At 38.7% G+C, this 144,179-nt stretch overlaps 6 protein-coding genes and 2 non-coding genes across 8 annotated transcripts; 5 read left to right on the top strand and 3 right to left on the bottom strand.

Moving 5' to 3' along the window:
• Positions 1–54,217: 54,217 nt before the first annotated feature.
• On the bottom strand, positions 54,218–56,007 carry LOC104245705 (probable 2-oxoglutarate-dependent dioxygenase AOP1). Its single transcript, XM_009801359.2, has 3 exons — positions 55,601–56,007; positions 54,713–55,034; positions 54,218–54,628 (listed from the first exon to the last, which is right to left on the bottom strand). The coding sequence occupies exons 1-3, from the start codon at positions 55,975–55,977 to the stop codon at positions 54,374–54,376; spliced, it is 954 nt and encodes a 317-aa protein (XP_009799661.1). The 5' UTR covers positions 55,978–56,007; the 3' UTR covers positions 54,218–54,373.
• A 12,164-nt stretch (positions 56,008–68,171) lies between these two features.
• On the top strand, positions 68,172–68,708 carry LOC138871959 (uncharacterized). Its single transcript, XM_070149886.1, has one exon. The coding sequence runs from the start codon at positions 68,172–68,174 to the stop codon at positions 68,706–68,708; it is 537 nt and encodes a 178-aa protein (XP_070005987.1).
• A 541-nt stretch (positions 68,709–69,249) lies between these two features.
• Positions 69,250–71,939, top strand: LOC138871958 (uncharacterized). Its single transcript, XM_070149885.1, has 3 exons — positions 69,250–69,484; positions 70,481–71,034; positions 71,130–71,939. Exons 1-3 carry the CDS (start codon positions 69,250–69,252, stop codon positions 71,937–71,939), a joined length of 1,599 nt encoding a protein of 532 aa, XP_070005986.1.
• A 9,897-nt stretch (positions 71,940–81,836) lies between these two features.
• Positions 81,837–84,955, bottom strand: LOC104245706 (probable 2-oxoglutarate-dependent dioxygenase AOP1). The gene is made up of 3 exons (XM_009801361.2): positions 84,505–84,955; positions 83,465–83,786; positions 81,837–82,554 (listed from the first exon to the last, which is right to left on the bottom strand). The coding sequence occupies exons 1-3, from the start codon at positions 84,879–84,881 to the stop codon at positions 82,306–82,308; spliced, it is 948 nt and encodes a 315-aa protein (XP_009799663.1). The 5' UTR covers positions 84,882–84,955; the 3' UTR covers positions 81,837–82,305.
• Positions 84,956–91,460: 6,505 nt separating this feature from the next.
• LOC138872305 (U5 spliceosomal RNA) lies at positions 91,461–91,577 on the top strand. Its single transcript, XR_011400765.1, has one exon. It is a non-coding gene; the product is annotated as a U5 spliceosomal RNA (small nuclear RNA).
• A 2,704-nt stretch (positions 91,578–94,281) lies between these two features.
• Positions 94,282–94,398, top strand: LOC138872304 (U5 spliceosomal RNA). The gene has a single exon (XR_011400764.1). It is a non-coding gene; the product is annotated as a U5 spliceosomal RNA (small nuclear RNA).
• A 1,942-nt stretch (positions 94,399–96,340) lies between these two features.
• On the top strand, positions 96,341–98,585 carry LOC104245157 (V-type proton ATPase subunit c''1). The gene is made up of 4 exons (XM_009800725.2): positions 96,341–96,676; positions 96,775–96,852; positions 97,849–98,019; positions 98,135–98,585. The coding sequence occupies exons 1-4, from the start codon at positions 96,564–96,566 to the stop codon at positions 98,304–98,306; spliced, it is 534 nt and encodes a 177-aa protein (XP_009799027.1). The 5' UTR covers positions 96,341–96,563; the 3' UTR covers positions 98,307–98,585.
• A 2,740-nt stretch (positions 98,586–101,325) lies between these two features.
• LOC138871956 (secreted RxLR effector protein 78-like) lies at positions 101,326–101,787 on the bottom strand. The gene has a single exon (XM_070149884.1). It carries the CDS (start codon positions 101,785–101,787, stop codon positions 101,326–101,328), a length of 462 nt encoding a protein of 153 aa, XP_070005985.1.
• Between the last annotated feature and the right edge of the window lie 42,392 nt (positions 101,788–144,179).

Raw genomic sequence — 144,179 nt, 5'->3', positions numbered from 1 at the left:
CTCCTAAGTTTGTTTTACCAATAGGAGAGGTATTTCCTCCTAAGTTTGTTTTTCCCATAGGAGAGGAATTTCCTCCTAAGTTGTTATCAAAATCTTAGTCTGACGAATTTTTCTCCTAAGATAGAGACCTAGTCTGATGAACTTTCTCCTAGGATCGAAATCTTAGTCTGATGAATCTTTCTCCTAAGATACCAAAAAAAGACCTAGTCTGATGAACCTTCTCCTAGGATCAAAATCTTTGTCTGATGAATTTTCTCCTAAGATAGAGACCTAGTCTGATGAACCTTCTCCTAGGATCAAAATCTTAGTATGATGAATCTTTCTCCTAAGATAATAAAATCAAAATCTTAGTCTGATGAATCTTTCTCCTAAGATAACAAAAAAAAACCTAGTCTGATGAACCTTCTCCTAGGATCAAAATCTTAGTCTGATGAATTTTTCTCCTAAGATAGAGACCTAGTCTGATGAACCTTCTCCTAGGATCAAAATCTTAGTATGATGAATCTTTCTCCTAAGATAATAAATACAAGACCTAGTCTGATGAACCTTCTCCTAGGATCAAAATCTTAGTCTGATGAATATTTCTCCTAAGATAACAAAAAAGACCTAGTCTGATGAACCTTCTCCTAGGATCAAAATCTTAGTCTGATGAATCTTTCTCCTAAGATACCAAAAAAGAGACCTAGTCTGATGAACCTTCTCCTAGGATCAAAATCTTAGTCTGATGAACCTTCTCCTAGGATCAAAATCTTAGTCTGATGAATCTTTCTCCTAAGATAATAAAAACAAGACCTAGTCTGATGAATTTTCTCCTAGGATCAAAATCTTAGTCTGATGAATCTTTCTCCTAAGATACCAAAAAAAAAACGTTTGGAGTCATTTTTAGTTTTTTTAAGATTATCAATGTTTAGTTTTCCTAAAGCCAGGCGCCCACCTGTATAACGAGAGGAATACATTTCAGTCTTTACATTTCATGTCCCATGCGCCCACCTGTATAATGAGAGGAATACATTTCAGTCTTTTCATTTCAAATGTTGTAGTCAGGCGCCCACCTGTATAACGAGAGGAATACATTTCAGTCTTTTCATTACAAGTGTTGAAGTTGGGAGCCCACCCATAGAACAGAGGCATACATTTCAGTCTTTTCATTACAAGTGTTGAAGCCAGGCGTCCACCTGTATAACGAGAGGAATACTTTTCAGTCTTTACATTTCATGCTAGGCGCCCACCTGTATAAAGAGAGGAATACTTTTCAGTCTTTACATTTCATGTCAGGCGCCCACCTGTATAACGAGAGGAATACTTTTCAGTCTTTACATTTCATGCTAGGCGCCCACCTGTATAACGAGAGGAATACTTTTCAGTCTTTACATTTCATGTCAGGCGCCCACCTACATAACGAGAGGAATACATTTCAGTCTTTACATTTCATGTTTCAGGCGCCCACCTGTATAACAAGAGGAATACTTTTTAGTCTTATACTGCAGATTTTGGAAATCAGTAACCCCACCGGAAGGTAGAAGGTTACAACAGGAATCCCCAGCAGGAAACAATAAAAATCCCCAGCACCGGGAAGCAGAAGGCTACAACAAAAATACCCATCATTCAACCAAGTTATAAATAGCAGAAGCTCGCCTCAAGAATGCGAGTTAACAGTCTAAAATGGTCAACAAAAGCTGGTCACAAAAAAAAACAAGAAAAGAGAAAAAAAAGAGAAAAAATGAATCCAAAGTACGGAAGTGGAGAACATATGTGGTATGCTCAAGAACTAGCACCTACAACTAGCAAGTATCAAGGTTCAAATCCAAAGTCTGTATGAAGCACCATTCAAGACTCAAGACCAAGTTTCAGAAGACTTAAAGATAGGAATCCTTGTAACTAGTAGCTGATAGGCTTAGTTAGTCTTTTTCAGTTTTCATTTTTGATGTAATGACAGGACCGCGGACCGGAACCTCAACGGAACGGCACCTCGATCGGCTCTTCACCTCGGTACAATCTACCATCTCTCATTTCCGAACTACACGTGGCCTGATTCCTGTATAACCAAGGATATGTAGGCAGCTCAGATACCGGGGCTCGGTCACATTCCCTTCCTTTCCTTAGTGTAGTCCCTCCAAATAATGATCGGGTCAAAAACATGTCTAGTCGTTCTTTGTCGGGAAAACTCTTCGTGTTTTCAGTCAAAGTGGGGCAGCTGTAGACGCGTGATTTTTGACCCTCCCCGAGAATATCCACATTTTTAGCGTAAATATTTAACTTAGGTCTAATATATCCATTTTAACTATTTTTACTTTATTTCGTCGCAAAAGAAAAATTACAAAAATATATATATAAATTTTAGTTTATCTATTTCTCATAAACTTGAAAAAATACAAAAATTGTACTTTATTTTGGTACTTTATATAAATTCGAAAATTACAAAAAAAAATATAGTTCTATTAATGTCATGTAGTCATTTTAATTTTGAAAAAATACAAAAATATTACTTTATATTTTATCTTTATATAAAAACGAAAATTACAAAAAAATAGTTTTATTAATATTTTGTAGCTATTTTAATCTTGAAAAAATATTTAAAAAGATATAGTTTTGTCTTAAATATTAGTCTTATTTTGGTAGTTATTTTGCTTACATAGGATTAGTTGAGCAACGTCGTGTTCTTATTCTCGGGTCCGGGCAAAAGAATAATATTCGGGTTCAAACTACCCGTTTTTAGGTCTAATTTTGGGACCTAGCCCATAATAATCCGAGTCCACCACACACGGGGGACACGCGTGGGGAACACGGACGGAACCCCACACACGGGGAACCCCACCACGCATGGGGGACACAAATCTTGGACCCCTACACGCGTGGGGTCCATTTTCTTTTGCAAAAACTACAAAAACACACGGACAAGGGTTGGACTTTGGACAGATTTTGAAAGAGGAGGCTCGAGCACTGTTGATCTCCTTCTTCCTGAAACAAGAACAAAAAAAAAAACCCTAGGAGCAGCCCTACCCCAAAACCACCACCAACAATCCACCATCCACCACGAACCAGCAGCAGCGTCGTCAACCAAACAACCAGTCAAACCACCACGCACCAGTCTCGTCGTCATTGCCCACACGACCACTCCTCCTCCTTCTAGCTCCATCAAACCAGTCCGGCGATCCTCCATTAAATCCGACGAACACTGCTGCTTCGCCTTCGTCGTCACTGCCGGTTGTCAAAACCACCAGTTCCGTCGACCCTACGTCCAAACGCCACCCACTCCTTCACGTCCGTCGATCACTGTTCGCCATCATCTTCCTCACCATCGGAACCAGCGAGACCCCTACTCCCTCACGTCCAAACACCACCACCAAACAGACACTTCCACCTCCAGCAACCACTCTCGACCCTACTGTCAACCCACCAGCATCACGACCACCACCAAACAGAAACCAGTCGCAACCCCCCCAACGCCTGAACAACCACCAAACGACCCTTCCAGCATCCCCCCACGCACCAGTCCGGCTCCCACTCGTCGTCACTGCCCGTCGACCCCACGTCCAAACGCCACAAACCACCAGCTCCTGCTCGTCGTCACTGCCCGTCAACCGGTACCCCGTTGAACCCAGCCTTTAAAAGTAACGAGCTTCCAAATAACCACCTGGAAAATCCAGTAGCAGCCATGATTCATTTTCAGTCTGCTCGTGTTCGAGTTTCTGGCGCGAGCTATTCCGTCTGAGCTTTGATGACTGTTTCCATGGGCTCCCGTTTGAGGTTATCCGTTGAGGTCGATGTTGAGGGCCGATCCGTGGATCTATCCGTTTCTGTTTGTTCAGGTTAGTAAACCTCGAGTATTAGATAAGGAAACGTTACGTTGAATGTTCAAAGATGCAATATAAAAATTGGTATGGTAATTTTCTGCCTATGTTTCACTGTATGCATTTTGGTTCATTTTTATGTTATGTTATTCTTGTTTATTTAATGTCATTTGATTAAGTTGTATTACGTGTTCTATGACACAGTTTGACGTTAATTGGTTCGTCCCTTCCTTTACTTAGTGCATTTAGACAAAATTAGTATTAGTACATGCTGTTGCTACTCCCGAAACACTCATTCGCTAAACTCCTTTTATTAAATTTCTAACAAGTTATGAGATTTTAGTTGTAAAGAGGCTGTAAGGTTTAGTATTGTTAAAGGCATAAAAATGACATCCTTTTAAAATAAAAATAAAAAATGAGACGAGCTTTGCCAAATAAAAATGTACAGATTGCGGAGCCCTCACAAAATTATATGTATTAAATACTTAGATTCCGGGACGGGCCGCTTAGCGAAATTCCACGGCCTCACCCAAAAATAATAATACGCTAGTCGCTTTAGGCGCGCCTTTAATAATTTATTCTCCTTAACTCGGGTGCACATTTATGTGACCCAAATTCAAATCTCAACGGAGTCTAAATGTGTCTCTAATCACGGGTACATTGATTGTGACGTGGTTTGAGATGCATTTCCATGACGTTGCAAATCCCCTTTTTAAAAAAAAGATGAGACGAGCCTCGACAAACAAAAATGCACAAGCTGCGGGGCCCTCGTTAAATGTATATATTAAAGTACTTAGTTTCCAGGACGGGCCGTTTTGCAAAATTCGCGATCTTCCCAGAATAATAACACGATAGTCGCTTTAGGCGCGTGCTTTATAATTTACTCTCTTAAAGCTTGGGTGTGCATTTCATGTGACCCAAATCCAAATCCCAAAACATCAAATTAAATGTGTTCCGGATTGTGGGTGCATTTCATGTGGCGCAGTCCAAAGACGTGTTTTAAGCGATGTTCGCATTCTTTTAAAAATAATAATAATAAAGCGGTAAAAAGTTAAAATTGGCACATCAGTTCACAGTTGTATTAAAATCAGCTAAATAAGCCGAATATGACAGTTGAGCGACCGTGCTAGAACCACGAAACTCGGGAATGCCTAACACCTTCTCCCGGGTTAACAGAATTCCTTATCCGGATTTCTAGTGCGCAGACTGTAATATGAAGTCATTCTTTTCCTCGATTCGGGATTAAAATTGGTGACTTGGGACACCCTAAATCTCCCAAGTGGCGACTCTGAAATAGATAAATAAATCCCGTTTCGATTGTCCTTTAATTGGAAAAACTTCCTACGCCCCCGCGAGGGCGGAAAAAGGAGGTGTGACAGCTTTGGCGACTCTGCTGGGGACTTGGCCCAGAACCACTGGTTCAGGGTTAGAAATTCGAGCTTAGATAAATTGTTATATTTGGCTTTATCTGATTTTTACATATTTTGAGCCTAATGTGCTAAATGCTGCTTTACCGCTTTGATATTATCTGAACTGTATATAAATTGTGCCGAAACCTTTCTCTTCTTACCTCCGGGGATGTGCTTACTGGTTGAGACTCCCTATTCTGTTAGTGTCATACCTAAATAAAAGAGGCTCGAAAAGTTTCTAAGTCGGCTGGCCTTTTGGTTCCCGGAAAGGAGCTCCTTCCTCAACTCGAGTTGTCCGCTCGGGTACACTGTCTAGAACACATACCCAGGTTTGAACCTAGAATAACTCAGCTTCATGCCGGATCCCTAGTAGGAGCGTTTATTTGCATCATGTGTATTTGACTTAGGGGACTCAACACAGGGGTTGAGTCCGTCTAGGACAAGCAACCTGAAAATAATAGACCATCTTAAGGCATCCTCTGTGCTACATGTTGTATTTATCCAAGGGTAAAAGGGACATTAGGCGGACCAATGATAGTTGAGGACAAATGACACTCCTTATCATGCTAATCGCGTTAAATAAGAAAGTTGCACGATTTTTAGATAAGCATGCTATTATGTTAATTAAGCACATGGGAAACATTTGTGGAATTCAAGAGGCCTTGGTATTCCATATGTCCCTCATGCTTCATATTTTGGGAAAAGCACATGGGGAACATTTGTGGAATCCAAGAAGTCTTGGAATTCCCTATGTCCTCCATGCTTCATTTGTGGGAAAAGCACATGGGGAACATTTGTGGAATCAAAGAAGTCTTGGAATTCCCTATGTCCCTCATGCTTCATTTTGGGAAAAGCGCATGGGGAACATTCGCGGAGTCCAAGATGTTTTGGAAATCCTTATGTCTCCCACGCCACATTTTTGAAAAATAATAATAAATATAAAAAATAAAAAATATATAAAAAAGCATGGAAAATTCAAAAAAAAAATTGTATGTTGTCATCATTTTCCACAAATTAGAAAATCGTGAAAAAGAGGAGAAAATAACAGTGTAGAGATACAACTACTTATTTTTAGAAAAAAAAACAATGTCCAAGTAGTGTCGAAATTCTGCCAAAATTTTGAAAAAAAAAAGAGAAAAGAAATGAAGGAATGTTTTGTGTGTTTCGTTAATTTGTTCGTTTGTTATGAATGAAAAATAATAGTCTATTTGATTGTTATAAAAAAAATAGAAAATGGAAAAGGGTCTTCTCAAAAATAGTTTATTTACCCGAACTATGCGGGTTTGATTCTCACCGGATGTGAGATACGTAGGCAACCCTCATCGGGTCCAACCCCACCTTTTGCTAAAATAGCCAAAAACAAATAATAAATAATAATAAAAAAATATGTCAAATTTTAATTTTTGTCATAAAGAAGTCGGGTGATGCTGTTTTATCAAGACATAGCCGAATGTTCCCGAAAGGGACGCCGGAAGGCTGACTTTGCATAAATAGCCACCTTCGGGTCATTTTTTAAGATTTGGTCCAGTTGACCCTCACAGCCTTAAAAATCTTCGTCCCTAAGGCGCTGAAGGGCCGTGTTTGCAACACCAGGTTTTTATTATTGTTTGAAAAAAAAACAAAGAGTCAGCGGTCAGGTGAATACCGTTTGGATTTTTATCAAAAATAAGCCGAGCCAGCTTCGGCCGCGTCTTAAACCGTTCTTGCCGAAATAGCCTTAGAGTATCTTTCAGTTGTCGAAAGGTTATTTTCGTAAAAGAACGACAGGTTTGTAAAGTGTCATAAAATAAGCCTCCTCGGCCTCAAAACTCATGTGAAAGTTGGAAGGGGCCATGTTTGCAAAAACAATCATTTGGTTAAAATTAGCAAACGGAGGAAGTAAGTTGGCCATTTGTTTTTGAAGTTTGCAAATCTTTTGATTAGAATACGTGGGTTGTTTGATTTTCGAGTTTGTAGGTCATCTTCAAACCTTTGAAACTCAGTTTGTTCTAATATGGAAATTGAAAAAAATGTTTATTATTGTTTATCTTTTATTGGTCACGAACTACGCTCGGTCTGATTCATGCGAGGTCATGATACGTAGGCAATCTCCATAAGATTCGGCCACGGAAAAAAAAAAGCAAAATGAAAAAAGCAAAAAAAAAATGAAAAAAAATGAAAAGAAAAAATGGAAAAAAAAAAGAAAAAAAAACATCGAAAAAAGAGAAAAAGAAAAAAAGATGTTGTTAATAATGAGGACCGACTGAGTCCATTCTAACCTGTTTGCTTTGCAAAGAAAGTTAAGGTGGTTGGTTTGTGGTAAGCCAGACAATGACACCCAGAATCCTTTACTTGCACCTCATGATACACACTCTGCTGGGATCAGGCCTGATAACAGAAGCACTCGAATTCTATTGGGAACTTGCTTACGGAGGTTGATGATATTGAAGCTGGTAATGGTCTTGGCAGTATTGATGCGAAGTTCAGTGGCTAAGATGCCAGTTTTGATAAAGTGGAAGGACGCTCCGTTCCTTGGTTAGCAAGAGAGAAGCTTGTGGTGGCTTATTTTGTTGTCATTTTTGTTGTTCGAATTATTAGGGTTGTAATTCGGATACTGTCTTGTGTCAAACTTTCTTATCTTTCCATTGTCATAGCGGTTTGTTTAAGTTTTGTCTAGTTCGTTTTAGGATTTCATTCTGGTTTGTTTTGTTTGTTTTGTTATTCAAACCATTTCACCGGTAGTCTAATGCAAAATCCGGTCTTTTATTATTTCCAGTCATCTTTTGTTTAGTCCTTTTGTCATTTTGTTCAGCGCCGATTCTAGTGACATGACATGTGCACACAATTTGGGCCTAATCTTAAAAATCAATCATAAAACCCTAGGAAGGTGATCATCAAAGCATTTAAAGGAAATAAGGACGGTTTGAGAATATTCGGAGCTCGAGTCATGTGAAACTAGGGCAAGTTAAACACAAATAAAACCGTTAAAAGGAAGATTCGCCAAATCGATATAAGGGTCTTCATGATAATAAGAAATGAGAGTGTCGCCCAACGGTGCTTTAGAAATGACAAAGGAAAAATAAAATGTTTAACATAATTGTCAAGTCCAGCACCATCAGAAGAGACTGCAAATCTTTATTTAATTGTGTTGTTTGCACTTGGCATGTTTTGAAGACTGGAATGACGAAGGCATTTTGTTCTGCTACCTAAACACTTTATCCTTCGTTACCCTTTTTGAGCCTTATTTATTTTTCTTTCATACCCCTCATTCGGAATCAGTAGCAACGACTAGAAAACACAAGCGTGACAGGTAAACAAAAGAAAAGAAAAAAAACAACAAAACGAAAAAGAGAAAAGAAAAAAGAAGAGAAAAATGATAACAAAAAAAACAAAAGAAAGTCAAATGAAGAAGAGGAATTGGGAACTACGTTTGACCTGATTCCTCAAAGAGGATACGTAGGCGCTTCACGGCTCGGTCATAGTTTTGAAAAATGAAAAACAAATCAATTAAGATATCCCCAAGCAAGAAACTGGGGCAAAGGTTGCGTTTGTTGTAAATAAATCTAATTCCGAAGGTTGTACTTAATAACCCAAAATCGATGCATTTTTGAGCCTTTAATACCCTTTGTTTCTAGCCCTATCCAAAACCCACATTACGGTCCAAAGAAAGACCTTCTGATCAGTCTTCAAAAGATGCCAAGTTAGACAAATGAAGAGTCTTACCGGCGGACCTAACATTCTGTTCCACAACAGAAAGGACTCTAATCTCCAACAGAAAGAGTCATACCGGCAACACTCCGAATTCTCAGCTGGAAAGTGATACAAATGAGAGAGTCGTATCGGTGAAAACCTTCACAGGCACCATAAGGCGATGAAAGATGAGAGAAAAACCAAAAATGAGAGAGACTTGATAGTGAAAACCCTTCGGGCACTACAAGTCGAATAAGATTGGGAATCAAATGGGGAATTGCCAATTGAAGATCTTGAAAGATGATTGGCGGTAGAGGATAGGCCACATGCGCATGTCATGACCATTAGAGTCGGTATCTGCATTTGATAGGTTTTTATTTGTAGTTTCTTTTGTTAAAGAGTCATTTTTTCCTTTGTCTTTTTATTCTGTTCCCTTTTATCTTTTTCCTTTCATAGAAAATCCCCAATAGAGTCTGTTTGGTCAAAACAAGTGTGAATTGACTTCAAAATATGCCATCAGCTTTCCAATTATGCAAGATGAGATCTGACTAGTACATCCAAGTGGTATAGTCAGCAAGGAACAAGCGCGAGGCCAGTGTCAAACAAGATATCCCCAGCAAAAGGGAATTGATAAAAGGATTGACAAGTGTCAAGAAGGATACCCTTGCCGAAATCAAAGGTTATAAACCTCAAGGCCAAAGGCCCGTGAACAAAGCAAGGAAAGCAGTGAGCAGGATTTGGGAAATTCATACTAGACTAAAAGGTCGAGGAAATGCCAGTTTTCGAGATATGCTACAAAAGAAGAGGGATATCCCCAGCGGGAAGGGATTATCCCCAGCACATAATATCATCCCCAACAAGTTGTGGAACGCAGAGCAAGAAAGGAGAAAGGGAAAAGCCATCCCAGTAGGAGTATCACAACCAACCACCGCGTTTTAAACTAACAGATTTTGTTTGATTTGAAACAGGTAAAGGAAATGGCATTGATGCCAGAAATGCATGCCACAAGGGATATTATCAAACTGGGGCAGAAAATTTTTCTTCCATTTAGAAAATTTTCTGGAAGTCAGGTACCCATTCGGGGAAGAATAAAGATAATACCAGTCTCAAGGGAAGTGGTCTTAAAACCAGTGTTGCCCCCCACATAATAAGTTTCAATGGAGGAAGTTGTTCCCCAGCAAAGGGATGAAACTTGAGCTCAGAAAAGCAGAAGGCCAGTCTCAAGGGAGGCAATCTTCGAAGGAAGAAGCTATGAAAAAAACAAAAAAAAAGAAAGCAAAAAGAATAAAAAGTATATATAAAAAATAATCCCCAACAGTTTCGAGGGAAGACAACACAGGTAAGTAAATAATTCAGGAAGAAGGAAATGGTTCACGCATAGGAGACGCACTTCCTAAGTGAATATTTCATTAATAGGAGACGCACTTCCTAGTTTGAAATCATTAGAGTTTTACCCATAGGAGATGCATTTCCTCCTAAATTTAGAGTTTTACCCATAGGAGATGCATTTCCTCCTAAGTTTAGTTTTTACCCACAGGAGATGCATTTCCTCCTAAGTTTGTTTTAGTTTCACCCATAGGAGATGCATTTCCTCCTAAGTTTAGTTTTACCCATAGGAGATGCATTTCCTCCTAAGTTTGTTTTAGTTTCACCCATAGGAGATGCATTTCCTCCTAAGTTTGTTTTACCAATAGGAGAGGTATTTCCTCCTAAGTTTGTTTTTCCCATAGGAGAGGCATTTCCTCCTAAGTTGTTATCAAAATCTTAGTCTGACGAATTTTTCTCCTAAGATAGAGACCTAGTCTGATGAACCTTCTCCTAGGATCGAAATCTTAGTCTGATGAATCTTTCTCCTAAGATACCAAAAAAAAGACCTAGTCTGATGAACCTTCTCCTAGGATCAAAATCTTAGTCTGACGAATTTTTCTCCTAAGATAGAGACCTAGTCTGATGAACCTTCTCCTAGGATCAAAATCTTAGTATGATGAATCTTTCTCCTAAGATAATAAAATCAAAATCTTAGTCTGATGAATCTTTCTCCTAAGATAACAAAAAAAAACCTAGTCTGATGAACCTTCTCCTAGGATCAAAATCTTAGTCTGATGAATTTTTCTCCTAAGATAGAGACCTAGTCTGATGAACCTTCTCCTAGGATCAAAATCTTAGTATGATGAATCTTTCTCCTAAGATAATAAATACAAGACCTAGTCTGATGAACCTTCTCCTAGGATCAAAATCTTAGTCTGATGAATATTTCTCCTAAGATAACAAAAAAGACCTAGTCTGATGAACCTTCTCCTAGGATCAAAATCTTAGTCTGATGAATCTTTCTCCTAAGATACCAAAAAAGAGACCTAGTCTGATGAACCTTCTCCTAGGATCAAAATCTTAGTCTGATGAACCTTCTCCTAGGATCAAAATCTTAGTCTGATGAATCTTTCTCCTAAGATAATAAAAACAAGACCTAGTCTGATGAATTTTCTCCTAGGATCAAAATCTTAGTCTGATGAATCTTTCTCCTAAGATACCAAAAAAAAAACGTTTGGAGTCATTTTTAGTTTTTTTAAGATTATCAATGTTTAGTTTTCCTAAAGCCAGGCGCCCACCTGTATAACGAGAGGAATACATTTCAGTCTTTACATTTCATGTCCCATGCGCCCACCTGTATAATGAGAGGAATACATTTCAGTCTTTTCATTTCAAATGTTGTAGTCAGGCGCCCACCTGTATAACGAGAGGAATACATTTCAGTCTTTTCATTACAAGTGTTGAAGTTGGGAGCCCACCCATAGAACAGAGGCATACATTTCAGTCTTTTCATTACAAGTGTTGAAGCCAGGCGTCCACCTGTATAACGAGAGGAATACTTTTCAGTCTTTACATTTCATGCTAGGCGCCCACCTGTATAAAGAGAGGAATACTTTTCAGTCTTTACATTTCATGTCAGGCGCCCACCTGTATAACGAGAGGAATACTTTTCAGTCTTTACATTTCATGCTAGGCGCCCACCTGTATAACGAGAGGAATACTTTTCAGTCTTTACATTTCATGTCAGGCGCCCACCTACATAACGAGAGGAATACATTTCAGTCTTTACATTTCATGTTTCAGGCGCCCACCTGTATAACAAGAGGAATACTTTTTAGTCTTATACTGCAGATTTTGGAAATCAGTAACCCCACCGGAAGGTAGAAGGTTACAACAGGAATCCCCAGCAGGAAACAATAAAAATCCCCAGCACCGGGAAGCAGAAGGCTACAACAAAAATCCCCATCATTCAACCAAGTTATAAATAGCAGAAGCTCGCCTCAAGAATGCGAGTTAACAGTCTAAAATGGTCAACAAAAGCTGGTCACAAAAAAAAACAAGAAAAGAGAAAAAAAAGAGAAAAAATGAATCCAAAGTACGGAAGTGGAGAACATATGTGGTATGCTCAAGAACTAGCACCTACAACTAGCAAGTATCAAGGTTCAAATCCAAAGTCTGTATGAAGCACCATTCAAGACTCAAGACCAAGTTTCAGAAGACTTAAAGATAGGAATCCTTGTAACTAGTAGCTGATAGGCTTAGTTAGTCTTTTTCAGTTTTCATTTTTGATGTAATGACAGGACCGCGGACCGGAACCTCAACGGAACGGCACCTCGATCGGCTCTTCACCTCGGTACAATCTACCATCTCTCATTTCCGAACTACACGTGGCCTGATTCCTGTATAACCAAGGATATGTAGGCAGCTCAGATACCGGGGCTCGGTCACATTCCCTTCCTTTCCTTAGTGTAGTCCCTCCAAATAATGATCGGGTCAAAAACATGTCTAGTCGTTCTTTGTCGGGAAAACTCTTCGTGTTTTCAGTCAAAGTGGGGCAGCTGTAGACGCGTGATTTTTGACCCTCCCCGAGAATATCCACATTTTTAGCGTAAATATTTAACTTAGGTCTAATATATCCATTTTAACTATTTTTACTTTATTTCGTCGCAAAAGAAAAATTACAAAAATATATATATAAATTTTAGTTTATCTATTTCTCATAAACTTGAAAAAATACAAAAATTGTACTTTATTTTGGTACTTTATATAAATTCGAAAATTACAAAAAAAAATATAGTTCTATTAATGTCATGTAGTCATTTTAATTTTGAAAAAATACAAAAATATTACTTTATATTTTATCTTTATATAAAAACGAAAATTACAAAAAAATAGTTTTATTAATATTTTGTAGCTATTTTAATCTTGAAAAAATATTTAAAAAGATATAGTTTTGTCTTAAATATTAGTCTTATTTTGGTAGTTATTTTGCTTACATAGGATTAGTTGAGCAACGTCGTGTTCTTATTCTCGGGTCCGGGCAAAAGAATAATATTCGGGTTCAAACTACCCGTTTTTAGGTCTAATTTTGGGACCTAGCCCATAATAATCCGAGTCCACCACACACGGGGGACACGCGTGGGGAACACGGACGGAACCCCACACACGGGGAACCCCACCACGCATGGGGGACACAAATCTTGGACCCCTACACGCGTGGGGTCCATTTTCTTTTGCAAAAACTACAAAAACACACGGACAAGGGTTGGACTTTGGACAGATTTTGAAAGAGGAGGCTCGAGCACTGTTGATCTCCTTCTTCCTGAAACAAGAACAAAAAAAAAAACCCTAGGAGCAGCCCTACCCCAAAACCACCACCAACAACCCACCATCCACCACGAACCAGCAGCAGCGTCGTCAACCAAACAACCAGTCAAACCACCACGCACCAGTCTCGTCGTCATTGCCCACACGACCACTCCTCCTCCTTCTAGCTCCATCAAACCAGTCCGGCGATCCTCCATTAAATCCGACGAACACTGCTGCTTCGCCTTCGTCGTCACTGCCGGTTGTCAAAACCACCAGTTCCGTCGACCCTACGTCCAAACGCCACCCACTCCTTCACGTCCGTCGATCACTGTTCGCCATCATCTTCCTCACCATCGGAACCAGCGAGACCCCTACTCCCTCACGTCCAAACACCACCACCAAACAGACACTTCCACCTCCAGCAACCACTCTCGACCCTACTGTCAACCCACCAGCATCACGACCACCACCAAACAGAAACCAGTCGCAACCCCCCCAACGCCTGAACAACCACCAAACGACCCTTCCAGCATCCCCCCACGCACCAGTCCGGCTCCCACTCGTCGTCACTGCCCGTCGACCCCACGTCCAAACGCCACAAACCACCAGCTCCTGCTCGTCGTCACTGCCCGTCAACCGGTACCCCGTTGAACCCAGCCTTTAAAAGTAACGAGCTTCCAAATAACCACCTGGAAAATCCAGTAGCAGCCATGATTCATTTTCAGTCTGCTCGTGTTCGAGTTTCTGGCGCGAGCTATTCCGTCTGAGCTTTGATGACTGTTTCCATGGGCTCCCGTTTGAGGTTATCCGTTGAGGTCGATGTTGAGGGCCGATCCGTGGATCTATCCGTTTCTGTTTGTTCAGGTTAGTAAACCTCGAGTATTAGATAAGGAAACGTTACGTTGAATGTTCAAAGATGCAATATAAAAATTGGTATGGTAATTTTCTGCCTATGTTTCACTGTATGCATTTTGGTTCATTTTTATGTTATGTTATTCTTGTTTATTTAATGTCATTTGATTAAGTTGTATTACGTGTTCTATGACACAGTTTGACGTTAATTGGTTCGTCCCTTCCTTTACTTAGTGCATTTAGACAAAATTAGTATTAGTACATGCTGTTGCTACTCCCGAAACACTCATTCGCTAAACTCCTTTTATTAAATTTCTAACAAGTTATGAGATTTTAGTTGTAAAGAGGCTGTAAGGTTTAGTATTGTTAAAGGCATAAAAATGACATCCTTTTAAAATAAAAATAAAAAATGAGATGAGCTTTGCCAAATAAAAATGTACAGATTGCGGAGCCCTCACAAAATTATATGTATTAAATACTTAGATTCCGGGACGGGCCGCTTAGCGAAATTCCACGGCCTCACCCAAAAATAATAATACGCTAGTCGCTTTAGGCGCGCCTTTAATAATTTATTCTCTTTAACTCGGGTGCACATTTATGTGACCCAAATTCAAATCTCAACGGAGTCTAAATGTGTCTCTAATCACGGGTACATTGATTGTGACGTGGTTTGAGATGCATTTCCATGACGTTGCAAATCCCCTTTTTAAAAAAAAGATGAGACGAGCCTCGACAAACAAAAATGCACAAGCTGCGGGGCCCTCGTTAAATGTATATATTAAAGTACTTAGTTTCCAGGACGGGCCGTTTTGCAAAATTCGCGATCTTCCCAGAATAATAACACGATAGTCGCTTTAGGCGCGTGCTTTATAATTTACTCTCTTAAAGCTTGGGTGTGCATTTCATGTGACCCAAATCCAAATCCCAAAACATCAAATTAAATGTGTTCCGGATTGTGGGTGCATTTCATGTGGCGCAGTCCAAAGACGTGTTTTAAGCGATGTTCACATTCTTTTAAAAATAATAATAATAAAGCGGTAAAAAGTTAAAATTGGCACATCAGTTCACAGTTGTATTAAAATCAGCTAAATAAGCCGAATATGACAGTTGAGCGACCGTGCTAGAACCACGAAACTCGGGAATGCCTAACACCTTCTCCCGGGTTAACAGAATTCCTTATCCGGATTTCTAGTGCGCAGACTGTAATATGAAGTCATTCTTTTCCTCGATTCGGGATTAAAATTGGTGACTTGGGACACCCTAAATCTCCCAAGTGGCGACTCTGAAATAAATAAATAAATCCCGTTTCGATTGTCCTTTAATTGGAAAAACTTCCTACGCCCCCGCGAGGGCGGAAAAAGGAGGTGTGACAGCTTTGGCGACTCTGCTGGGGACTTGGCCCAGAACCACTGGTTCAGGGTTAGAAATTCGAGCTTAGATAAATTGTTATATTTGGCTTTATCTGATTTTTACATATTTTGAGCCTAATGTGCTAAATGCTGCTTTACCGCTTTGATATTATCTGAACTGTATATAAATTGTGCCGAAACCTTTCTCTTCTTACCTCCGGGGATGTGCTTACTGGTTGAGACTCCCTATTTTGTTAGTGTCATACCTAAATAAAAGAGGCTCGAAAAGTTTCTAAGTCGGCTGGCCTTTTGGTTCCCGGAAAGGAGCTCCTTCCTCAACTCGAGTTGTCCGCTCGGGTACACTGTCTAGAACACATACCCAGGTTTGAACCTAGAATAACTCAGCTTCATGCCGGATCCCTAGTAGGAGCGTTTATTTGCATCATGTGTATTTGACTTAGGGGACTCAACACAGGGGTTGAGTCCGTCTAGGACAAGCAACCTGAAAATAATAGACCATCTTAAGGCATCCTCTGTGCTACATGTTGTATTTATCCAAGGGTAAAAGGGACATTAGGCGGACCAATGATAGTTGAGGACAAATGACACTCCTTATCATGCTAATCGCGTTAAATAAGAAAGTTGCACGATTTTTAGATAAGCATGCTATTATGTTAATTAAGCACATGGGGAACATTTGTGGAATTCAAGAGGCCTTGGTATTCCATATGTCCCTCATGCTTCATATTTTGGGAAAAGCACATGGGGAACATTTGTGGAATCCAAGAAGTCTTGGAATTCCCTATGTCCTCCATGCTTCATTTGTGGGAAAAGCACATGGGGAACATTTGTGGAATCAAAGAAGTCTTGGAATTCCCTATGTCCCTCATGCTTCATTTTGGGAAAAGCGCATGGGGAACATTCGCGGAGTCCAAGATGTTTTGGAAATCCTTATGTCTCCCACGCCACATTTTTGAAAAATAATAATAAATATAAAAAATAAAAAATATATAAAAAAGCATGGAAAATTCAAAAAAAAAATTGTATGTTGTCATCATTTTCCACAAATTAGAAAATCGTGAAAAAGAGGAGAAAATAACAGTGTAGAGATACAACTACTTATTTTTAGAAAAAAAAACAATGTCCAAGTAGTGTCGAAACTCTGCCAAAATTTTGAAAAAAAAAGAGAAAAGAAATGAAGGAATGTTTTGTGTGTTTCGTTAATTTGTTCGTTTGTTATGAATGAAAAATAATAGTCTATTTGATTGTTATAAAAAAAATAGAAAATGGAAAAGGGTCTTCTCAAAAATAGTTTATTTACCCGAACTATGCGGGTTTGATTCTCACCGGATGTGAGATACGTAGGCAACCCTCATCGGGTCCAACCCCACCTTTTGCTAAAATAGCCAAAAACAAATAATAAATAATAATAAAAAAATATGTCAAATTTTAATTTTTGTCATAAAGAAGTCGGGTGATGATGTTTTATCAAGACATAGCCGAATGTTCCCGAAAGGGACGCCGGAAGGCTGACTTTGCATAAATAGCCACCTTCGGGTCATTTTTTAAGATTTGGTTCAGTTGACCCTCACAGCCTTAAAAATCTTCGTCCCTAAGGCGCTGAAGGGCCGTGTTTGCAACACCAGGTTTTTATTATTGTTTGAAAAAAAAACAAAGAGTCAGCGGTCAGGTGAATACCGTTTGGATTTTTATCAAAAATAAGCCGAGCCAGCTTCGGCCGCGTCTTAAACCGTTCTTGCCGAAATAGCCTTAGAGTATCTTTCAGTTGTCGAAAGGTTATTTTCGTAAAAGAACGACAGGTTTGTAAAGTGTCATAAAATAAGCCTCCTCGGCCTCAAAACTCATGTGAAAGTTGGAAGGGGCCATGTTTGCAAAAACAATCATTTGGTTAAAATTAGCAAACGGAGGAAGTAAGTTGGCCATTTGTTTTTGAAGTTTGCAAATCTTTTGATTAGAATACGTGGGTTGTTTGATTTTCGAGTTTGTAGGTCATCTTCAAACCTTTGAAACTCAGTTTGTTCTAATATGGAAATTGAAAAAAATGTTTATTATTGTTTATCTTTTATTGGTCACGAACTACGCTCGGTCTGATTCATGCGAGGTCATGATACGTAGGCAATCTCCATAAGATTCGGCCACGGAAAAAAAAAAGCAAAATGAAAAAAGCAAAAAAAAATGAAAAAAAAATGAAAAGAAAAAATGGAAAAAAAAAAGAAAAAAAAACATCGAAAAAAGAGAAAAAGAAAAAAAGATGTTGTTAATAATGAGGACCGACTGAGTCCATTCTAACCTGTTTGCTTTGCAAAGAAAGTTAAGGTGGTTGGTTTGTGGTAAGCCAGACAATGACACCCAGAATCCTTTACTTGCACCTCATGATACACACTCTGCTGGGATCAGGCCTGATAACAGAAGCACTCGAATTCTATTGGGAACTTGCTTACGGAGGTTGATGATATTGAAGCTGGTAATGGTCTTGGCAGTATTGATGCGAAGTTCAGTGGCTAAGATGCCAGTTTTGATAAAGTGGAAGGACGCTCCGTTCCTTGGTTAGCAAGAGAGAAGCTTGTGGTGGCTTATTTTGTTGTCATTTTTGTTGTTCGAATTATTAGGGTTGTAATTCGGATACTGTCTTGTGTCAAACTTTCTTATCTTTCCATTGTCATAGCGGTTTGTTTAAGTTTTGTCTAGTTCGTTTTAGGATTTCATTCTGGTTTGTTTTGTTTGTTTTGTTATTCAAACCATTTCACCGGTAGTCTAATGCAAAATCCGGTCTTTTATTATTTCCAGTCATCTTTTGTTTAGTCCTTTTGTCATTTTGTTCAGCGCCGATTCTAGTGACATGACATGTGCACACAATTTGGGCCTAATCTTAAAAATCAATCATAAAACCCTAGGAAGGTGATCATCAAAGCATTTAAAGGAAATAAGGACGGTTTGAGAATATTCGGAGCTCGAGTCATGTGAAACTAGGGCAAGTTAAACACAAATAAAACCGTTAAAAGGAAGATTCGCCAAATCGATATAAGGGTCTTCATGATAATAAGAAATGAGAGTGTCGCCCAACGGTGCTTTAGAAATGACAAAGGAAAAATAAAATGTTTAACATAATTGTCAAGTCCAGCACCATCAGAAGAGACTGCAAATCTTTATTTAATTGTGTTGTTTGCACTTGGCATGTTTTGAAGACTGGAATGACGAAGGCATTTTGTTCTGCTACCTAAACACTTTATCCTTCGTTACCCTTTTTGAGCCTTATTTATTTTTCTTTCATACCCCTCATTCGGAATCAGTAGCAACGACTAGAAAACACAAGCGTGACAGGTAAACAAAAGAAAAGAAAAAAAACAACAAAACGAAAAAGAGAAAAGAAAAAAGAAGAGAAAAATGATAACAAAAAAAACAAAAGAAAGTCAAATGAAGAAGAGGAATTGGGAACTACGTTTGACCTGATTCCTCAAAGAGGATACGTAGGCGCTTCACGGCTCGGTCATAGTTTTGAAAAATGAAAAACAAATCAATTAAGATATCCCCAAGCAAGAAACTGGGGCAAAGGTTGCGTTTGTTGTAAATAAATCTAATTCCGAAGGTTGTACTTAATAACCCAAAATCGATGCATTTTTGAGCCTTTAATACCCTTTGTTTCTAGCCCTATCCAAAACCCACATTACGGTCCAAAGAAAGACCTTCTGGTCAGTCTTCAAAAGATGCCAAGTTAGACAAATGAAGAGTCTTACCGGCGGACCTAACATTCTGTTCCACAACAGAAAGGACTCTAATCTCCAACAGAAAGAGTCATACCGGCAACACTCCGAATTCTCAGCTGGAAAGTGATACAAATGAGAGAGTCGTATCGGTGAAAACCTTCACAGGCACCATAAGGCGATGAAAGATGAGAGAAAAACCAAAAATGAGAGAGACTTGATAGTGAAAACCCTTCGGGCACTACAAGTCGAATAAGATTGGGAATCAAATGGGGAATTGCCAATTGAAGATCTTGAAAGATGATTGGCGGTAGAGGATAGGCCACATGCGCATGTCATGACTATTAGAGTCGGTATCTGCATTTGATAGGTTTTTATTTGTAGTTTCTTTTGTTAAAGAGTCATTTTTTCCTTTGTCTTTTTATTCTGTTCCCTTTTATCTTTTTCCTTTCATAGAAAATCCCCAATAGAGTCTGTTTGGTCAAAACAAGTGTGAATTGACTTCAAAATATGCCATCAGCTTTCCAATTATGCAAGATGAGATCTGACTAGTACATCCAAGTGGTATAGTCAGCAAGGAACAAGCGCGAGGCCAGTGTCAAACAAGATATCCCCAGCAAAAGGGAATTGATAAAAGGATTGACAAGTGTCAAGAAGGATACCCTTGCCGAAATCAAAGGTTATAAACCTCAAGGCCAAAGGCCCGTGAACAAAGCAAGGAAAGCAGTGAGCAGGATTTGGGAAATTCATACTAGACTAAAAGGTCGAGGAAATGCCAGTTTTCGAGATATGCTACAAAAGAAGAGGGATATCCCCAGCGGGAAGGGATTATCCCCAGCACATAATATCATCCCCAACAAGTTGTGGAACGCAGAGCAAGGAAGGAGAAAGGGAAAAGCCATCCCAGTAGGAGTATCACAACCAACCACCGCGTTTTAAACTAACAGATTTTGTTTGATTTGAAACAGGTAAAGGAAATGGCATTGATGCCAGAAATGCATGCCACAAGGGATATTATCAAACTGGGGCAGAAAATTTTTCTTCCATTTAGAAAATTTTCTGGAAGTCAGGTACCCATTCGGGGAAGAATAAAGATAATACCAGTCTCAAGGGAAGTGGTCTTAAAACCAGTGTTGCCCCCCACATAATAAGTTTCAATGGAGGAAGCTGTTCCCCAGCAAAGGGATGAAACTTGAGCTCAGAAAAGCAGAAGGCCAGTCTCAAGGGAGGCAATCTTCGAAGGAAGAAGCTATGAAAAAAACAAAAAAAAAGAAAGCAAAAAGAATAAAAAGTATATATAAAAAATAATCCCCAACAGTTTCGAGGGAAGACAACACAGGTAAGTAAATAATTCAGGAAGAAGGAAATGGTTCACGCATAGGAGACGCACTTCCTAAGTGAATATTTCATTAATAGGAGACGCACTTCCTAGTTTGAAATCATTAGAGTTTTACCCATAGGAGATGCATTTCCTCCTAAATTTAGAGTTTTACCCATAGGAGATGCATTTCCTCCTAAGTTTAGTTTTTACCCACAGGAGATGCATTTCCTCCTAAGTTTGTTTTAGTTTCACCCATAGGAGATGCATTTCCTCCTAAGTTTAGTTTTACCCATAGGAGATGCATTTCCTCCTAAGTTTGTTTTAGTTTCACCCATAGGAGATGCATTTCCTCCTAAGTTTGTTTTACCAATAGGAGAGGTATTTCCTCCTAAGTTTGTTTTTCCCATAGGAGAGGCATTTCCTCCTAAGTTGTTATCAAAATCTTAGTCTGACGAATTTTTCTCCTAAGATAGAGACCTAGTCTGATGAACCTTCTCCTAGGATCGAAATCTTAGTCTGATGAATCTTTCTCCTAAGATACCAAAAAAAAGACCTAGTCTGATGAACCTTCTCCTAGGATCAAAATCTTTGTCTGATGAATTTTCTCCTAAGATAGAGACCTAGTCTGATGAACCTTCTCCTAGGATCAAAATCTTAGTATGATGAATCTTTCTCCTAAGATAATAAAATCAAAATCTTAGTCTGATGAATCTTTCTCCTAAGATAACAAAAAAAACCTAGTCTGATGAACCTTCTCCTAGGATCAAAATCTTAGTCTGATGAATCTTTCTCCTAAGATAATAAAAGCAAAATCTTAGTCTGATGAATCTTTCTCCTAAGATAACAAAAAAAAACCTAGTCTGATGAACCTTCTCCTAGGATCAAAATCTTAGTCTGATGAATTTTTCTCCTAAGATAGAGACCTAGTCTGATGAACCTTCTCCTAGGATCAAAATCTTAGAATGATGAATCTTTCTCCTAAGATAATAAAAACAAGACCTAGTCTGATGAACCTTCTCCTAGGATTAAAATCTTAGTCTGATGAATATTTCTCCTAAGATAACAAAAAAGACCTAGTCTGATGAACCTTCTCCTAGGATCAAAATCTTAGTCTGATGAATCTTTCTCCTAAGATACCAAAAAAGAGACCTAGTCTGATGAACCTTCTCCTAGGATCAAAATCTTAGTCTGATGAACCTTCTCCTAGGATCAAAATCTTAGTCTGATGAATCTTTCTCCTAAGATAATAAAAACAAGACCTAGTCTGATGAATTTTCTCCTAGGATCAAAATCTTAGTCTGATGAATCTTTCTCCTAAGATACAAAAAAAAACGTTTGGAGTCATTTTTAGTTTTTTTAAGATTATCAATGTTTAGTTTTCCTAAAGCCAGGCGCCCACCAGTATAACGAGAGGAATACATTTCAGTCTTACATTTCATGTCCCATGCGCCCACCTGTATAATGAGAGGAATACATTTCAGTCTTTTCATTTCAATTCCTAAAGCCAGGCGCCCACCTGTATAACGAGAGGAATACATTTCAGTCTTTTCATTACAAGTGTTGAAGTTGGGAGCCCACCCATAGAACAGAGGCATACATTTCAGTCTTTTCATTACAAGTGTTGAAGCCAGGCGTCCACCTGTATAACGAGAGGAATACTTTTCAGTCTTTACATTTCATGCCAGGCGCCCACCTGTATAAAGAGAGGAATACTTTTCAGTCTTTACATTTCATGTCAGGCGCCCACCTGTATAACGAGAGGAATACTTTTCAGTCTTTACATTTCATGCTAGGCGCCCACCTGTATAACGAGAGGAATACTTTTCAGTCTTTACATTTCATGTCAGGCGCCCACCTACATAACGAGAGGAATACATTTTCAGTCTTTACATTTCATGTTTCAGGCGCCCACCTGTATAACAAGAGGAATACTTTTTAGTCTTATACTGCAGATTTTGGAAATCAGTAACCCCACCGGAAGGTAGAAGGTTACAACAGGAATCCCCAGCAGGAAACAATAAAAATCCCCAGCACCGGGAAGCAGAAGGCTACAACAAAAATCCCCAGCATTCAACCAAGTTATAAATAGCAGAAGCTCGCCTCAAGAATGCGAGTTAACAGTCTAAAATGGTCAACAAAAGCTGGTCACAAAAAAAACAAGAAAAGAGAAAAAAAAAGAGAAAAAATGAATCCAAAGTACGGAAGTGGAGAACATATGTGGTATGCTCAAGAACTAGCACCTACAACTAGCAAGTATCAAGGTTCAAATCCAAAGTCTGTATGAAGCACCATTCAAGACTCAAGACCAAGTTTCAGAAGACTTAAAGATAGGAATCCTTGTAACTAGTAGCTGATAGGCTTAGTTAGTCTTTTTCAGTTTTCATTTTTGATGTAATGGTAGGACCGCGGACCGGAACCTCAACGGAACGGCACCTCGATCGGCTCTTCACCTCGGTACAATCTACCATCTCTCATTTCCGAACTACACGTGGCCTGATTCCTGTATAACCAAGGATATGTAAGCAGCTCAGATACCAGAGCTCGGTCACATTCCCTTCCTTTCCTTAGTGTAGTCCCTCCAAATAATGATCGGGTCAAAAACATGTCTAGTCGTTCTTTGTCGGGAAAACTCTTCGTGTTTTCAGTCAAAGTGGGGCAGCTGTAGACGCGTGATTTTTGACCCTCCCCGAGAATATCCACATTTTTAGCGTAAATATTTAACTTAGGTCTAATATATCCATTTTAACTATTTTTACTTTATTTCGTCGCAAAAGAAAAATTACAAAAATATATATATAAATTTTAGTTTATCTATTTCTCATAAACTTGAAAAAATACAAAAATTGTACTTTATTTTGGTACTTTATATAAATTCGAAAATTACAAAAAAAAATATAGTTCTATTAATGTCATGTAGTCATTTTAATTTTGAAAAAATACAAAAATATTACTTTATATTTTATCTTTATATAAAAACGAAAATTACAAAAAAATAGTTTTATTAATATTTTGTAGCTATTTTAATCTTGAAAAAATATTTAAAAAGATATAGTTTTGTCTTAAATATTAGTCTTATTTTGGTAGTTATTTTGCTTACATAGGATTAGTTGAGCAACGTCGTGTTCTTATTCTCGGGTCCGGGCAAAAGAATAATATTCGGGTTCAAACTACCCGTTTTTAGGTCTAATTTTGGGACCTAGCCCATAATAATCCGAGTCCACCACACACGGGGGACACGCGTGGAGAACACGGACGGAACCCCACACACGGGGAACCCCACCACGCATGGGGGACACAAATCTTGGACCCCTACACGCGTGGGGTCCATTTTCTTTTGCAAAAACTACAAAAACACACGGACAAGGGTTGGACTTTGGACAGATTTTGAAAGAGGAGGCTCGAGCACTGTTGATCTCCTTCTTCCTGAAACAAGAACAAAAAAAAAAACCTAGGAGCAGCCCTACCCCAAAACCACCACCAACAACCCACCATCCACCACGAACCAGCAGCAGCGTCGTCAACCAAACAACCAGTCAAACCACCACGCACCAGTCTCGTCGTCATTGCCCACACGACCACTCCTCCTCCTTCTTGCTCCATCAAACCAGTCCGGCGATCCTCCATTAAATCCGACGAACACTGCTGCTTCGCCTTCGTCGTCACTGCCGGTTGTCAAAACCACCAGTTCCGTCGACCCTACGTCCAAACGCCACCCACTCCTTCACGTCCGTCGATCACTGTTCGCCATCATCTTCCTCACCATCGGAACAAGCGAGACCCCTACTCCCTCACGTCCAAACACCACCACCAAACACCACCACCAAACAGACACTTCCACCTCCAGCAACCAATCTCGACCCTACTGTCAACCCACCAGCATCACGACCACCACCAAACAGAAACTAGTCGCAACCCCCCCCAACGCCTGAACAACCACCAAACGACCCTTCCAGCAGCCCCCCACGCACCAGTCCGGCACCTACTCGTCGTCACTGCCCGTCGACCCCACGTCCAAACGCCACAAACCACCAGCTCCTGCTCGTCGTCACTGCCCGTCAACCGGTACCCCGTTGAACCCAGCCTTTAAAAGTAACGAGCTTCCAAATAACCACCTGGAAAAACCAGTAGCAGCCATGATTCATTTTCAGTCTGCTCGTGTTCGAGTTTCTGGCGCGAGCTATTCCGTCTGAGCTTTGATGACTGTTTCCATGGGCTCCCGTTTGAGGTTATCCGTTGAGGTCGATGTTGAGGGCCGATCCGTGGATCTATCCGTTTCTGTTTGTTCAGGTTAGTAAACCTCGAGTATTAGATAAGGAAACGTTACGTTGAATGTTCAAAGATGCAATATAAAAATTGGTATGGTAATTTTCTGCCTATGTTTCACTGTATGCATTTTGGTTCATTTTTATGTTATGTTATTCTTGTTTATTTAATGTCATTTGATTAAGTTGTATTACGTGTTCTATGACACAGTTTGACGTTAATTGGTTCGTCCCTTCCTTTACTTAGTGCATTTAGACAAAATTAGTATTAGTACATGTTGTTGCTACTCCCGAAACACTCATTCGCTAAACTCCTTTTATTAAATTTCTAACAAGTTATGAGATTTTAGTTGTAAAGAGGCTGTAAGGTTTAGTATTGTTAAAGGCATAAAAATGACATCCTTTTAAAATAAAAATAAAAAATGAGACGAGCTTTGCCAAATAAAAATGTACAGGTTGCGGAGCCCTCACAAAATTATATGTATTAAATACTTAGATTCCCGGACGGGCCGCTTAGCAAAATTCCACGGCCTCACCCAAAAATAATAATACGCTAGTCGCTTTAGGCGCGCCTTTAATAATTTATTCTCCTTAACTCGGGTGCACATTTATGTGACCCAAATTCAAATCTCAATGGAGTCGAAATGTGTCTCTAATCACGGGTACATTGATTGTGACGTGGTTTGAGATGCATTTCCATGACGTTGCAAATCCCCTTTTTAAAATAAAGATGAGACGAGCCTCGACAAACAAAAATGCACAAGCTGCGGGGCCCTCGTTAAATGTATATATTAAAGTACTTAGTTTCCAGGACGGGCCGTTTAGCAAAATTCGCAGTCTTCCCAGAATAATAACACGATAGTAGCTTTAGGCGCGTGCTTAATAATTTACTCTCTTAAAGCTTGGGTGTGCATTTCATGCGACCCAAATCCAAATCCCAAAACATCAAATAAAATGTGGTCCGGATTGTGGGTGCATTTCATGTGACGCAGTCCAAAGACGTGTTTTAAGCGATGTTCGTATTCTTTTAAAAATAATAATAATAAAGCGGTAAAAAGTTAAAATTGGCACATCAATTCACAATTGCATTAAAATCAGATAAATAAGCCGAATATGACAGTTGAGCGACCGTGCTAGAACCACGGAACTCGGGAATGCTTAACACTTTCTCCCGGGTTAACAGAATTCCTTATCCGGATTCTGGTGGGCAGACTGTAATATGGAGTCATTCTTTTCCTCGATTTGGGATTAAAATTTGTGACTTGGGACACCCTAAATCTCCCAAGTGGCGACTCTGAAATAAATAAATAAATTCCGTTTCGATTGTCCTTTAATTAGAAAAACTCCCTACGCCCCCGCGGGGGCGGAAAAAGGAGGTGTGACAACGATCGTGACCAAGCCCTTGCAAATGCGATGCTTCACCCAGGCGAACCTTCGCGAACGCGCTCTATCTCCCGCGAACGCGATGAATAACTTGACCTCCAACCCAACTGAACCCATTCCTCTACGCGATCGTGAAGCCCTTCTCGTGAACGCGATGCTCCAATTCCTTAGCCCTTCGCGAAAGCGAAGCTCCCATCACGAACGCGAAGGGTAAATTCCCTGCAACAGTGAACAAATTTTCTGCAATTTCCTTAACTCCAAAATGATCCGATTGACCACCCGAAACTCATCTGAGGCCCCTGGGACCTCAACCAAAGGCACCAACATATCCTAAAACCTTATTCAAACTTGATCCAATCTTCAAAACACCTCAAACAACATCAAATCAACCAAAACACATCGGAATCAAGCCTAAGTTTCAAAAATCTTCCGAATTATGCCTTTGATAAAAAACACAACCAAACCATGTCCGAATGACCTGAAATTTTGCACACACATCCTAAATGACACAACTAAACTATTCCAACTCTCAGAATTCCATTCCGATCCCTATATCAAAATCTCTCCAACCAACCGGAAATCGCCAAAATATTAACTTCACCAATTCAAGCCTAAATCCACTACGGACCTCAAAAACTCACTTCAATCACGCTCCTAAGTCATAAATCACCTCCTGAAGCTAACCGAACCATCGAAACACACATCCGAGCCCTCTAACACATAAGTCAACATCCTGTTGACTTTTCCAACTCAAGCTTTCTCAAAAGAGACTAAGTGTCTCAAACCTTACCAAAATCATTTCGGATTTGATATGACCAACCCGATACCACATAACACGGGTAACAAAGCATAAAGAAGCAGAAATGGGGAAAATAGAGTGGTAACTCATGAGACGACTGGCCGGGTCGTCACACTGCCATTACGCATTCATCAATGGCCCCCATATTTGTCATTTAAGAGGGGCTTGATCCTAGGACCTTGTTCCCTAGGTGAATCTATAAATAGTGACTTTAACATCCATTGTTAAGGACACAAATTTTCTGACAAACTTATGCTACATATTATTCTAAAGCTCAATAGCACTTTATTTATTGTTTATTGATATTCTAATTACTGCCTTTGGAATCTCTGCTCCCTGAACAAAGTTATTTGTTGTCTTATCTCGATTTTAACGCTAAGTCTGGTATTTTATTTAATTTATTCATTTTGGGATCAAATCGATTCATTTGTCTATAAACCACGTTACAAATTCAATTGTACCGTTTTACGGGTAAATAATTTGGCGCCCACCGTGGGGTTTAGACAGTTACGTTGCGTAATTGAGTTGATCCTTGAATATATTACTAACTTGTTTAATTCTTTGTTTCTTAGCAAAAAATTATTAAAAAAAATGGCAGATAACAGTGTCAACATTGCACACAATGTTGAGGCCCAAGGAAATCAACCTCAACATGAAGATTCGATCAGTGATACGCGCAACAAGGAGGATATAGCCATGCCGGTCCATGGCATCCAATATCCATGACACATTCAGGAGGCAACTACTGGTGATGCTGAAGATGAGCATGTTGCGGAAACGATGAGAATCCTAAGGGAACAACAAAAAGCTATTATGGGCCATCTCTCGCGACAAGATCAGGTCATGACAAGGTTGAGACAAGCATTGTCAGGTGCTTCCAACAAAGTGAATGGAAGAGGTCTAGTTCCTTCCTGTGCTCCCGCAAACCAAACAGCATAAAGGGTTGATAACAACACCACGAGGGATGAAGTCGGCTTCGACGGAGCCGGGGGACGACAACTGATATGGAAACAATAATGGGAATGATCCCTTTTAAAATCGAACTCATGTGATTTATAAGGGAAATAAACGCCCGAATGGACCAAATCGCAGGCGCGCCGCTAGTGTTGAAAGGACCGACTCAAATAAATACACTAGTTACCATTCAAACCTAGCACGACACCGGAGTTATTTTCGAAATGGTTCAAAATGGAAGACATGCTAAAATATGATGGGACTTCAGATCCTCTGGAGCATATCACCACCAACACAACGATGGTGAAAGGAAACAACTTAGCTCTACATGATATTAACTCAGTATTACTGAAGAAGTTCAAGGACACCCTCACGAAGGGGGCATTGACATCGTATTTACTTCTACCTGAGCACTCAATAGATTCCTTCGAGATGCTTGTAGATTCTTTTATCAAGGCCTATGTCGAGGCCAGGAAGGTGCAGGCCCGAAAGATCGATATATTTAGAATTGTGCAAGGAGAGTCTGAATTACTGCGAAAGTCCATGACTAGATTTAATAAGGAAAGGGTGTTGCTACCTACCATGCCAGATAAATGGACAGTTGAGATATTTACTAAAGGGATGAACCAAGGAGCTCTGACATTTCCCGAAAACTGAAAGAAAATCTACTCGAGTTCTAAGCAACAAAATGGGTATATGTCCATAACTATTACGAATCGAAGATAAGAATAGTGGATGACCAACTCGTTTTCCCGCCATCAACCAAGGGTTGGGATCGAAAGAAGAATAAGGAAAAATTGAAGGATGATTTCGATGCAAATCTACAGTCTTCAAAAGGCCTATTTTTCCCCAACGAAAGGGTCGAAGGACGCGGTAAAGGTTTCCGGTTGGCGGACAGGTTCGCTATCGATAGGAGAGTTGAACGTGCCCAGAATAACAGATCGTTGAAGGAAAAAGAGGTAGCAGGCTCTCGGGATTACACCTACCCCAGATTGTTCGAGAATAACTTTAATGTCAACGTAGTGGAACTAGTATCGGTGATGAGGAACATTAAGGAAGAACGATTCTCGAGGCTAATGAAATGTGATCCCAGTTAGAGGGATCCTAATCAATGGTATTAGTATCATGAGACTAACGAAAACCAGACTGGGGAATATCGATATATGCGTGAAAAGGTGGCGACATTGCTGAAAAATGGCCATCTCAAAGAGTTTTTAAGCGACCGAGCTACAAATAACCAGGACCGCAATTAGGATTACGGGAAACCCTCGAAGACAGGAGACGATCCTCCTCGTCTAACGATAAACATGATTTTCTGAGGGAATGAGATTAATAGTGTTACCTTTTTAGCAACAAAGAAGACACAGGTATCAGTGACTCATAGATAAAGACTCATGGAAGTCACCGAAAACAATATCACCTTCACGGAGGAGGACGCCGATGGACTCCTACTACCAGACAATGATGCCCTGGTAATTTCTCTTAATGTTTTAGATTTTAAAATTAAACCTGTTTTGGTAGACCGGGGGAGTTCATCCAATATTATCCAATAGAGAGTGCTGGAACAAGCCAAGCTAACCGGAAGCATCATCCCGGACACAAAGCTCCTCGTCGGGTTCAATTTAGTAAGTGACAATCTGAGGGGAGATCCTGCTGCCCACAAATGCCGAAAGGGTCATGAAGACGACCCTGTTTGAAGTAGTTGATGGTGAAATATGCTATAACATTAATTTTAGTCACGGACGACCATGGCTACATGAGATGAAGGTTGTGCCATCAACATACAATCAACTTCTGAAATTCTCAACTCCAGAGGAAATTAAACTAATAGGAGGAGATCAACCGACATCAAAGTAAATGAACCCGATCTCGATTTCAAGTAGTAAAGGGAAGGAACATGTGGCATAGAAATTACAGGAACCGAGGCCTACTCCCGAGCCAAACAGAGTAGAAAAAGGGGAGGAGCTGCCAAAAACCTATCAAGTACCAAGGTATTACCAGGTAGCAGAAGAAACGGACGCAACCAAATCTATTACGGAAGAGCTCAAACAATTCGCATTGTTCGAGAAGTTCTTAGAGAGGAAGTTCCACCGGGGGATAGGATTAAACCCCGAGCTCAGGTCAGGGTTTATAAAATTTCTTAACTTTAATGTTGATTATTTTGCAAGTCGCATGCCGATATTATAGGTATTCCTCTAGAGGTTTCGTGCACAAGCTAAGCCAGGATCCCAACATCTCTTCGGTAAGGCAGAAGAAATGCCCAATTGCCGAGTTCAGAAATATGTTTGTTAAAGAAGAGGTAACTCGATTGCTAGATATTAGTTCAATTTGGGAGGTAAAATATCCCTACTGGCTAGCTAATGTAGTAGTAGTTTAAAAAAAATCACATGTGGCATAGATTATAAAGATCTAAATAAGGCGTGCCCAAAAGACTCGTTCCCGTTGTCAAACATTGGTCAAATAATTGACACGATGGACGGTCATGGGTTGATGAGTTTCCTCGATGCCTATTCTGGGTTAAATGAACCCGGATTATCAGGAAAAGTCTTTGTTCATAATGAATTTCGGCACATATTGCTACAATGTGATGTCGTTCGAGCTTAAAAACGTCGGAGCCACTTACTAGAGGCTTGCAAACAAAATGTTCGAAAAATTAATAAGGAAAACAAGGGAATTTTACATAGACAATATGTTTGTTAAGACTTTGAATGCAGGTGATCATATAAAGCACCTCCAAGAAATCTTTGATACCCTAAGGAAGCACAACATGAAGCTTAACCCCGAAAAGTGTGCATGAGGAGTCAGCTACAGTAAGTTCTTAGATTTTCTGGTGTCACAAAGGGGGATCAAAGTCAATCCCAATAAAATTAAAGCCATCGAGGACATTACTGACAGCTATCAAATGTGAAAGAGGTTTAGAGGTTAACTAGAAGACTGGCCGCTTTAAGCAAGTTCATTTCCCGGTTTTCAGAAAAATGTCATCACTCCTTCTCACTTCTGAAAAAACTTCGAATGGGCTCTGTAATTCCAGCAGGCCTTGAAAGATTTGAAAAGGTATTTATCGAGCCCTCCGTTACTATCGAAACTAGAGGAAAGCGAATAATTGCTAATTTACCTAGCGGTCTCAGAGGTAGAGATAAGTGGCATTTTAGTCCGCGAAGACGAAGGTACGCAATCTCCTATTTATTAACGGGAGCAAAAACTCGCTACCCACACCTCGAAAAATTAGCCTTAGCTCTTATAGTCTCCGCTCAGAAGCTTAGGCCTTATTTTCAATGTCACTCGATAGTCGTGGTGACAATCTTTCCTCTGTGGAATATCCTTCACAAACCTGAATTTTTAGGTCGACTAGCTTTTGATACCCAATTTTTTTCAATATTTTTTATATGCATAAATACCTTCAAAATAGCATATATATGCATATATAAGCATGCACAAGGTTTTTATAGTTTTCCCATAATTTTAAGGATTTAAATTGATTTATTTCCTCCCCTTTTATTCATAAAATCCCCAATAATTATCCCTCAAATTAGTGTTGTGGTGATTTAGTCATTTAATTTCTATATTTATTCCAAAATATGGTTAAAATATTTTAATGCATTTTTATAATTGTGTTTTTGTATTTTTAAAGCTAAATTGCATATAATTGCAATATTAGCCCCATTAATGTATAATTACATTTATATGCGTGAAATAGATCTTCTATATTTTTAAAATGTTAAATATCTATTTTTAATTATTTTAGTACACAAAATTATTTTCCAAAAATTATTTATCATTTATTATAAATTATATAGGGAAAATTGGCTATTTAAAATATATTCAGATTTGCATTTCAATTGTAGCCCAATTTAAACCCAACCCCAGCCCAATTTCAGATTAAAAACACCCAACCCAAGCCCTGAACCCGCCTACCCGACCAAAGCCTTATTAAATCCTGGTCGTTCATCTAAAAGATCAACGGCCCTCGTCCGTTCTTACCATTTTTTATTCCAATGACCCCTAACCCTAGCTCATTATTCAGAGACCGCCGCCTTGGTATTCTCTTATCTGATCTCCTCTCTCAACCACTCAACCTAACCCTAGCTTCTTTAATCGCCGACTTTCTTCTCCAGTCTTCTCTGGTGATCTCCCTTCAACTCCTAAGCCTCCAATGGCTTCTCTATTGCCATGCTCGCCTTCCCTAAGGTCTTCAAGGGCCTTGGGCCGCGCCGACTTGCATCTAAGGTTTCCCATCTGGTCTATTCTTGGCTACTTCAGTATGATTTCGAGCAAAATCATGTTGTACTTGGTACGATCCTTGAGATTTTAGACAGGTTCTTTCATCTCTACTTGGGTTTCTTCTAAAACCCTAATTTTTGCTTACATCTCCTAGATCTGTATAGTTTTTAAACGATTTGAGTCTATTTCTTTGATGTTTTACACTATCCTTGTAACTCTTTACAAGAATCATCGATTTCAAAGTGTTTTCACTTTCTTCTAAAATTAGGGTTTTCGGAACTTCTTCTAAAACCTTCTTTAAACTGATTCTTTATGTTTAAACTTCTCTCTCTTGAATATTTTGACTAATTCTATGATTTTACTACCTCTTCAACTTGCCTATGTTGAAAGCCCTAATTTTTCTAGTTTTTTTCGTTTGATTTTGTGACTAGCCTGTTTTTGTTTGAATTTCCGTGACTATTTCACTTCGAATGTGTTTTCTACTGAGTTTCTTATGCCTAACATATGTCATCTCTGTATGTTTATGTTCATCTTGATTGCTCAGACTTGCCTCTTTCTATCGATATTGTTTAACCTGCATGTTTGCTATGACTGGTTATTCTTATTTTACTCTATTTATATGCTGAATACTGAATCATGACTTCTCCTTTGATTGATTCTAGATTTCCTATTTTATGGTTTGATTGAAAGACCTTCCTTTAAACCCTCAATTTCTACCTCTTCTATTCAAATTAATTGATTCGCCTACCTTGTCTGTTGTGGTACTTTATTCTTACTGACTATTTCCTTAATTAAGAGTATTCTGAATTTAGCCCTAATTATTTACCCTATACTTACTGAATTTGATTCTTTCCTTATTAGTCATACACTGATTTCTTCCTTATATGCTACTTGCTCCTACCGTTTGAATTGATTCCCTTAACTTAAGGGAGTACTTGTCCTGATTTTGCTCTAATTGGTTCTAAGTTCCATAATTGTTATGCTACTATGACTCTTGCCTTATTTTACCTAATTTTCGAACTACTATATATACACACTCTCTTATTAACACAAAGACACGAACACTTTGGTTCAAAAGCTCTCTCTCTCACACTTAAACTTTCTGCTCTCTCTCTCTCTTTCTTTGTGCTATCTTCTATTTTGAGTTAGCCGGCTGCAAGCCAAGGCTAACTATTGTGCTCTCCTACTCTTTCACTCTTGCTTACTATCTTCTTTATTGGTATGTTCTAATTTCAGTTCAAGTTCCAAAAACAATATGGTTCTTTTATTGCTTCAGTTTATCCTGTTTCTAGCTTACTTTTACTTATGGTTTTGCTGTGAAACCTGCAGTTAGTATGATTACATGATTAGCATGTCATGTACTCCCCTTCCTTAATATCAGTGTAAACATGTTACCCCCTCTATGTCTGATCAATTGTTTTTGAGCATGTTTGTACCAATTACATATGCCTGTTATGTGTTTGTCATCATGTGTTCCATGTATCCCCAATCCTTATCACCCATGTATGCAGGTTTGTTCCTTATGTTTGGTTATGTGCTCTTTAAAGTATTGTTGATGTGGTTTTGGACTTCGTGTTTGATTTACTATTGTCTAATCATGCAACTCTCTTTTCAAAATTGTTTTACTACATGACTCCTTCTTTTACTCCGCAAACTATTTCAAACAAACCTTCTCTTTCAGTACAGTTTTCCCACTAAAACCTTTCAACTTGTGTCAAGCACTTTCATTCTACTCCTAAGTCAATAAGTTCTCCCCCCTCCAGTATGTGTACTTCCTTGGGATCCTATTGAGAGCCCTCTGAATTCTGGTGTACTGAGGCTGGCCCTTCCACACTGCACTTATTCAATTTTGGTTGCCAAGTCTAGGTGTAAGCATTGCCCGGGATCCTTGAGATCCTTAGGGAACTTTTATGCACCTATACTATGATATTGTCTATGGAATTGAGGCATTTGAGGCTATTGGAGGCTTTGGAAACTTGCGCCTATCTGTAGGCTCCCTATAGAATAACTTCTTATTTTCTTATTTACTTATGTAATTCATTCATATGGTCTGTAATAACTTGTAAACGAATATTGGGGTAATTAGTGAAAAGGGTGGGTAGCTACTTGTTTGTGGGTAATACGGGTAGATGCCATGCCTATAAGATATAATCCAAATCTGACTTCTGTTATAACAAGTGTTTATGTGTGCTTTTCATTTGTCAACATGCCTGCCCGTCTTTAAAATCAGTGTTAAAATTAATTATCATGCTTATAAGGAACAACACCAGAAATTCTGCCTATAGATCTAGGCTAGTTTGCTTTTAAATAAATTAATCTGGTTAACGATTAGCTCGCTTCTAAACTAATTTAATTAAGTGGTTTATATTTCCCTGAAACGAGTTCTTTTAAAAACTGCCTTAATCTATTATTAGACAGCATGCCTATAAGGATTAAAGAATCCGTTTTCAATCGGCCTTGTTTCACTCCATAAAACGTAGTTATCAGTATTCCACGTAGGCAAGCCTATAGGGCGTAAATCTTGCAACTCTGAAATTGTTTCTGTGACTTAGGTTATTCTGGTTTAACGGCTTTTAAAAAAATCAATAGGCAATTGCTAGGATCATTGTTTCTAATTGCTCCCTTTTACTTTATGTGATGAAGTCCTAATTGTTCTTGCATGTCGCCTTAGTATTTTCACCTTTAAAACCTTAGGGGATTTTCTAGAACCACCTATTGGTAGAGGTCCTAAATCCCTCCAGGACCATTAAGAAGGGACGGGTAACAACACATAATAGAGATAGCTGATCAAACACTCGCTTTAAATGACCACTATGGGGATGGGAAGCGTAGATGTGGGATATGATGACTACGCGCTAATGTCACGTGTAGCCCCTCATTGAGGAGTGTTTACCGGACATTATGTAGGGTGAACCTATAGGCTAACCAACCTAGGACTCCCCCCTTTTCCCAAATATATGAGCCATACAAACATGCCTTATTTGTAATTATTTGTTTCAAGTACTTATTTGGACTAATTTGTGACTATAAGTTCGGCCGAGACCCATAGTTGTGAACCAAGAGGGGTGCTTAACACCTTCCCCTCGAGGTCATTTCAATCCCTTACCCTAATCTCTGGTAATACAAACCGATCTAGGAGTTAATCACTCTGGGTTCCCTAACGCACCATAATCCGTTAGGTGGTGACTCTTCAAATACCCAATTCCCAAAAGGAAAGGAGTTATCACACTCCATGAATGTTGAAACCCGGACCTCTCTCCGCGGAGGAAAAAAGGGGGCGCGACAGCATGGCGTCTTTGCTGGGGATATACTTAGGCTCTTACCATAACGAACTTATCTTTTTATTAATTAGTCCAAGCATGCTTTATCCATACCCTTCTCCCTTATTTGAATTTAACTGTCCATTTGTTAAGTACTGACTTGTCTCTTTGTTGTCTTTTTCTGTAACTGTCTTTCAATTATTTAAATACTATATTCACTTTTTCCTACGTGAAAATACTTGACTAAATGTTATTAATTGCTGCATAAATCATGCACCGCATCATATTCCACTCGTGCATATCAAATCCTATAGCAACGCTTTATTGAGTAGTTGCGCTCTTCCTATTTACTACCCTTAAATTTGGAAAGGCTTATTTGCAGTAAAACCAGTCGATCAGTGGTGCAGTCGACGGTTCCGTGCCTTCCCCCTCGAGTCATCCTCTCGAGAGTACCAGTCTAAAACCCCATAGAAACCTTACTCTGGTTAAAATGTGCATGCATCATGGTCAAACCTAGTCAGATTAGTTATGTTCTCCACATAACTATCCTTTAAGGTAAGCCTTATCCAAAGTCCATCGGGTTTTCCATAATCCCAACGAATGCAACCACGTTTTGTGCATTAATTTGGAGAACTAAATGTCGATATGTTGATCATAAATGTATAAATAGTCGAGTCCGGTGAGGGTAAGGTCTATCCCTTTTGTTTTGCAGAAAATGAGGAGGTCCCCAGCTTCGGTATGGTTAGCACACCCTCACTCTTGCTAGATTGGTGGAGGAATCTTCCATCAAATGACCAAATCAATGAATGGAAAGAGAGGGCCACCAAATCTAGCGAGAAGTTGGAATACCTGGAATACAGCCTGCTGGAATTGGAAGGAAAAGTGAGGAAGAGAATTACCGACTGCCACAACGCTAGAGGAAATGAAGGAGAATATTTGATCAAGGTATTTTTACTGATGAACCTACGCAAACTGGAGGATTTGATCAACGAGAACATTCAACCTAAGGAAGGCCCTTCCGAGACTAAATAGATTAGGTTTACTCGCTTTCCAAATGTAATAAGGCCAAGTGCCAATAGTGACTTAGTTTATTATTATATTAGTGTCGTTTTAGGATTCGACTATTTTTTATATTATAAAATGAAGCATTTATTGGCATTACAAGTTCTCCAAGTTTATTTGTCGCTAGGCCTACCTCGGGCACAACGAGGTTCCCAAAATAGGACGCGAATTTACATTTCCGCAATATGTGTTTAAATACTGCAAACATTTCAAGATCATCATTGACTTGTTACCTTTTTCTTTTTGTTTTTTCTTTATTTTTGATTATTCCCATCCCTTAGGTTGGTTTACTCATACTGGACTCATCAGCATACCACACCAGATCTAGAGACCCTCCACCTCCTCCTCCTCCAAGCAATACAAAAAGTAAAGGAAAAGCAAAAATGGATGACCTAAGTGGAATACAAAAGGAAAATATTGAGAATGCAGAGACTTCATATGGTCGTAGTACTCCGGCCCCAAACGATCTGGTTTTGAGACTGGAACAAAAGATACTGGAATTGCAAGGAGAACTTGAGCAGATTCGCAACTTGGAAAATTTGTCACTTACCCTCAATGTCTCTGATATCCATCAACAAAACACAAAGAACCTGACACCTCCTTAGACACACAAAATCAGCAGCCATAAAATCCTACCGCACCAAATCAATATGCATCCCACTCCAAAATATCAATCCGCTGCCAATACCAACTCCACCACAACATCACCATCAACCAATTCAGTACCCACCAACCACCACTTACCATACTCCCCAAAACAGATAACCCATTCTCGATCCACAAAACTCCACCAATGACCATCACTACACCCAAGTTCCTGGCACCCATCAAAGCAACCCCATATATGTGGAAACTATACCTCATTCTACCCAACCAATCTCCTGTGCACCGGAATCCTTCGAGAAGGACCTGCTCATTAACAACATGGCTGAAGAACTCAAGAAGTTGACAAGCTAAGTTCAGGGTGTTGAAGGCGACAGAGGAATAGAAGGTTACCAGCAGCCACAAAATCGTACCGCACCAAATCAATACGCAACCTCACCCCAAAATATCAATCCGCTGCCAATACCAACTCCACCACAACATCACCATCAACCAATTCAGTACCTATCAACCACCACTTACCATAATCCCCAAAACACACAACCCATTCTCGTTCCACAAAACTCCACTAATGACCATCACTACACCCAAGTTCCTGGAACCCATCAAAGCAACCCCATATGTGTGGAAACTATACCTCATTCTACCCAACCAATCTCTTGTACTCTGGAATCCTCCGAGAAGGACCTGCTCATTAACAACATAGCTGAAAAACTCAAGAAGTTGACAAGCCGAGTTTAGGGTATTGAAGGCGACAGTGGAATAGAAGGTTTGAATTATGAGGATTTGTGCATAAAGCCGGATATCGAACTGCCCGAGGGGTACAAACTTCACAAGTTCGAAATATTCGATGGTACAGGTGATCCGAGGGTTCATCTAAGGACCTATTGTGACAAGCTTGTCGGGGTCGAGAAAGATGAAAAGATCCAGATGAAGATCTTTATGAGAAGCCTTACTAGGGACGCTTTGTCTTGGTATATCAATCAGAATCCCAAGAAAAGGTCTAATTGGGTAAGCATGGCATCGAATTTCATGGACCGATTCAGGTTTAACACAGAGAATTCACTGGATGTCTTCTACATTCAAATCTTAAGAAGAAACCTATTGAGACTTTTCGTGTGTACGCTACTCGTTGGAGGTCGGAAGCAGCCAAGGTCAGGACCGCTTTGGACGAAGAACAGATGAATAAATTCTTCGTCAGGGCATATGATCCACAATATTATGAGAGGTTGATAGTTATCGAAAACCACAAGTTCTCTGAAATCATCAAATTCGAAGAAAGGATCGAGGAAGGAATAAAGAGCGGGATGGTAACGAATTTTGAGGCACTGCAAGCCACAAATAAGGCTCTTCAATTAGGTGGCATATTGAAGAAGAGAGATGTTGGGGCAGTAATGGTGGCTCAGGGCCCAAAATCTCCACTTACCTATCAAACACCTCCTCCCACATACCAAACACCTCCACCCACATATCAAAAACCTCCACCCATATACCAAGCATCACCGCCTACATATCAACCTTCATCTCCCAGATATTCCCAACCAGCCACTATCCACCACACTTATAATTCCCAACTATCCCACTTCTAATCTCCACCAGTTCACCAAAATTATCCAAGACCAAGACCCAATTTCAACCGCAACCACTCAGACAGTACACCGCCATTGCTAAGCCCATCGGCCAACTATATGAGAGGTTAAAAGCCGTAGGTTATGTTATTTATGTTCCCGATGTGGCATTAGAAAATCCATCCCAATGGGTCAATCTGAACAAAACATGTGTGTCTCATTCTGGTATGAAAGGGCATACCACTGTTGAGTGCTGAACATTGAAGGATAAGATCTAACCGCTAATTGACAACAAGGTCATACAAGCAAAGAAAGCCGCACCTAATGTCCGCAACAATCCCCCCTCATCACAGAGGTGATGGTGTGCATGTGATAGAAACAAATGAAGAATGGGACCCTGAGGGGTCAATCGGGCTTATTTGAGAAGGCGACGACTTTAAGGTTGCAGTCACACTTACTCCCATTGTGGTTCAGACTCAGGTACCAATTGATGTTGATGTAACTGCACCAGTCCCATTCGAGGTGGAAGTGGCTCCGCTCGCAGCCACCTCCTCTCCCTTTGAAGTAGAAGTGGTCACACCTTTTATATGATGGTATCAACTATACCCTCTTTCAACTCAAAAGCAATACCCTGGGATTATATTTCCAAGGCTCGGCAGAAAGGGAAATCCAAGAGAGAGGAATTTGACGTTGCACAAGGGATGACTAGAATTGGAAGAGTCTATACACCTGAACACCTGGGAGGTTCAAGTAAGGAGGCCACTACTAGGCAACCTGTTGTTAAGACCGGGCCAAATGACCTATGGAGGAAAGTACAGGAAAAGGAGTATTTTGTTGTTGACCATCTAAACAAAGTTTCAGCTAAGATATCTATCCTATCACTATTGCAGAATTCAGAGGCACACAAGAACGCTCTGATAAAAGTACTGAGCGAGGCTTATGTACCCAATAATATCACTTGTGGAGAAATGGCCAACATGGTTGGGAAAGTACTAGAATGTCATAAGATTATCTTCCACAAAGATGATCTACCACCTGAGGGTTTGAATCACAATCGAGCATTGCATATCATAGTGCAATTTGAAGACAAGTTCATTGCCCGGGTCCTAGTTGATAGAGGTTCGAGCCTAAATATTTGTCCATCAGACCCTCTAAAGAGTTGGACAAATGTTTCCACGAGATACGGGTAGGAAGCATGAATGTGAAAGCTTTCGATGGGTTTCAAATGGCCACGATCGAAGAAATAAACCTTTGCTTACAGATGGGGCCAACTTGGTTCGACGTTGAATTCCAAGTACCTAACATACCAGCCTCATATAATATTATGTTGGGCCGACCATGGATCCATGTTGATGGAGTTGTGCCTTCCACGCTAAATTAAGTCATGAAATTCAAATGGAACTGCCAGTAGGTGATCATTCACGGAGATCGGAGTAACCCCATCTACACTAGTCAAACCATCCCGGCCATTAGACATAGAAGAAGGCTAAGAGGGGAAACCTATCATCACATCGAACGGATCAATGCCATCGAGAAGTATAAGTGGAAGAGTAACAAGATAGAAAGCATACTAGCATGGTCCAGATATGATCCCGGAAAAGGGTTGGGAAAAAACCTCCAAGGTATCACCAAGACAATACATCTGGAAAATCATGGTACCACTTTTGGGCTCGTATACTAGTACGCATGGCAAGAGTAAAGGAATTAGTTGCCTCCATAGCACGGACTATATTACCCTCTTGAGTAGCTAGTGCCACGTTTGGAACAAGCTTTCTACCAGGTCGACACAATATGGGGGACTGCAGAAAAAGAAGCACTAGCTGGGTTGAAGAATTTGTTCTTGGAAGAGGAGGACATGGACTTGCTTTCTAGGACGTCTCAACTATATGTGTCGCTTCATAGCACAGTCCACAGTCATATGTGAACCCATCTTCAAGATGCTAAGAAATGATGTCGAAACAAGCTGGATCAAGGATTGCCAGAAAGCTTTTGATGAGATCAAGGAGTGCATGTCCACACCACCAGTTCTGGTCCCGCTAGAACCAGGACGACCTTTGCTACTTTATCTATCTGTATTGGATGGAGCCTTCGAATGCATTTTGGGACAACATGACGAGACAGGAAGAAAGGAGAAAGCCATATATTACTTGAGTAAGAAGTTCACACCTTATGAAGCATGATATTCTCTGCTTGAACTCACTTGCTGCGCTCTGACCAGGACAACCCAGAAATTGAGGCGTTACTTCTGGGCCTACACTACATACCTCATATCCATGATGGATCCTCTAAAGTACATATTTTAGAAACTCATGCCTACTGGGAAGTTGGCTAAGTGGAAAATACAACTAAGTGAATTCAATATCATCTATGTAACTCAGTAGGCGGACAAGGGACAAGCATTGGCAGATCACCTTGCTGAAAATTCGGTGGGAGGAGAACTATATTGGCCACTTTGTCATTCATGATACAACATCCAGATAAGGACTACATTGATCCCATTCTGATGAGGATCCATAATCAGCCAGCATATTGTACTCATGTCGAGGAAGAAGCGGATGGATAGCCTTTGTTCCATGACATCAAGGAATACTTATCGAAAGGAGAATACCCGGATCATGCAAATCACGTCCAGAAACACACACTCTGGAGATTGTCAAACCACTTCTTCCACAGTGGAGGAAACTTGTACAGAAGAACTCCTGATTTGGGTTTACTAAGATGTGTCGACGCAAAGGAAGCATCTAAGGTACTTGAGGATGTGCATGCTGGGACCTGTGGTCCACACATGAATGGTTTCGTCTTGGCTAAGAATATACTCAGGGCAGGTTACTTTTGGATGACCATGGAGACGGATTGCATTCAGTATGTCCACAAATGCTTTTAAGTCAAGTGCATGCCGACATGATAAAAGTGCCGCCAAATGAGCTCAATGCAACAAGCTCACCTTGGTCATTCGCCACCTGGGGAATAGATGTTATTGGTCCGATTGAGCCCACTACTTCAAATGGATACAGGTTTATTCTGGTAGCTATTGATTACTTCACGAAATGGGTAGAAGTTGAATCTTACAAAGTTGTAACCGAGAAATTCGCCGCAGATTTTGTCAAAGATCGTATTGTCTGTCGATTCGGAGCTCCCGAGTCCATTATTACTGACAATGCTGCCAATTTCAACAGTGATCTAATGAAAGCTATATGTGAAGCTTTCAAAATCAAGCATAAGAATTCCATAACCTACAGACCTCAAATGAATGGAGTCGTAGAAGACGCCAACAAAAACATCAATAAGATACTAAGGAAAATGGAAGAGAACCACAAACAATGGCACGAAAAGTTACCCTTTTCTCTATTGGGGTACTGCACCATGGTTCTCACATTAACTAGGGCAACTCCCTACATGTTGGTTTATAGTACCGAGGTTGTCATCCCAGCCGAGGTGGAGATTTCTTCTTTAAGAGTCATACAGGAAGCTGAACTCAGCGATGCGGAGTGGATAAGGAGTTGCTATGAACAATTGGCCCTTATCGATTGAAAGAGGATGAGCGCAGTGTGTCACGGCCAACTTTATCAGAACATAATGTCCAGAGCTTTCAACAAAAGAGTCAAACCAAGACAGTTCACACCAGGGCAGCTGGTATTGAAGAAAATCTTCCCACATCAAGATGAGGCCAAAGGGAAATTCTCTTCCAACTGGCAAGGTCCATACATGGTTCACAAAGTACTAACAGGAGGAGCACTCATACTTGCAGAAATAGACGGAGAAGTCTGGCCAAAACCGATCAATTCAGACGTAGTCAAGAGATACTATGCTTAGATACTTTACATTTCCTCATTTGATGTAATTGAACTATGCTTGACCTGATTCCTATTTAAGAGGGGATACATAGGCAGCCTTATGGGTTCGGTCATATCATAATAAAATTTTCATTTCCCCCAAGAGTAGAAACTGGGGCAGAATTTTGATGAGGACCCTCAAAATTCCAGAGCAAGTCTAGCCAGCGCCAACTTGTGTCAGACGGTCAGTAATCAGTTAAGAAACTAGGGCAAAATTTTGAGAAGCATTCTCAAAATTCCAAAGAAGGTTCAGCAAGATCCATTATCCGCAAATAGTCGAAGGATCATCTACTAAACTTGGGCAGAATTTTGAGGAGGGCCCTCAAAATTCTAACATAAAAGAGCTGCAATGTCTTTGAGTGTTACAATCACTAGTTCATCTATTTTTTCTGAATCAACTCTATTTTTATCAACAATTGCGTATTTTTCGAAAAACTCTATTTCCATAACAGTCAAGTGTTACCTAGGGGAACTCGAAAAGGGCTTTCATAACGGAGCATAGCAAGGCCAGTGTACGAAGCACGAACCAACCTCCCCCTCACAAAACTTACAATTTTTATTTGAACGCAAGCACATTTGATGTAACGATAGCATTCGCAAAACATGTATACACAAAGATAATTCACTATCAATCAGACCATCAGACATCGAATACATCTCCAACTAAGACATATGCTACTTTTACTTACTATTTGCTCTCTGCATGAGGCTAATCCTTGCCTCCATATTTGCATGAGGCTAATCCCTGCCTCCATATCTGCATGAGTCTAATCCTTGACTCCATAGGGCTAATCCCTGCCTCCATACTTGCATGAGGCTAGTCCTTGCCTCCATTACTGCATGAGGCTAATCCTTGCCTCCATAATTGCATGAGGATAATCTTTGCCTCCCTATTTACATGAGGCTAATCCTTGCCTCCCCACTTGCATGAGGCTAATCCATGCCTCCCCACTTACATGAGTCTAATCCTTGACGCTCTATCTGCATGAGTCTAATCCTTGACTGCCTATCTGCGTGAGGCTAATCCTTGCCTCCATATTTGCATGAGTTTAATCCTTGACTCCATATTTGCATGAGGCTAATCCTTTCCTCCACATTTGCATGAGGCTAATCCCTGCCTCCATATTCCATATTTGCATGAGTCTAATCCTTGACTCCATATTTGCACGAGGCTAATCCCTACCTCAATACTTGCACGAGGCTAATCCTTGTCTCCATACCTACATGAGTCTAATCCTTGACTCCCTATCTGCATGAGGCTAATCCTTGCCTTCCTACTTGCTTGAGTCTAATCCTTGACTCCATACTTGCATGAGGCTAATCCCTGCCTCCATACATGTATGAGGCTAATCATTGCCTCCTCACTTGCACGGGACTAAGCATTGCCCTTCTTTGCACAGATATTGCTCTATTTTACTAGCTATTTGCTTTCCAATCGGGCTAAGCTCTGCCCTCCATTTCAAAAGACTAATCATTGTCTTGATGACATCATGACTATTGAAAATCATGGGCTGAAATATTGTCAACCTATCCAAAGGCGTCATAGTCTAAAAGGCATCATCCTCATAGCCGGAAGACACCATGCCATGGCCTAAGGATCTCTCAAATTTGCATATCATTATTCAAAGGCGTCGTGGATCGGAGGCACCATATTCATGGCCCGAGAACATCATTTCATGGCCTGCGAATCCCTCATTAAACAATTCATGGCCCAGGACGTCATCTTTATCTGTCCAAAGACAATCTTCATGGTCCAAAGGGAATCTGCATCATCTTTAAATTTTCGCAAATACATGTTTATAGCATCTTTTATCTATAGGTAACCAGTAAGCAACTGTTATCCTAGCAGGATCAATCTCACTCCAGTTCCTTCAACTGTCCTGAACCTTAACCGCTCACCGTAGTCGCTTCTGCATCGCGTGTCCGTTCTTGGAGTAATTTCATCGGCATATTCCGCAGATGAACCCAGAACTACACATGGCCTGATTCCTATAAAACCAGGGATATGTAAGCAACTCGAAAACCGTAGTCCGGCCTCTGTCCTTCAGAACATCCCGCCCGATCAAAATTGGCCATCATTTCTTTACCCGAAAACTCTTTCATCCTTCCTGGGTAAAGAGGGGCAATTGTTGATATTCAATTTTTCCCTATATTTTTTATATGCATAAATACCTTCAAAATAGCATATATATGCATATATAAGCATGCACAAGGTTTATATAATTTTTTCCATAATTTTAACGATTTAAATTGATTTATTTCCTCCCCTTTTATTCATAAAATCACCAATAATTATCCCTCAAATTATTGTTGTGGTTATTTAGTCATTTAATTTCTATATTTATTCCAAAATAAGGTTAAAATATTTTAATGCATTTTTATAATTGTGTTTTTGTATTTTTAAAGCTAAATTGCATATAATTACAATATTAGCCCCATTAATGTATAATTACATTTATATGTGTGAAATAGATCTCCTATATATTTAAAATGTTAAATATCTATTTTAAATCATTTTAGTACACAAAATTATTTTCCAAAAATTATTTATCATTTATTATAAATTATATAGGGAAAACTGGCTATTTATAATATAGTCAGATTTGCATTTCAATTGTATCCCAATTTAAACCCAACCCAAGCCCAATTTCAGATTAAAAACACTCGACCCAAGCCCTGAACCCGCCTACCTGACCCAAAGCCTTATTAAATCCTGGTCGTTAATCTAAAAGATCAACGACCCTTGTCCGTTCTTACCATTTTTAATTCCAATGACCCCTAACCCTACCACACCCCATGAATGTCGTAACCCGGACCTCTCTCCGCGGAGGGAAAAAGGGGGTGCGACACTAGCCAAATGGACAGTCGAAATAAGTGAATTCGAAATAGAGTATAAACCAAGACTATAATCAAATCTCATGTTTTGGCTGACTTCGTAGCCAGTTTTAGGCTGGGACTGCTACCTTTGGCCACCGAAGAAGCGGTGATGGTGTCGGAAATGACATCAAGAGTATGGACCTTATTCATGGACGGAGCTTCCAATGTGAAAGGATCCAAGCTCGGGGTAGTACTTGACTACGAGGTCATTGAAATTAAATGCATTTCCCAACTAGTAGTAAATAAGGTATACGGGATATTCGACACCAAAGAGGAACGCATGCAACAATATGTAGTGAAAGTCTAGACTCTGCTCGTACGGTTCATGGAATGGTCGATCACCCATATCCGAAGAGAAGAAAATGCAAAATCAAATGCACTAGCCAATCTGGGTTCGTCCACAAAAATGAAAGTATTAGACTCCGGTACGGTAGTACAACTCATGCACTCGGTATTAGATGTAGATGGTTATTATGAAGTAAATGTGACCAATTTGGTCTGTGACTGGAAAAAGGAGATCATTGACTATCTTGAGCACGACGAACTACCCAAAGATCCTAAGACATCCCGGGAACTCCGCACTAAAGCAGTTCGTTACAGCTTCTGGGGAAGCCAGTTGTATAGAAAGTCTTTCCAGGGCCCATTGGCCCAATGTATAGGAGCCTTCGAGGCTAATTACGTCATGAAAGAAGTTTACGAAAGAATCTGTGGAAATCACCCGGGTGCAGACTCTCTTGTATCAAAGTTAATTAGGTAAAGATACTACTATCCCCAAATGGAACAAGACGCTAAGGCATTTGTTCATAAATGCAACAAGTATCAACACCACACACCATTAGTGCATCAACCGGTAGAACTATTGCATTCAGTATTGTCTCCTTAGCCATTCATTAAATGGGGATGGACATAGTCAGTCTAGTGCCACCAGCTCCTGGTAAGGTAAGATTTCTTTTGATTCTAACTGATTACTTCTCTAAGTGGGTTGAAGCATGTTCTTACCAGAAAATTAGCAAGCGCGAAGTGGTCGATTTCCTGTGGGGGAACATAATTTGCAGGTTCGTAATACCAAAGGAAATAGCCTGCAACAACGAGCCACAATTTAAAGGCTCAAAAGTCTCAAGGTTCCTTAACGACTTAAAAATCAGAAGAAGCACATCTTCGCCATACTACCTGAGCGCAAACGGCCAAGTGGAATCGATAAATAAGGTGATTATTCAAAATCTCAAAACGAGATTGGAAGTAGCCAAAGGCAAATGGCCCGAAGAGTTACTGGGAGTGTTGTGGGCATACTGAATGACAGCCAAGTCAAGCACGAAAGACACCTTTATCTTTTGTATACGGAGCAGACGCACTGATCCCAGTGGAAATGGGAGAACCTACAATAAGATACTTCTGAGTAGACGAAGAAGCAAACAACGAAGCATTGCTGGTTAGATTGGAGCTGCTTTACGTACGCAGGGACTTGGCGCATATAAGGATTGTGGCTCAAAAACAAATAAGGGAAAGATGCTATAATTAATAAAGCTAACCTCTGTTATTTCAAAGTGGGGGACTTGGTTTTAAGGAAAGTGACTCAAAACACCCGAGAGCTTAATGCAGGGAAGATGGGTCCGACATGGAAAGGCCCCTACAGGGTTTCATCTATCACCAGGATCTTATGAACTGGAAAATCAAGACGGAGCAACTGGAATGTGTCACACCTCAAAAGGTACTATTGCTGGTGAGCACCATTATACTGAAAGTATGTGTTGCACTCATTTTTCCTTCGTCCAGTTTTTCTCCCAACTGGGTTTTTCTAACAAGGCTTTTAACAAGGCAACAATGGAAAACATACTATGAAGGAAGTACTATCAGCAAAAATAAGACCTTTAAACAACAAGGCATAGAAACGACAAGACATTACAGGATGGTTAGATAGTCTTTGGCTCGATAGCAAAGTTCCTAACAAGAAACAAAGCTTGCTATTGGACAAAAAGCTATCCGGTCGTTAATGATTTCCCATTCATTATAAGCCACTAGGGGGTGGTTAGATAATCTTTGGCTTAGTAGCAAACTTCCTACGGGAAATGAAGCTTGTTGTCAGACCAAAGATTATCCAACCATTCACTAGTGGAACCTTCAAAGGAGCAAGACTTCCAGTGTTCCAATTCAAATTATTCGCATTCCAATACTAGAAGGGTAACGATACAAGAATACGGTAACCTGACTTCCACATAAAGTGGGACTACAAAATCCAGGAACAAAGATATATCATTGGGAACAGGGACTGGGCAGCCAACCCCGTAGAAACAACTTGTACAAATTAGCCACAAGTAATGGCAATTTCTTTTTAGCACAACAAACGCTTATGTACTTTTGAAAATGAGAGGAATAAAGTATATCCCTTTTATTTTTATCATGTTTTTTGTCCATACAATGAATTAATTTTATCATTTGAAAGCTAATCAAGTACTTCAAATGCTAGTGCCAGAATGAACAGGAGACGTCCTCTTCAAGACCAGCATAAACATAAGAGGGCCCTCTCTTATGAAACCCTCACAGTAAAGGGTGGTTCCGGAACTCAAAATTTATTGGGGAAAAATTCACCCGAAGCTTTGCATAATTAAATGGAAAAAATAAACTTTGCGCGATGATTAACAAAAAGAAATTTTATATAACAAAACGTGCCAAGCAACACAAGCACAAAAGTACGAAAAAAACAATAGAAGAAAAAAAACAAAAAATTAAACTACTGCGTCCCTAGAACTTGGGGAAGAGAAGCATTTGCGCCCCCAGGAGAAGTAGGTGGATCTGCCATTGGCTCGGGATCTTGGCCTTCATCATCATCCCCTTCAAGTTCCTCCTCAGTTCCTGAGAACTCGGAATCGGAACCTGAACCAAAAGAATTAGTTGTATCGGGCCGAACTGGGAGGCACCTCTGGGTAGTTGACATCAAAGTCAATGACGCCCGCTTTGGCCTCTTCCAAGATTTTTCTCCTCATGTTATACATTGAATATGTTTTCTAAATAGTGAGGATATCCGCTCGGCATTGGAGTTCTGACTTAAGTTAATCAACCTCGATCGAAAGGTTATTCTAATCAGATCTTATGGCCTTAAGGTTGAGATTAAGGTCATGGATAGTGAAGATATGAACCTTATTGTGTTCTATGACCTTCTTATATTTCTCCTCCATCTGGGCACGCTTCTCCTAAGCAGCAGCAACCTTGTTAGCTTTGGAGTTCAAATTGCCTCCAAATTATTCAATCTCTCAGTAGAGGCAGCCTCGCACTCGACAGCAGCAAGTACAACATTTTAGACCTCAGAACACTTATCCTTTTACTTCTTGAAACTGTGTATTTAACTGGGAGGCTTATTGGCTAAGGGCCATTACTTCTTGTTCTCTCTGCTGCAATCGAGCCTCCAACTCACCCACTTCGATAGATTGTGCCTCCAGTGTCATGAGGCAAGCAGCAATTTAGACACGCTCAGCCAATAGTTGATCCTGCTCGGACGTGAGTCTTTCTTCATTGAGGATTAACTTTTGAAGGCCCTCGGAGGTAAGGAAGTTGGCCTGTAAAGCAAAAATCCAAGTTAGAAATCCTTCTATAACAAATTAAAAGAAAACAAACAGCAAAGAGAATGAGTACCATACTGTTGTTGCATTGTGTATGGCATTATTTATCATACACTCCCCCGAAAGAGAGTATTTTCTTCTTGTCTTTTCTTAAAACTGGCGACTTAAGGTAATTGGTGAGTTCCACCGGCCAGGATAGCAAATGGAACTCGGTAGAGACCGAGAGGGAGACATTCCTCCTCCTCTAGGGATCTACAGGGAGCAAATAGTTGTGCCCTAAATTCCCATGGTCTAGGGACTGGGGAGGGGGAATATCCTTCTATCGCGTGTCGGTGGCTGGTGGGTGTGATGTAGCAGTTGCTGGTGATGAAGGTATGACCGGCGTGGAAGAAGATAAAGCTGATGGTGTTTTAGGTTGAGAAGAAGTTGTGGCAAAGGCTGTGCTGGTTGTGGGTTCCTCATCAACCGAAGACGGAATAGGACCAGTACTCAACCCTATAGTACTGGGAACGGTAACTGGGGCTCGAAAACAATCTCCCAGAGCTCTTGGAGTCATCCTCGGTTGGTGTTATAAGCTCTTCAGATTGAGAATGATGTTGAGCTAATGAAGGTTGTTATCTCCTTTGTAGTGAAGCCCCTTCATCACTGGCTTCCCCATCAACATCAATCACCACAGTAGCTGCGGTTGGCTTGGGCGCGACGCTCTTCACCTTTTTACTTTTGCCCTCGGTAGAGGAGCAGTGCTGCCTTTTTGGCTGCTTACTCTACGGCCTGGGACTCCGAGAGGAAGCACTTGCACCGGAAGCTGATCCAATGACCCCTAATCGGGTGAAGGCCTCCTTGAACAACCTCACAATCTCTACGGGATCATCCAAGGCATCCTCCTCGGGGACAGTAACAGAGCCCTGCGGAAGACCTGAATTCAGCGGAAAAAGAAGTTAACCAACTTTTTTATACACGAAAATAAGGTAAAGACTAGATTAGTTTTGCGAATTAACTTACTATGATTTTTGGCCTTCCACCCGTATTTGAGGACCAGTTCTTTCCATCGGCGGGTCTAAGGCGTGGTAATATCTAGAATCTTCTGAACCCACTGGTCCAAACCATCAACCCTTGGTGGTGTCCACCGAGTTGCTAAAATAATAAAAGTGAAAGATAAGTAACAACATGAAAACGACCTTTTATCTGAGAAAAGAGAGACGATAAACTTACATGTACGAGTCCATGACTCAAGGAAAGATGGATTTGTGGACGACATGATATCCCTGGTGGCAACTACAATGAACCGCTCCATCCATCTACGGTCGTTGTCATCATCCATACTGGTGAGCAAAGCATGTTGGTCACATTTGCTAAAGTGCATCACTCCTCACGAAAAGTTTTGAGGGAGTAGAGGTTCATTATGTGAGCCAAGGAGAGAACTTCCCCTGTATCTTGGAATAGCCGCCGTAGACAGGCTACCGTCCACCACACAAAGGGGCTCACTTGTACCAAGCAGACGTGATACCGGCGATAGAACTCGAAGATTACGGGGTAAGGTCCCTCGCTCAATGAGAACGGGCCCAAAGTGAAGGGGTATGTGTAAACATACGTAAAACCCTTCTCAATGAAGGTTACTCGCTCCACCATATCGAGAGCGAATGATGTTGAAATCATGGCAAACACAATCCTCCTTCACAACACGAATAGTAGAAGGGCAGATGAAAAAAGGGTACACACCAACAACCCATGTACGAGAGTTTATAGAAGGAAACTTCTCTTCGAAATGCTTGATTTTACTGAGCCTTCTGGGAATGATGGTGTTCACCGTAGGAGGGGCAGCATCATTGGTGCTTTCTTTGTTTTTTAGAGAACTTGAGTTCTTGGAGGAGGAAGCCATGGTTAGTAGAAGGTAATAAGAGTTCTTTGAAGAAGAAGATCAAAAGCAAGAAAGAGTTGAATGCAAAGTAGTTGAGAAAGTTTTGAAAAATTGTGAAGTGTAAAAGAAGAAGAATGAGACGTATAAGAAAAGTAATATGCAGCTAAAATCGTGGCCATGATTACCTCGAGAATCGGCGAAAGTATTTCTAAATCGTAAAGTGACGCGTGTTCGAGGTATTAAATACGGAGAGACGTGCGTCTAATCAAGCATCAAAAAAATTTCAGAGGGGATCAGAAAATTTTCCGCTAAGAAAGGTATCTTCACCAACTTCCCAATGATACAAAGATGTACCACCGGAAAGCAGGGGGACTATCTGTATAGGTTAATATCGGTTTGTATTAACTACTCGAATAATAGAGCGACACATGGAACCAGAGAGAGAAGGAAAGCGAGGAAAGTAGAAGCCAATACCATGGACAGTATCTTCAGTTAGCACCGGGAAGACCCCGAAGGGAATATTACTAATAAAGACAAACGAATGTTTGTCACCCGATGACATTCAATGAAGAATATTCTTCAGTATTAAATACACAATCTATTGTGAGAATGTTGGCATTCATAGCCTGCCATTACATATTCAGCAATGGCCTCATAATTGTCACTTAAGAGGGGCTTGATCCTAAGACCTTGTTCTCTAGGTGTAACTTTAAATAGTACTCCCTTCAGTTCACAATAAGTGACCAGTTTACTTTTAGCACGCCCATTAAGAAAATGCTAAATCTTATAAAAAAATACCTAGTATGACTATACTACCCTCATTAAATATTGGTCACATAGTTATAGTGAGGAGCGAGAAAACTTTTTAGGGATATGCACATAAGGGTAAAAGAGTAAAAATAAATTGAATTTTTTCTTGATTACCTAACTGGACACTTATTTTGAACCAAAATTAAAAAGTAAACTAGTCACTTATTGTGAACCGGAGGGAGTAACTTCAACCGCCATTGTTAAGGATACGAATTTTCTGATAAACTTATGCTACATATTATTCTAAAGCTCAATAATCTTTATTTCTTGTCTATTGATATTTTGATTACTGCCTTCAGAATCTCTGCTCCCGGGACCAAGATATTTTTTGTTTTATCTCGATTTCAATGCTAAGTCTTGCATTTCATTTAATTTATTTATTATTTTGGAATCGAATCGATTTACTTGTCTATAAACCACATCAAATTCAATTGTACTATTTGCACTCATTATGGAGCTTAGACAGTTATGTTGTGTAATTGAATTGATCCTTGCATCTATTACTACATGTTAATTCTTTGTCTCTTAGCGAAAAATCGTAAAAAATTGGCCTATAACAATGTCAGCATCGCACAAAAGGTTGAGGTCCAAGGAAATCAGCCTCAACACGAAGATTCAATCAGTGATACCCGCAACGAGGAGGATGTAGCCACGCTGGTCCATGGCGTCCAATATCCATGACACATTCAGGAGGCAACTACTGATGATGTTGAAGACGAGCATGTTGCGGAAACGATGAGAATCCTAAGGGAACAACAAAAGGCTATTATGGGTCATCTCTCGCGACAGATCAGGTCATGACAGGGTTGAGACAAGCGTTTTCGGGTGCTTCCAATAACGCGTATGGAAGAGGTCTAATTCCTCCTGGTGCTCCCGCATACCAAACAGTACAAAGGGTTGATAACAACACCCCGAAGGGTGAAGTCGGCTTCGACGGAGACAGGGGGAACAACAACGCATGTGGTAACAATAATGAGAATAATCCCTTTTAAAACCAAACTAATGCGGTTTATGAGGGAAATAAATGCCTGAATGGACAAAAGCACGGGCGCACCGCCAGTGTTGAAAGGACTGGACTCAAATAAATACACTAGTTACATTTCAAACCGAGCATGGCACCGGAGTTAATTCCAAAGCAGTTCAAAATGGCAGACGTGCTAAAATATTATGGGACTTTGGATCCTCAGGAGCACCTCACCACCTACACAATGGTGGTGAAAATAAATGACTTAGCTCCGCACGAGATTAAGTCAGTCTTGTTGAAGAAGTTCAGGGAGACCCTCACAAAGGGGCCTTGACATGTTATTCACTTCTACCTGAGCACTCAATAGATTCCTTCGAGATGCTCGCAGATTCTTATTTTGTATAATAAATTAATAAATTTGACTTGTACATCGCAATTCATGAATAGGGGTGTGCATTCGAATCGGTTTATCGATAAATCAAATCGATTATTTGTTATCGGTTTATCGATTTCGATTTCGATTTCAAAATTTTCCTTATCGATTTATCGATTTCGATTTCGATTTTGTCCTCTTCGATTATCGGTTTATCGATAAACCGATAAGCTACAGTAATTTCTTTTTTAATTTTTTTTTAAAAAAAATTTAAATTTTTTTAATTTTTTTTACCCTTATTCTATAATACCCTTTCCTTTACCCTAAGTCCCTAACCCTATTATTTCCTCTACCACATTTAAGGAATGATCATATTTAAAGTTCAAGGGAATGAAGTTCAAATTAATGGAAAATAGAATTAGCCGTGATGATGTATTTTGATTTTTTGTTTGTTTATACCATTGGAGTGTTGGTGGTATACATTTGATCCCTTACTTTAATTTCGTTGCATGTGCTTGTTGACACAATTTTTATGTTATAAACGGTGCTCTTCTTATTTTAGCTTCCTTTTGTCCATATTAGTTAGGTGTGTTTGTAGCGATATACTTTCCGTGGAATCCCGTAAATTTTTTTATTGGTGTAATCGATAACCGAATCGATAAGCCCCAAAAATCGATAAATCGAAATCGAAAAAATTGAAACCTTATTGAAACGATAACGATAAGCATATGTACAAATCGATAATCAATAAGTAATTATCGATAAGGGTCAAAATCGAATCGATAAATCGAATGCACACCCCTATTCATGAATGCGATTTTATTTATTTCCCTTAGACTTCGACTCCAAACGCACCAGAATAGGTGACTATTTTGTTTGTAAAGAAAAAAAAAAGGTCAACAAATTGTCTTTTCGTCACTTAATTAGAGCGTGAAAGAAATTCCTCTGAGCACACTAGGCTTTTGGAGAGGAGTAGTAGTAGTAAGATCTAACATGCAGATTAAAAATTAAGGTGTTTTTCATCAGTATTAATTCTCACGAAATTTTAAAAAATTAGCAAACAATATTCATCATCTAAAAAAGAGAACAAATTGCACAACAATATATCACGTACAATATGTTATTGGATTCATTATACACACAAGCAACAGAAGAAGTAAATTAATCGGCGGAAATACAAAAATTAAAGAGACAAGAGCAGACAGAAATTACATGGAAAATAGCTAGGATATTATTTAGTAGTAATTAATTAAACGTGATTATCAAACACCACAAAAGTCTTTGACTAAATTCTGCGATCTCCGACCACGTTCTGTGTCAAAAAACTTGATCAAATCTATATGAACAAATGGCTGAAACTGCAATGGATGTTCTTCATCAACTAGTTCTTCTGCTACTTCTATCATTTTATTATCCTTTAGAAAAGTAAATATTCCAACAGTGTATCTTGTTTCATTCCCACTTATATCCATAATCACCTTGTGGACAGGCGTAAGAACGCGATCATTGCTCCACCCCTGTAATAATATTAAAAAAGTTTAACTTCTATACACTGACAGTAAATAGAAATATATAAGGTCGCGAGAAAGTTTAAAGTTTACTCTGAATGCTTCACCCGCCATGACTACAAAAGAAGAAGGTGGGAAATCCAGAGTTAACCATTGTCCATCTCGAGTTTGAATTTCCAAGCCTGAAATGTGATTTTGATATAGTACGGTCGTGAATGTTTTATCAGTATGTGGGGGGAAAACCATACTATTTTCCTTTGTATTTGGAGCGTCATATTTCAGGTATCGAAGTAGATACGTGGTTGATTCAAGGTATGATTCACAGTTTTTCTCTATTCCATAGCTTTCAAATAGCATTCTTACAACTTTCTGATCCAACTCCGCCACAATCTTTGAAAACGTCAATGAATTCTCACTATAACAAAGGCAAAAAATCAAAAAATAAATTATTTTCTAAGTGTATATCGACGTCTAAAGTCGTGATTAGAGACGTATCTAGAATGAGTTCAACTGAATCCAGTGATTTCATATCGAACAATATATGTACAACAAAAACAATAATATATCCGGTACGGTCCCATAAGTGGGGCTGGAGAAGTGAAATGTATACGTAGATCTTACGCCCTGGCTCGTGAAGATAGAGAGATTATTCCGGTAGACCCTTCACTCAAGAAAGGTATGTGATATCGAACAATATATGTGCGTACAGAACCGGAGCTAGGATTTAAAACTTGTAGGTTCAAAATTCTAATCTTTTAAGTTATTGGATTCTAAATTAATAATTTATGCATATTCAATAAATTTTCTTAAGATAAATATAATGTATAGACCAAAACTACTAGGTTTGGCAGAATCCGTAGTCCAAAGGCTGGCTCCACCACTGTGTGTGTATGCCAAAAGAAGTTTTAAAGATGCGCTACATGGTATAAATATGTCACGCGTATTTTGAACCCAATAAATTTAAATTCTGAATTCCCTTACCTAAAAAAGTCGTTTCCTTGAGGCCACATGAGGTTGGAAAAGCTTTGAATACCTTGAGAAGTAGTTGCATAGTCAATACCAAAGGCTTCATGATTAGGTAGAAATGGAATTTGACCAACATAGCCATGGTAGGGTTTTTCATTTGTGTTTAGAATTTTTTTCTCTAAAGGAAGCTCAAATAACTGTTGGGAAGCTTGAAAAATGGATTTTTGAAGTTGGGGTGAGATTTTATCATAAAGTGCTATAAAGCAGCCATGGTTTTCAAAGGCAAACCTGATATCTTTACATGTAAATTCCCAAGTGGCTGTGCCTGGCCTTAGTTCTTCATTATTGAAGTCTACTACTAGTAATTGTGGTGAAGCTGTTAAAGAACCCATAAATTTCTAAAAAAAATTCTAGTTTTCCTTTTGGTTTCTGTGATTTTATCACTACTTGGATTACATGGTTTTATTTAAAACTAACATATCCTAAATTATTTTTAAATCATTTTTGTCACAATCCATTATATGAAATTGGTAAAAGCTCCAATCTTTTTATTTATTCGATTGTCAGCTATACCCTCTCAACGGGTGAACTAAGTGACGGTACAAAGAAGGCCTCTCACATACAATTTTGACATTGAATTTCTTTTTTGACACATCTCGGACGGGGTGGGCGGTAGGTGTTGTTGATAATTTCTTTTACTATATATTTGGCTAAGTTTATAAGTATTTTTTGGCTTATTTACATATTTTGGTAAAGTTAAAAGTGCTTATAAGCCAAAAGTCATAAATTGATCATCCCCAGCTTATAAATTTTTAGCTTATAAGCACTTTAAGTTTGACTAAGATTTTTATTATTTTATTATCCCTAAAATATTCCTTTTCAAAACAAACTCCTACATTGATACTCACTACCTCACGTATTTTTCAACCTAAACCGGGTCTCTTCAAGTCTGCAATTCTCATTGACTATTTGAGGTAAATAAATTCTTTGTTCCTTTGCAAATTTGTATTTATGTGATTGTATATTAATCTTTGAACTGTATGTAATAAACGGGGACATATCAAATTTTTGGTGTATTGCTTTCTAAGTGTTTTGGTGATGAAGACAGAATTTCTCTTCAAATATTTTATGCTATTTAGGTTTATTTTTTTACTGGAAAACTTTTGTCAATTTATTAATTATTATAACTTATTATTATATGATTATCACAAAATAAATTATATTTATCATAAAAATTATCTTATCTAATCACATTTGTATTAAAAATAAAATGACAAATAGAATATTGTATTTGAATCGATCTGGAATCTAAATTTCGAAGAATTTACGCCCTTATAAGTGTAAACAGTTCTAAGGTTATAAAAGTCATTTTAACATAAACAAGAGCTTATCAACACTTTTTTATCAAATACTGCAGCACATTATTATCAACTTCAGCACTCTTATTCAAACACGTAATTGTTTATTTATTAAATCAGTTTCAGCACTTAAAAGTGTTTTTCAGCACCTAATGCTCATCAACTACTTCAAATCAGCTAATCTAAACGAGCTCTTAGTTACTTATTTGTTTTTCAAAAAAAAAACTTTATTTATGGAGTATTTTTCTATATCTTGTGATCCTGTTCTTCCTTTGATCCCGTGCGTAACGGAAATTTAATACATCGAACTGCCCTTTTTTCTCAGTATTCTAAATTTCTAATCTCAACTTCACTTGTTATAGTAGGTACCATATCTAATTTTTAAGATTATTAATTCTAATATTTATGGACGGTTTTACATAACAGTGTAAAACGATGCTATATTATGGATGTATAGTAGTTAATTGTTTTTTATAATTAAGAAAAAATTGAACGCCTTCGTCGTGAGGGGACCAGAAACGCCATACGTAGATTGATGTGGAAAATAATGTAAACTTAAGTAAATGATTGAAATTCTTTTTATTGGAGTTCGTTTATGTTAAATGACCTGGGGAGGGGGGGCTGATAGTTATTGGTGTACCTTAATGCATTCATTAATCTTTATTACGAAAAGGATTCATGTACTTTTTAAACACAATTTCTCTTTCTAGTCAATTGTTTTCGAAATTAATTTGTCACGACCCTAAACTCTAACCTGTCGTGATGATGTCTATCGGTAATACTAGGCAAGCCGACTTTCAAAATACTTCGATATTTCATTAAAATATAAATCAAAAGTCTTTTTATTACAGAATTTTCATAAAAACAGGAATTAAACTCAAAATAAAATGTGGAAGCCCCAAACATCGGGTGTCACTAAGTCATGACCAACTAGACTTTCAATCTAAAGAGAGTGTTTACGATAGTCTGCGTCTAAATATCAATACAGAAAAGATAGATAATAAAGAAGGAGCACAAGGTCTGCGAATGCCGACAGCTACCTTGTAAATCTCCGGAAATCGACCGCGCACCAGCTTCATGACCTCCGTGTCCGGTCACACCTGGATCTGCACACAAGGTGCAGGGACTAACGTGAGTATACCAACTCGGTAAGTAACAGAAATAAATAAGGAACTGAGAAGTAGTGACGAGTTATACAAATACAGTTCATCTCAGAAGTTTCAATAAAGGATAGGCATGCTTTCAATTTGGAATTTAAGTCAAATTAGTTTGTTTAAGTCAAGTTCAAGTAAAAATAGGATAAGATATCTTTCAGCAGTTTTCAAAATAATGATATAAGGCAACTAGGTGCATAAATAATGAAATCATAAACAGCCTCTCAGGCAATCATCACTCAGTCCTCTCATTCACTCCAACCTCACAATCATTCTTTCCTCACAGTCACTCATTCCTCACGATCGCTTAGCACTCGGCACTCGGCACTCGCACTTAGTAGGTACCTGCGCTCGCTAGGGGTGTGTACAGACTCCAAAAGGGCTCCTTCAGCCCAAGCGCTATAACAAGCCAATCATGGCATAAATCAGTAAAACATGTAGCGGCGTGCAGCCCGATCCCATATATATATACATATATATATATCCTTACTATCAAGCCCTCGGCCTGACTCAGTCATCAATCTCTCTAGTCTCTCGGGCTCTCAAAAAGAAGGAAAACCAGCCCAAACGGCAATAATATGATGCATCAAATAGAATAACAGAGATTGAGATATGATATGTGATTAAAAACTACGATTGAATACGAATAGCATTTAGCAGACAATTCAACATGTAACACGACCTCTGTGGGACCCAACAGTACCAACACATAGCCTAAACATGGTTTCTAACATGATTTACAGTCAATTTCTATAACACGTAGTGAGCAGATAGCTAACAGCAAGTTGTTCTACTCTACCGTTTCTACGGGACAGACCAAGTCACAATCCCTTCGTGCACGCCCACACGCCCGTCACCTAGCATGTGCATCACCTCCAAAATAATCACATAACACAAAATCAGGGGTTTCATATCCTCACGACCAAACTTATAATTGTTACTTACTTCAATCCGAGTAAATCTCTACTCCGCAATGTCTTTGCCTCTCAAATCGGTCCCCAAACATCCCAAATCTAGCCACAAACGGTACAATATAATTAATATTGGCTAAAGGGGTCAATTCCATAAGAAAACTACTAAATTAGACTCAAAATCTGAAATCGGCTCAAACCCGGGGGGCCCACGTCTCGAAATCCAACAAAAGTCACAAACCCGAAAGTCCATTCACTTACGAGTCTAACCATACTAAATTTATCAAAATCCAACACCATTTGTTCATCCAAAATTCCAAAGAATGTTCTCCAATTCTCAAGCCCTAAACTCCCAAATTTCACTTCGAAATCTCACTAATTAGGTGTAACATCAGTGGGAAAACACCATTATTAAAGATAGATAGGCACAAGGAACTTACCTCAGTGATTGCTTTGAAATCCCTCTAAATATTTCCAGAATTCGAGCTTACAAATGATGAAAATGGTGAAAAAATCTCGAAGTCCTCTATTTATAGTTTCTGCCTAGCAAAACCGCACATGCAGGCCTCCTATCGCATCTGCAACGCCGCATTTGCAAAAATTCCATCATGGGTGTGGATCCCACTTAATCTCCAAGATTCCAAATCTGCGGTCACATATTCGCAACTGCGGGCCCTACATGCTTCTGTGATCCTCCCTTCTCAGGCTCTTTTCCGCATCTGCGTCTCCCCTTCCGCATCTGCAGTTGCGCGGATGCGCTCCTAACCTCGCACTTGCGCTTCCGGTCCAACCCACATTGCCCGCATTTGCGACCTCGTCTTCGCTTCTGCGGGGCCGCACATGCTGGCTCCTCACCGCAGGTGTGAAAACACCAGAACTAGCAGCACTTCAGCTGCATTCTTCAACTCAATCCAAGTCGTTAACCACCCGAAATCACCCCGAGGCCCTCAGGACCTCAACCAAATATACCAACAAGTTTTATAACCTGATACAAACTTAGTCGAATTCTCAAACTACCTCAAACAACATCAAAACACGAATTACACACGGATTCAAGCCTAATGAACTTCGAAACTTCCAAATTTCACAAACGACGTCAAAATCTATCAAATTATGCCCGATTGACCTCAAATTTTGCACACAAGTCATAAATGACACCACAAACCTACTTCAATTCCCGGAACTCAATTCTGACCCCGATATTAAAATTTTCATTGTCGTTCAAATTCACCAAAATTCCAACTTTTGTCAATTCAAACCTAATTCTACTATGGACCTCCAAAACACCATCCGGATGCGCTCCGAAGTCCAAAATCACTTAACGGAGCTAACAGAACTATTGAAATTCAAATCCGAGGTCGTTTACACATAAATCAACATCTGGTTAGCTTTTCCAATTTAAACTTCAAACAAGAGACTAAGTGTCTTAATTCATTCTGAAATTATACCAGACCCCATCCAACTAACCTGGTAAGTCAGAATACAGCTGAAGAACATACAGAAAGCAGAAAAATAAGGGAATGGGGCTACAACTCTCGAAACGATCGACCGGGTCGTTACATAATTACTCACTCGGACATTATTTGCGAATGGATTTGATATCTAAAAACATCAATATACAATGCAAACTACAAAGTCCAAAACCTATTGTTCAGAGGATCTTATCATTAACCATTTATTATTAGGTAAAATGTTTGATTGCTAATTTTATATAGTATGGCTATACCTAGTGGCGGATCCACCCTTTAAGGTGGGGGTGGTATGGCACCCCCTATGTTGGTAAAATTATTATATATTTATGTAGAAAATTTTTTAAGCTAGGTTAAATATTTGATCCCGCCACCCCCAGTTGCAGACTAAACAAAGGTGCCATGGCTGGTAGACCTTTTGGAAAGTTTTTCTCGTGTGTAAAATTCAAGTTCGAATTTATCTTGAACCTTATCTGACTTCCTCTTTTCGTGTGCTTTTTATTTCCTTTGTCCCAATCATTTTTCTTATTGGCTGCTTCCTAATTTCCTATTTTTCGTTCATTATTTTTTTATTTTTTTTTCCTATATTCTATTATTTTATCTGTGATCTTTAACAAGAACACTCAAAAAAGAGCCTCCAAAATTTAAAATTTCATAAAATAAAGCATTTCCCTTAATCTCAAATCATTTAATTTTTTCCTTTCAAAATCAAAAAACTTGGGTCTTGATAGAAATTTTGGATTGAGATCAAATTTAATTTTTATAATTTCTTTTAATTATAACATAAAAATTTGTGCTATTCTATAATTGTTAAATACAACTTAAATCTCTTTACTATTAAGTTATGATGAATATTTTGCAAGTATTGCCTAGAAAAATATGAGATTTTTTATTTTAATTTTTGGGATTTTGTTGTTTATCTAATTCTGCATCTATTGGATATATTTTTTATTATTTTTCTTATTTTGATTGGTGAAATTCACTTTTGAAGATGTTATTTTACTTGTGAAAATTTATTTTTAGCATACAAAAAGATGTAGTTCCCTAGTGAAAATATTGATTTTACTTGTATTGTTAATAATAAATGTGTGATTCCTTTTTTAAAATGTTAATTACATTTGCTTCTTGATGTTTGATGTAATTTTCATATAACAACAAAATATCCTGTGAAATCTCACAAGTAGTGTAGGAGATAGAGATATAATTTTCATATTTGCAAATAAAAAATTCCTATTAAATTGCCCGAATAAACTAAAAAAAATGAACCGAACAAGCGTTCCGAACAAGCTCTATATTAATTATTACAAAGTTTACATTAAAGAAAATCATGGTGACACCCGCCACCAACAAATCCTAAATCCATCTCTGGCTATACCAATAATGCGTAGAGAATGAGCAAATAACAATATTTTTGGACCCATTCTTAAAAGAAAGCACAAATTATTTTTGGACCACAATTCCTTTCTTGAACGTCAAACGAGTTTGATATACTTGATCTAGCGATCAAATATACAATTCAAAAAATTTTAAATTGGTTTTAAACTATGGCCTATGTTACAAATGTTACGAAGAATACAATGTTTATGACCTAAGAATCTTTGTATGTAGTTAGAAAAGAAAAAAAGAATCAACGCTTGGACCCAACAATATTAATGTAATATTAAATTATAAATTATTGGTGTATTTGTCTAGACAACCTTGTGAAATCAGTTGTAAGGACCAGAATCTCCATAACTAAACGTTAAAGGGGTGATCTAATTGATCTAGACATTAGAACATACAACTAGATTTTCAAACTGGGTCTAATAACAACTTTTGATACAACTAGATTTTAACAACTTTAATCGGGATTTTTTCATATTTATACGCTATTTGAAACTTTATTACTCTTAATGTCCATATTTAGCTAATTACCTGGCATAAACAAGTTTTGTTTACAAAATATATACAATCCACCTTAAAAAGCTCTTAATCCATTATTTGTGGCTTCAATCAAGTAATTTAATTACACACTTTCCTTCTTTCTCTCCTCTCTCCCTTCCTATAATATATTAATTTGGAAACCGGAATTACTTGTGGTGATCTCCATTTACTGAATTGGTCATCTTAAAAAGGAAAAGAGAAAGAAAGTAGCTATTCCATGGCAAGAATCAAGATGATACTGTTTCTTGAATGAATTTTCTGATAGCAAAGAGAATTATAGTTAGCATTAGCTCACATCTAATATGTTCCAGGAATATTTGAAAACTTTTTTTTTTTGTGGGGGGAGGGGGGAGGAATAAGCTGGTCATCCCCATTCACTGAAGCTGAGAATGAGAAAAAAAAGAAGCTACTATTCCCCAGTAATGGAATTTCTGAACAAGCACTATTTTGCGATTAACTGTGATTGAGGAACCCCTAACATCATGTACAATATTATTCTGTGTATGATAAAACTTTAAGTGTGTGTTCATCTGTGGAGCATAAGTTAGTTCAGAATGCTGAAGTTAGCCGCTATAGTCTTCTACATTACAGCGTTAAGCGAATTAAACAAGTTCTTGCACACTATCATTTTTTCTTCACTTTCTGCTCTCTTTCCCTTATTACTCCCTTCCCTCCCCGCAATTAAGAGTGGAGATGGATGTTGCATATTTTGGGGCGAAAGGGTTCTCAAACAGTATGGATAGTTAATTTTCTATTGATTTGTTTACTTACCTCATTGAATTAGAGAAATAACTTAGGTCATACGAAAGGATAGATATGTCGAATAAGATGATCCAATAACAAAAACCAAACCTATACAATATGACCAAGGAATTGATAGTTAAAAAATACTTGTCAGTATTCACAACACGCTTTGAACTTTCTGATATCTTATTGCACTGTTATGGGTGTAGTAAGGATGTCATGAAATCGGATGGAAATAGGTTAGTCAAAGGTTAATGGTGCAAGGATACTAAGGCATTTGGACAATATTTGGTTGAAGTTAATGGAAAAAATAAAAAGTATAAAAGTATAATATATATACATAATAATTATATATTATACAACTTATCTATAATTTATTTATAATTTTCATACATTATTTATACCAATTTATATACAACTACAATATCATACCACTTAAATATAATTTTTATACAATTTTTATACAATATGTGTTTTGTATATTTTGTATCCGATTTATATATATAGTAAAAACAAATTTCATACAATTAATTATATATTATTCAATTTATCTATAACTTATCCACAACTTTCACAAATTATTTCTGCCCAGCTATATACAACTACAATATCATACAACTTAAATATAGTTTTTATACAATATTATTCAACTTTCATACAATATTTAAATATAATATTTAAATAAAAAAGATATATATAAACAACAGAATATAATTTTTCTATAATTTTACTACAACTTTACTATAATTTCTGCAGTATAATGTATGTCATGTCTTCTTCTTCGAGTTTCAATCTGAAATTCAGCCAAAATCAAGTCTAATCTTCACCAAAACACCCTCAAAATTGAGATATAAACTCCAAATCATATTTCCAATTGTTTGCAACAACAACCAATCCAAACAAATAATAATTTTTAAAAATCCAAATTCGAATTCAAAGCTTCAAAGCTTTTTAATGATTGTCAATGGTGGAATTGTTGCTCTCTTTTCCTTTGCTTTACATTACTGAAATTAGGAATTGAGAGATAGAGAGAGACGTAGAGAGAATCCTAATTCTTTGCGACAACACCCAATTCAAACAAATAATATGTTTTGAAAATCCAAATTTGAATTCAAAGCTTCAAAACATTTAAATGGTTGTCAATGGTGAAATTGTTGCTCTCTTGTGCAAGATACGTAGGGGAGGGGGTGGGATGTGGAGAGAGAAACGTGGGGGGAGTGGGGATATACAAAGAGAGAAATTTGGGGGGAGTGATTATAGGAATTGATTAATTATCCTTAAATCCTAAAAATGTACATAATTGGTAATTTTATATATAGGAGGTAATTAAAGTGAAACTTGAATAGGGAGGGTAATAAAGTTTCCAATAGTATATAGGCATGTAAAAATCCTTAGTCTAAAAAGGTCATATTAATCACTGTCTTAAGCAGGTTTATCTTTGAAAACTCAAAAGGGCCATGGGAAAAGGTTTTCCCTTAGAAAAATTCATAAATAGTTAGACTTATAAGTGGTCATTCAAAAATAGCCGCAGTTTCAAAAGTAATCGAAATTTAACCATTTTTCATTTAAAGATAAATCTAAACGAAAACACTACACAAAATCCGAAAAAATACTCCAGTATAATAAACTTCATCTCCAATCTCCAGTATAATATATATATTGGAGTTCCAGCATAAGTATATTGGAACTCCAGTATATATATATACACACACTAGAGTTCCAGTATAATATACCGGTTCAGCATAATATACTGAAACTTTCCGTGTGTTGGAGTTCCAACATAATATGCTGGAAGTTCATACACAGGTGTACTGATCTCCAGTATATTATGCTGGAATTTTCCGTGTTACAGCAAAATAGAGATTATTTTTCAATGACTTTGCAAATGCTGACTATTTTTGAATGACCAGTCCAAAAATTGACTAGCCCGTGCTATTTTTACTAAGAAAACTATATTATCTTAGCAAGGCCAACATATATATGTATCCTAAAAACTTTACAAAATATCAGTATGGAACACAATTTCATCTTCTTCGTCACTTGAACGTTCACTCACACTTTGAAAATCGCTAAAATAACTTAAATTCGAACTTCTTGCCCACCAAATTAATGTCAGACGTTGCGCAATGGTAGCATTCGCCTAATCCTATAGAAAGTTAAATTTTATATAGGTCAATTACATCTCGTTTGGATGGTTGTCTATGTCGTTTCATAATATATCGTATTATATTTATGATACTGCATTTTGTGTTGTATTGTTTGATGAATATGACATTTGGGTAGCTTGTATTGTTTGTTGTTATTTCATGATGTTACGCACCAACAATATGAAGAATATACTTACAATATTACTAAGAAAAAATAGGATGCAAAGTAGAAATATTATACAAAAAGTAGAACAAAGGATAAAATATAATTATAAGGAAAGGCAAGACGAGAGAAAAAATTAAGGTAACGACGCCACCACACCAAATCCGTCGTTACATAAAGTGAATCTTTTTGACGTTACGTAAAAACGAATTTAATGATACGATATAATAAAATTTAAGTAACAATTAAAATAAATATTGTATTTAAAATAACAATACGATACAATACAATAAGGTAACAACCATCCAAACAAGTTGTTAGGTTACATCATAATACTAACAAGAAGGGGATTTTACTGTTTCCCGATTTCTAAAGTCTTCATATCATATATCTGGTGGTTTCGTTTGCATTATACTTTCTGTCCAAAAGTATTGACATTTTTCGCTTCCTAAAATAAAATGGGGGTGAACTTTGATAAATAAATAAATAAATAAAAATCGTCATTTTAATGTGGGAAAAAAAACATCTTTTGTATATACTTTTCCTATAAAATTGCTCAAATTTGACATTTGATAAATAAAGTGTCAAAAAGATTGACGGAAGGAGTAATTGAGTAATGATTTTTTTTCCAATACTTATTTCACGGACAACTATCAACAATTAATCTCGAACGTAAACCAATTAAGCTCAACTAAGATTTCATTATATAAATATTCTTTTATGCTATATATTGTAACACCCACCTGTATTGGGAAAAATTGAGTTTACATATTAAAGTGGTGTAAAGATGACGTGACATGACACATAAACTGGTCAAAGAGTTATAACTGGCAAAGAGGCACGAGTTGCAACAGATACGAGCAGAGGCAAAGGAAGAGGCACGAGCGGTTATGTAAAAAACTCAGCACTCGTACTTATTTAAGTCCAAGAATTAAGGGAAATGAATCTGACACTACAAAGGAGTATAGATACAGTATTTATTGAGCCTTAAATACTAAAAACGTTAGAGAATCTGTACCAAATGCAATGATTATGTAACATAGCATTTAATGTATTTAATTGACCATAATGGCCTTATTATGACAAAGGCAAAACGCATATCCCCAAAATAGCTATAAAAGGGAGAGAGTGAGTCAATTGCAAGACACACAAAATATTATCTGAATATATCGATTTACTTGTTTTTCTTCTGATTATATTGCTAGCCAAATTACTTTATTTCATATAGACTTTTGATTATCAGTAACCCGAGTTCTTTTAAATTAAAGCTTTAACCGAAATCTCATTTTTTGGTTAATCAAATTGGTTCGGTTACCGGAAATCTGACAATCTACCCTTTTTGAGCTTAACTTTCCTTGTTGCATCAACCATGTCGAACAACAATGACAACATTCAAGGAAACCAACAACTTCAGGGAAATCCACAGGGTAATCAAACCCCGGTCTCTTCTCCACGAGGCTCTCCTCGGCAGTCTCGTGAAGGCTCTCCTGATGGATTTCATACTAATGGAAACACTCAGTTTGAAAATGTTGAAGCTATCGTTGAAGCTTTGCAGAAACTAATTGTTGCACAGGTCAGTAAAGCTCTTGAGGCTTTTGCTAGCCAGTTACCTGCTGCACTACCCACACCCACTCCAAACAGCAACACTTTGGAGAACCCTCGTTCCGGGCTTGTCAACTCAGGTGGCGGTGGAACCCCCAGCGAATCACAGAAGGGAGAACCACGTAACTTAGTCAATTCTGATTTACAAAATTTAGTACTAACATTGCAGAAACAGCTCAAGGAGCAAAGTGACCGCATAAAGCAAATACCTGGGGCGCCGCCCGTAATCAAAGGGATAGATATGGATAAATACTCGCAACAACCCTAGAAGCCAAGTGTTGCTCCCCTCCTGATTCCAAAGAAATTAAAAATGCCTGATATTCTAAAATACGATGGAACAAGATACACACGAGACCACGTGACTGCATTCACAATAGGCGTAAAAGGCAACGACTTGACCAAGCAGGAGATTGAATCAGTATTAGTCAAAAAATTCTGTGAAACACTCACCAAGGGTGCATTAACGTGGTATTCCCTTTTACCCGAAAATTTTATAAATTCTTTTGCTGAGCTTGCAGATTCTTTCATCAAAGCACACTCGGGAGCTCAAAAAGTCGAAAAAGAATGAAAGATATTTTTGAGATCAAGCAAGCGAACTCAGAATTGCTTAGGGAGTTTGTGGACAGATTCCAATGTGAAAGAATGACATTACCACGTGTACCTGATAATTGGGCAGTTATAGCTTTCACAAGTAATTTGAATGAAAAGAGTTCAGAAGCTACGAGGCGACTCAAGGAAAGTCTTCGTGAATTCCCAGCTACAACATGGATGACGTTTACAACAGGTATAGCACGAAGCTAAGGATAGAAGAAGATATTATTCCACGATCCCAAAAAGAAGAAAAAGTAAGTTCGAGACGGGCGGAAACCAAAAAGAGGTCCAGGTAAAAATAGGTACGAGCCATACATGGGACCTGCGGGAAAAATTCACGGTCAAAACAGGACAATCAAAGGTATGATCACAGATCAAGGAATAGAGAGTCAGGCTCTTCATCAAGATTTAGGAATGACTGAAACACTCATGAGTCACGGGATGATGATAGAAATTTGTAGGAGAGATTTGGTAGTTACAATTTCAATGTGAGCACTTCCGAGCTCGTAGCTGTTTTGAGAAGCATGGGTGACAAGGTACGGTGGCCAAAAGAGATAAGATCGAATCCAAACAGGTGCAACCCTGATCATTGGTGTGAGTTTCATAATGATTACGGGCATAAAACAACAGACTGTAGATTTTTACAAATTGAAGTTGATCATTTATTAAAACAAGGGTATCTCACCAAGTTATTCAGTGAGAAAGGTAAGCAAGCTTACATGAAGAATAGGCAAGAACCCCCTAAACCACTTTCTCCAAAAAGGACCGTCAATGTTATAAGCGGGGCTGAAGACATCAATGACGTAACGTACACTGCAACTAATAAAATTTCCAAAGTCACAATTATCCAAGGGAAACGGGTGCGACATGTATTAGAGGAAGACAACATTACATTTGATGACACTGACGCGGATGGCGTATTATCTCCTCATAACGATGCCTTGGTAATATCTTTAATTGTACATGATACTAATGTGAAACGAGTTTTGATTGATCCAGGTAGTTCTGTGAACATTATTTTGCTAAGAGTATTACGTGAGATGCAAGCTGAGGATAATTAATACCAAAGGCGCATACTTTATCTGGATTTAACAATTCTAGTGTTGTGACGAAAGGAGAGGTAACACTCACTACATTCGCAGAAGGAGTTGTCAAAGATACAACATTTCAAGTAGTAGATATGGAGATGTCTTACAATATGATCCTTGGGAGACCATGGATCCATGAAATGAATGTCGTTCCTTCAACTTTGCATCAAGTTATTAAATTTCCATCACCGTGGGGAATATGTCAAATCTGTGGGGATCAACTTACATCCAAGAGCATCAATTCTGTAGTAGATTCAAGTACGAAAAAAGAAGAAAATAGCAATCACAGAAGACAGTTGAGGGCACCACATCACAAACCTCAACTGAACAAGGGTGGACAGATTCAAGGCCTGATACCATTCAAGAACCAGAAGAAAACGAAAATATCAAAACAACAATTGAAGAACTGGAGGCTGTGATGTTATTTGAACAATGGCCTGATAAGAAAGTCTACGTAGGGGCTAATCTAAGTCAAGGCATGAGAGGTAAGTTAATTGAATTTTTGAAAACTAACATGGACTGTTTTGCTTGGTCCCACTCTGACATAACAGGAATACCACCGGAGGTAATGACTCACAAATTGAATGAAGACCCAACGTACCCTCATGTCAAACAAAAAAAAAAGCAAGGAACTTTCAAGAATCAGGTGATTCAAGAAAAGGTTCAAAAATTGCTAAAGATTGGATCTATCCGCAAGGTAAAGTATCCTAATTGGTTAGCCAATACTGTCGTAGTTCCAAAGAAGAATGGTAAGTGGTGAGTTTGTGTGGATTACACAGATCATATTAAATTTGCGTAAAATCTGAAATATGTCAGACAAGTGTGATATATGATCTTTCGAATGCTGAGTTTTAACGAGCATATCGTCTATATAAACCTCCATGGTTTTTCCCAGATGTTCTTGAAACATTTTAGTAACCAGCCTTTGATATGTTGCACCAGTATTTTTGAGACCAAAAGGCATTACTTTATAATAGTAAGTCCCCCTGTCTATTATGAATGAAGTTTTTTCCTCATCTACCAGATCCATTTTGATCTAATTGTACCCTGAATATGCATCTAAAAAACTTAATAGTTCATGCCTTGCAGTAGCATCAATTAGCTGATCTATATGTGGTAATGGAAAAGAATCTTTAGGACAAGATTTATTTTAAATCCGGAGAAATATGCATTTGGTGTCGCGTCAGGTAAGTTTTTGGGTTTTCTTATTTCTAACCGTGGTATTTAAGTGAATCCCACACAGATTAAGGCCATTGAAGAAATTCCTGATATTCTTTCAAGCAAAAAAGAAGTGCAGAGGTTGACAGGAAGAATTGCAGCCTTGGGAAGATTCATTTCTAAATCATCAGAAATGTGTTTTAAATTCTTTTCAGCTCTTAAAAAGCAAGATCACTTTGAATGGAATGAGGAATGTCAGCAGGCACTCAAAAATTTAAAGACATATTTATCAAATCCACCATTGCTCGCAAAATCAAAGGCTGGGGAAAGACTGTTCATCTACCTTGTTATTTCAGAAGTAGCGGTAAGTGTTGTTTTAGTCCATGAGGACCAAGATAAATAATCTTCGATCTATTATGTTAGCAAATCTTTGTTAGATGCAGAAACACGGTACCCTCAGTTGGAAAAGCTTGCACTTGCATTAATCATGGCATCTAGAAAATTAAGGCCTTATTTTTAATGTCATACTATTGTTGTAGTAACTGCTTATCCGTTATGCAATATATTACATAAGCATGAATTGTTAGGTAGGTTAGCTAAGTGGGCCATAGAATTAAGTGAATATGATATCACTTACCAACCTAGAACTGCTATAAAATCTCAAGTGTTAGCTGATTTCATTGTTGATTTTAGTCAAGGGAGGCAATTAGAAGCAGAAAAAGAGTTGCAGGTGTTCAATGGAGCTAACCTAGGAACTTGGACCTTGTTTACTGATGGTTCATCTAACGTAAAGGGTGCTGGTTTGGGGATTGTTTTGGTACCACCTACGGGTGAAACTATTCGACAAGTCATAAAATGTCATTCTATAACTAATAATAAGGCAGAGTATGAAGCTGTGATTGCAGGTTTAGAACTGGCACTAGAACTCGGCATAAATCAGATTATAATCAAAAGCGATTCACAACTCGTAGTTAATCAAATGTTGGGAACTTATACGGCCAAGGAAGTAAGGATGCAACAATACTTAGCGAAGGTATGGGATTTGATAAAGCAATTTCAAACCTGGAAAGTAACACTAATACCAAGGGATGAAAATGTTGAAGCTGACGCCCTAGCTAATCTTGCATCTGCGGTAGACCTGGCAAGCAATGAAAATGCTTCAGTTATTCAGTTATTTCATTCAGTTCTCGACCTCGATAAGAATGAAGTAAATTTTAATAACTTAACTTGGGATAGAGGAACAAGATTGTTGCTTTTTTGCAATATGGTACCGTCCCTGAAGATAAGAAAAAAGCTCATGCGCTTCAAAAAAAGGCTACTCGGTATTGCTTAAAGCAAGGCAATCTTTACCGAAAAATGTTCGGTGGTCCGTTAGCAAGATGCCTCAGACCTTCTCAGAAGGAATATGTAATGAGAGAAATACACGAGGGGCATTGTGGGAATCACGCAGGAGGAAGGTCATTGGTAAGAACCTTAATTGTGGCAGGTTATTATTGGCCCAAAATGAAAAAAGATGCGGAAAGTTTCGTGGCTAAATGTGATAAATGCCAAAGGTACGGTAATAATATGCATAGGCCTGTGGAGTTACTACATCCGGTGATTGCACTGTGGCCATTTATGAAGTGGGGGATGGATATCGTGGGTCCACTACCACAAGCAAAAGGCCAGGTAAAATTTTTCCTCATAATCACTGATTATTTTACTAAATGGGTGGAGGCAGGAGCATTCAAACATGTGCGAGAAAAGAAAGTTAGAGATTTCATTTGGCATAATATCATATGCCGATTCGGTGTGCCAAAGGAAATCGTGTGTGATAATGGCCCTCAGTTTATAGGCGCTCAAATTATAGAGTTCTTTCAAAGTTGGCAAATCAAAAGGATTACATCCACACCTTATCATCCGGTGGGTAATGGGCCAGCTGAGTCAACAAACAAAGTCATTATCAACAATTTAAAGAAACATTTAGAGGAATACAAAGGTAATTGGCCAGAAGTGATACCTGGTGTTTTATGGGCATATAGCACAACAGCAAAAATAATTACATGAGAAACACCATATTCATTAGTTTATGGAGCTGAAGCTTTAATTCCAGTTGAGATAGGAGAACCGAGTACATGATTCACAGAGTCGACAGAAGAATCTAATGATGAGGGAATGCGTGTAAATCTTGATTTACTTGAAGGAAGAAGAGAAGCTGCACTAATAAGAATGGCAGCACAAAAGTAGGTCATAGAACGATACTACAACCAAAAAGCACGCCTCAGATTCTTCAAAATTGGGGACTTTGTACTCAAAAAGGATTTTCAATCTACGAAGGCAGCTAACTCGGGGAAATTAAATCCAACATAGGAAGGACCCTAAAGAATTCATGATATTGCAGGTAAAGGAGCATACGAGCTGGAAATAATGGATGGCAAGATACTTTCGTCACATTGGAATGTTGTTCATCTAAAGAGATATTATTTCTGAAGAATACTCACGGTCAGGTATCTATATTTTAAAATTAAATTTTTGAATTGTTAAAATTTTACTAACGATTTTAGATGATAGGCAAAACGCTAACCCGTACTAAATGATGAGTCACGACCTGCAAGGCACGTGAAATAAATTAAACTTCCTGGCCTAGGGTTACAATTATTCTGATAGAAATTCAAACAGGTTGAGCAGTCTTCATATATAATCATACCTCCGAGTCCAGTATGTTTTTCCTTTATAGGGAGAGGACCAAATGAGAAGAACAATCAAGTGCTTGAGGCTTCATACTTCAACGCTCAAACACTTGGAGGACTACATAATATACACGGGCATGTGTATAAGAAAGGCAAAGAAGATCAAGCCCTGAAAAGTTCACTCATTGAATGAAGTACAGAGCAAAGTCACGATCTAAGGCCAAAGAAAAACCTTACCATAGTTAGGGTAAAGGCTATGTACTGAAACGGGTTATAGATAAAAACCTTGTGTTTACTTTTCTTTTTTAAATCTGTTACAAGAAAAACAGTTATGAGAAAGTTATAGATGTAATTTAAATACGTGTAAAGTGTTATTCAAAACTAGACAAAGTTCAAATAAGAACTGTGAGCACGTGATTTTTGCCTTACGAAAACTACTCCAAAAATAAATCAAAAATAAAATAAATTTCTGTTAGTATGCAATTTGTGAATTTGCGTGGTGTTTGTTAAATATTTGTTTTATGTCCGTAAATATTTACGTTGTCATAATAAAATAAAAAATAAAATAAAATACATGTTGCATGCATATCTAGGATTTAATTATGCATTAATTCAAAATAAAAACACAAAAATATGCATTTTTTGTTCTATTTTAAATATTCCACTGTGTGATTAATGTTTTGTCTGTATGTTGAACAGTTGTTATAAAGTGATTAATATTGTCTAGAAGTTAAAATTATTTTTATAATTAAAATTAGAAATTTAAATTAGAAAAATGAAATAATTGAAAAAAGAGATAAAAATCGGACCTAGATTTAAATCCAGGCCCAAATCAAATCACCCCCCCCCACAGCCCAATCTAGGCAGCCCAGGTCCGGTCCAAACCAGACGAGCCAAAACGACAGCGTTTGGTCGTAGCTTTTCAGGAACCGTTGGATCAAATCCAACCAACGGTTAAGATCTCACCCCCTTACCCGTAACCCGTAACCCGACCCATTGGCCCGATTCAGCCCGACCCCAACGTTAAACCAAACGACGTCGTTTGGTTAAGTGAGATGATCCTGACCGTGAATCTTACTTGATCGGACGGTCAAGATTGATCCACCCTTCCCCTATATAAAGTCCAGACCCCTACCCCGGCCCCCTAACTAAACACCCCCCCTTCCTTACTATTCATCATCGTCCCCAAACCCCCACTCCTAACCCTAGCCGCCCTAGAATTCCACCGCCTGAAACCCGGCGGCATCAACGCCGCCGGTCACCAAAATAAATAACACCCTAGAACCCCCTGAACATCCTCTACACCGATCTGACCTTAGTTTCCTTCAAATCAGACCCCAACTCTTCGAATATTAAATCGAAGGTGGGTCTGAAAACTTAAACCTTTCCAATGGCTCTCAAATTAACACCACAGCTTCTCCTAAATTCTCTCACCAAGGATCTGTTAGTTGCATGGTTCGAATCATACTGGAACTACTCGAATCTTCATTTGAAGATTCGAGTACAACTTGACCTTATCCCAACCTACTTCAAACTCACACCAGTTACCCCCTGACCTCCCTCGTGCCTAGAACATCTTTGGTTTCCCTCGAATCTAACCAGAAATGAGTAAATCCCAAATCGAACCTTCAGGCACCCTAGAAATACCAAACTTCTGGATTTTGTCAAAATTGATTGAAGATTGAGGTTTAATCGACCTTAGTCGAAGTATTTTCAGTGGAAAATACTTCGACTAAGGTCTGTTTGATTTCAAACAAAGTCCGAATCCAAGTTGAGTCCGAGTCAAAATAAAATTGAAGGATTTAAAGGTATTTTTCTACATGTATTCTTGTTTGTTTAATAACCTGTTAATTCTTCATGTTTTTATTTTTTATTAATTCTGTCATCTTTGTCTCATGCCCGTATGATTAGTCAAATAAATGAATTGTTTCTGTTGATTTTGTTTGTTTACAATGTGTGTAATCGACTCGACTAAGTTCGTCGATTAGTTATATCATAAATCCTGCTTCGGAAAATGTTGACTGAAATAACCTGTTTTGGATGGATTATTTTGCTATAATCAGTTAATTAGTTATTGTTAATCAGTTGGTTCTTGTTTAATAAATCCATCAAATGGACGTTATATGTGTGTTGTTTTCTGAACATTAAGTTCAGGACATTGTCAATATATTGACAATGCCCCTGTTTGTTTGATCTTAGTTCAAAAGCTGAGTTCAGTTGAATTATTAGGCTGAATTCAGTATAATGTTGTTATGATGTTAGTTCTGAATTCAAGTTCACAAAGGTTGGGTAAATACAATTGTATTAGGAGGTTAATCATTAGGAATTGGTTGTTAGCTGCTAGACAAGTTTTAATTCAGATAACTTGCTAAAATCTAAGACAGTAATACTAGTAGAAAACAGTAGGTCAGGGACATTTCTGGGATAGAACAATGAGGATAATATGTTAATAGCAATGTGCTGAAAGTGGAAGTTAATGGCTATAATTTAAGATACTAATGGGGAACAAGGGATAATGGGCTGCTGAAAAACAGGATAAATAGCACTCAATAGGATTTAAAGTATTCAAAAGTAGTTTTAATGGAACTTTTCTGATTTTAAAAAAAAAAAAAGAGAAAGGGTCCAGGCAGCACTAAAAGAAAGGGGGCAGACCTATATAAATACAGAATCTGATGGGCAGTTTTAGAAGAGAGTTTTTTAGAGAGCTTGGAAGAAAGAAAAACAGAAAAAAAAAGAGCTTTCAGACAGAAAAATTAGAAAGGAAGAAGAGAGAAAAAATTTGATTTGAAAAGGAAAGGGTCAGATTTTGAATATAGATTTGGAAGAAAGATTGAAATCAGATTTTGAGAGGGAGATCTTATCAGTTTTCATAGAAAGAAAGAAAAACTGAAGCATAAAAGTAGAATTCTGTCTCGGAAGTCAGGATTGAAGTTGATTCTGTGTTTTAAAATTGAAATTTTTTCAGTCTGTTTTGTTCTAAGTCTCAGAATCAGAAATATTATTCTTTTCATTAAATCTGTCCGGATTTGTTCAATATCATTGTTCAGTTAAAAATCTGAAACTTCCTAAAAGTACTGTCACTGTGCATCTGGGTTCTTCGGGTCTTATTATTGCTCAAACCTGTGGAAAGACTGCTATTCCGTTGATTTTGTTACTGCTGCTACTGCTGAAATTTACTCCTTCTACCTTCATTTTCAGGTACATATCCTTTTAAATTCTATGTTGGAAAGAGATTCAGCATGACAGATAAATGAAGCTTGAATTGTAATAATGTCTGTTATTCATTTGAGCTCTTTAATTAAAAATTCAGTTTTGTTTCTTGATCAAATAAGTAATATATGTTGATAGGATGACTGTAAGTTAAATGTCCTTTATTGAAGACTGTATAAGTGTTGTAATAAGGTTAATTTTCTAAATTTTCATTAAAGTATAGTTACGATTGAATTGTTAAGATAGGGAATATGGCAGGAAGTTGGCTATTAGTTAAGTCCTATGACATTGTTAGTCAGGTATAGAATATTCTGAAATATCAAGAAAATGCATGGTTAGTGTAATTCGATTGTTTGGTTGTGGATTAAGGTCAGATGTTGTTAGTTGAATAAAGAGTAGTATAAAAATGTCAAAAACCATATTGCTAGTTTATTCTAATACCTGATTTAGTTATGGATTGAATGGTGTGAGTTATACGTTCATATATGGCGTGATAACAGGTATATATATAACCATTAAGGGATGATGAATTGATGTATCTCATTATGATGTTAAGAATATTATAAATGTTTAAGCGTACAACTATGTTGTATGTAATACAATTCGAATTGAATCAATTTGCATAATAACTCTATTCTCATCAATTTGATCATTTATCGTTATAAATAAGTGGAGTAATTATAATTCTGGATCAAAAACAAGCGTGTGAGAATGAGATGATATGTATAAGAACAAATCACAACACTTTATATCAATGGTAAATAAAAGTAGAATTTGCATTAATTAAAATAAAATAAAATAAAAAATTGTTCAAAAATACTTCTTCCCTTCATAAATTATTTTTGTGAGTTTCATATGGCATTCATCCTTTGGTATATGTATATGTTGTATTTGTGAAGGATAGTATTAATCATGTTCTTATTTTACTTTGAATTTGAATAGTCTTGGGATGAACATAATTAATACTCGGAAATTATAGTCAACGGGCAATATTTAATAAATTGTGAATTTTTTTAAAAGAATTTAAAGACATCCCTTGAATATGAATTTCTCGGTATTTTTATATAAAATGTGTAGATACAACAAACAATTTGTGGAAAATTCATAATACCATTAAGAATATTTGGTGTGATTAGGGATACGTTCGCGTAATCTGATTATACCAATAAAAACAATTCGAATTATGCGTACGCGCAATTTCGAATGAATATTTAATATAAGGGATTTCTTCGAGGACGTTAAATTAATTTCATAAAAACCCGAGATGTGCGGTTCACTATTTAAGAAAAACAAATATTCTTGATTCGACACAATTTCGAAAAAATGATTGCTTAATAAATATATTATCAAAAGTTATTGTGTACACGTACGCGTGACACAATTCCGCATTTTTAAATTTATAACACGAATATACGTACGCGTAATTCGATTCAAAGAAGGGTCCTTAATCACAATAAGTAAAAGCGGTAGAAAAATCACGTAACAAAATGTATTTAATAAAATCAAGATAATTAAGCCAATAATAAAAACAGTTAAGCGACCGTGCTAGAACCACGGAATTCGGAAATGCCTAACACCTTCTTCCGGATTAACAGAATTCCTTACTCAGGATTTCTGGTTCGCAGAATAATAAACAGAGTCATATTCTCCTCGATTCAGGGATTAAAATTGGTGACTTGGGACGCCTTAAAATTCCCAGGTGGCGACTCTGAAATAATTAAATAAATCCCGTTTCGACTGTCCTTCAATTGAAGAAAACTCCCCACGCGCCCCGCGAGCGCGGTAAAAAGGAGGTGCGACAAGAACTTGTCAAAGTTATTTCAAAGAAACATGTGTATTCCTATTTCTTTTATCGTATGTTAACACCATTATGAAGTTGAGACGTCTTCTTCATTAAGTGTCGAATATAAAAGGGTCCTCTTTATAAATTCATGATTAATGTAAATATTCATGAAGTTAATAGAAGCATTTTTAAAGAATAAAAATGCAAATTATTCTATAAGTCCTTAGAAATAAAGGCAAGAATAAATGGAAGTTCAAGATAGTAACGAGAAAACTTCTTAATATTAAAAAGCTTAAGACTAAGTACGAACTTAGTCATAAACTATGAATTGTTTATACAAATTGCCTCATGAAAGGTCCGGGGACTTGAATTTCCAAAACAAACCCTTAGATGAGACCAAGGGTTTTACCACAATGTTTCCAAAAACAAAAAAAAAACACAAAGAAATTCAAATGACTTAAACTTATCACTAAAAAGATGTATGAACTAAAGTAGGTGCATCAACAGCAGCGGGCTCAACTGGGCTTGAAGGAGTTGGGATACCCATATCAACTTCAACATTCATGGAAGCTTCGGTCACGAGAGAAGGAAAATCTTGAGTTTGCTGAGCTTTCTCAATAGTTTCATTGATTTTAGCTAACTCAGATTCCAAGTTAAAACTCTCTTGGCTAGCTTCAACTAGGGTATCACGGCGAGAATTCAAAAACACCCAACTCACTTCAACGACAGATTTATCCTCAAGGATTTCATAATCCATTTCCCAGTCAACAATTTCATTCTTTAATTTCTCATTTTCAGCTAAGGCAGAAGTGTAAGAAGCTTGAAGAGAGGCATGGGAACTTTTCAAGGCACAAATATTATCAGAAGAAGCTCAGAGGTCTTCTTGTGCTTGAGTCAAATTCTGCACGAGCTCTCCAACATAAGCCTCTTTCTTACCCCAAGAGAGCCTTTAACTCTCTAATCTCTTCACTTGCCTTGGACAGCTGCTCGGAGGAAGAGGTTTCAAGACGAGCCTTTTCTTTATTCGCCGCTTGACTTGAGGAAGCCTTTTCAACTGCCAACTTTGAAGTCAAGGCCCATACCTGTTGCTCTAAGGTACTCTTACTTTCTTCTAAGTACTCCACATCAATCTAAAGCCTTTCATACTGTTCTTTCCAATTGCACGCCTCTAATTGAGAATCATGTACTAATTGCTCTGAGAGGGCAACCCTTTTCATCATCTCCGTGCCGATAAGATTGTCCTATAAAAAAAAGGAAGGGAAATGAGAATCTCAAAGATAGGAAAATTTTAAAGCACATCAAAGGAAAAAAGATAAGGGGATACCTTTAAAGAAGCGTGCACAATATCATTCATCAAAGTCAAGGGGCTATGGCTCTCTAGATTGGCTCTTTCAATTGGTCCGATTAAGGGCTTTAGCCATACATCTGCTTGACCTGATTTCCTTAAGAGATTGCCCTCAGTAGGGACTTCAATGATCACTTGTCTCATAGCACCACTCCTACTTGAGGATCCAACTTCAGCGCAATGAATGATTAGGGGAGGAATTGTTAAAGGAGGAACAGTGGAAGCAGGGACAGTGGAAGTAGTAAAGACAGTCTGGGGAGGAAAGGAAACAACCAAGATCGGCAAAGAACAAGTCATAGATACAGGTGTAGAAAAAGAAGCCAGAGATGCTTCATCCAAAACTGGGCCAAAGCCTTTGCCACCAAACCCGATGATAAAAAGTTGCTCAACAGAGTCATGAGCAGCAGCGGGAGCAACATCATCTTTAAGAATCACTACCGGGGCTTCAATAGACTTGGTAAGGGGAATAGAACATCGGGGGGATGCTCCTTCTTCATCATCAGAAATGATGCATCTTCGACCCCGTGGCCTTGTTATAAAAGAGCCCCCGTCTTCCTCTTCTTCAGAGCCTTGGTCATTAACGGCTTTTCTTTTCGATGAAGAACCCAAGATTATTTCTTGGGCCCTTTCCAAAGAGATACGAGAAGTCGTGACCGCCTTGGCAGTAACTCCTCGAATAGCAAATCCTGATAGAAAGAAGGATTGAAATTAGTTCAAAGAAATAAAAAATATATGTAAGATAAAAGCTCTTACCATGAGTTTTTACTTTCCAACCAAATCATTGGGAAATGGTCTTCCAAGATCTACCATCCATTGGGGCAATCTTCAATAGCTTGTCTACCCAATCACGGAAATTGGAAACATTTTCTACAACTCCCATGGTTGCTGAAAAAGAAAGGCAAAATCAGAAAAATCAACAAAATTGAAGAAAAAGGTACTAGAAAGTTAGAAGACTCACGTGCAAAATTCTACTTCTTAAGGAAGGGAACATTCTCATCACCCACAAAACCAACAGTGGGGGCAGCAACAAACCTGGCATATCAGCCACGGTCTTTGTCATCTTCAGGGCTAACTAGAACTCTTTTGCTCCTGGCTACTAGTGTAAAAACACCATTGCGAAAGAGTCTAGGGGAGTAAAGGTGAATCAGATGCGCGAAAGTAAAAGGCACACTGGTTGTGTTGGTCAAATGCCTCAAACAGGCAATAACCCTCCATATTATTGGGCCAATTTGACCTAAGCAAACATCAAAAAAATGGTAGAACTCGAGAATAACAGGATCAATAGCAGGTTTGAATCCTAAAGTGAAATGGTACATATAGACAAATGAAAATCCAGTTAAGTAGGAGGTAATTTTTTTATTTGGATTGGGAATAATGATAGAAAAGTCATGATTGCAGTGGCAGTCTCTACGAACTAAAGAAATCAAACTTTCAGTAATTTGAGTGGGATAGATATCGGCGTGATCTAAAGAAGATACTTGATTTCTAAGAGATTCTCTGTCGTTATAGAAAGATAGTTCCATGGGAACTATCTCCTCTACTAGGGGTTCACGAAGAGGTTCAGAAGATTCCTTACCTCTAGAAGAAGATCTGTGTGAAAGAGAACCTATAGTTCTAGAAGAAGGGCCAGAACTAGGCGAAGAAAGGGAAGAATCACGCAAGGATGAAGATCCTAAATTACGAAGCCTACCTCCTCTTTTTCTTCTACTAGGGACATCAGGGAAGTTATCAACTATGGGGACCTTCTAGGATTAGGGTTTAATGAAGACATGATGATATGATGAAGAAGCAAAAAGAGATTTGAGAAAATTGGACGTTCAGAAAACTTGATGTGGTAAAGATAAAGAAGGAAGTTATATTTATACTGATAAGCAACCGCCAAAGGAAAAGGTACAATGATGGAAGGACCATAATAATGATAACTGACGCTTCGTGAATAGTGAAGCCGTGAAAAACCTTAAAAAGAGCTGTAAAACAGCAGAACTAATGAAAAAATGACACGTGTGAAAAGTATTAAATGGAAGTGACAATTAAAGCATCGATTCTGTCATAGCATTAATGGTGACAAAAATCCTCATTTTTAATGAAATCCACTTCCCAAATATTCAATCGATGAATAAATGGCAAGTGGGGGGACTATCTGTATTGGGAAAAATTGAGTTTACATATTAAAGTGGTGTAAAGATGACGACATGACACATAGACTGGTCAAAGAGTTACAACTGGCAAAGAGGCACGAGTTGCAACAGATACGAGTAAAGGCAAAGGAAGAGGCACGAGCGGTTATGTAAAAGACTCAGCGCTCGTACTTATTTAAGTCCAAGAATTAAGGCGAATGAATCTGACACTACATGGGAGTATAGATACAGTATTTTTGAGCCTTAAATACTAAAAACGTTAGAGAATCTGTATCAAATGCAATGATTATGTAACGTAGCATTTAATGTATTTAATTGTCCATAATGGCCTTATTATGACAAAGCAAAACGCATATCCCAAAATAGCTATAAAAGGGGGAGAGTGGGTCAATTGTAAGACACACAAAATATTATCTGAATATACCGATTTACTTGTTTTTCTTCTGATTATATTGCTAGCCAAATTACTTTCTTTCATATATACTTTTAATTATCAGTAACCCGAATTCTTCTAAATTAAAGTTTTGACCGAAATCTCATTTTTTGGTTAATCACTACCTTAGACCAGAGAGGAGAAAACATTCGAAAAGAAAAACGCTGGAAAATAAATTCTCAATTAATCGCTCAATGAAGATTTTCTTCCTCTTCTTATATTAATTTTCCCGAGAAAGTACATAGACGTAGGAATACAGAATGACATAGGTTAATAAGCAGTCGAGCTCGCACTTTTTAAGCATGGGAATAAAAAAGAAGTCGATAAGATAAAATGTACAACCCAAACTAGTTAGATACACTGGATTTATGAACTGTGACACGTTTAATTATTTATTTTCTAATCTGCATGCCGAACATACTCATACATCACCACAACCACAACAACAACAACAATAACAAATTCAGTGTAATTTCACAAATGGAATCTGAGATGGTAGTTTGTATGCAAATCTTATCCTTACCTTTAAGAAAGCAGAAAGACTGTTTTCAGTAGATCCTCTGCTCAAGAACTCATACACGACTAGAAACTTTTTTTTGTTATTTTCTAGGAAAATAGTATTACTATAAGTAATTCCGATGAAGAACGTGTCAAACACCACCACCATCACCACCACCACCAACAACAACAACAAAACTCTGTGTAATTTCATAAGTGGGCTATTGAGAGGGTAGTGTGTATGCAGCCGTTATCCCTATCTTAAGAAGGTAGAGTAGTTATTTCCGATAGACTCTCGACTCAAGAAAAGAAAAAAAAGAAGAAGAACATGCAATGTCAAACACCACAATAGGTTTTGAGAGCAGACTCCAGCCTTCTATTTTCCTCTTTGCTAAAGAAATGAAGATAATCAAGATGGTTGAATGACTTGAACTTTAAGGGGTGCTCTTCATCAACAAGCTCTTCTGGTGTTTCAACCATTACTGTATCTTCCATGAAAGAAAATTGGGCAATGGAATATCTTTCTCCCTTCCCTTCCATCATCACTCTATGATGTGGAGATTTTATCCTGTTATTGCTCCATGCCTAGTCCAAGCAAATATAAAATATATCAAAAATCTGTACACAATACCTGACTCGATTCACTATTTACTTTTTCAAATTGGTATACATAAATTATACATAGTTATACACATATTATATATGGATAACATATATATTATACATCTGTCAGCAGCGGCAGAGCTAGCCTATTAGGTGCGGGTTCGAGCGAACCCAGTCACTTTTGCTTTAAACACTATATTTGTATAGAAAATTCATTAAATATATAAATATTTAATTACGAAACCAGTAATTAAAACGAGTTATGAGTTCCGTAATAATTTCAGAACCCATAAACTTTAAATATTACTGCCTCTGTTACTGTCTGTCGGCTATTTTTAGTATAAGCGATTGAACCGACGATTTAAGGGAAAATATTTATTGCGCCTGGTGGCTGGAGAGCCGGTTTGGACGTAAGAATATTTTTTTTTAAAATTCATTTTTTTCCTAAATCAGTATTTAGCCAAAAAAAAAATTCAATTTTTATTTGAAGATGAATCTTGGAATTTTTAAAAAAATTTAAAATCTTCAAAAAACTTTTTTCAAAATTTTCACTCAGATCGCTCACAAAACTTCAAAAACAACCTAAAATTATATTCATATTCAAACACAACTCTAATTTTCAAATATCATTTTCACTTTTAAAAAAGAAATTCACTTTTTTTTTAATTTTACAATTCTTATATCCAAACGCCCAATAAATTATCAATACATGCGAATTTATTCATTGAGTTTGAGTATATACACCGAGAGTGTAAAAGAATTTTAATCTTGCACTATCAGTAGGTCATTTAAGAGGAAACTATATATATCAAACCATAATAAGTGAAATCAGTAACCTGAAAAAATAAAACGAGCAATATAATCTGCTGTAATATGTTAAATTGTAGTGTACCATGATTGCGTCGCCAGCCATGACCACAATGGAGGAAGGGGAAAGCTCAACTCCAAACCACTGACCATCTTTCCCTTTGATCTCCAAACCATTAACTTGATTCTGATGAATTGTAGACATGAAGCTCTTGTCTGTATGAGCAACAAATCCAAGTTTTGGTTCTTGTACTTGGGCTTCTTTATATTTCATAACCCTAGCAAGATAATTCACTGATTTGATGTGAGATTCATAGTATTTTTCTACACCATAGCTCTCAAATACCATTCTCACCACCATTTCTTCTACTTCTGCTGCTGCTTTCGAGTATGCTAGCAAAGCTTCACTAACAATATTAAGATGAGAAAAATAAATGAAAAAAGAAATATCAATTAGTGCGTTCAGAATCAATTAACTATATATCAATTCCAAACTAGTTAGAATTAGCAAAATCGAAATGACGTGATTAAATATTACTCCGGAGTTTGGAGAAGATATTTTTGTGACTATAAAATCATGTCATGAGGGTGTGTTTGGTATGAACTAAAACATTTTCCAGAAAATATTTTTCATGTTTTAAATTTTTCTATATTTGGTTGGCTTAAGTATTCCGGAAAAGATTATTTTTCTCTAATTCGAGAAAAATGACTATCCTACCAAGAGGAGGAAAAATATTTTCCAAAATACTTTTTTAATTTTCCCCATCCTATTCCTTACCCACCACCCTCACAAATCCCTACCCCCACCACCCCGGCCCTAGACCCCGAACTACCATCATCCCCTGCCCTTACTCATTTTGTCTCCCATAGTGTTTGTTTAAATTATATATTTTTTTAAAAAAAAAAAAAGATTCTGCTACCTAACCAAAAGCACCAGAAAATAAGTACGAAAATCACTTATTTTCCAAGAAAATATTTTTCTTCATACCAAACACACCTTAAAAGTAAAATGAGAAGTGTAATTAAAGTTAAACTTTTTTTTAACTAATTAAAAAGAGTATTATTTTTCTGGACAGACTAAAAAGAAGTATATGTCACATATATAAAATGGGATAGAGAGAGTACCTGAAACAATTGTTTCCATTAGGCCACATGAAATTGGAGAAATTTTGGATTCCTTCAATTGTATTAGCATTATCAATGCCCATACTCTCATAGAGAGGAATAAATGGGATTTGGCCAACATAACCATACAAAGGTTTGGTAGATTTATTCTGGATTTTTGTCTGAGTGGGAAGATTAAATAACTCCTCTAGTGCTTGAAAAACTTCATTATGTATCTTTAATGAAATTTTATCATACAATGCTACAAAACAACCATACTCTTCAAGAGCACAAACAACTTCTTTACATACCTTGAACCATGAATTTGTGCCTGGTTCTAAATTCTCTTTTGTGAAATCAATTATGGGAAGTTTGTGGAAAACAGTTAGAGAATCCATGGATTTTAATACTATAGTTTGTCTCTTTAATTTCCTGAAATTGCTGCGACACTATTGTGAGAAACAACGACCTTAATTTAACCTCTATTATATAATGTTATTAATGGTCTTAAAGAAATGGGATGATAATATTGGTTTGTCACAGCATGCAAGTGTTATTCTTGGAGGCTAGTGGCATGGATTATTCTTTTTATTTATCTTCGGGACCATAAGTACGGGGCAAGATATTTTATTTTTTATTTTTAACAAAAAGGGGTTAAGAGGGACATTATGTGGAGATTTTTAAATTTTTCCTCTATGACGAAGGTGGTGAATTCAGATTCATTTAAGGACAAATTTCCAGTGGTAAGCAGCCAGTCTTGATATTATTTTCTTCTATTATTATTATGCATGAAATTGGAGAAGCCACCATTGCATGGTTCAAGAAAGACAAAGGAGCTCATTTTTCTTTTCTTTTCTTTTCTTTTCTTTTCCTTGTTTTTCAAAAATATGATTTCTTGTTACATTATTAGGTAGCATAGCAGCTAAAAAACGACCGGTACACGAAATATTCCGCATTCACACTTAGTATAGAGATACTAGCCGATAATATTCTAAGGCGGCAAAGATTGTAATCTGAAAAATAAAGTAAGGTATAATTCTTCGAATATACAACAACAACAAGAACAACAACAACCTAGTGGGATCCCACAAGTAAGGTCTAGGGAGGGTAATGTGTGCGCATACCTTACCCTATCCTGGGGATAGAGAGGCTGTTTTGAAAGACCCTCGACTCAAGAGGAAGAATAAAAACAGGTAAATATCTATGTCATGGACTGCTTTCCAGACACGCCCCATGACCCCTTGGTCGTGCCCCATGGCAGCCTAGCAAGCCTCACAATGCCTAGCGCCATGGTCGGCCCCGTGGTCTTGGCTGCGCCAAGTGACAAGCGCGCATGCGCCTCTATCGCCTCACCGATGCCTCTCGCCAGCGTCCAAGGGCTGGCCAATGACAATAGCGTTGCGCGCCCTGACAATGTCGCGCGCGCAGATCCTGATGCCTCGCCAGCGCCCAGCTGCAGGCCCATTCCAGCAGCGCCTCGCGCACAGACCCTGATGCCAAGCACCAGCGCCCAGCCTCAGGCCAACACAGCAAGTGTCGCGCGCGCCCACAACAACGCGCGCGCAGACCCTGACCCGCAAGACAAAGTTGCTGCCATCGGACTTAGTTCTACCTTGTAATAATCTAAGTCCTTTTCATTGTAATCATAGGCTAGTTTACACCATTTTCATTTCAGTGTGCTTCTACAGCTTTATTAGGACTAGTCATGTAATGTTGGTTTATTTTTTTAAGCATTATTAAGGGGGACCAAACAATAAATCATTTTCAAGCAAGCATTTTTCTGGTGTCTCTCCCCCTCGACACCGCATCTTTGTAATTAGCATTTTCAGTCATCAATAAAATCATCATCATCATTCAAAACCCAATTCTCTCTCAACTTCCGCAATTGCTCATGACATTGGTTTTTCCGCACGGTACTGACAATCTAGTCTAGCGTGCGACGAAGACCTCATTGGCGGACAACAACCGCACTGACATCGGTTTCTTAGCCTTACGTTGCCCTTCCAAAGAACATCAGGAAGGCATTGCGTAACAGTTGGTATCAGAGCCTAGGCTCGACATCGGACGAGGGAACACATTTGCCATCATCACCATTTCTGACCATGGTGAATCATGGGGAGCGTCTAGCATCCCTAGAAGAGACGGTTGACCGATTACGACCCATCGTGGATACGGTGCCTGATCAAAACAACAACCTAGTGCAAATGTTGGATGACCTAGACCGCCGAATGTGGCAGGTCGAAAATGATATTGCAAACATCAGTCGTGACTCTGACGATGACCGACAAACGACAGCCATTGAAACTGCCAATATTCATGGCAAATTTGAGGACCTCCAACAGGAGCGTGCCGACGATTTAGCCCATCAGCAACAAGAGGCAGACAGACTAACTGCCATGCAGCAAACCATAGACGACTTGACAGGCAAGCTCAATGTTGTCAATGATGCCTTACAGAGCCTACTTCGAGGAGGCGACAACCACATCAGGGGTGCAATAAACCTCACCCTCATTCCACAAAAGCTTAAGATACCGGAGCCAAAACCATACGACGGATCCCGGGATGCTAAAGAAGTGGAAAACTTCATCTTCGACATCGAACAATACTTCGATGCCGTGGGCCATTTGGAGGAATCCAAAAAGGTAGCGACTGCTGCCATGTATCTTCAGGGCGATGCCAAACTTTGGTGGCGGGTCAAACACGAAGCCATCAAGGCCGGTGAAGATACTCTTCAGACATGGGACGAATTGAAGGTAGCCATACGCCTGCAGTTCTTTCCCGAAAATGTGGAATACAATGCAAGGAGAAAGCTACGGGACCTCCGCCACACCAGATCAGTGAGGGAGTACGTGCGCGAATTCTCCGCACTCATGCTAAACATACGCGACATGGGGGACAAAGACAAACTCTTCGCATTCATAGAAGGTTTGAAACCTCATGCCCGTATGGAACTACAGCGACAACGGGTAGACACCCTGCCCAAGGCCATTCAAGCTGCAGAATGCCTTGGCGATTATCATTTGGGAACTCAGAACGACAGGCCCCAGCCGTCTGTCCGAGGGGGATTCAACGGGCACCATCCCAGCAATGGTGGCCCAAGCAAAAGTGGGGGAGATCGGAGTGCATCCAAAACTAAGACTCCTCCCTCCAACAGCAACAGTGCTGCATCCATCAACAACAATCAGGGGAGAAAGCCTCCCTCAGAATGCCGTCATTGCGGCGGGGCACATTGGAACAATGAATGCCCAAACATCAAGGTCAATGCTCATCAGACTGTCGAGGATGAGACAGATGCATCAGACACATCTGAAGACAACCAGGTAGGCGCCTTCAATGCAATTGTTGGCTCTATCCCTCATGCCTTAGCGGGGACCAGTGCATGTCCTCCTAAGAAAACATCAGTCCCGATCACCAGGAAAGGGAAAGAAAAGATGGACGAAGGACCTCCTAAACAAGCGAGGACCCTCATGTTCGTCGAATTGAAAGTGAACGGCAAGCCCCTTCACGCATTGATAGACACGGGTGCCACCCACAACTACTTGTCATCAACGCAAGTAGCGCGCCTAGGTCTTGTGGTACAAAAGAGCAAAGGCCGCGTCAAGGCTATCAACTCACCACCTCAGACATTGGGTGGAACAGCTACAAATGTCCCAGTGAAACTTGGCCCATACAAAGGAAGCATCGACCTGCGCATCGCAATCATAGATGACTTCGACATCATAGTGGGTTTGGATTTCATGAGGCAAACCAACACCATTCCGGTACCATATGCCAACATGCTCCTGATGATGGGAGAAAAAGGGGCCAAGCCCTGCACCATACCATGCTTTCCCATAAAGATGGCCGCTGAAAACATCTCGGCCATGCAGTTGGAGAAGGTAGTCAACAGACATGAACCTCAGGTTCAGGCTACCCTTCGCAGCAACAATCAGTCATCATGTCATCGGCCTCAAAAGACTGGTGACGCTCATCATCGTGTGGAGACTTGTCAGCCATGCCACAAGGACAAGTCGGATCACTCATCACAGCCGGGACCCTCGCAGCCATTACATGTCCCTCAGAGACCATGGGAAAGTGTTTCCCTCAGATTCATCACGGGATTGCCCCAAGTCGGCAATCTTGCATCCATCATGGTTGTCATAGATCAGTTCTCAGACTATGCAACTTTCATAGCAGCCCCGCAAAACATCTCAGCAGAAGATACAGCTCGACTCTTCTTCTCGCACATTGTCAAACATTGGGGCCTGCCCAAAAACATTGTTAGTAGGCGCGACTCACGCTTCACTAGCAACTTTTGGACCCATCTCTTCAGGTGCTTTGGGTCAACATTGAGTCACAACACAGACATCCATCCACCATCGGATGGCCAGACAGACCGGTTCGATGACATGCTGGAGGAATATCTCCGCAACTTCGCAACCGGATCACAGAAGCATTGGGTGAAGCTCCTGGATGCTGCTCAACTGTGTTTCAATTCTCAAAAGAGCCATCATACAAACAAGAGCCCTTTTGAAATTGTTACCGGACAGCAACCGCTTCTCCCGCAAACGGTGAATGCATCAACCATGCCGAAATCTCCTCAAGCTGCCAACTTCTCGAGCGAATGGGAGCGCAACATGGGGATAGTGCGGAGCTATCTCGTCAAAGCCCAAGAGCGGGCAAAAAGGTTCACCGAACAAAAGCTTTGCTTTGCCCAACATCAAACATGGGACAAAGTAATTCTATGCATCCCAAAGCGGTACTTGTTTGTAGAAAGGACCCATGACCCTCGCCTGCAACAAAAATATATCGGGTCCCTGCCCATTGAAAAACACATTGGGAAGTCCACATACCACGTAAAAACTCCATCCAGTCTTCCATGTCAGCCGCATGAAATCATTACGTCGCTACAACAGCAAGCTCACAGAACAGAGGGGCGCAGACCTCCCATCCAACAACCATCAGAAACATCATCATCATCATCATCATCATCATTATCATCATCATAAGGCTCTGAGGACGGCGCCAACTCAGGTGGGGGAGAATGTCATGGGCTGCTTTCCAGACACACCCCATGACACCTTGGTCGCGCCCCATGGCAGCCTAGCAAGCCTCACAATGCCTAGCGCCATGGTCGGCCCCGTGGTCTTGGCTGCGCCAAGTGACAAGCGCGCATGCGCCTCTGTCGCCCCACCGATGCCTCTCGCCAGCGCCCAAGGACTGGCCAATGACAACAGCGTCGCGCGCCCTGACAATGTCGCACGCAAAGATCCTGATGCCTCGCCAGTGCCCAGCTGCAGGCCCATTCCAGCAGCGCCTCGTGCACAGACCCTGATGTCAAGCACCAGCGCCCAGCCTCAGGCCAACACAACAAGTGTCGCGCGCGCCCACAACAACGCGTGCGCAGACCCTGACCCGCAAGACAAAGTTGCTGCCATCGGACTTAGTTCTACCTTGTAATAATCTAAGTCCTTTTCATTGTAATCATAGGCTAGTTTACATCATTTCCATTTCAGTGTGCTTCTACAGCTTTATTAGGACTAGTCATGTAATGTTGGTTTATTTTTTTTAAGCATTATTAAGGGGGACCAAACAATCAATCATTTTCAAGCAAGCATTTTTCTGGTGTCTCTCCCCCTCGACACTGCATCTTTGTAATCAGCATTTTCAGTCATCAATAAAATCATCATCATCATTCAAAACTCAATTCTCTCTCAGCTTCCGCAATTGCTCATGACATTGGTTTTCCCGCACGGCACTGACAATCTAGTCTAGCGTGCGGCGAGGACCTCATTGGCAGACAACAACCGCACTGACATCGGTTGCTTAGCCTTACGTTGCCCTTCCAAAGAACATTAGGAAGGCGTTGCGTAACAGATTGGAGAAGCCACCAGTGCATGGTTCAAGAAAGACAAAGGAGCTCATTTTTCTTTTATTTTCTTTACTTTTCCTTGTTTTTCAAAAATATGATTTCTTGTTACATTATTAGGTAGCATAGCAACTAAAAAAAGACCGGTACACGAAATATCCCGCATTCACACGTAGTATAGAGATACTAGCCGATAATATTCTAAGGCGACAAAGATTGTAATCTGAAAAATAAAGTAAGGTATAATTCTTCGAATATACAACAACAACAACAACAACAACCTAGTGGGATCCCACAAGTAAGGTCTGGGGAGGGTAATGTGTACGCATACCTTACCCTATCCTGGGGATAGAGAGACTGTTTTGAAAGACCCTCGACTCAAGAGGAAGAATAAAAACAGGTAAATATCTATGACAAACCAGGAAAATGCAACTAATAATGTATGAACTGTAAAAACAGGTGGAAGAAAGCAACAGCAATAGTCAAGCAGTAACAACGGTAAAGTACTAGAAAAACCTAAGAGGAAGATCGCACTAAAACCACCCTAACACTATCCCTCTAAGAAACAACAAAGGTACTAGTAGGCTAGCCCTAATAAACCCGAAACAGTACAGAAAAACATAATTTAATCTAATGTAGCTAAATAAACGTCCTGCACAGGATCATACGGTAGAATTGACATCAGGTAGCCATGTTAAAGCGCTGCTATTTAGGAATTAGCCAGTGTGTTCTGAATTTCAGTTTTTTAGTTCAATTTTTCGGGACAAAAGTGTGTTGAATTATCCATGAAGCTAAGATTTTTAGTTTAAAATTTTAGGACAAATAAGTACTGGCTAATCTCTATATAGTATTCCTACAAATGACTATTTGTGTACTTGCCCCGAATTATATGTCAAAGGAAACGCAATTGGATGTGACATCAGTAACTCTGGTATGAGAACGAGTGGTAATGGCCAGAAAAATTAGCCCAATTCATGGAAAGAGCACAAAGCCCAGACCAGCAGAGCCCATACAGTGGTAGTCACAGCCAAAATTAGAACAACATCTATCCCACATCAATAAGTTAGTGAAGAACCAAGCGGCTGGAACTAGTATATAAGGAGCTCAAGTGCCTAAGAAAAAATCACGCAGCCACGCAGTGAGCACAGAGCGAACTATTCTTTCGCCTTTTACTAAAGAATACCGTGTGCGCATTGCAATTAGTGGCATACGCCAATTTTTGGAGGGATTTCTTTAATGGAAATCCCAACAATACTAGTTCTAAGTTTTCTATGATTTAGTTTATAATTGCCATTTATCTATAACTATATTTTGTAATGTGGCAAAGTTAAGAATTTCTATAAAGGTATTCAAATTTTAAAGAAGTAAAAAAAAATTAATAAAGATTGTTCAATATGTATTATATATTTTTATAATATTTTATTTACGTACATAATATAATTTTTTGATGTGGTCAATCATGTGGCTTCGCCCATGTTCTGTAATATAATGTTATAGAGTTAGATGGTGGTATCACCTTATTAATTAGTATACATATGAACGTGCACATTAATAATAGCCATATAAAACATAGAGAATTTTTCATAAAGCACCTTTTTTTTGTCTAATTAGTCATTTATAGATACTTTTTGCTATATTACGTGTTATAGATACCTTTTATGTTTTTAAATAATGTATTTCATGTATTTAAGCTGTTGTATTTATTAATACAACAAAAAATATAGGCATAAAATCTGGAATTCCAGCTAAGTTTGACATATTTAGCTGTATTCAAGCGACATTAACATTAAATACAGTAACATATTTGCGCTAAAAACGGAAGGAAATAAAATCACATGATATTCTTCTAATTTAACTCAACGAACTAAAACGATTCCTCATTAATCTGTATTTGAAAGATACATAATAAGATTATAGCTGAATAAAGAAAAATACATATGAATAATACAGTTGAATACAACAAAATACACCTTAATTCATCTGAATAAAATACTTGATTACAACAAAAATACAACTGAATACAGCTGAATAAACTCTTGAATGCAACAAAATACAACAAACTTCTGCTGAATAAAATAGTTGAATATAACTAACTACAACTGAATACAGTTGTATAAAACACTTGAATACAACTAACTATTGCTGAATAAAATAGTTTAATACAACTGATTAAACCTGAATACAAGTGAATACAGCTGAAGAATACATTCGAATACAACTGAATATAAACAGGCGATTTGGGCGATCTAGAGAGAGAAACAGCCCTATGGCTTCGCCGGCCGGCGGCCAGCCATTAATTTCGGTTGGTCAGCCCCCTAACACATCTACAAAAATTGAAAAGGTACTTGAAAAGGAATCTTTCCATGTTATCCTCTTGGCAAAGTCTTCGGGGATGTCTCCGAACAAGACGCATTTGCCGCCGTCCGTGAAGCCTTTCGCCTCAGAGTCAATTTCTTTGATACTTCCCCGTACTCAATCTCTCTCCTTCTCCTCCTTTTCTTTGATAACAGATGCAAAGAGATATGTCACACTCACTGCATTGGACTCTTCCACATATATGTAATTGATGATTCTGATAGTTTAAGGATTGAAAATTGAGAATTTGGGTGGGAGAAGAGTTAAGAAACTAGGGTTTGTGGGAGAAGAGAGTCTGGTTGTATGCAAACAGAGAGAGATTGTATTGGAGTTTGCAGATATGCGGTAATTATGTGAGAGAAAATAAAAAAAGGGAGAGAGAAAAATAATATTTAGCATATATGATGCCTTAATTATAGGATGTAACTATATTTAGATTTTTTGCTATAAAAGATAAAAGGTATTTATAGGATGTAATATTTTAAAATGGTATTTATTTAAAATAAATATGGTACTAAGGTTTTCTATAGGGTGTAAAAATTCCTAAAACTTGTTTTTCATCACACTAACCTCTCAGATTTATCAAATTATGCTTACCTCTCCTATTTTTAATTAATTTAAAAATTATAAGTTATAAAAATTAGTCAAATTATTTTTAAAATTAATTTAAAAAATGTAAAATTATTATAATGAAAATCAAAATAAGAAAGGTAAGTGTAATATCACAAATCACAATGAGAGGTCAGTGAAGCCAAATGTAATGGGAGGTCCCTTAAATTATTCCTACTTTTAATCTACTATACGTCTATACCTTAGTAGAAAGAAGTTGAAATAATTATAAACGATTGGAAATAAATACTTTCTGGTAAAAAAAGAGAAAATAATGTTGTTACAGGGCTAGACTTGTATAGTAAGCACTCTCTAGCGGGCCAAACTCTAATTATCTGATATTGAGAAGAGGGGCATTTGCATCTATACCCGTTTTTTGTATCACATTTTAACTTGTGTCCGTTTTGCAAAAAAAATTATAAGTGTATCCGCTTTTTCGCATAACTTCAGCATACGGGGCTGAAGTAGCAAAGACAATCACGCAAAACTTCAGCATTCTAGTAGACGGGCCTGAAGTAGCAAGTGTGTTGAACCAAGTGTGTTGAAGTTTTTATTTCTGTAACTGGCGAAGAGCTGAAGTTTTTGTTTTTGTAACTGTCGAACTTCAGTTCTAGAGCTAAAGTTTTGTTTTATAACTGTCGAGCTTCAGCTCTAGAGCTGAAGTTTTTGTTTGTAACTGACAAACGACTTTTTAAAACCCTTGAGTATGTACTATTCCTAAAAATGACTATTTGTGTACTTGCCCCGAATTATATGTAGAAACGCAATTGGATATGACATCAGTAACTCTGGTATGAGAACGAGTGGTAATGGCCAGAAAAATTAGCCCAATCCATGGAAAGAGCACAAAGCCCAGACCAGCAGAGCCCATACAGTGGTAGTCACAGCCAAAATTAGAACATCTATCCCACATCAATAATTTAGTGAAGCAGCAAGCGGCTGGAACTAGTATATAAGGAGCTCAAGCGCCTCAGAAAAAATCACGCAGCCACGCAGTGAGCACAGAGCGAACTATTCTTTCGCCTTTTACTAAAGAATACCGTGTGCGCATTGCAATTAGTGGCATACGCTAATTTTTGGAGGGATTTCTTTAATGGAAATCCCAACAATACTAGTCCTAAGTTTTCTATGATTTAGTTTATAATTGCCATTTATCTATAACTATATTTTGTAAATGTAGCAAAGTTAAGAATTTCTATAAAGGTATTTAAATTTTAAAGAAGTAAAAAAAAAATAATAAAGATTGTTCAATATGTATTATATATTTCTATAATATTTTATTTACATACACTATAATTTTTTGGCGTGGTCAATCATGTGTTATTTTGGCGTGGTCAATCATGTGGCTTCGCCCATGTTCTGTAATATAATGGTATAGAGTTAGATGGTGTATCACCTTAGTATACATATTTTCTGTATTGTTAAATTAGCTTCTATGAACGTGCACATTAATAATAGCACATAACACCAACCTCTCAGATTTATCATATTATGCTTACCTCTCCTATTTTTAATTAATTTAAAAATTATAAGTTATAAAATTAGTAAAATTAATTTAAAAAATGTTAAAATTATTATAATAAAAATCAAAATAAGGAAGGTAAGTGTAATATCATAAATCACAATGCGAGGTTAGTGAAGCCAAATTTAATGGGAGGTCCCTTAAATTATTCCTACTTTTAATCTACCAATGTTTTAAAAGGCGGGGGCGTGAGACGAGGCATTTTATCTCTGACGATGTGAGGTGTAAGCCCTGGGACATAAGGCGTAAGTCCCGCGGATATGCAAATTTTATTAATTTCTAGAATTTTAAGATAGTATAAAATAAAAAATAGTCATAAAAATTACATTAAAATCACAAAATTATAACAACTAATCTAATTAAAATACTTATAAATTATATTTCGTCTATGAATAATACGAAAAGTATGACATATATCATAATATGCAAATTAGTTGCAACGTCGTACAACTTAAACAACAAAAGTAATGTGTTCGATACGAAATCTTATATGTATCTTTTAATGAGTAATGAATATTGAAAGAATTTCGATATTATAATTTGATATTTTTTTAAAATACTTCTTTTATTTAATATGCTTTTAATTTGAAAGAAAATTTATATAAAAACATAATTCACAATTTAAATATGATTCTCTAGCATCATTTATTTTTAAGTTTCAACAAGTTAATAAAATGACACATAATTCACCATACTATACCACGATAACTAATTATTTGTAAATAGTTGTGCTAGCTAATACTGAGCTATTAAATTAATAAGTATTGTATTTCGTAAACGTTAAAAATATAATATTTAGGAAAATAATTATAAAAAAATTATGGACTATTATACAATAAAGACATAACAAAAGTTAATAAATAAATACTTTTAAATGAAAGATTTATTTAAAGTTTACTATCATAGCAGTCTTAATGGATAACGCGAAATAATTTTTATTTTAATTATGACATAAAATACTCTCAACTTAATGATTTATGATGAAGAAAAAAAAAGTAATTTTGTATAGTCAACGATTTATTAAGAAAATTTGAGGATTTATAAGGTTAGTTACAAACAATTGCATAAAGTTCTATTAGGCGAGCCCAGTACGCTGGACGTTGGACCTGTTCGGGGCGTAAGTCTCATGAAACTAAGCCTCACATATAAGCCCAGTGGCGTTTTACTAGTCCTCCGCCCCGGGGCGAGTCCTGGACGAGTCCCAATTCTGGCTTTTAAAACAGAGTAATCTACTATACGTCTATACCTTAGTAGAAAGAAGTTGAAATAAATATAAACGATTGAAAATAAATACTTTCTGGTAAAAAAGAGAAAATAATGTTGTTGCTGGGCTGGACTTGTATAGTAAGCACTCTCTAGCGGCCCAAACTCTAATTATCTGATATTGAGAAGAAGAATTAATCCAAATAGCCGCCTAACTAATATCATAAATTAAAAATAGCCGGCAGATGTATAATATATATCGTTTATATATAATATATATATAATTAGTATATAATCTATGTATTCCCACGGAAAAAAGTAAATATTAAATCTGACTTGCTATTTGCGTAACAATTAAATCTCACTGGCTATTTGCGTAACAATTGGACCCCCAAAGCTCAATAGCAAACATAATCGACCCAAATAAGAAGCTAAAGTGACCCAATCAAACACGACTTTGGCTCCTTTTCTCTCCTTTGATCAATCGGAGTCGGTTGAATTTGAGATCAGGATCGTTTTGTGTGGAAACCAATCCCATCAACAATGGCGGGTCCATCTAGCTCATGGTCGCGAGCTTTGGTACAGATCTCTCCTTACACTTTCTCAGCCGTCGGAATTGCCATCGCCATTGGCGTTTCAGTGCTTGGTGCTGCTTGGTAACTCTTAATTTATCTCGTTTATTGCTCGCTAGGGTTTTGTAACTTTTATACATCTAATGATTTACCTCTCTGATTAGAATTATTATATGTTTTAGGGGAATATATATAACTGGAAGTAGTTTGATTGGTGCTGCCATTAAAGCTCCTCGGATTACGTCCAAGAATCTGATTAGGTAAATTTACTTCTCCTTTTGAATTTTTTATTTACTGCACCGTCAATTTAGAAGGGCTAAATATAAATATGTGTATCAGCAATACTAGGATGAAGCTAATTATTGGCTTTGGTGTCGCTATTTTTAACAACCCCTTATAATAATTCATCGCTAAAAAATCATATATTTAGGGCATAATAATTCTGTATTACTAGTTTGTGGACCGAACAACCTCTTGAAGAATAGTTTAAGTCTGTGTTACCGTGCGGGTTGAAGTTTTTAATATAGATTGATATTTAACTTCAAAAAGGACTAATTTTTCATAGATGTGTTGCTTGTGCAAGATGAGAGTTGAGTCAAGCTTTGGCAGACCATGTACGTGAAACTTTCTGAGAACGTGTTGTTTTACCTTACTCTTTACTTGCCTTAGCTCTATGTATGTTTGGTTTAGAAACTTTATAAGACTTGTAGGTTATGTTTTCAGTTCGATGGTACTTCGGTTCCAAACTGTAATCTTAGTTAGCCAGTTTGGTCTATCAGTATTATCACTCTATTTTGCTGATAGTAATCACTTTGTGCTGTCAGCCGATGATACATGAGCTTGACAAACTAAACAACTCTATGTGATTGTTAAATTTCCTATTTAGAAAACATACTCTCGTTAATAGTGGTGTTTGCATCCGAGCTTCATTTGGTCAACTATCCCTTGATACAGTTTTCCTTCTTCATGAACTTGTGTTGATAGTCTTGTCCTGCCATTGATAAGGCATCTATTAAAGTTATAAATATAATGTTGAAACAGTGTGCTTCCATGATAGAGCAAAGATACATGGCTTTGGGGTCGTGGGATGATTTATTGTCCTTGATATTCTTGTCTACTATATTTGTAAGCAAGTGTGAAGTCAATGGCTCATAGTCTACTGCATATGCATAATGTCATTATTGATGATTCTTATCTTTAGTTTGTTCCCAGTCCTTTGTATTTTATGCAATGTCTTAGAAAGAATTGTTTGTCAGTGTAATTTTCTGTGAAGCGGTTGCTATATATGGTGTTATTGTGGCCATCATTCTCCAAACAAAGCTCGAGAGTGTACCTGCCTCACAAATTTATGCACCAGAGTCTCTTAGAGCTGGCTATGCAATTTTTGCTTCTGGGATCATTGTGGGCTTTGCCAATCTTGTCTGTGGGTGAGTATGAAACAATTTTCTTCTCGTACATGGAATTCTACTTCGTGGTGTCAAATTTGATGCTATGTTTTTCTGCCCTTTAATTATCATTATTCCTTTTATTTCTTTTACAAAGGTTGTGTGTTGGGATAATTGGAAGCAGCTGTGCCTTATCTGATGCACAGAACTCCACGCTTTTTGTTAAGATCCTTGTCATCGAGATTTTTGGTAGTGCACTTGGGCTGTTCGGTGTTATTGTGGGAATTATTATGTCAGCTCAAGCATCTTGGCCATCCAAGGGTGCATAAGGCTTCATATTATGTGCTTGTTATTAATGTTATGACAAACACATAAGTCTTGACCATCCAAGTCTGCATAAGTCTTCACATTATGTGCTTGTTATCAATGTTTAAGTTATACTGTATTCTGTATTATATACGTCTGCACAAGTCTTCATCTTTCCCCCGTTCTTCATTTTGGTCTTTTATCAATGTATTTTGTTGTGCGATTACTGTCTCAAGTACTTTGGTTAGTCTGTTCATTGATGTAATTTTTATTAATAAAGCTATTGAGTACTAGTTCTCCTACTCTGTTCTTCAATTTTTATTGGATGACCACATCCATATTGTATTGAGTATTTTGGTTAGTCCGGTCATTGATGTGATTTTTATTAATGAAGCTATGAAGTACTAGTTCTTCTACTCTGTTCTTCAATTTGTATTGGATGACCACATTCATAGCATTTCATGATTCATTGGTAAATATATTTTGATCCTCTAGCACACCTTTTTTAGGTGGCCAAATAAGGCTCCATCATACAGTATTTGTTTAATTGTGGTTGATTTAGGAATGGCCAAGCTGCCAATAGCACGTGTTTGTGCGGAAGGAGACTTGTTTCTTACTTAATGACGAGGATAGTTCCTTGTTCCTTCATACTCCCTCCTCATTCTTACTCTTTGTGCTTAGTGGACGCTCATAGAGAAGGTGAACTGAGCAACAGGAGATAGAGTGGGAGAAAGGTTAGGTACAAAGAGACATTTATAGGATAAGAAGCAAATTGAGCTGCAGTAAGCACCATTACTTTGGATCAATTGTCACAGAATCAGCTCATGTAATGGGTCTTATGTAGGTGAATCTAGATTAGTCGGGCTGATAGTCGGGCCCCAAGCGGGTACCGAACACCGGATGATAAATAAAATAAAAAAAGAAAGGGAATCATCTCATTCGAATAGATAACTGCAAGAAATCATTGTCATAGAAGAGTTGTTGAAAAAGTGAATAATATGCAGAGGCTGATTAATCTGCCAGTCTCAAAGATCCCATGATGAAGGGGAGCCTTGGCGTAACTGGTAAAGTTGCTACCATGTGACCAGGAGGTCACCGGTTCAAGCCGTGGAAACAGCCTCTTGCAGAAATGCAGGGTAAGGCTGCGTACAACAAATCCTTGAGGTCTGGCCCTTCCCCGACCCCGCGCATAGTGGGAGCTTAGTGCATCTGACTGTCATTTTTTTCCCTCAAAGATCCCATGGCACCATGTTATATTTGTCATGGCCAGCTAAAAGGCTAGATTTTTACTTCTTTATACCATCTGACACAAATGAGATAACTGTGGAGTGTGGAGTAGGGCTGTGCACGGATCGGATTTAGCCTATTTCGGATTTCGGATTTCGGATTCTAAAAAGGGCAATCCGAATCCGATCCGAATTAACATTGGATTGGATCGGATTTTAAACTTTGGATCGGATAATTTTTCGGATTGTCGGATCAGATTGTCACAAAAAATTTCAACAATTTAAAGTTCATTCGGTGTCTCTATCTCATCTTCCATCTACCAAAACAAACAAAAAAATCAAAATAAAATCAAAAATTGAAGAATAGAACATGAAATAGACATAAAAGACAGAAGAGAAGAGAAGAGAGGCGGAAGAAAGAGACATAAAATCAAAGTAAAATCGGAAGTTTGAGTCATTGAGACTCTTTTAGTCTTCACTGAAGAGAAGAGAGGTGCAAGAGAGGCGAAAAAATCTAAGTGAGTGAGGAGGTGTGTGAAAAATGAATAAGCATAACCCTAAAATTTTAGTGTGTATTTATATAGGTACATATAATTTCGGATATCGGATCGGATCAGATTAAAATCATACCAATTCGAATCTAATCCGAAAATCCGAAATTTCATAAAACACAATCCGTATCCAATCCGAAAATCCGAAATTTGAAATCCGAAAATCCGAATATAGTGGATCAGATCAGATTTCGGATATCCGATCCAAATGCACAGCCCTAGTGTGGAGGGATGAATGAGTAGTTCACTCTTGAGTTTCAAATTTAAGTATAGTCGTGTTCAGAAAACTGTTTCTTATTTCACTGCTTTTTCAGTGGAGACACCCACGAAATCAAAACAATAACAACCCAGTAAAATTCCACAAGTGGAGTCTGGGGAGGGTAGTGTGTACGTAGACCTTACCCTACCCTGAAGGGATAGAGAGGTTGTTTCCGATAGACCCTCGACTCAAGATAATAAAAAGACAAAAGGAGAGAATATTAGATTCACCACAGAGACCATAGGGAAAAAGGAACATAAAATGCAGAAGAAAAATGCAAAGCTAAAACGATGGCTAGTAAATGGATCCTGCGTTGAAAATAGAAAATAGTAAGACACGACATTGCCTCTAACTATCTTAGACAAAACCCTACCGGACTAGGCTCACAAAGGTATAAAGTAACTCAAGACTCAACTACCTCCTAGCCTACAACCGTAATACTCGACCTCCACAACTTCATATCAAGTGTCATGTCCTCGAAAATCTGAAGTCTCGCCATATCCTGTTTGATCACCTCTCCCCAATACTTCTTAGGCCGCCCTCTACCTCTTCTCGTGCCTTCCACAACTAGCCGCTCACACCTCCTTACTGGAGCATCTGGGCTTCTCCTCTATACATGCCCGAACCATCTAAGCCTCGTTTTCTGCATCTTGTCATCAATGTGAGCCACGTGCACCTTCTCCCGAATATCATCATTCCTAATCTTATCCATCCTAGTGTGCCCGCACATCCACCTCAACATCCTCATTTCTGCTACTTTCATCTTTTGGATATGTGAGTACTTAACATGCCAACACTCAGCCCCATACATCATGGCCGGTCTAACCACTGCTTTATAGAACTTACCTTTTAGTATCGTTGGCACTCTCTTATCACACAAGACTCTAGATGCTAACCTCCACTTCATACATCCTACCCCAATACAATGTGTGACATCCTCATCGATTTCCCCTCCCCCGTGGAAAACCGAACCAAGGTACTTGAAGCTGCCTTTACTTGGGATAACCTATGACTCAAGCCTCACATCCACGTCCACTTCCCCCGGCCCAGCGCTGAACTTACACTCGAGGTATTCTGTCTTCGTTCTGCTTAGCTTGAAACCCTTAGACTCAAGAGTCTGTCTCCAAACTTCCAATCTCTCGTTAACACCGGCTCGTGACTCATCAATCAGAACTATGTCATCGGCAAATAGCATGCACCATGGCACCTCCCCTTGAATATGGTTTGTTATCGCCTCTATCACCAGGGCGAATAAGAACGGATTGAGCGCAGAGCCTTGGGGTAACCCCATTTCAACCGGAAAAGGCTTAGAGTCTCCTCCTACTGTCCTAACCCGAGTCTTTGCCCCATCATACACGTCCTTAATTGCCATAACATAAGGAACCGACATACCTTTTGCCTCCAAGCATCTCCAGAGAACTTCTCTAGGAACCTTGTCATACGCTTTCTCTAGGTCAATAAACACCATGTGCAGATTCTTCTTTCTCTCTCTATACAGTTCCACCCACGAAATCAAAGCATGGACGAAACTTCAGTTGAAGCAAAAGCTCTGTTCAAGTTGGATATATTTCTCATACATATGAGGATCTAGCTTCTGTTCATTTTATCGGATTTTCAAACTGAAAAGGGAGCTCGTATTACAATTTGCAGGGTCAAATTTGTTGCCTTAAAAATTAGCAAAAACTTTTATCGAACATTTTGCACTCTTCTGGACATATTCGCACTGCCTGGAAATCTTCCTCGTGGTTTCAACCCGTTGTTTTCCAGTGTATCTTCTAGGATTATTTCAATTGTTTTTAGCTTCTCAGGATCTTTTTCATCTTGCTCACCATTTTGTTATACGGCATTGATGACGATGTAGCTGTCCAAATTGGAGTAACAGTCGGCACGTGAATTAGTGTACCTTCATATTACATTGTAAAGTTATGATATGCTGCAACATCTAATATGGGTTTTTTAATGGGTTATACAAATACAATCAACAGCTACAGGACCTTTTAATGGGGTTTTTTTTTTAAAAAAACATTAGATACAAATTAAACTCATTAATTTGGCATTCCCTACTTTGTTCTACACTTCTAACATGAAAGCTGATTTGATAGAATGATTTTAGAAGAGGCACTAAGTTGTATACTTTTTAGTCCATGACCAATGACTAATGAAATCATGCTTTAAAACTCCTTTCATTGAAGCAATGGTACAAAAGTATTAATAATTCTGACCATGGGTCCAGGAATCAACTATTAGTATAGCTAGTACATCCCCAAACTAACAACACAATAAACAAAACAAAACAAAAGTAGTCTGGTGAACAAAGTATCATGCATTTACGCATGATCTAGGGAAAGACCGTACTCTAAAGGTGTACTATAAACAATCAACTTTAATGTAAGCATTAGTGGTTATTTCCACTGCTCAAACTCGTGACCTTTACACGGAGAATACAATGAACAAGGCATGCAAAAATAAAAGGTCCCACCTTGTATGTATCCATAAACCGCATGGTCAACACCACAGAAAGGACTATCATTTCAAGAGGACGGAGCTAATTAAATGTAGTAGTAGAAAGTTTAGGAATTAGGAAAGTTAATAATAAAAAGGATATTCCTTCCAGGTAAAGCACATTTATAAGATGTTCGTTTACTTTTACTCCATGTCTTTAATAATCTTCTTTCCTATTACTCCACTTCTTTTTATCTTCGAGACAATAAAAATTACTATGAAAAGAAGTGTTATGCGTGGTAGGTAAATGGGAGTCATTGATGGCTTCAACAACAACCACCACCTCAGAATAATTTTACAGTGGGGTCTAGAGAAGATACTGTGTATTACACTACCTCATAAAAATAAAGATATTGATAAGTTACGTGTCTTTTGTTTATAATTTAACAAATTTCATGAGAATCAGATACAACTAGCCTCTCTGAGTTCATAACAACAAGTCAAATGTCTGGCACAAGTTTCAATGAAATCAGTTAAGGGAACAACAGAGGGAACAAATAGATATCAGTTCCTCTGGTCATAGTACAAATCAACTCTTATAGCTGTTAAAGTTGTTGCACTGCACACACAACAGTACAATAGCACTGTTGAAGCATGATGTGTATCGGACACTCCCTTGCATCATCTTTGATGACCTCACTTATATATTACCAACATGAGGCAAGGGATTACATACACTTGCAAACCCTAAAACATTATTTACTCTCAAGTGTGCAGCCGCCTTCATTCTCTCAAAATTGAAGAACAAAACAACAACCTAACGAATGACCAGATCCACATTGATTACATCGTGTGTCCTTAGTATTGTTGTTTCTTGTTTATGTTATTCACGTGTAACTCCTACTCAGCTTATTTAGAAGCATCTCGTAGGACATTTTGTAAACCATAAACCTTGTAGTTGTGTTGACTAGAGTTAGTCAAGTAGTTAGCTTTGTAATAGAGTTATTACATAGAGGCTTGTAATATAGTTATTGTAAGTAGGTGAAGGATTAAGTGTTTAATTCATAGGTTACAATAGGTTGTTATCTAAAGTTGCTCGGTTAGTGAAGTTGAAATCCTACGAGTGTAGGTCGTGGTTTTTAATCCCGTGATCTAGGAGTTTTCCACGTAAATATTATTGTGTTATTTATTTATAGCTACGTTTTTTGAGAACTGATACAGTTTAGTGAACTCTTAATTTACATCAGATGTTGTTTTTGATAGATCCTCCGCTCAGAAATATCATATCACAACCTCAAAAACCTTTGACGAATAGGTCTAATTATATTGCTTAGTTGTTGGACTGCTCGAAATGAATATTTTGAATTTTTATTACTACAAAGAAAACCAAAAGTTAAAGGTGGAAAAAATCAACTTATTGAGAGAAAGTAAGGACCTGTCCAGACGGCAAGATTCGTGTTTATAAACAAACTTGCAGCTGATGAAAGGAACTGGACACTACGCTATACGACAAGCAGGCAAACAACAGAGAATCAGACTTAAGAATATTAAAATCAGTAGTAAGTCAAACCCCCTCGAGAAAAATTCCAAATTGGCCAAAAAGAGTGAGAGTTATGGAGTTTCTTTATCACATGGTTGGTGGCAGTAAACCTCCACATGAAATTGAATATATTGCGAAAACAACCACAAGCATCCAAGGTGACAGGGGCGTACATAGACCGGTTTGATTCGGTTTTTATCAATAGGCCTATGAATTAGAGATTCTAAGCTTATTGAATCCACAAATCTAGTTAGCATTGTAATCCAAGCTAACCCTTTAATATCTAATTAAGATTTGCAAAAATGATATTGTATAGCCGCTAGGGATGTCAATGGATATTTAAAAACCGACTAAATCGACCGAATCGTACCGTACCGAACTGATTTTTAGGTTTCTTTTAATAAAACCATAGGTTTTTATATTAATCTATAATCGTACCAGTAATTAGGGTATGTTTTTTATTTTATGAAAATAAACCGAAAATACAGAACCGTACCGAATAAATTTACATGTGAAAAATATATTTATATATTAAGTTTAAAAATAATAAAATATTAAAAAATTTCTTGGGTTTTGGAATTATGAAAGCAATTACAAGCCAACAAGTAATAAACACAAAATTATAATTCTCAAACCTATTATGCTACTCCATCTAAAATAAATTATTTCTAGCATATTCACTAGCAAGACACAAGGCATTATAGCGATTATGAGTAGAAAACTATAATGTATTGATTATATTTCCTTTCGTATGATTTAAATTTATCTTTTTGAATATTTAATCTTCTATAGACTTTATTCTTGAGTCTCAGTCCTAGTTTGGTTAATATCTTTCCACTCATGTGACTTATATTTTTTTTATATTAATTTATTTAGTTTCTTTTACGCTATTGTAGAGTAGTTGATGGATTTATACTCTAGACATCTTTCATATTTTCTTAATTCATCGCCCTTTAAAATGTAAAAATGTCTGGAGAGTTTTGCTAAGTCCTATAAAAGTATGTATGTTATTGCATTCTACTTCTACTAGTGACTTTTACATGACATTTTAAAAAAATACTGAAAATTAATCGGACCGTACCGATACCGAAGAGAAACCGATATAGTTGGGACGGTTTCGGAAAGTCTAATTTTGGTTATACATAATGAATAACCGAAAAATTGGTATGGTACAAAATTTATAAAATAACCGGTCGAATCGAACCATTGACACCCCTAATAGCCGCTTTCAAAATAATAGCCGAAAAGAATATATTTTTTGTATATATACACATTTATATGTTATATACAAAATTTATATATATTTCGGTTACCAAATATAAATAATTTCTGCACGCGAGTTAAATTTGATAATACCTAATTTAATTATACTCCCTCTGTTCCAAATTGTGACGTTTTTTCTATTTTCATTCCAGAATGTTTGACAATATTTGATTTCTATATAATTTTCGTAATTTTCAAGAACTAAAATTCATTATACTATATAAGCCTTACACTTTGATGTGATGTATTATTTATTTAGGTAGCTTTTCAACTATTAAGTTAATATATTCTCTTTCGAGTGATATTAACATCTTATACTTTCAGTTTTGACAATTTTTGTCGCAAAACTGAAACACAGTGAATATATATTTAAGGACCTTAAAAAGTCAATAAAGAAATGCTACATACTTTCCAGAATTTAGCAAGTCCGTTATTAGCCACTAGCCAGATAATTCTACCTTAAAACATATTATTTTCCTTATAATTTCAAGAAGTTGGAAGACTGGATTTAGGGGACCCACTAATGTAAATATTGATGGTTAGGATTCAAATTTGAGGAAAAATAAAAAATATTAGGTAAATTTCTTCCTATTTGTCTTAATCTTAGTAGGTAAATTATTTGATACTTATATTGGCATAGGGTAACAAATACATGACGAAATAGTTGAGGTATGCACAAGTTGATCTAGTTATGAATTAGAAAAAAAGGATGTGGTGCAGTGAATGAGACTACTCCTCTATTAACCATCGGTCACGAGTTCGAGTCCTGGGTATGGAAAAATCCTTAGTAGGGAGCGCTACCCCCGAATAGGGCTCTACCCGGCACGAATCCGGATATAGTCGGGCTACAATGGGGGTACCGGACACCGGATGAGAAACAAAAAAAAAATGAAAGAGCAAGGAGACCTAGCAACATGGATCAAATGCAACCCCTACTCCACCTGTCTAAAAGATGAACTCCTAGTTGTATTTCGCCCCTAGAGATCATATTTATTGTTTACTTTTTCTAGTTATATACTGTTAATTTGTTGAATCTACACACAATGATCCTAGCTTGATAGCATGCAATTGAATTCAGAGACGAATCATGAAAGATCTAGAAGAAGGAAATGAAGAGAAGACAATTCCATTTTTGCTTCTGTTGAAGAAGAAGAAAGAATACAACTGATTTTTGGAGGGGCACTGTTTATTAACAGAAACCGCGTGCCCCTTTCTACTCTCTAACATTATGACCCTCAACTTCTTTTCTTTACACTTAGGTCCCTCAATTAACTTCCTAATTAACTAACAACTAACTCTAATGAGTGTTCTTGATACTCCCCCTCAAACTGGAGAATGGAAAGCATCAAACATTCCCAGTTTGGACATCAACATTTGATGTTGAGCTACTCCAAGCCCCTTTGTCATCATGTGTGCTACCTGTTCTCTTTTAGAGATGTAATGGGTGGATAATAATCCACTTTTGATCTTTTCTCTCACAAAATGGCAATCAATCTCAATGTGTTTTGTCCGTTCATGATAAATTGAATTTGCAGCTATTTGTAAAGTTGCTTTACTATCACAAAAGACCTTTACTAGCATCTGCAAAGACACATCAAATTCCTTCAGCAATCCAACTAGGCATACCAATTCTGCACTAATTGTTGTCATGCTTCTGTACTCTGCTTCTGCTGATTGTCTGTTGTTTCTTGGACTTCCAGGAAATCAGTGATTCACCAAGCTTAATAACATAGCTTGTCACTGATCTTCTGGTGTTTGGGCAAGCTGTCCAGTCTGAATCATAGTAGGCTGTAATCTCTTTCAATGTTCCCTTCTTCAATAGTATTCTTTTTCCTGGTGACCCTTTTATATATTTCACCATTTTTATAGTTGCCTCTAAGTGTGATTGTTTTGGATGTTGCATAAATTAACTAAGGACCAGCACTGCAAATCAGATATCAGGCCTTGTTATAGTCAAATAAATCAACTTCTCAATCAACCTCTGATAGCCTCCTATATCTGTCAACTCTTCATCTCCTTTGAGTCCTACATGCTTATCATAGTCAATGGTTGTAAGCTTTTGATTTTGCTCAAGAGGTAAACTTGCAGGCTTTGCCCCACTGAGTTCTAAATCTGATATGAGCTCTAGTGCATACTTTCTTTGATTCAATAGTATGCCTTTATGTGACCTCATAATTTCAATTCCCAAAAAAGTACCTCAGTTCTCCTAAGTCGTTGAGTTTGAAGGACTTATGTAGGGTCCTTTTAACTTCATCTATCATCTCATTGTTGCTATCAGTAATCATCAAGTCATCAACATATATTAAAATGATCACCAAGTTTGTTCTTGACTTCTTTGTGAACAAGGAATGATCATAGGCATTTTGCATATATCCTGCCTCAGTAAGAGCATTGGTTAGCTTGATATTCCACTACTTTGATGCATGTTTGGGTCCATAAAGAGGCTTAACTAGCTTGCAAACCTGAGACTCCCCCTGCCTATGGAATCCTTGTGGCAAAGTCATGTAGACTTCTTCATAAAGATTACCCCGTAGGAATGCATTGTTTACATCCATTTGGAATAACTTCCAACCTTTAGAGGCTGTAAGGCTAATCACAGTCCTTACAGTGACCATCTTTGTAACATGAGAAAAGGTCTCATGGTAGTCAAGACCTTCCTGTTGGGGGTAGCTCTTAGCAACTAAGCGTGCCTTGAACCTATCAACTTCACCATTGGCCTTGTATTTTATTTGTACACCCATTTGAACCAATTACTTTCTTTCTAAAATCTCCCAAGTTTTGTTAGCTTCAAGTGCTGAATTTCTTCTTGCATAGCTTGAATCCATCTCCCATCTGTAGAGGCTTCATAGAATGTTTTAAGTTTTGTGAGAGTAGAGAAATTGGAGAGGTAGGCTTGATAGTATTCTGGCAAATGTGTGTAGTTGATATAACTTGAAATTGGATAGGCAATGTGTCCTGATGGCTTCATACCAATGCCATAATCTTTTAGCCAAATTGCTGGTTTTTTGCCCCTGGTGGATTTCCTAAGAATGAGAGCTTCTGTATTGATAGCAGGTTCAACTGACTGTGATTGTTGAGTGGTATTTTGTTGTTCCTGCAAATCTGCTCCAGCTTCTTACATAGCGGTCAGAGGTTCAACTACGATATCTTCATATGTATTTGGAGTAGGTGCATCAACTCCTGCTGGCTCAACCAAAACTGCATCCGATAGATCTGTAGTAGTAATGCTTGGTTGAGGGAGGAGAGCAGAGATTCCTTCTTCCTCCATATTTCCATTGCCTAGGTCTTCTTCTGAGTCAATAGGGACACCATCACCATATGCTCTTGGTGTATCAATGTTCATATCTGCTAGTTCAAGAATAAACAAATCCTCCTGGCAAACTTCCTCACCTTAGAAAGAAAAGACATCTTCTCTAAAAGTTACATCCTTGCTGACAAAGAAAATGTTAGATTCTAAATCAAAAAGATTGTATCCTTTTTGTGTCTCTGAGTACCTCATCATTACTGCTCTTCTGGCTCTAGCAGCAAATTTGTCACCTATAGGAAGGGTACTCGCATAACATAAACAACCAAATACTCTCAAATGATCTATGCTTGGTTGTTTACCATACAATAGTGTTGAGGAAGCGTGTCAAGATAATAGAAGGAAAAGGATATTTAGGAGAGAAACAATAAATTGCACAAGACAAGACAAGATTTACGTGGTTCGGCAATTTTTGCCTACTCCACGGTGTGAGCACGTGATTTTTGCTTCGCGGAAACTACTCCAAAAGAAATCAAAAAAGTAAAACAAGTTACCTTCGGGTACAATTTTGAGAATTTGCGTGACGTTTTGATAATTATTCTGTCCGTAAATGCTCGCCTTGCTATAGTTAAAAATACAAAAATACATGTTGCATGTATTTAGGAATTAGTGGTACATTTAGGAATTAATTAACCATAATTTGATTAAAAGAAAATCACAAAAAAATATGCACGTGTATTTCTTGTCATTGTGTGATTTTATTTTTTAATATTGTGTGTTAATTATTATAGGTGTTAAATAATATGTGTGTAGTTTTATTTTTTGATTTTATAATTTATTTAGGATTTTTGTTTAATTTTGAAAATTAAAGAAAGAAGGAAAATTGGTGAAAATAAAGGAAATCGAAATTGGGCCACCCTAGTTGGACCCAAACCCAGGCCCAAAACAGCCCCCAAATCCGGTCCGATTTGGGCAAGCTTTGAGACGCCTCAGACGGCGTCGTATTGGACCTTTTAATCAAAGCCGTTGGATTAAATCGATCCAACGGCCAGGATTTCATCCCCTTACCCGTTACCTGAACCCGACCCGTTTCCCGGTTCGAACCGACCCCCTACTTAAACCAAACGACGTCGTGTTGGTTAACTCCCCTAATCCCAGCCATCGATCTTGATTGATCCAGCGGCCAGGATTAAACCACCCACCCCGTATAAAAACCCCCCAATCCATCACCCCACACCCCAAACCAAACCCCCCCTCGCCTACTGTTCATCCTTGTCCCCAGAAACCTCCCCCCTCACAAACCCTAGCCGCCTTAGGATTCCCCCACCATAAACCCGGCAACCACGACTTCGATGACTACCAAAATAACACCCCTGATGCACCCAACCACCCTGAACACGAATCCGTTAGCCTCTTGCATCATTCCCCATCGTCTCGAATCTTCGTTTGAAGGTTCGAACAAAAACCAGATCTACACCCATCGACCCCAAATTCATACCACAGCACCTCCTGACCTCCCTCACACCCTAAACGCTGTTGGTTCCGTTCGAATCTGACCAGAGCTGAACGAATCCCAAATCAGACCACAAAGAACCCTAAAAAGACCAAAAGTTGAGGTCTGTCCGAATTAAAAGACGATGTGGGGTCTAATCGACCTTAGTCGAAGTGTTCTCAGTTGAGAACACTCGATTAAGGTCCATTCGACCCCAAAAATGGTCGAGTCCGAGTTCGAGCCTGGGTCAGTTTTGATTTCGAATCCCTGAGTTAATTTTTCCCTTTCTTTTGTTCTCCTATGAATTCTATCTGTTTTTCATGTTTAGTTTAGTTTGTTTTGATTTTTCTGTCAAGTCTGTGAATCCTGAGGTAATGTTTAGTTTGTTTTATGTGTTTTATTGATTGTTTGCTGTCTATTATAGCTTGTATATTCGTTTAAATAAGTGTCGTCAATTAATTTGTTTGAAAATTAGAGGAAACAGGATAGTAGCTCATTAATACCCTCCATGTATGTTTGCCAGCACCACATCTGTATGCTAGCTTATAATGAACCTGTTGAATATGTTCAGTTTTGTCTTTGAACTAGACTACTCATTCGTTCAGTAACCTCATGATCTTCATAGTCTGCTTTGGAAGCATGTTCATTACTGCTTTGGCCTTAGCTTGTTGACTGTTGACCTGTTTGCATTCTGGTTTTGAGTTGGTCAGGATTGGCTCCCAATATGACCAACTCATACCATTTGATTGGCACCCTTGTTTGATTGAGTTTGAATCATTGGTTGGACTTAGGCTGAGAATTGGGTATAACTGTAGAAGTTTAACAGATCAACCTGAAATCAGTGTTAGGCTTAAGTTAATACAGTCAGTTCAATGACTAGCTAAATTCAGAGGGGTTTATATACTGACTGTTAAGAGTTAGGGTAATACAATAATATGCAAGGGTTAAGGGGTAATTTTGGGAGTTTAGTAGCATGTTAACAGGCTGTAAAGCTGAGAACTACCTAGGGGTCATTTGTTAAACTTAGTTTAATTGTCATTGGGGTACATAACATAAGGGCATGGGTTTATTTGAATACTATAACCCCTCCCATGACTCTTGATTAAAACAAATAGGACAAGCATGGGGAACAATATAGTGGGTATCAAGAAAAGACATTTAGGCATGGGGAATTAAGGGGTATGGGCAGAATAAAGGCTGAAGGTATCAAGGCAACTTGGCTGGCCTGGGTTGGATTATAAATAGGCTGATTTAGAGTTAAGAAGGGGTTGGACAGTTTTAAGTTGGTAGAGGAAAAAAAAAAGCAAAAAAACAAGGCTGATCTTTCCACCTTTGGTTGGATATCAGAAATTACGAGAGATAGAATGTTAAAGCTGAACTTCTACATTAAAGAGTTTCAGGCTACTTTTCTTGAGTGTTTGACAAATCAGAAACTACCATTTTCTTGCACCAGTCTGTTTTGTTGGGATACTGCTGGATTTCAGCTTAGTCTTTCCTGGGTTCTCTATTTGTTGAACACTGTTTCAGTCAAGTGCCTTGGTTTTCTGTTGGTTTGAAAGTTCACTGGTCTTCTGCTTGGTTTAAATCTATCGCCGATTTCTCCTACTGGTTATTATTGGATTTTTTTTGCTGGGTTTGCTGTTGGTAACAAAAATCTGACTGCTGGGTTGTGTTGCTGTTGATCGCTGTTTTCCTGTTTGCCGTGTTGCTGTGTATGCTACTGCTTCCACTGATCATTCCTCTTCTTCTTTTGCTTTCCTATACCAGGTACACAACTGATACACTGGTCAATGTAGGCTGAAATTTGAAGCATGAATACAAAAAATGAAGAGTTGAAGTTATTTTGAATTCACTTTAGAAATATACTGAACATTAGTTGTATGTATGATAGTTCACTTTCTCTACTAGAACCATGTAGTTAGCTGCGATGTAACTGAACCTTTATACATATCATTTCGTTGGAGAACTCTATGTTTTGCTTATAATTAAAAGGGACTAATGTTGTAGTAGCCATGTTCTATTAGTTCATGATTGTTTGTCAAGAAGCATGTTAGGTACCCAATAGTTACTTCTTTAAACAAATGGCCTGTTTTCAAATTGGTAGGAATATTACTTGATTAGACAAGCAGTACTTTACATTTCAGCCCCCTTATAAATGTCAAACATATACAAAATAAGTTAACTAGGCTCAATTGGAATAAGGATGGCCCAGGTCGAGTTTCACGTTATGCACATTGGGCCTGGGCCCATAATATCTAAACGACTGCCCATACGCGCGTTCATGTTTCGGATTTTGCAAATCATATTCGGAACCCGACTATAACTAACTTGTAAGCATGTAAATAAAGTTGGATCGTTCTTCTTCTTTCATTATTAGAGACAAACTCAATAGAAAACATAGCCACTATAGGACGACCTTTTAAATAAAAAATGAGACGAGCCTCGCCAAATAAAACGCGTAGATTGCGGGGCCCTCACAAACATGTATGTGTTGATTACTTAGAACTCGGGATATGCCGTTTAGCGAACTCTACGGCCTTACCCAAAATAACAATACGTTAGTTTCTTTAGGACGCGTCTTAATTAATCTTACTTTCTTAAACTTGGGTGCACATTTATGTGACCCAAATCCAAATCTCAGCGGAGTCGAAACGTGTCTCTAATCACGGGTACATTGATTGTGACGTGGTTCGAGATGCGTGTCCATGACGTTGCAAATTCCTTTAAAAAATAAGAATGAGATGAGCCTCGCCGAATAAAAATGCAAAATCGCGGGGCCCTCAATAAATATTTGCTTTAAAATTGCTTAGACTTCGGATGGACCGTTTAGCAAAATTTCACGGCCCTACCCAAAGTAAAAATTACGCTAGTAGCCTTAGGCGCGCCTTTAATAATTTAATTTTCTTAAACTAGGGTGCACATTTATGTGACCCAAATCCAAATCTCAACGGAGTGGAAATGTGTCAACAACCACGGGTGCATTGATGTGACATGGTTTGAGATGTATTTCCATGATGTTGCAATTCTTGATAAAAAATAATAATAATGACAAAAGTGGTTAAAAGTTAAAACTTGCACATGAGCTCATAATTGTGTAAAATCAGATAAACAAGCCGAATATGACAGTTGAGCGACCGTGCTAGAACCACGGAACACGGGAATGCCTAACACCTTCTCCCGGGTTAACAGAATTCCTTATCCGAATTTCTGATTCGCAGACTGTAATACAGAGTCATTCTTTTCCTCGATTCGGGATTAAATTGGTGACTTGGGACACCCTAAATCTCCCAAGTGGCGACTCTGAAATAAATAAACAAATTCCGTTTCGATTGTCCTTTAATTGGAAAAACTCCTTCACCCCTCGCGGGGCGGAAAAAGCAGGTGTGACAGCTCTGGCGACTCTGCTGGGGATAAAAAACCCAGAATCTCTGATTCAGGGTTCAAGAATTCGAGCTTAGAATAATTGTTATTATTCGGCATTGTCTATTATCTGATCTTATTTTATGATTGGGCTTAAAATGTGCAAAATAATGTTTTTTACCGCTTTGATATTATTTGGACTGTATATATAAACTGTGCCGAAACCCCTCTCTTCTCTCTCTTGAGGAGTGCACGCTGGTCGTGACTTCTTTCTGTTAGTGTCATATACCAAAATAGAACGAGGATTCGGAGGAGTTGCAAAACCGGATGGCCCTTTGGTTACCAGTACCCAGCTCCCATCCTCGGCTCGAGTTGTCCGCTTGGGTAAGCCAGGTCTAGAACAAACACCTAGGTTTTAAAACTTAGTATAACAAAGCCTCATACCGGATCCCTAGTAGGAACACTTATTTGCATCATGTGCATTTGACTTAGGGGACTCAACACATGGGTTGAGTCCGTCTAGGAGTAGCAACCTGAAATGAAAAGACCATCCTGCTGCATCCTGTTTGCTTTATGCATTTATTTGCTTCAGACTTGCATGCTGACCGGCTTCGAAAAATCTGGAATATTAGAAAATTGTGAAAAAAAAGTGAAGTAACAGTGTAGAGAGTTAATTGCCTATTTTAGAAAAACCAATGCCCAAATACTGTCGAAATTCTGCCGAAATTTTGGGAAAATGAAAAAAGAAAAATGTTTTATTTTTTTAATAGTTTGTTTCACTCAAAAAGCAAAAGAAAAATAGAAAAAGAGTCTCTTATTTTTGGTTTGGAAAACAGGTTGGTCATTGTTTGTTACCAAAAAAAAGAGTCTTTGTTTTGTCTTATTTTCAAAATAGAAGAGGAAAAATAGCTTGTCGTGTCATGGAAAATGAAAAAAAAAGTATTGTTTCAAAAATTTGGTTTATGTTCTCTGCCCGAACTACGCCAGTTTGATTCTCGCAGAGTGTGAGATACGTAGACAACCCCCATCGAGTCCAACTTTCCCTTTTGCAAAAATAGGCAAAAAAATATCAAAACCTCAATTTTTCGTCATAAAGAAATCAGACGACTCCATTCTTGAAAAATGGCCGAATGTCCCTAAAAAGACGTCGGAAGGCTGTTTTTGCAAGAACGCCGCTCTTGCTCATTTTTTCTCAAGGGTTTCGTCCGGTTGGTAAAACACAGCTTTTAAATCTGCTTCGAAGTGCTGAAAGGCCGTATTGACAAGACCGGAGTTTTATTTAAATGTGTGTCAATTTTGGTTTATTCTTTCTTTGAGTCCCACGAGTCCTAATTGCCCCAAACCAACATGCAGAATGAGCACATGTCCAAGTTTGCCGGTAACAATTAGGAGCAAGATCTATTTGGAGTTGCCCTTATGGTGGGAGGATTTGAAAAAGTCAGAGCAAGACAAGATCAAACTGCATCTGGGAGGTCTGACCGGTTTGTTGAATGTCAGACCCAGATGCGACATCATAAAGGCTTTGGTTACATTTTGGGACCCGACCCACAATGTATTCCACTTCTCGGATTTTGAACTCACCCCAACCTTAGAAGAGGTAGCGGGCTACATGGACGTTACTGAGGGGTTAAGGCACAAATATCTGATCGCTTCGAGAGCCTTAAATTCGCACAAGTTCATGGATCTATTAAAGATAAGCAAGGGAGTCCCGTACTCTGAGTTGGATAGGGGTTTTTCTACTCTGCAATTCACATACTAGAGGTACGGGCATATAGGAGGGTTCGATGATCCGGAAAGCGGTGTTTGCAGTAGGGGAAATCAGACAAAGTGGGATGAACATAGGCGGTTCGCCTTCATGGTAGCGTTCTTGGGCATTGTGGTGTTTCCTCGGAAAGATAGAAATATTGATTAAAAGGTGGCTGGAATCGTCAAGGTCCTGATTACCAACAACAAAAGCACGTTTGTTCCTATGATAGTGTCCGAGATATACCGAGCTCTCACAGCCTGCAAAGTCGGGGCAGATTTCTTCGAAGGATGCAATTTGTTATTGCAGATGTGGATGATCGAGCACTTATGTCATCATCCTCAGTGTATGCACTATATATCTACGAACGAAGGCTGCATCAAAGGATATAACCCGAGGGTTTCAGGGCTCAGATTACCGGAAGGGTTTGAAGACTGGGTATCTTATCTCCGTGCCATCACCGCAGTACAAATAGATTGGACATTGGGTTGGATTCCTATTGAAGAAATTATGTATATGCCCGCCACTGGTCCTTACTTCTTCTTAATGGGACTCATAGGTATTCAACCTTATGCACCTTACCGGGTGATGAGACAATTGGGAAGATGTCAGGTGGTACACCCATACGAAGATCTCAGTATTTATGCAGTCGAGGTTAGCAACGACGGCCAATTTCATGAAAAGATAGTTCGTTATATATGGAGCGAATGCCAGTATTTGTCGGCAAATACTCGAGTGTGTGACCTATCCAGAGGTGAAGTCTCACCTTCTTATCTCGCTTGGCATAGAAAGAAGAGCACTGCGAGATACGAACCAGAACGGACAACCAAAAGACCTCACCTCCAAGATTTTGTTGAGTCATCACAAGAACAATGGGGCTGACTTGCAAAAGAAGAAAACTACAGGGCAGAAATAGGCAAGGTGAAACAACAGATTAGGGACCTGGAATTTGAAAACAATGTGCAAGTTGCTGCCGACAAAGGGGAAAAGAACAAGTTGGCCCAAGAAAATGGGGTGCTGAAGGCCCGAATCCGACAAATAAGAAAAGAGGCTGACAACCAACAAAAGAGTCGGTCGGACAACAGGTTGATAAATGGGCTAAAAAACCAAATCACCAAGTGTCAAAAAGGTTTAAAAAGATCGGAAGCTAGCGTGGCGAGAATGCAAGCCAGATGGGCAAGGGGTACAGAAGCGCGAGCAAAACATATGCGGCAAATAAAGAGGGACTATGAGGGGGCATCGCTATACTGAGAGGAACCATATCCACTCTCGAAGAGCGGATCTTCAGACAAGACCGAGATTCCTGAGCAGATAGAAGGCACTGTTATGATGTGATGGCCAGAATGGAAAAACAAATGGAGAGGTTCCAGGATCGACTCGCCGACAATGCTCAAGCACTGGGACTGAAAAACCGGCGAATAGAGCAATTATTCAGGGAAAGGGACAACATCTGAGGTAGGATTGATGAGATTGGGCACTACATTTACTTGAGATGCTTGGCATGTGAGAAAATGCCTCGTGATACCCTACTCGCCTCCGTCGTGGGCTACGTTCACCGAATCATGAATGAGTTGAAAAGCTTACAAAGGGGTCTCACCCCAAATCCCGCGGAAAGGCCGAACGATGCCTCACGAGCACCTAAGTTGAAATCCTTAATGTATCCCTAGTTCGAGTCTTGTTTATTGACTTTATGGGTCCGTTATCTTCCCATATGTTATTTTTTTTCTTTTCATCGAGTCAGGTTAAGAATTTTGGAATCTGTACTGTTGATGTTCTTTGTTTAAAATAAGTAGTTTGTAATAGCAAATTTTGGTGATGAATTGAATGATTCCAAAAGAATTTTGTGTCTTTACTTTGTGGCAGAACTACGCCCGGTCTGATTCGCGCGGGGACGTGATACGTAGGCAATCCACATAAGATTCGACCACCACTAAAAAAAGAAAAAAAAAGAGAAAAAGAGAAAAAAAAAGAGGAAAAGAAAGAAGAAAAGAATAATAGAGAGAAAAACGGAGGGTTCCCAAAACACTTTAAAGGTACAAATAAAGCAAGCCGGGATGACGCATGCGGTTGAAGTAAAAACATGTTAGAAATGGTTAACTGCTTAGGAGCATTGCATCCCCAACGTGCGATTACCAAATATGTTAAACTCTAACACTAACAAGTTTGTTGTTTTCCAGATATACCAGACAGTTAGTTGTTAAAGTGTTATGGCATCACATCCTTATCAAACCAGATCCAAAGGACCTGTACCAATAATCATGACTATTCAGAAAACAGTGTTGAGGAAGAAAGGCCGGTAAGCCAGTTGCTGAAAGAGGCGATGGAAAAGATAGAGAGGATGGGATTGGAGATGAATGCGATGCAGTTAGCCTTGGCTAAAGTACAAAAGAGCCCTGAACCACCCGTTACTCTTACACTAGGGCATATGCCGGAATACCCTCACTCTGGCCCCTCAACAAGCCTCCCGAATCACCACTATTATCAGGGGAGAAGACCCTATGATTCCCAAGCTCCACCACCCCATCAACATCTCCCAACACCAAATGTTCCCACTTTTATGGGACCCACACCAGCCACGCTGCAAAGATCAACTAGTGAGCCGTTGTTTCAGGCTCACGATGCGCAGTACTATCCCCCTGAACCCACATTCAATGCACCAGAACCACATACCTATAATCCACACTTGGAGGTCCCGGCGGAGATTGAAAAGCAGTTAAGGTTCCAGAGCAGGATGAGGTAATGAGGAAGTTCAAAAGCCTGGAGCAATCCTTCAGGAGCATGCATGGATTGGGCAACCAGATTAGCGTGGCCTACTAGGATCTATGCCCTTTCCCGGACGTCCAACTTCCGGCAGGGTTCAAAATGCCCAAGTTTGACTTATACGAAGGGCACGGTGATCCTATAGCACATTTGCGGGGCTTTTGTAGCAAAATGAGAGGAGCAGGGGGCAAAGATGAGCTACTAATAGCTTATTTTGGTCAAAGCTTAATTGGATCGACATTGGAATGGTATACCAGACAAGATCCCAGCAGATGGTACACTTGGGATGATCTAGCGCAGGCTTTCGCGGGTCACTTTCAATACAATCTCGAGATAGTCCCTGACTGTCTCACATTACAGAGGACCGGAAAGAAGCCTGGGGAAAGCTTTCGTGAGTTTGGTTTCCACTGGAGAGAACAGGCAGCCAGGGTTGATCCTCCCATGAGAGAGCGGGAAATGGTGGACTACTTCCTGCAAACGTTGGATCCAACTTACTTTGGTCACTTGGTGACGACGGTTGGAAAATCCTTCAATGAAGTAGTAAAGATAGGGGTTATGAACCCTCCAGGGGCGGGCTTTCGAGGAAATCAAGCTGCTAGAAATGACAGGCTACAGAGACAGAGAGCCTTTACTGAGTTGGGAGAGACCTATACCGCCTTGTTCCACAAATTGAGGCAGCTAGGTTTGGTGAGTCCTGTCGAGCCTAGGGGCCAAACCCCCACCCCAAAATTTGGACCGATTGATAAGCTGTGAGTACTGCTCAGGAATGCTAGGGCATGAAACCGAAAAATGTTGGAGGTTGAGGCATGCAATACAAGATCTTATTGATGCCAACAAGATCGAGGTCCAGACGCCGGAGGCACCCAACATCAACCAGAACCCATTGCCAGTGCACCACGAAGCTCACATGATCGAGCTGGTGCACAAAGGAGGGGAACCCAAGAAACCCTCACAGACAGTGATGATGATCCGTGCCACTCCGAGAGAAAAGCCGACCGGTGGGGAAGCAGGGGTACAATTGAAGGGGGAAGATGTCAAGCCAGTGATGATATTAGGGAAGAGTCCATACACCGCAACAAGGAAACCAGAGCCAACCAATTTGGTAGTATCGGGAACATCATCCACACCCGTAGTTGTTGTGAAAGGGGTCTGCAGGGAACCAGCCATCATAAAGCTGGTAGTCCAATTGCCAGTGATTGATAGCAAGGCCGTGCCTTGGAAGTATGAAAAGGCAGTGGTAATGTACAAGGGAAAGCAAGTGGAGGAGGATAGTTGTGAGGCGCAGGGACTGACTCGATCAGGACGGTGTTTTGCTCCAGTAGAGTTGAGAAGGTCCAACCCAGCAGTAACAAAGAAACCCGTGTCAGAAGAAGAGGCGGAGGAATTCTTGAAAAAGATGAAAGTGCAGGATTATTCCGTTGTCGAACAATTGAAGAAAACACCGGCCCAGATCTCGTTGTTATCACTACTGATCCATTCGGATGAACATCGCCGGGCCCTGATGAAGATACTGAATGAAGCTCATGTGCCCAATGAAATTTCAGTAAACCACCTTGAAACGATTGCCAACAAAATTTTTGAGGTAAACAGGGTAACGTTCTCTGATGATGATCTGCCAGTGGAAGGCACAGAACATAATAAAGCTCTCTACTTGACTGTCAAATGTGAAGATTCGGCAGTTACTCGGGCGTTGGTGGATAACGGCTCAAGTGCCAATATTTGTCCATTATCCACCCTGAACCAGTTGAAGATTGACCATGTCAGAATCCACAAGAACAACATTTGCGTCCGAGGATTTGACGGAAGTAGAACGGACACCGTGGGGGATATTATACTTGAGTTAACCATCGGCCCGGTTAAGTTTACTATGGAGTTCAAGGTATTGGATGTTGTGGTATCTTATAACCTGTTATTGGGACGACCGTGGATCCACGCGGCCAAAGCGGTGCCATCCACCTTGCATCAAATGGTCAAGTTCGAATGGGACAAACAAGATGTCGTGCTGCATGGGGAAGACACTGCGTGCACCATGGGAGGCGCCATTGTGCCCTTCATAGAAACCAATGATGACAAAGGTCCCTGGGTTTACCAGATTTTTGATGCAGTGTCAGCAAACAAGATTCCCGAGGGTGAAAGCATTCCACACCCCAGGGTAGCTTCCGCAACCGTCATGATGGTTTCAGAGATGCTGGGTAATGGGTTTGTGCCAGGAAAAGGCCTGGGGACTGAGCTTCAGGGGATTGTTCAACCTGTCTTCTTGCCCAAGAATTTAGAGACCTTTGGATTGGGGTTCAAACCTATTGCGGCAGATGTAAAACGAGCGCGGAAAACGAAAAAGAGAGTTTGGGTTCTTCCCAAACCAATTCCGCGTCTCTCCAGATCCTTTGTTAGAGCAAGTGCCAAGGGATCACCGATCCCGAAAATTCTCGGGCCATTGATTGGGATGGACGGGGATTTGAATCGGAGCTTCGAAAGGCTGTTCGCTGATGTCCATGTAATAGAAGTTGGAGAGGGTTCCAGTAGAGCAGACATACAGTTTGTGGGGACTGAGGCCAATACCAACAATTGGACGGTTACTCCTCTTCCTACCCGGGGGGAGTCCTGGTAGTAGGCTTTGATTTTTCTTTCTTGTTTTTTCGGATTATTCCAGGGTGTAATCCAAATCTCATTTTATTTTGTAAAGTGTGAACCCTGTTATCCCGCATTTTTAATAAAATTCTCTTTTCTTGTCTCATTTTAATTTTGTTTTGTTCTTTTCTCTTTCTGAACAGTTCTCTTTTTACTGGTTCTAATGACATGGCATGCACAACGGATCTTCGACCTAGTCTAATAAATCAATCTGACTCCGAATTAATTATACAAGAGATCGGTTATGATGATGAGTCCAAATATGATGAGGATGAAGCCTTCGAAGAAATAAACCAAGAATTGTGCCAATTCGAAGAGAAACCCAAGCCTAATCTGAATGACACCGAAGCTGTAAATCTAGGGATGCAGATAACGTCAGAGAAACCAAAATCAGCATCCACATTGAGCCAAACATCAGAGAGGAATTAATCAAAGCCCTCATTGAGTTCAAAGATGTTTTTGCATGGTCATATGATGATATGCCGGGATTAAGCACCGATCTAGTGGTTCACAAATTGCCCACTGACCCGGCATACCCTCCGGTCAAGCAAAAATTGAGGAAGTTTAAGACGAATATGAGTGTGAATATCAAAGAAGAAGTGACCAAGCAGCTGCAGGCGAAAGTCATTCGGGTCACTCGATATCCCGATTGGTTGGCCAATGTGGTACCAGTGTCGAAGAAGGATGGAAAAATCAGGGTATGTGTTGACTACTGCAATCTCAACAGGGCAAGTCCTAAGGATAATTTTCCATTGCCCAACATCCATATCTTGATCGATAATTGTGCTGGGCGCGAGATCAGATCCTTTGTGGACTGCTATACAGGATATCATCAGATCTTAATGGACGAAGAAGATGCGGAAAAAACGGCTTTCATTACGCCATGGGGAACTTACTGCTACCGGGTAATGCCATTTGGATTGAAGAATGCTGGGGCAACGTACATGCGAGCAATGACTATTGTGTTTCATGACATGATACACAAAGAAATTGAAGTGTACGTAGATGATGTGATCATAAAGTCTTGGCGTCAGGAAGACCATGTAGCAGACCTAAGGAAGTTCTTTCAAAGACTGCGAAGGTATGATATTAAGCTCAACCCGGCCAAATGTGCCTTCGGGGTTCCATCAGGAAAGTTGTTAGGATTCATCGTCAGTCGACGGGGTATTGAGTTGGACCCATCCAAGATCAAATCCATCCAGGATTTGCCACTGCCAAAGAATAAAACGGAGGTAATGAGTCTGTTGGGAAGACTAAATTATATCAGCAGGTTCATCGCTCAACTCACGACGACTTGTCAACCCATATTTCGGCTGCTGAAGAAAGATGTTGCGGTAGACTGGACGGCGGAGTGTCAAAAAGCCTTCGACCAGATCAAAGGGTATCTGTCAAATCCGCATGTGTTGGTCCAACCTGAGCCGGGGAGACCATTAATTCTTTATCTGATGGTCCTGGAGAATTCGTTTGGCTGCGTGTTGGGGCAACACGACATTACAGGAAGGAAGGAGCAGGCCATTTATTATCTTAGCAAGAAGTTTACAGTATATGAGGTCAAGTACACTCAACTCGAGAGGACATGTTGCGCCCTAACTTGGGTGGCTCAGAAGTTGAAGCACTATTTGTCCTCATATACTACTTATCTCATTTCCCGTTTGGATCCATTAAAGTACATTTTCCAGAAACCTATGCCTACAGGGAGGTTAGCAAAATGGCACATTTTGCTCACAGAGTTTGATATCGTCTATGTGACGAGGACGGCCATGAAAGCCCAAGCGCTGGCCGATCACTTGGCTGAAAATCCTGTTGATGAAGAATACGAGCCATTGGGGACGTATTTTCCGAACGAGGAAGTAATGCATATAGGTGAGCTAGAATTACCCGAGGAACCAAGTTGGAAGCTTTTCTTTGATGGAGCCGCAAACGCGAAAGGGGTTGGAATAGGAGCGGTACTCATTTCTGAAACAGGACGTCACTATCCTGTTACAGCTCAGCTACATTTCTATTGTACCAACAACATGGCCGAGTATGAAGCATGTATTTTGGGTCTGCGACTAGCTGCAGACATGGATGTCCAGGACGTTTTGGTCTTGGGAGACTCGGACCTCCTGGTGCATCAGATTCAGGGTGAATGGGAAACACGGGATTTGAAACTCATACCATATCGACAATGTTTGCACGATCTGAGCAAGCAATTTCGATCAGTGGAATTCAGACACATCCCAAGAGTTCACAATGAGGTTGCCGATGCATTGGCCACCTTAGCATCAATGCTACACCACCCCGATAAAATTCATGTTGACTCATTGCACATTCAGGTTCGTGATCAGCACGCTTATTGCAACATGGTAGAGGAGGAAGTGGATGGCGAGCCATGGTTTTATGACATAAAGGAGTACCTCAAGATGGGGATATACTCGGAGCAGGCCACCGGAAACCAAAAAAGAGCCATTCGGCGTTTGTCAAATGATTTCTTCCTCAGTGGAGGAGTGTTGTACAGAAGAACCCCAGATTTGGGATTGCTAAGATGTATAGACGCCGGTCAAGCTACGACAGTTATGGTAGAGGTGCATGCTGGAGTTTGTGGGCCACATATGAGTGGATATGTATTGGCAAAGAATATTCTTCGAGCAGGGTACTATTGGCTCACTATGGAGCATGATTGTATCGATTTCGTGCGGAAATGCCATCAATGTCAGATACACGGAGATCTGATTCATTCTCCACCAACAGAATTGCATACAATGTCAGTGCCATGGCCATTTGTCGCATGGGGCATGGATGTCATTGGTCCTATTGAGCCGGCAGCGACCAACGGCCATAGGTTCATTCTGGTGACCATCGACTACTTCACCAAGTGGGTTGAAGCTAAAACTTTCAAGTCGGTAACCAAGAAGGCAGTGGTGGATTTTGTTCACTCCCATATCATCTGCAGATTTGGGGTCCCAAAAGTGATCATCACGGATAATGGTGCAAATCTTAACAGCAATTTGATGAGGGAGGTATGCCAACAGTTTAAGATTACACACCGCAATTCCACCCCATATCGTCCCAAGGCGAATGGAGCAGTTGAAGCAGCCAATAAGAACATCAAGAAGATACTGAGGAAGATGGTAGAAGGATCTAGACAATGGCATGAGAAATTACCCTTTGCCTTGTTGGGTTATCGCACTACAGTCCGGACTTCCGTAGGTGCAACTCCTTATTTATTGGTATACGGAACTGAAGCAGTAATACCAGCAGAGGTCGAAATTCTGTCCCTCCGAATTGTCGCTGAAGCCGGGATTGACGACGATGAATGGGTCAAAGCTCGACTAGAGCAGTTGAACTTAATAGATGAAAAAAGATTGGCAGCAGTGTGTCATGGCCAATTGTATCAGAAGAGAATGGCAAGGGCATACAATAAGAAGGTGCGCCCCAGAAAATTTGAAGTAGGGCAGCAAGTATTGAAACAGATCCTCCCACATCAGATCGAAGCAAAAGGAAAGTTCGCCGCAAATTGGCAAGGGCCTTATGTTGTGACCAGAGTGTTATCCAACGGCGCTTTATGTCTAACAGATATCGAAGGAAGATGCGTCGACATGGCTATCAATTCTGATGCAGTCAAAAGATATTATGCGTAATTTTTTTGATTATGATAGTTATTGGTTCGTTTGTTTGTACTTGGTACTTATTGGATAATGAAATGACGGAGGCAATTCTATCTTCTATCCAAACACTTTTAACCTTTGCTTCCCCCTTTGAGCCTTATTTATTCTTTCATACCCCTCTTTTGGAGTCACTAAAAAAATATATGAAAAAAAAGGAATAAAAAAAATGAAACAAGATAAAGGTCACAAGAAAAACAAAGGAATCGGTGGGAACTACGTTTGACCTGATTCCTCAAAGAAGGATACGTAGGCGCCTCACGGCTCGGTCATAGTGTAACAAAAAAATAAAAATCCCCCAAGCAAAGAAAACTGGGGCAGAAGTTATGTTTTAAAGTTTCAGAAAGGGTCTGATTCCAAGAGTTGTAATCAAAGTTATTTTTTGATTTGATAGCTTTTCTTTTAACCCCACACAAAACCAATATCGATGTCCAAAAAAGACCTCCCGATCAGTATCCGAGAAGTGCCAAGTCATGCAAACGGAGGTCGGGAACAACACTCTGATCCCCAGCAAAGGAAGAGGATCATAAACTGGAAATGAATTGATAGCCGAAAAGAATCCCCAGCAGAGAGAGCCATATCGGCAGCACCCCAATCCCCAGCTGAAAAAATAAAATAAACTGAGAGAGTTTTGACGGTGAAAACCTTCACAGGCACCATAAGGCGACGAAAGATGAGAGAAATAAAACGAGAGAGTCTTATCGGTGAAAACCTTCACAGGCACCATAAGGCGACGAGAGCTGAGAGAAAGGAGAGAGTCTTATTAGTGAAAACCCCTCGAAGGGCACTATAAGGCGACAAGAGGAGATCGATAGAAAGAATCCGCATATGGCAAAAGTTAGGCGTCAGGTTATTCCCGGCAAATGAGGCCATTAGGAAGATTGATTGATACAAATAGACTGGGTCGATTAATCCGTAATGCACGACATGATCGTTGGGACCAGTCATACCGTCCAGATAAGTTCTTTCCTTTTCTTCTCCCCCAGCATTTGTTCAAAAAGATTTTTTTCTCTTTCTATCTTTTCTTTTCTTTGTCTAAAAATACTTTTTTTCCAGAAATTTGTTTTGAGAAGGATTTTTCAGAGTTTACTACCAGTGGCCAAAATGGTACAAAGCAAAATGCGAAGGTGACAGGCCAAAGACAAGGCAATAAGACAAAAGGCGTTTGTTGCAAGACCGAATGACAAACTGGCCTAGAAAGTTAAGGGGAACATGGAGAAAAGCGGAAAACAACGGTTGAGGAACTGATGGACCAAGTTCTAAAAGGATCCCCTGCAGAACTTCGATAGATCACTGACCAAGTTCCAAGATGGTCAGACAACACAAAAGGGAGAAGGAGAAAGAGAGGATTGATACGCAGCAAAATAACCCCAACAGTTATCCTCAATAACGTTATCCCCAGATAATAACATTTTATCCCCTGCAGTACTGAGAGAAAATGAACTTTTAAAGGGAGTAGTTTTGGAGTTGAAGAAGACTCCCCCAGCATGTTTTGAAACAAAAAGCGGGGAAGGGATAAATGGAAAACCATCCCCAGCAGAAATATCATCCCCAGCAAGCAACTTTATCCCCAACCAGTTTTGGGAGCACAGAGCAAGGGAAAGGGAAAGGAAAAATCGTCCCCCAGTAGGAGTGACACGATCACTCACCATGTTAAAACTAACAAAATTTTCTTTGATTTCTACAGGAAAATAAAGGTTGATGATGGCAGAAATACATGCCACAAGGAAGGTCACCAAAACCGGGGCAGAAAATTTTCTGCCGTTGTCAAAAATTTTCTCAGAGGAACGAGGAAAGAAATTCAAATATTTTTATGTTTTTAGATACATAGACGCTCACCTGTATAATGAGAGGAATATTTTTATGTCTTAGATAAATAGGCGCTCACCTGTATAATGAGAGGAATATTTTCATGTCTTAGATAAATAGGCGCCCATCTGTATAACGAGAGGAATACTTTTATGCTTTAGATAGATAAACGCCCACCTGTATAATGAGAGGAATATTTTCATGTCTTAGATAAATAGGCGTCCACCTGTATAACGAGAGGAATACTTTTATGCTTTAGATAGATAGGCGCCCACCTGTATAATGAGAGGATATTTTTATGTCTTAGATAAATAGGCGCCCACCTGTATAATGAGAGGAATATTTTCATGTCTTAGATAAATAGGCGCTCACCAGTATAATAAGAGGAATATTTTTATGTCTTAGATAAATAGGCGCCCACCTGTATAATGAGAGGAATATTTTCATGTCTTAGATAAATAGGCGCCCACCTGTATAACGAGAAGAATACTTTTATGCTTTAGATAGATAGGCGTCCACCTGTATAATGAGAGGAATATTTTTATGTCTTAGATAAATAGGCACTCACCTGTATAATGAGAGGAATATTTTTATGTCTTAGATAAATAGGCGTCCACCTGTATAATGAGAGGAATATTTTCATGTCTTAGATAAATAGGCGCCCACCTATATAATGAGAGAAATATTTTCATGTCTTAGATAAATAGGCACCCACCTGTATAACGAGAGGAATACTTTTATGCTTTAGATAGATAGGCGCCCACCTGTATAACGAGAGGAATATTTTCATGTCTTAGATAAATAGGCGCCCACCTGTATAACAAGAGGAATATTTTTCAGTCTTTGCATTTTCAGGTCTTGAAACCAGCAACTCACCAGAAAACAAAAGGTTGCAATAAGAGATCCCAGCGCAAATTCAAGCGCATGAGCCAAAAGGGAGATAAGACAAATCTCGAGAAGAGCGACTTTTGAACATCAAATTATTCCCAGCATAGCAAAAGCTTAATGAAGGAAGCCATATCCCCAGCGGACAGAACCAGATAGTGAGAATTGGTATTCAGAGAAGCAAAAGGCCGGTATCATCCCCGTCAGTTCTCGGAAGAAAGAAGCACTGGAATAGACGCAAGCCGACAAGAAAGCAAGGCGTCAAGAACAAATAGAAGATAGATGGGATCTTGTAATCCGTTATCTATCCTAGCTTCTTGATTTTTCTTTTAAGCACGGTGTAATAAGGAGATCGGTAAGCAGTAGTAACGGCATGCAGCAGCAGTAACAGCAAATCGCAGTCCCATGGTAGTCCCAGCTACCAAAACTTCCCGAACTACATTAAATTGATTCCCTTTTAGCCAGGGATATGTAGGAAACCTTTGAAGCAAAGATTCGGTTAAATCTTTTCAAAAAATGTTTCACACGGAGTCTTTCAACGAGCAAAGTCGCTCGTGTCTGCTCACTTTATCTTTGCACGAAATCTCTTTGTGCTTTCGGACAAAGAGGGGCAGCTGTGAGCACGTGATTTTTGCTTCGCGGAAACTACTCCAAAAGAAATCGAAAAAGTAAAACAAGTTACCTTCGGGTACAATTTTGAGAATTTGCGTGATGTTTTGATAATTATTTTGTCCGTAAATGCTCGTCTTGCTATAGTTAAAAATACAAAAATACATATTGCATGCATTTAGGAATTAGTGGTACATTTAGGAATTAATTAACCATAATTTGATTAAAAGAAAATCACAAAAAAATATGCACGTGTATTTCTTGTCATTGTGTGATTTTATTTTTTAATATTATGTGTTAATTATTATAGGTGTTAAATAATATGTGTGTAATTTTATTTTTTGATTTTATAATTTATTTAGGATTTTTGTTTAATTTTGATAATTAAAGAAAGAAGGAAAATGGGTGAAAATAAAGGAAATCGGAATTGGGCTACCCTAGTTGGACCCAAACCCAGGCCCAAAACAGCCCCCAGATCCGGTCCGATTTGGGCAAGCTTTGAGACGCCTCAAACGGCGTCGTATTGGCCCTTTTAATCAAAGCCGTTGGATTAAATCGATCCAACGGCCAAGATTTCATCCCCTTACCCATTACCTGAACCTGACCCGTTTCCCGGTTCGAACCGACCCCCCTACTTAAACCAAACGACGCCATGTTGGTTAACTCCCCTAATCCCAGCCATCGATCTTGATTGATCCAGCGGCCAGGATTAAACCACCCACCCCGTATAAAAACCCCCAATCCATCACCCCACGCCCCAAACCAAACACCCCCTCGCCTACTGTTCATCCTTGTCCCCAGAAACCCCTCCTCACAAACCCTAGCCGCCTTAGGATTCCCCCACCGTAAACCCGGCAACCACGACTTCGATGACTACCAAAATAACACCCCTGATGCACCCAACCACCCTGAACACGAATCCGTTAGCCTCTTGCATCATTCCCCATCGTCTCGAATCTTCGTTTGAAGGTTCGAACAAAAACCAGATCTACACCCATCGACCCCAAATTCATACCACAGCACCTCCTGACCTACCTCACACCTTAAACGCTGTTGGTTCCGTTCGAATCTGACCAGAGCTGAACGAATCCCAAATCAAACCACAAAGAACCCTAAAAAGACCAAAAGTTGAGGTTTGTCCGAATTAAAAGACGATGTGGGGTCTAATCGACCTTAGTCGAAGTGTTCTCAGTTGAGAACACTCGATTAAGGTCCATTCGACCCCAAAAATGGTCGAGTCCGAGTTCGACCCTGGGTCAGTTTTGATTTCGAATCCCTGAGGTAATTTTTCCCTTACTTATGTTCTCCTATGAATTCTATCTGTTTTTCATGTTTAGTTTAGTTTGTTTTGATTTTTCTGTCAAGTCTGTGAATCCTGAGGTAATGTTTAGTTTGTTTTGTGTGTTTTATTGATTGTTTGATGTCTATTATAGCTTGTATAGTCGTTTAAATAAGTGTCGTAAATTAATTTGTTTCAAAATTAGAGGAAACAGGACAGTAGCTCATTAATACCCTCCATGTATGTTTGCCAGCACCACATCTGTATGCTAACTTATAATGAACCTATTGAATATGTTAAGTTTTGTCTTTGAACTAGACTACTCATTCGTTCAGTAACCTCATGATCTTCATAGTCTGCTATAGAGGCCTGTTCATTACTGCTTTGGCCTTAGCTTGTTGACTGTTGACCTGTTTGCATTCTGGTTTTGAGTTGGTCAGGATTGGCTCCCAATATGACCAACTCATACCATTTTATTGGCACCCTTGTTTGATTGAGTTTGAATCATTGGTTGGACTTAGGCTGAGAATTGGGTATAACTGTAGAAGTTTAACAAATCAACCTGAAATCAGTGTTAGGCTTAAGTTGATACAGGCAGTTCAGTGACTAGCAAAATTCAGAGGGGTTTATATATTGACTGTTAAGGAGTAATTTTGGGAGTTTAGTAGCATGTTAACAGGCTATAAAGCTGAGGACTGCCTAGAGGTCATTTGTTAAACTTAGTTTTATTGTCAGTGGGGTACATAACATAAGGGCATGGGTTTATTTGAATACTATAACCCCTCCCATGACTCTTGATTAAAACAAATAGGACAAGCATGGGGAACAATATAGTGGGCATCAAGAAAAGACATTTAGGCATGGGGAATTAAGGGGTATGGGCAGAATAAAGGCTGAAGGTATCAAGGCAGCTTGGCTGGCCTGGGTTGGCTTATAAATAGGCTGATTTAGAGTTAAGAAGGGGCTGGACAGTTTTAAGTTGGTAGAGGAAAAAAACGCAAAAAAACAAGGCTGATCTTTCCACCTTTGGTTGGACATCAGAAATTCCGAGAGATAGAGTGTTAAAGCTGAACTTCTACATTAAAGAGTTTTAGGCTTGTTTTCTTGAGTGTTTGACAAATCAGAAACTACCATTTTCTTGCACCAGTCTGTTTTGTTGGGATACTGCTGGGTTTCAGCTTAGTCTTTCCTAGGTTCTCTATTTGTTGAACACTGTTTCAGTCAAGTTCCTTGGTTTTCTGTTGGTTTGAAAGTTCACTGGTCTTCTGCTTGGTTTAAATCTGTCGCTGATTTCTCCTACTGGTTATTATTGGATTTTTTTTGCTGGGTTTGCTGTTGGTAACAAAAATCTGACTGCTGGGTTGTGTTGTTGTTGATCGTTGTTTTCCTGTTTGTCGTGTTGCTGTGTATGCTACTGCTTCCACTGATCATTCCTCTTCTTCTTTTGCTTTCCTATACCAGGTACACAACTGATACACTGGTCAATGTAGGCTGAAATTTGAAGCATGAATACAAAAAATGAAGAGTTGAAGTTATTTTGAATTCACTTTAGAAATATACTAAACATTAGTTGTATGTATGATAGTTCACTTTCTCTACTAGAACCATGTAGTTAGCTGCGATATAACTGAACCTTTATGCATATCATTTCGTTGGAGAACTCTATGTTTTGCTTATAATTAAAAGGGACTAATGTTGTAGTAGCCATGTTCTATTAGTTCATTATTGTTTGTCAAGAAGCATGTTAGGTACCCAATAGTTACTTCTTTAAACAAATGGCCTGTTTTCAAATTGGTAGGAATATTGCTTGATTAGACAAGCAGTACTTTACATTTCAGCCCCCTTATAAATGTCAAACATATACAAAATAAGTTAACTAGGCCCAATTGGAATAAGGATGGCCTAGGTCGAGTTTCACGTTATGCACATTGGGCCTGGGCCCATAATATCTAAACGACTGCCCATACGCGCATTCATGTTTCAGATTTTGCACATCATATTCGGAACCCGACTATAACTAACTTGTAAGCATGTAAATAAAGTTGGACCGTTCTTCTTCTTTCATTATTAGAGATAAACTCAATAGAAAACATAGCCACTATAGGACGACCTTTTAAATAAAAAATGAGACGAGCCTCGCCAAATAAAACGCGCAGATTGTGGGGCCCTCACAAAAATGTATGTGTTGATTACTTAGAACTCGGGATAGGCCGTTTAGCAAACTCCACGGCCTTACCAAAAATAACAATACGTTAGTTTCTTTAGGACGCGTCTTAATTAATTTAACTTTCTTAAACTCGGGTGCACATTTATGTGACCCAAATCCAAATCTCAGCGGAGTCAAAATGTGTCTCTAATCACGGGTACATTGATTGTGACATGGTTCGAGATGCATGTCCATGACGTTGCAAATTTCTTTAAAAATAAGAATGAGATGAGCCTCGCCGAATAAAAATGCAAAATCGCGGGGCCCTCAGTAAATATTTGCTTTAAACTTGCTTAGACTTCGGATGGACCGTTTAGCAAAATTTCACGACCCTACCCAAAGTAAAAATTACGCTAGTCGCCTTAGGCGCACCTTTAATAATTTAATTTTCTTAAACTCGGGTGCACATTTATGTGACCCAAATCCAAATCTCAACGGAGTGGAAATGTGTCACAACCACGGGTGCATTGATGTGACGTGGTTCGAGATGTATTTCCATGATGTTGCAATTCTTGATAAAAATAATAATAATGACAAAAGCGGTTAAAAGTTAAAACTTGCACATGAGCTCATAATTGTGTAAAATCAGATAAACAAGCCGAATATGACAGTTGAGCGACCGTGCTAGAACCACGGAACACGGGAATGCCTAACACCTTCTCCCGGGTTAACAGAATTCCTTATCCGGATTTCTGGTTCGCAGACTGTAATACAGAGTCATTCTTTTTCTCGATTCAGGATTAAATTGGTGACTTGGGACACCCTAAATCTCCCAAGTGGCGACTCTGAAATAAATAAACAAATCCCGTTTCGATTGTCCTTTAATTGGAAAAACTCCTTCACCCCTCGCGGGGCAGAAAAAGCAGGTGTGACACACGGCCACACAAAGAATAACTCTTTATTAATTGAAGAGAGAAAGAAGAAGTTTTGGGATGTTCTACAAATGAAAATGTAGACCCCTATTTATAAGCATTTGAATGCCCTGCCGAGGTAAGCGCTTACATCATAAGAATGCCGATGTAAGCGCTTACATCATAAGAATATTGAGGTAAGTGCTTACATCACAAGAATGTCGATGTAAGCGCTTACATCATATTTTCATCTCTTTTTGATTTTTCTTTCTTTTGTTTTGTCTACTTTCACATACAACAACAGGTTTGGTCCTATCAATCTCCCCCTCAAACCTATGTTACATCAAGAAAGAAAATAAAGAAAGATTTGCTATTCTCTGGTGGCGCCTTCACTCTATCATTCTTGTAGGCTAACTGAGGCAGTGCACAGCCTCAGTTTGTCAACACCGACAACTTTGGTCAACATGTCTGACGGGTTCTTTGATCCTGGTATCTTCTGTAGGGAAAAAGTTCCTTCATTTATCAACTCTCGGATATGATGCTACCTCAACTGGATATGCTTCGATCTTGCATGAAACACTGGATTCTTGGCAAGATGAATTGCACTTTGGCTATCGCTGAAAAGCTCACAATTGTCCTGCTCTTTACCTAGCTCTTTAAGAAAATTCTTGAGCCCAATCATCTCTTTTCCAGCTTCTGAGATTGCCATGTACTCTGCTTCAGTGGTAGATAGAGCAACACTTTTCTAAAGTCTGGACACCCAACTAACAGCAGTACCACCCAAGGTGAACACGTAGCCCGTGGTACTTTTTCGACTATCCATATCGCCACCTAAATTTGCATCAGCAAAACCTTGTAAGATAATATTGCTCTTTTTAAAACAAAGTGTCATACCTGAAGTGCCTTTGAGATATCGCAATATCCATTTTACACCTTCCCAATGCTTCTTTCCTGGATCTGACATGTATCTACTGACAACTCCAATTGCATGGGCTATGTCAGGTCTAGTGCAAACCATAGTATATATCAAACTTCCTACTGCTGAAGCATACAGAACTTTGGATATGTACTTTTTTTCTTCATCTGTCTTAGATGATTGGTCCTTTGACAGATTTAGATGGCTTCCAAGTGGAGTGCTTCTGGTCTTTGCATCATGAAGACTGAACCTTCTTAGTACCTTCTGTATGTACTTTTCTTGAGACAACTTTAAGGTTCCTTCCGACCTGTTTCTGCTAATCCTCATCCCAAGCATTTGCTTAGTTGGTCCTAAGTCTTTCATTTCAAACTCCTCCGTCAGTTGTTGCTTAACCAAGTTGATCTCATTTATGCTAGATCCTGCAATTAGCATATCATCAACGTACAACAATAAAATGATATAGGATTCATCAAGATTTTTTATATAACAACAATGGTCCATCTCACATTGTGTGAAACCATTTTTATGCATGAATCCATCAAATTTATTGTACCATTGTCGGGGAGCTTGTTTCAAACCATACAAACTCTTCCTCAGCTTACACACAAGGTTTTCTTTACCAAAAACTTAAAAACCTTCAGGCTGCTTCATGTAGATATCCTCTTCAAGGTCACCATGCAAGAAAGCAGTTTTAACATCTAGCTACTCCAAATGCAAATTTTCTGCAGCTACGATACTTAGCACCAACCTGATAGTAGTTAATTTGACTACAGGAGAGAATATCTCGGTGTAGTCAATTCCTTCCTTCTAGTGAAAACCTTTTACTACTAATTGTGTTTTGTATCTCTTCTTACCATCATGCTCTTCCTTGACTCTGTACACCCACTTGTTCTGCAATGCCTTCTTTCCTTTTGGTAACTCCGTAAGTATCCATGTTTTATTCTTTTGAAGAGAATTCATCTCTTCTTTCATGGCTAGCTTCCACTTATCAGAGTCTATCACCTGCATTGCTTCAACAAAATGCTCTGGTTCTCCAACATCAGTAAGAAGTAAATAGTGAAGAGAGAGAGTTAACATATCTGGATCATTCGTGACTCTTTTAGATCTCCTCAATGTAGGTTTATAAGTAACAGAATCCGAATTTGATTCAGGTCCTGATTCCAGATTTGGTTCTAGATTTGATTCTATCTCTGGTTCCGCTTCAGGTTCGGCTTCTAGTTCTTCTTCAAATTCGGCTTCTGGTTCTTCATCTTCAATTTCAGAATCAGTTGTAATCCCTATAGCTACTTCATTTTCTGAGATTTCTTCTAACTCAACTGTTTCAGACATTGTCTGTTTGCTGGTGTTGGTTGGTTCTACTTCAAGCTTGTCCTTGTACATCACATTTTCATTAAATGTGACATTCTTGTGTCTTAGGATCTTTCTATTCTGATCATCCCAAAACCGATAACCAAAATTATCATCACCATAGCCAATAAAGAAACATTTTTTTTGCTTTAGGATCAAGCTTATCTCTATCATTAGAGTTTACATGCACATAAGCAACACAACCAAAAAATTTCAGATGTGAGAGAGTTACCTCCTTTCCTGTCCATACCTCCTCAGGAATTTCAAAATTCAGCGGTACAGAGGGTCCCCTGTTTATGAGGTAAGCTGCCGTGTTAACAGCCTCAGCCCAAAAATACTTCGGCAATCCAGAATGTATTCTCATACTTCTGGCTCGTTCATTCAGGGTTCTGTTCATCCTCTCAGCAACACCATTTTGTTCCGGTGTTCCAGGAACTGTCTTGATCATTCTGATCCCATTCTCCGAGCAAAATGCTTTGAACTCTTGGCTATCATACTCTCCTCCATTGTCAGACTTCAGACATTTTAACTTTAGACTTGTCTGATTTTCAACTTCAGCTTTCCATCTTTTAAAGTAACAAATACATCAGATTTATTTTTCAGAAAATAAACCCATACCTTTCTTGTGGAATCATCAATAAAGGTGACATAATAGCGTGAACCTTCTAGAGAAGTTACAAGAGCTGGTCCCCACACATCTGTATGCACTAGTTCCATCTTCTCTTTCTTTGGCGTCCTTCCCACCTTTGAAAAACTAACTCTCTTTTATTTCTCGTAAATGCAATCTTCGCACAAACCTAATTCAACATGTTTTAGGTTTGACAACTTCTTTTTGGATGCCAAAAGCTTCATTCCCTTCTCACTCATATGCCCGAGCCTCCGGTGCCATAATGTTGTATCACGACCATGATCAACTATTGCTATAGCATCTCTTTCTATTGCAGTTGCATACAGTGTTCCTCTTTTGAAGTCTCGTGCCACAACCAAATTCCCTTTGGTTATCTTCCACGATCCGTTGCTGAATGTTGTTGTATATCCTTCATCGTCAATCTGACCCATAGATATCAGATTTTTCTTGAGGCCAGGAACATGTCGTACATTTTGCAATTTCCATAGTGTGCCTTGTGAAGTCTTTATATGAACTTTACCTTTTCCGGCAATGTCGAGAGGTTCGCCGTCTACTAGATAAACTTTCCCAAATTTTCCAGCAATATAATTATGCAATAATTCTTTGCATGATGTAGAGTGAAAGGATGCACCTGAGTCCAGAATCCAAGATTCGACTGGACTGTCTACACAACAAATTAGTGCATCACCGACTTGTTCAACAATTACATTTGCTGAATTTTCTTCCTTCTTCTTCTTTGGTTCTCTACATTGACTACTGTAGTGACCCTTTTTATCACAATTCCAACAAGTAATGTCCTTGCGATTTTTGGATTGTCCTCTTCTCCTTGACTTTGATCTGCCACGACCATAAATCTGTCCTCTTTGGTTGATTCTCCCCTGCTTTCGGTACTAAAAGCAGATCCTGGGGAATCACTTGATTCTCTTCGGTGAATATCTTCGCTTAGAACCAAGTCTCTAATATCATTCAATTTGAGTTTGGTACTTCCTGATGAATTGCTAACTGCAGTTACTGTTGCATACCAACTCTCCGGTAGAGATGATAGTAGAATCAATGCCCTGATTTCGTCATCAATTGTTATATTAACAGAACTCAATTGAGTTAATATTGTATTAAACTCATTGATATGTTCCGTGACTGATCCACCTTCTGTCATTTTTAAGTTGAACAATCGACACATCAAATAGACTTTATTTGAAGCAGATGACTTCTCATACATATTTGATAACGCCTTCATCAGGCCTGTAGTGGTCTTCTCGTTAATGATGTTAAACGCCACATTTCGTGTTAGCGTCAAACGAATCACACCAAGAGCTTGGCGATCTAATAGATCTCAATCCGCTTTGGACATAGTCTCCGGTTTCACCTCGGTCAGAGGTAAGTGTAATTTTTTCTGGTACAAATAGTCCTCTATTTGCATTTTCCAGAATCCAAAATCTTTGCCATTGAACTTGTCAATCTTAACCTTCCCTTCTTCCGATGCCATTTTTCATAAAAACAATTTATGTGAATAGTGCTTGTGAATAGTAACGATGATCAATAGTGTCGCACTATTCTTGTGAATAGTACCTGCACCAATACTATACTTTTCTACCAGAATTACACTGTCTGTGCTCTGATACCAGTTGTTGAGGAAGCGTGTCAAGATAATATAAGGAAAAGGATATTTAGGAGAGAAACAATAAATTGCACAAGACAAGACAAGACAAGATTTACGTGGTTCTGCAATTTTTGTCTACTCCACGGCCACACAAAGAATAACTCTTTATTAATTGAAGAGAGAAAGAAGAAGTTTTGGGATGTTCTACAAATGAAAATGTAGACCCCTATTTATAAGCATTTGAATGCACTGCCGAGATAAGCGCTTACATCATAAGAATGCCGATGTAAGCGCTTACATCATAAGAATGCTGAGGTAAGCGCTTACATCACAAGAATGTTGATGTAAGCGCTTACATCATATTTTCATCACTTTTTGATTTTTCTTTCTTTTGTTTTGTCTACTTTCACATACAACAACAGGTTTGGTCCTATCAAATAGCTCATAGGGAGATCTTTTGTTCAAAACCTGTGTGGGTATCTTGTTGATGAGCTGTTTTAATGCATTCTCCCCAGAATCTGATTGGCACATTACTTTGAAGCTTGAGTGCTCTAGCCACATCAAGGATATGCCTATGTTTTCTTTCCACCACTCCATTCTGCTGTGGAGTGTGTAGACAACTACTTTGATGAACAATCCCAAGTGCTTTAAACAAGTCACTACACTGACTATTAAAAAACTCTATACCATTGTCTGTTCTCAATGTCTTAACCATCACACCAAACTGATTTTTTACTAAAGAAAGAAAGTCTTTCACCACAACAAAAACTTCACATTTGGACTTTAACAAACAAGTCCATGTATATCTACTATAGTCATCAACTAAAGTAACAAAATATTATTTTCTATCATAAGTTGCTACTTTGTAAGGACCCCATACATCAGCATGTACCAATTGAAACACACAGTTTGAACTACTGTTACTTATGGGAAAACTCAATCTACTTTGTTTAGCTAAAGGGCAAATTTGACAGTCCTTTTGCATCTCCAGACTCACTTTATTCTTCAAATCTGGCAAATGTTGCATAGCATGTGTAGAGGCATGCCCTAGCCTTTGATGTCATAGTGTGGTTGTTACTCCTTCTCTGTGAAATGAACTAGTAGCAACTACATCTCCTCTACTAAGTATGTAAAGTCCACTATCTTCTCTACCAATCCCCACCACCCTGCCACTGTATAGTCCCTGAAATACACAAAAATCAGGGAAAAAACATGCAGAGCAACATAGGTCCTTAGTCAGCTTGGATACTTAGAGTAAGTTGAACTTAAAGTTTGGCAAATATAACACATTATTAATTTTCTGGTTCCCTAAGATTGTAACATCTCCAGCATGTGTGATTTCAGATCTATCTCTTGTAGGTGTTTGTACTCCAAAACGATTTGTCATGACCCCAAATCTAACCACTATCGTGATGGCGCCTATCGTATTACAAGGCAAGCCTATTCCCAAAATATTAATACTAATTTGATTATAAGAATTTAATAAAATATTTCCAATAATTTAATTTTCTGATAAACTAAACCAACTCTAAATATAAATAATATAAAATACGGAAACGAACCCCAATCATCGGGGTGTCACTAAGTCATGAGCTTCTAAAACTATGAACTAAGATATATAAATTGTCTAACTGTCCAAAATAAGAAATGAAAAAAGGAGTAATAAGGTCCTGCGGACACTAGCAGCTACCTTGCAGGCTCCAAAGATAGCCGGCCTGAACTCAACGATCGCCGTGCTCTAACTCACCTGGATCTGCACATAAAGTGCAGGGTGTGGTATGAGTACAACCACCTCAGTAGTAACAGAAATAACTAAGGAACTGAGCAGTAGTGATGAGCTAAGTAAAACAGTCTAATTATTTATTTTCACAATTTTAAAAACAAATAAACATGAATAAACAGGTAAATTCAATAAATCAGTAAATACCACAAAGAAATTTAACAGATAAATGCAACAACAGCAAAAGTAAATGCAACTTCACAGCAATGTCACTCCATCACTCAACACTCGCACTCAGCACTCAGCACTCAATACATTCAACACTTTGCGCTCACTCGGGACGTGTACAGACTCTGGAGGGGCTCCCAAAGCCCAAGCGCTAAGCACGGATAACTCACGTGCCATAATATCAATACCTGGATCTGCACGGTCAACTCACGTGCTACGCGGACAACTCACGCGTTATGGTATCAATACCTGGACCCGCACGGTCAACTCACGTGCTACGCGGACAACTCACGCGCTATGGTATTAATATCCTCATAACCAGGCCCTTGGCCTCACTCAATCATGTACCGCACGGACAACTCACGTGCCATCATATCAATACTTGGATCCGCACAGTCAACTCACGTGCTACACAGAAAACTCACGCGCTATGGTATTAATATCCTCACAACAAGACCCTCGACCTCACTCAGTTATGTACCTCTCTAGGCTCACCATCATCAATAAATAAGGGGATACAAACCACATCAAGTATCACAATATATTAGCAAATAATAGAAACTGAGGTAAACATGCACAATAATTTCTATGACCGAGTACAAGTAATGTGATCATGAATAAAGGCTAAGTATGATCTCTAACATGAAGGCAGACAAGTTCAACAACAAGTAACTACGTAAACACAGATGATGGCGGCCTCACGGGACGGACCAAGTCTCCATACCTCGAGGTATACACCCACATGCCCATCACCTAATGTGGGTATCACCTCCAAACAGTCACACGATATCAAATTCTCCAGGTTTATACCCTCAAAACCAGAGTTAAAACTGTTACTTACCTCAATAGTGTAAAATCCTACTCCGGGATGCCCTCGTCTCTGGACTCGATTTCCAAAAGCTCCGAATCCCAATCCATACGGTGAAAATCGCCTCCAAAATCGCCCAAATCCGAGCTCCCTAACTCAAAATATGACCGAATGAACAAATCCTTATTTTATAAATTTTTCTGTCAGCTATTTTGCCTCGTTTCTCATGCCAAACGATCCTAAAACTCGTATTTTATACCTCCAATGGATTCCTTGTGAAATTCTAGTCAAGTTAGGCTTTTGAATCACTCTATTGAACCTTATAGTGAATGAGATATGTAGGTTTTAATATTTGCAAATAGTGCCGATTTTTAAATACGCTGTCAGTGACAATTTCGTAATTAATCTGAAATATCTGGCAACCTAATTTATAGTAAAATGACCATAAAATTCTCATACGATGTCCACATCTGACGATTCATTTTGCTACTGGTCCGTAATTATGATACGGATCTAATGCTTTAATAAAAAAAAGAAATCGAAGATTATTTGTTCAATATGATATCATTTATTCTTGAAGAAACGACGTTGAAAAATAAGAAAAACGAGCGCAACACAACCCAAACCTATCTGAAACTCACCCGAGGCCCTCGGGACCTCAACCAATAATTCCAACAAGTCATATATCACTACCCGAACTTAGTAGAACCTTCGGAACACCCAAAACACCAAATCAACCTTAGATTCAAGCCTAAGAACTTCTAAACTTTCAAAACTCGCCAACGACGCCGAAACTTATCAAACCACGTTCGAATGACCTCAAATTTTGCACACACGTCATAAATGACACTACGGATCTACTTCAACTTCCGGAATTCCATTCCGACCCCGATACCTAATTTTCACTGTCGACCAAAATCGCCAAATTTCTAACTTTCGCCAATTCAAGCCTAATTCTACCCCGGACCTCCAAGTCTAAAATCACCCAACGAAGCTAACCGAATCATAAAAATCCAAATTCAAATTTGATTACTCATAAGTCAACTACCGGTTGACTTTTCTTACTTAGCTTTCTAACTAAGAAACTAAGTGTTCATTTCACTCCAAAACTACTCCGAACCCAAACCTACCAACTAGATACAACTCAACACAGCTAAACAACACATAAATAAGCATAGATGGGGGAAATGGGGGCTATAACTCTCAGAACGAACGACCGGGTCGTTACATCCTCCCCTTCTTAAACAAACGTTCGTCCTCAAACGAGTCTAAAAATATACCTGAAGTCACAAATAGGTGAAATCTTCAGCAATACCTTCTCATCGCATTCAAATCATATGAACTCATCTCGCGGTCACATCATACTCATCACGTATCCATCCAACTACCATTTCCACTAATAGAGACACTACCAGACATTTAAGTCTACAAGCACGCGCTCACACAATTAACACCTCAGTGCTCAAGCTACAGTCAAAACCCGGCCTCAAGTCCTCCAGACTAGCCCAACATCAACACACATAAATCACCCCTCACACCTTATCCAGGGAATCATGAGTCGTTATTGCACAACTGATACTGAGTGTTCATCTGTACATATGAATGCATGGAAGGAATTCAAAGAGTTACACTTCAAAATGAATCAATATTGCACGATAAGAATTGAAGAAGGTGAATTTTTCCTAAAGGTTCTGCAGCCTCTCGAAGATAAGTACAGACGTCTCCATACCGATTCGCAAGACTCTACTAAACCCGCTCATGAATCGTGAGACCTATGTAACCTAGACTCTGATACCAACTTGTCACGACCCAAAATCTAACCATGATCATGATGGCGCCTATCGTGTTACAAGGCAAGCCTATTCCCAAAATATTAGTACTAATTTGATTATAAGAATTTAATAAAATATTTCCAATAATTTAATTCCTGATAAACTAAACCAACTCTAAATATAAATAATATAAAACACGGAAACGAGCCCCAAATATCGGGGTGTCACTAAGTCATGAGCTTCTAAAACTATGAACTAAGATATATAAACTGTCTAACTGTCCAAAATAAGAAATGACAAAAGGAGTAACAAGGTCCTGCGGACACTAGCAGCTACCTTGCAGTCTCTAAAAATAGTCGGCCTGAACTCAACGATCGCCGTGCTCTAATTCACCTGGATCTGCACATAAGTGCAGGATGTAGTATTAGTACAACCACCTCAGTGGTAACATAAATAACTAAGGAACTGAGCAGTAGTGACGAGCTAAGTAAAACAATCCAATTATTTATTCACAATTTAAAAAAAAATAAACATGAATAAATAGTTAAATTCAATAACCCAATAAATACCACAAAGAAATTTAATAGATATATGCAGCAACAGCAAAAGTAAATACAACTTCACAGCAATGTCACTCCATCACTTAACACTCGCACTCAACACTCAATACACTCAACACTCTGCGCTCACTGGGGGCATGTGCAGACTCCGGAGGGGCTCCCAAAGCCCAAGCGCTAAGCACAGACAACTCACGTGCCATAATATTAATACCTGGATCCGCACGATCAACTCACGTGCTACGCGGACAACTCACACGCTATGGTATTAATATCCTCACAACAGGCCCTCGGCCTCACTCAATCATGTACCGCACGGACAAATCACGTGACATCATATCAATACCTGAATACGCATGGTCAACTCACGTGCTATGCGAAAAACTCACGCGCTATGGTATTAATATCCTCACAATCAGGCCCTCGGCCTCACTCAGTCATGTACCTCTCTAGCCTTACCATCATCAACAAATAAAAGGATACAACCCACATCAAGTATCACAGCATATTAGCAAATAATAGAGACCGAGGTAAACATGTACAATAATTTCTATGACTGAGTACAAATAATGTGAGCATGAATAAAGGCTAAGCATGATCTCTAGCATGAAGGCAGACAAGTTCAACAACAAGTAACTATGTAAACAAAGATGATGGCCATAAGGCCTCACGGGACGGACCAAGTCTCCATCCCTCGAGGTATACACCCACACGCCCGTCATCTAGCGTGGGTATCACCTCCAAACAGTCACACGATATCAAATTCTCAGGGTTTATACCCTCAAAGCCAGAGTTAAAATTGTTACTTACCTCAACAGTATAAAATCCTACTCCAGAATTCCCTCGTCTCTGGACTCGGTTTCCAAAAGCTCCGAATACCAATCCATATAGTGAAAATCGCCTCCAAAATCGCGCAAATCCGAGCTCCCCAACTCAAAATATGACCGAATGAACAAATCCTTGTTTTATATATTTTTCTGACAACTATTCTGCCTCGTTTCTCATGCCAAACGATCCTGAAACTCGTATTTTATATCTCCAATGGATTCCTTGTGAAATTCTAGTCAAGTTAGGCTTTTGAATCACTCAATTTGACCTTATAATGAATGAGATATATAGGTTTTAATATTTGCAAATAGCGCAGATTTTTAAATACGCTGTCAGTGGCAATTTCGTAATTAATCTGAAAAATCTGTCAACCTAATTCTTAGTAAAATGACCATAAAATCCTCATACGATGTCCAAATTTGACATTTTTTTTGCCACTGGTCCGTAATTACGATACGAATCTAATGTTTCAATAAAAAAAGAAATCGGAGATCATTTGTTCAATATGATATCATTTATGCTTGAAGAAACGACGTAAAACATAAGAAAAATGAGCGCAACATAACCCAAACCTATCTGAAACTCATTTGAGGCCCTCAGGACCTCAACCAATAATTTCAACAAGTCATATATCACTACCCGAACTTAGTCGAACCTTCAGAACACCCAAAAAACACCAAAACACTAAATCAACCTCAGATTCAAGCCTAAAAACTTCTAAACTTCCAAAACTTGCCAACGACATCGAAACCTATCAAACCACGTCCGAATGACCTCAAATTTTTCACACACATCATAAATGACATTACGGACCTACTCCAACTTCCGAAATTTCATTCCAACACCGATACCTAATTTTTCACTGTCGACCAAAATCGCCAAATTTTTAACTTTCGCCAATTCAAGCCTAATTCTACCTCGGACCTCCAAATTATATTTCGGACATACTCCTAAGTCTAAAATCACACAACGAAGCTAACTGAATCATTAAAATCTAAATTCGAATTTGATTACTCATAAGTCAACTACCGGTTGACTTTTCTAACTTAGTTTTCTAACTAAGAGACTAAGTGTTCATTTCACTCCAAAACTACTCCGAACCCAAACCTACCAACTCGATACAACGCATAAATAAGTATAGATTGGGGGAAATGGGGGCTATAACTCTCAGAACGAACAACCGGGTCGTTACACTATTCTGTCCTTCTACAGGTCTAATAAAATCCAATACACTCTTGCAAAATGTTATGTGGTGTGATGCACTTTAGTCTATTACGCAATCATATACACATACATTGGATACATTAGACACCAGTGACACAATACCTGCCATGTTTGAAGATCCAGTTAACTCTGATGGGCCTGCACTCCTTTCTTCTAATGAAGTTTTCTCCAACAGGCTTACCAACTGTTTGTACTGTTCTGCTATGAGGTAGTTTCCCTGTGGCTGACTTCTGGCTTCAACACCTGCATCTGTGTTAGCAAAAGTTTTATATGTACCTAGTTGCCCCTTCTTCTTGCTTTTGAAATCCGGAGGATAGCCTATTATTTTGTAACAACTTTCCTTCAGATGGCCTTTATAACCACAATGCTCGCAGATCAGCCATGGCTTCTTGCCTTTAAACATCTGACCCCTTCCTGCTAACATTGTTAGTGGTTCCTTATTTGTTTCTACAACACCTAGTGTTCTTTGACTCTCC

Source organism: Nicotiana sylvestris, chromosome 6 (assembly GCF_000393655.2).
Source record: "Nicotiana sylvestris chromosome 6, ASM39365v2, whole genome shotgun sequence".
In the NCBI taxonomy this organism is placed as follows: Eukaryota; Viridiplantae; Streptophyta; class Magnoliopsida; order Solanales; family Solanaceae; genus Nicotiana; species Nicotiana sylvestris.
This window is presented reverse-complemented; position numbering and strand designations above follow the sequence as displayed.

Excerpts from the sequence above, each read along its gene's own strand:
- LOC104245705 (XM_009801359.2), bottom strand. The coding sequence starts at position 55,977 with ATGGGTTCTTTAACAGCTTCACCACAATTACTAGTAGTAGACTTCAAT. Across the intron at positions 55,035-55,600 it reads CAAGGAAACGACTTTTTTAG|TGAGAATTCATTGACGTTTT; the intron begins GTAAGGGAATTC and ends CCTTTGTTATAG. Across the intron at positions 54,629-54,712 it reads TGGCGGGTGAAGCATTCAGA|GGGTGGAGCAATGATCGCGT; the intron begins GTAAACTTTAAA and ends ATATTATTACAG.
- LOC138871959 (XM_070149886.1), top strand. The coding sequence starts at position 68,172 with ATGGGTGACAAGGTACGGTGGCCAAAAGAGATAAGATCGAATCCAAAC.
- LOC138871958 (XM_070149885.1), top strand. The coding sequence starts at position 69,250 with ATGGACTGTTTTGCTTGGTCCCACTCTGACATAACAGGAATACCACCG. Across the intron at positions 69,485-70,480 it reads CGTAGTTCCAAAGAAGAATG|GTAGGTTAGCTAAGTGGGCC; the intron begins GTAAGTGGTGAG and ends ATGAATTGTTAG. Across the intron at positions 71,035-71,129 it reads TTGCATCTGCGGTAGACCTG|AGGAACAAGATTGTTGCTTT; the intron begins GCAAGCAATGAA and ends AACTTGGGATAG.
- LOC104245706 (XM_009801361.2), bottom strand. The coding sequence starts at position 84,881 with ATGGATTCTCTAACTGTTTTCCACAAACTTCCCATAATTGATTTCACA. Across the intron at positions 83,787-84,504 it reads AATGGAAACAATTGTTTCAG|TGAAGCTTTGCTAGCATACT; the intron begins GTACTCTCTCTA and ends TAATATTGTTAG. Across the intron at positions 82,555-83,464 it reads TGGCTGGCGACGCAATCATG|GCATGGAGCAATAACAGGAT; the intron begins GTACACTACAAT and ends TGCTTGGACTAG.
- LOC104245157 (XM_009800725.2), top strand. The coding sequence starts at position 96,564 with ATGGCGGGTCCATCTAGCTCATGGTCGCGAGCTTTGGTACAGATCTCT. Across the intron at positions 96,677-96,774 it reads TCAGTGCTTGGTGCTGCTTG|GGGAATATATATAACTGGAA; the intron begins GTAACTCTTAAT and ends TATATGTTTTAG. Across the intron at positions 98,020-98,134 it reads TTTGCCAATCTTGTCTGTGG|GTTGTGTGTTGGGATAATTG; the intron begins GTGAGTATGAAA and ends TCTTTTACAAAG.
- LOC138871956 (XM_070149884.1), bottom strand. The coding sequence starts at position 101,787 with ATGGTGTTTATTGACCTAGAGAAAGCGTATGACAAGGTTCCTAGAGAA.